We start from the raw sequence: 144,179 nt of genomic DNA, 5'->3' as shown, positions 1-144,179 counted from the left end.
GCTGAAAATACGATCACTTCTCTGGAAATAATATCTTCCTCCGGGTCTTACCTTTGAGAATTGAACCCATTGTGCTTCACTGATTAAAAATATAAAATATTTCCATTTCCCGAGTTTCCTTATCAATAAAAAAAGTCAATAAAACTGAAACAGAAAATGATTCTTCTCCACGGAGCGCAGCGATGGCGGGAACGGCTCTGGGCACCTCCGTATAAATACCGATCGTAAACCCCGCCCCCTGACACTGAGGATTCTGGGTAGAACACTGACCTTCACCCATAAAACCTGAGCAAACATGACTGACCCATAGGAGCTGATACTTCATGAATAAAAACCCTTCAATGTGGTAAAAAATAAAACCTCATTACCACTAACTGCTTCTCGTCTGTGCCCGCCCCCTCCAGCACCGGCAACCAATAGCGCAAAGCCCCTCACAGACTAAGGACAGAGCTGGTAGAGTCGGGCCCTGTACTATACGGCAGAGCTGGTAATCTGGTAGAGTTGGGCCCTTTACTATACAGCAGAGCTGGTAATCTGGTAGAGTCGGGCCCTTTACTATACAGCAGAGCTGGTAGAGTCGGGCCCTGTACTATACAGCAGAGCTGGTAGAGTCGGGCCCTGTACTATACGGCAGAGCTGGTAGAGTCGGGCCCTGTACTATACGGCAGAGCTGGTAATCTGGTAGAGTTGGGCCCTTTACTATACAGCAGAGCTGGTAGAGTCAGGTCTTGTAATATACGGCAGAGCTGGTAGAGTCAGGCCCTGTACTATACGGCAGAGCTGGTAATCTGGTAGAGTCGGGCCCTGTACTATACGGCAGAGCTGGTAATCTGGTAGAGTCGGGCCCTGTACTATATGGCAGAGCTGGTAGAGTCGGGCCCTGTACTATACGGCAGAGCCAGTAGAGTCGGGCCCTGTACTATACGGCAGAGCCAGTAGAGTCGGGCCCTGTACTATACGGCAGAGCCGGTAGAGTCGGGCCCTGTACTATACGGCAGAGTTGGTAATCTGGTAGAGTTGGGCCCTGTACTATAAAGGCAGAGCTGGTAGAGTCGAGCCCTGTACTATACGGCAGAGCTGGTAGAGTCGGGCCCTGTACTATACGGCAGAGCTGGTAGAGTCGGGCCCTGTACTATACGGCAGAGCTGGTAGAGTCGGGCCCTGTACTATACGGCAGAGCTGGTAGAGTCGGGCCCTGTACTATACGGCAGAGCTGGTAAAGTCGGGCCCTGTACTATATGGCAGAGCTGGTAGAGTCGGGCCCTGTACTATACGGCAGAGCTGGTAGAGTCGGGCCCTGTACTATACGGCAGAGCTGGTAGAGTCGGGCCCTGTACTATAAAGGCAGAGCTGGTAAAGTCGCGCCCTGTACTATACGGCAGAGCTGGTAGAGTCGGGCCCTGTACTATACGGCAGAGCTGGTAGAGTCGGGCCCTGTACTATACGGCAGAGCTGGTAGAGTCGGCCCCTGCACTATACGGCAGAGCTGGTAGAGTCGGCCCCTGCATTATACAGCAGAGCTGGTAGAGTCGGGCCCTGTACTATACGGCAGAGCTGGTAGAGTCGGGCCCTGTACTATACGGCAGAGCTGGTAGAGTCGGGACCTGTACTATAAGGGCAGAGCTGGTAGAGTCGGGCCCTGTATTATACGGCAGAGCTGGTAGAGTCGGGCCCTGTACTATACGGCAGAGCTGGTAGAGTCGGGCCCTGTACTATACGGCAGAGCTGGTAGAGTCGGGCCCTGTACTATACGGCACAGCTGGTAGAGTCGGGCCCTGTACTATACGGCACAGCTGGTAGAGTCAGGCCCTGTACTATACGGCACAGCTGGTAGAGTCAGGCCCTGTACTATCTGGCAGAGCTGGTAATCTGGTAGAGTTGGGCCCTGAACTATACAGCAGAGCTGGTAGAGTCGGGCCCTGTACTATACGGCAGAGCTGGTAGAGTCGGGCCCTGTACTATACGGCAGAGCTGGTAGAGTCGGGCCCTGTACTATACGGCACAGCTGGTGGAGTCGGGCCCTGTACTATATGGCACAGCTGGTAGAGTCGGGCCCTGTACTATACGGCACAGCTAGAGGAGTCGGGCCCTGTACTACACGGCACAGCTGGTGGAGTCGGGCCCTGTACTATAAGGGCAGAGCTGGTAGAGTCGGGCCCTGTACTATACGGCAGAGCTGGTAGAGTCGGGCCCTGTACTATACGGCAGAGCTGGTAGAGTCAGGCCCTGTACTATACGGCAGAGCTGGTAGAGTCAGGCCCTGTACTATACGGCAGAGCTGGTAGAGTCGGGCCCTGTACTATCTGGCAGAGCTGGTAGAGTGGGGCCCTGTACTATACGGCAGAGCTGGTAGAGTGGGGCCCTGTACTATACGGCAGAGCTGGTAGAGTCGGGCCCTGTACTATACGGCAGAGCTGGTAGAGTCGGGCCCTGTACTATATGGCAGAGCTGGTAGAGTCGGGCCCTGTACTATATGGCAGAGCTGGTAGAGTCAGGCCCTGTACTATACGGCAGAGTTGGTAATCTGGTAGAGTCGGGCCCTGTACTATAAAGGCAGAGCTGGTAGAGTCGCGCCCTGTACTATACGGCAGAGCTGGTAGTGTAGGGCCCTGTACTATACGGCAGAGCTGGTAGAGTCAGGCCCTGTACTATACGGCAGAGCTGGTAGAGTCGGGCACTGTACTATACGGCAGAGCTGGTAATCTGGTAGAGTCGGGCCCTGTACTATACGGCAGAGCTGGTAATCTGGTAGAGTCGGGCCCTGTACTATAGGGCAGAGCTGGTAGAGTCGGGCCCTTTACTATACGGCAGAGCTGGTAATCTGGTAGAGTCAGGCCCTGTACTATACGGCAGAGCTGGTAATCTGGTAGAGTCGGGCCCTGTACTATACGGCAGAGCTGGTAATCTGGTAGAGTCGGGCCCTGTACTATACGGCAGAGCTGGTAATCTGGTAGAGTCGGGCCCTGTACTATAGGGCAGAGCTGGTAGAGTCGGGCCCTGTACTATACGGCAGAGCTGGTAATCTGGTAGAGTTGGGCCCTTTACTATACAGCAGAGCTGGTAGAGTCAGGTCTTGTAATATACGGCAGAGCCGGTAGAGTCGGGCCCTGTACTATACGGCAGAGCCGGTAGAGTCGGGCCCTGTACTATACGGCAGAGCCGGTAGAGTCGGGCCCTGTACTATACGGCAGAGCCGGTAGAGTCGGGCCCTGTACTATACGGCAGAGCCGGTAGAGTCGGGCCCTGTACTATACGGCAGAGCCGGTAGAGTCGGGCCCTGTACTATACGGCAGAGCCGGTAGAGTCTGGCCCTGTACTATACGGCAGAGCTGGTAGAGTCGGTCCCTGTACTATACGGCAGAGCTGGTAATCTGGTAGAGTCAGGCCCTGTACTATACGGCAGAGCTGGTAGAGTCAGGCCCTGTACTATACGGCAGAGCTGGTAATCTGGTAGAGTCAGGCCCTGTACTATACGGCAGAGCTGGTAGAGTCGGTCCCTGTACTATACGGCAGAGCTGGTAATCTGGTAGAGTCGGGCCCTGTACTATACGGCAGAGCTGGTAGAGTCGGGCCCTGTACTATACGGCAGAGCTGGTAGAGTCGGGCCCTGTACTATATGGCAGAGCTGGTAGAGTCGGGCCCTGTACTATACGGCAGAGTTGGTAATCTGGTAGAGTCGGGCCCTGTACTATAAAGGCAGAGCTGGTAGAGTCGCGCCCTGTACTATACGGCAGAGCTGGTAGAGTCAGGCCCTGTACTATACGGCAGAGCTGGTAGAGTCGGGCCCTGTACTATAGGGCAGAGCTGGTAGAGTCGGGCCCTGTACTATACGGCAGAGCTGGTAATCTGGTAGAGTCGGGCCCTGTACTATACGGCAGAGCTGGTAGAGTCGGGCCCTGTACTATACGGCAGAGCTGGTAGAGTCGGGCCCTATACTATACGGCAGAGCTGGTAGAGTCGGGCCCTGTACTATACGGCAGAGCTGGTAATCTGGTAGAGTTGGGCCCTTTACTATACAGCAGAGCTGGTAGAGTCAGGTCTTGTAATATACGGCAGAGCTGGTAGAGTCGGGCCCTGTACTATACGGCAGAGCCGGTAGAGTCGGGCCCTGTACTATACGGCAGAGCCGGTAGAGTCGGGCCCTGTACTATACGGCAGAGCCGGTAGAGTCGGGCCCTGTACTATACGGCAGAGCCGGTAGAGTCGGGCCCTGTACTATACGGCAGAGCTGGTAGAGTCGGGCTCTGTACTATATGGCAGAGCTGGTAGAGTCGGGCCCTGTACTATACGGCAGAGTTGGTAATCTGGTAGAGTCGGGCCCTGTACTATACGGCAGAGCCGGTAGAGTCGGGCCCTGTACTATACGGCAGAGCCGGTAGAGTCGGGCCCTGTACTATACGGCAGAGCCGGTAGAGTCGGGCCCTGTACTATACGGCAGAGCCGGTAGAGTCGGGCCCTGTACTATACGGCAGAGCTGGTAGAGTCGGTCCCTGTACTATACGGCAGAGCTGGTAATCTGGTAGAGTCGGGCCCTGTACTATACGGCAGAGCTGGTAGAGTCGGGCCCTGTACTATATGGCAGAGCTGGTAGAGTCGGGCCCTGTACTATACGGCAGAGCTGGTAATCTGGTAGAGTCGGGCCCTGTATTATACGGCAGAGCTGGTAGAGTCGGGCTCTGTACTATATGGCAGAGCTGGTAGAGTCGGGCCCTGTACTATACGGCAGAGTTGGTAATCTGGTAGAGTCGGGCCCTGTACTATACGGCAGAGCCGGTAGAGTCGGGCCCTGTACTATACGGCAGAGCCGGTAGAGTCGGGCCCTGTACTATACGGCAGAGCCGGTAGAGTCGGGCCCTGTACTATACGGCAGAGCCGGTAGAGTCGGGCCCTGTACTATACGGCAGAGCCGGTAGAGTCGGGCCCTGTACTATACGGCAGAGCTGGTAGAGTCGGTCCCTGTACTATACGGCAGAGCTGGTAATCTGGTAGAGTCAGGCCCTGTACTATACGGCAGAGCTGGTAATCTGGTAGAGTTGGGCCCTTTACTATACAGCAGAGCTGGTAGAGTCAGGTCTTGTAATATACGGCAGAGCTGGTGTAGTCGGGCCCTGTACTATACGGCAGAGCCGGTAGAGTCGGGCCCTGTACTATACGGCAGAGCCGGTAGAGTCGGGCCCTGTACTATACGGCAGAGCCGGTAGAGTCGGGCCCTGTACTATACGGCAGAGCCGGTAGAGTCGGGCCCTGTACTATACGGCAGAGCCGGTAGAGTCGGTCCCTGTACTATACGGCAGAGCTGGTAATCTGGTAGAGTCAGGCCCTGTACTATACGGCAGAGCTGGTAGAGTCAGGCCCTGTACTATACGGCAGAGCTGGTAATCTGGTAGAGTCAGGCCCTGTACTATACGGCAGAGCTGGTAGAGTCGGTCCCTGTACTATACGGCAGAGCTGGTAATCTGGTAGAGTCGGGCCCTGTACTATAAAGGCAGAGCTGGTAGAGTCGCGCCCTGTACTATACGGCAGAGCTGGTAGAGTCAGGCCCTGTACTATACGGCAGAGCTGGTAGAGTCGGGCCCTGTACTATAGGGCAGAGCTGGTAATCTGGTAGAGTCGGGCCCTGTACTATACGCCAGAGCTGGTAGAGTCGGGCCCTGTACTATACGGCAGAGCTGGTAGAGTCGGGCCCTATACTATACGGCAGAGCTGGTAATCTGGTAGAGTTGGGCCCTTTACTATACAGCAGAGCTGGTAGAGTCAGGTCTTGTAATATACGGCAGAGCTGGTAGAGTCGGGCCCTGTACTATACGCCAGAGCTGGTAGAGTCGGGCCCTGTACTATACGGCAGAGCTGGTAGAGTCGGGTCCTGTACTATACGGCAGAGCTGGTAATCTGGTAGAGTCGGGCCCTGTACTATACGGCAGAGCTGGTAATCTGGTAGAGTCGGGCCCTGTACTATACGGCAGAGCTGGTAATCTGGTAGAGTCGGGCCCTGTACTATAGGGCAGAGCTGGTAGAGTCGGGCCCTGTACTATACGGCAGAGCTGGTAATCTGGTAGAGTTGGGCCCTTTACTATACAGCAGAGCTGGTAGAGTCAGGTCTTGTAATATACGGCAGAGCCGGTAGAGTCGGGCCCTGTACTATACGGCAGAGCCGGTAGAGTCGGGCCCTGTACTATACGGCAGAGCCGGTAGAGTCGGGCCCTGTACTATACGGCAGAGCCGGTAGAGTCGGGCCCTGTACTATACGGCAGAGCCGGTAGAGTCTGGCCCTGTACTATACGGCAGAGCTGGTAGAGTCGGTCCCTGTACTATACGGCAGAGCTGGTAATCTGGTAGAGTCAGGCCCTGTACTATACGGCAGAGCTGGTAGAGTCAGGCCCTGTACTATACGGCAGAGCTGGTAATCTGGTAGAGTCAGGCCCTGTACTATACGGCAGAGCTGGTAGAGTCGGTCCCTGTACTATACGGCAGAGCTGGTAATCTGGTAGAGTCGGGCCCTGTACTATACGGCAGAGCTGGTAGAGTCGGGCCCTGTACTATACGGCAGAGCTGGTAGAGTCGGGCCCTGTACTATATGGCAGAGCTGGTAGAGTCGGGCCCTGTACTATACGGCAGAGTTGGTAATCTGGTAGAGTCGGGCCCTGTACTATAAAGGCAGAGCTGGTAGAGTCGCGCCCTGTACTATACGGCAGAGCTGGTAGAGTCAGGCCCTGTACTATACGGCAGAGCTGGTAGAGTCGGGCCCTGTACTATACGGCAGAGCTGGTAGAGTCGGGCCCTGTACTATACAGCAGAGCTGGTAGAGTCAGGTCTTGTAATAAACGGCAGAGCTGGTAGAGTCGGGCCCTGTACTATACGGCAGAGCTGGTAATCTGGTAGAGTCGGGCCCTGTACTATACGGCAGAGCTGGTAGAGTCGGGCCCTGTACTATACGGCAGAGCTGGTAGAGTCGGGCCCTATACTATACGGCAGAGCTGGTAGAGTCGGGCCCTGTACTATACGGCAGAGCTGGTAATCTGGTAGAGTTGGGCCCTTTACTATACAGCAGAGCTGGTAGAGTCAGGTCTTGTAATATACGGCAGAGCTGGTAGAGTCGGGCCCTGTACTATACGGCAGAGCCGGTAGAGTCGGGCCCTGTACTATACGGCAGAGCCGGTAGAGTCGGGCCCTGTACTATACGGCAGAGCCGGTAGAGTCGGGCCCTGTACTATACGGCAGAGCCGGTAGAGTCGGGCCCTGTACTATACGGCAGAGCTGGTAGAGTCGGGCTCTGTACTATATGGCAGAGCTGGTAGAGTCGGGCCCTGTACTATACGGCAGAGTTGGTAATCTGGTAGAGTCGGGCCCTGTACTATACGGCAGAGCCGGTAGAGTCGGGCCCTGTACTATACGGCAGAGCCGGTAGAGTCGGGCCCTGTACTATACGGCAGAGCCGGTAGAGTCGAGCCCTGTACTATACGGCAGAGCCGGTAGAGTCGGGCCCTGTACTATACGGCAGAGCTGGTAGAGTCGGTCCCTGTACTATACGGCAGAGCTGGTAATCTGGTAGAGTCGGGCCCTGTACTATACGGCAGAGCTGGTAGAGTCGGGCCCTGTACTATATGGCAGAGCTGGTAGAGTCGGGCCCTGTACTATACGGCAGAGCTGGTAATCTGGTAGAGTCGGGCCCTGTATTATACGGCAGAGCTGGTAGAGTCGGGCTCTGTACTATATGGCAGAGCTGGTAGAGTCGGGCCCTGTACTATACGGCAGAGTTGGTAATCTGGTAGAGTCGGGCCCTGTACTATACGGCAGAGCCGGTAGAGTCGGGCCCTGTACTATACGGCAGAGCCGGTAGAGTCGGGCCCTGTACTATACGGCAGAGCCGGTAGAGTCGGGCCCTGTACTATACGGCAGAGCCGGTAGAGTCGGGCCCTGTACTATACGGCAGAGCTGGTAGAGTCGGTCCCTGTACTATACGGCAGAGCTGGTAATCTGGTAGAGTCAGGCCCTGTACTATACGGCAGAGCTGGTAGAGTCAGGCCCTGTACTATACGGCAGAGCTGGTAATCTGGTAGAGTCAGGCCCTGTACTATACGGCAGAGCTGGTAGAGTCGGTCCCTGTACTATACGGCAGAGCTGGTAATCTGGTAGAGTCGGGCCCTGTACTATAAAGGCAGAGCTGGTAGAGTCGCGCCCTGTACTATACGGCAGAGCTGGTAGAGTCAGGCCCTGTACTATACGGCAGAGCTGGTAGAGTCGGGCCCTGTACTATAGGGCAGAGCTGGTAATCTGGTAGAGTCGGGCCCTGTACTATACGGCAGAGCTGGTAGAGTCGGGCCCTATACTATACGGCAGAGCTGGTAGAGTCGGGCCCTGTACTATACGGCAGAGCTGGTAATCTGGTAGAGTTGGGCCCTTTACTATACAGCAGAGCTGGTAGAGTCAGGTCTTGTAATATACGGCAGAGCTGGTAGAGTCGGGCCCTGTACTATACGGCAGAGCCGGTAGAGTCGGGCCCTGTACTATACGGCAGAGCCGGTAGAGTCGGGCCCTGTACTATACGGCAGAGCCGGTAGAGTCGGGCCCTGTACTATACGGCAGAGCTGGTAATCTGGTAGAGTCGGGCCCTGTACTATACGCCAGAGCTGGTAGAGTCGGGCCCTGTACTATACGGCAGAGCTGGTAGAGTCGGGTCCTGTACTATACGGCAGAGCTGGTAATCTGGTAGAGTCGGGCCCTGTACTATACGGCAGAGCTGGTAATCTGGTAGAGTCGGGCCCTGTACTATACGGCAGAGCTGGTAATCTGGTAGAGTCGGGCCCTGTACTATAGGGCAGAGCTGGTAGAGTCGGGCCCTGTACTATACGGCAGAGCTGGTAATCTGGTAGAGTTGGGCCCTTTACTATACAGCAGAGCTGGTAGAGTCAGGTCTTGTAATATACGGCAGAGCCGGTAGAGTCGGGCCCTGTACTATACGGCAGAGCCGGTAGAGTCGGGCCCTGTACTATACGGCAGAGCCGGTAGAGTCGGGCCCTGTACTATACGGCAGAGCCGGTAGAGTCGGGCCCTGTACTATACGGCAGAGCCGGTAGAGTCGGGCCCTGTACTATACGGCAGAGCCGGTAGAGTCTGGCCCTGTACTATACGGCAGAGCTGGTAGAGTCGGTCCCTGTACTATACGGCAGAGCTGGTAATCTGGTAGAGTCAGGCCCTGTACTATACGGCAGAGCTGGTAGAGTCAGGCCCTGTACTATACGGCAGAGCTGGTAATCTGGTAGAGTCAGGCCCTGTACTATACGGCAGAGCTGGTAGAGTCGGGCCCTGTACTATACGGCAGAGCCGGTAGAGTCTGGCCCTGTACTATACGGCAGAGCTGGTAGAGTCGGTCCCTGTACTATACGGCAGAGCTGGTAATCTGGTAGAGTCAGGCCCTGTACTATACGGCAGAGCTGGTAGAGTCAGGCCCTGTACTATACGGCAGAGCTGGTAATCTGGTAGAGTCAGGCCCTGTACTATACGGCAGAGCTGGTAGAGTCGGTCCCTGTACTATACGGCAGAGCTGGTAATCTGGTAGAGTCGGGCCCTGTACTATACGGCAGAGCTGGTAGAGTCGGGCCCTGTACTATACGGCAGAGCTGGTAGAGTCGGGCCCTGTACTATATGGCAGAGCTGGTAGAGTCGGGCCCTGTACTATACGGCAGAGTTGGTAATCTGGTAGAGTCGGGCCCTGTACTATAAAGGCAGAGCTGGTAGAGTCGCGCCCTGTACTATACGGCAGAGCTGGTAGAGTCAGGCCCTGTACTATACGGCAGAGCTGGTAGAGTCGGGCCCTGTACTATAGGGCAGAGCTGGTAGAGTCGGGCCCTGTACTATACGGCAGAGCTGGTAATCTGGTAGAGTCGGGCCCTGTACTATACGGCAGAGCTGGTAGAGTCGGGCCCTGTACTATACGGCAGAGCTGGTAGAGTCGGGCCCTATACTATACGGCAGAGCTGGTAGAGTCGGGCCCTGTACTATACGGCAGAGCTGGTAATCTGGTAGAGTTGGGCCCTTTACTATACAGCAGAGCTGGTAGAGTCAGGTCTTGTAATATACGGCAGAGCTGGTAGAGTCGGGCCCTGTACTATACGGCAGAGCCGGTAGAGTCGGGCCCTGTACTATACGGCAGAGCCGGTAGAGTCGGGCCCTGTACTATACGGCAGAGCCGGTAGAGTCGGGCCCTGTACTATACGGCAGAGCCGGTAGAGTCGGGCCCTGTACTATACGGCAGAGCTGGTAGAGTCGGGCTCTGTACTATATGGCAGAGCTGGTAGAGTCGGGCCCTGTACTATACGGCAGAGTTGGTAATCTGGTAGAGTCGGGCCCTGTACTATACGGCAGAGCCGGTAGAGTCGGGCCCTGTACTATACGGCAGAGCCGGTAGAGTCGGGCCCTGTACTATACGGCAGAGCCGGTAGAGTCGAGCCCTGTACTATACGGCAGAGCCGGTAGAGTCGGGCCCTGTACTATACGGCAGAGCTGGTAGAGTCGGTCCCTGTACTATACGGCAGAGCTGGTAATCTGGTAGAGTCGGGCCCTGTACTATACGGCAGAGCTGGTAGAGTCGGGCCCTGTACTATATGGCAGAGCTGGTAGAGTCGGGCCCTGTACTATACGGCAGAGCTGGTAATCTGGTAGAGTCGGGCCCTGTATTATACGGCAGAGCTGGTAGAGTCGGGCTCTGTACTATATGGCAGAGCTGGTAGAGTCGGGCCCTGTACTATACGGCAGAGTTGGTAATCTGGTAGAGTCGGGCCCTGTACTATACGGCAGAGCTGGTAGAGTCGGGCCCTGTACTATACGGCAGAGCCGGTAGAGTCGGGCCCTGTACTATACGGCAGAGCCGGTAGAGTCGGGCCCTGTACTATACGGCAGAGCCGGTAGAGTCGGGCCCTGTACTATACGGCAGAGCTGGTAGAGTCGGTCCCTGTACTATACGGCAGAGCTGGTAATCTGGTAGAGTCAGGCCCTGTACTATACGGCAGAGCTGGTAGAGTCAGGTCTTGTAATTAGGGCCGAAACAACTAATCGATTAATCGCCAACTAATCGATTATGAAATGAATCGATTACTATTTTCATAATCGATTAATCGGCCAGTAACATAATGGGGTTAAAAAAGCTAAAATCAGCCCTATATAGTACAAAAAGAGCAAAAAATCTCTACTGTAAATATTACTTTCAATGTTGCACAGTAAAAAAACGAAGGGCTAATTTTTTTTTATTTTTTTTTTTAACTCCATTATGTTACTAAATGTCTTAGGATTGGTTCCCACCCATGTGTTTTTGGTGCTTTTTGCAGAAATGCACTACAGTTCATTTAACGTTCATATTTATGCTTTTTTCAGCTGCTGTGTATTTGGAAAGGGTGCTTTTTTGTTCAATATACTTCAATGGAGAAGCTGCAGAAAAGCATGTGATATTACAGTTCTGTTTGAAAATCTGCAAAACAGTCTAGAATTGTTTTTTTCTTTAAATAAAAAAATTTGTTCTGAGTCTGATGATATTTACCAGATTCAACCTCTAATAGTATATAGAGTATATCTCTTCTGTCTGTTATTCTCAGAGAGGATTAAAGATTTCACTCCCTAACCATATAGTTGGTTATTTATATTTACCACTGCATAGATATATTTAAGAATAAATTGCCTTTTTTTTTAAACTTTACATATTAACTAAATTATACACCACACTTTTCTTTAAGGTTATTAACCGATTAATCGAAACAATAATCGGCCAACTAATCGATTATGAAAATAATCGTTAGTTGCAGCCCTACTTGTAATATACGGCAGAGCTGGTGTAGTCGGGCCCTGTACTATACGGCAGAGCCGGTAGAGTCGGGCCCTGTACTATACGGCAGAGCCGGTAGAGTCGGGCCCTGTACTATACGGCAGAGCCGGTAGAGTCGGGCCCTGTACTATACGGCAGAGCCGGTAGAGTCGGGCCCTGTACTATACGGCAGAGCCGGTAGAGTCGGGCCCTGTACTATACGGCAGAGCCGGTAGAGTCGGGCCCTGTACTATACGGCAGAGCTGGTAGAGTCGGTCCCTGTACTATACGGCAGAGCTGGTAATCTGGTAGAGTCAGGCCCTGTACTATACGGCAGAGCTGGTAGAGTCAGGCCCTGTACTATACGGCAGAGCTGGTAATCTGGTAGAGTCAGGCCCTGTACTATACGGCAGAGCTGGTAGAGTCGGTCCCTGTACTATACGGCAGAGCTGGTAATCTGGTAGAGTCGGGCCCTGTACTATAAAGGCAGAGCTGGTAGAGTCGCGCCCTGTACTATACGGCAGAGCTGGTAGAGTCAGGCCCTGTACTATACGGCAGAGCTGGTAGAGTCGGGCCCTGTACTATAGGGCAGAGCTGGTAGAGTCGGGCCCTGTACTATACGGCAGAGCTGGTAATCTGGTAGAGTCGGGCCCTGTACTATACGCCAGAGCTGGTAGAGTCGGGCCCTGTACTATACGGCAGAGCTGGTAGAGTCGGGCCCTATACTATACGGCAGAGCTGGTAATCTGGTAGAGTCGGGCCCTGTACTATACGGCAGAGCTGGTAGAGTCGGGCCCTGTACTATACGGCAGAGCTGGTAATCTGGTAGAGTTGGGCCCTTTACTATACAGCAGAGCTGGTAGAGTCAGGTCTTGTAATATACGGCAGAGCTGGTAGAGTCGGGCCCTGTACTATACGGCAGAGCCGGTAGAGTCGGGCCCTGTACTATACGGCAGAGCCGGTAGAGTCGGGCCCTGTACTATACGGCAGAGCCGGTAGAGTCGGGCCCTGTACTATACGGCAGAGCCGGTAGAGTCGGGCCCTGTACTATACGGCAGAGCCGGTAGAGTCGGTCCCTGTACTATACGGCAGAGCTGGTAATCTGGTAGAGTCGGTCCCTGTACTATACGGCAGAGCTGGTAATCTGGTAGAGTCGGGCCCTGTACTATACGGCAGAGCTGGTAGAGTCGGGCCCTGTACTATATGGCAGAGCTGGTAGAGTCGGGTCCTGTACTATACGGCAGAGCTGGTAATCTGGTAGAGTCGGGCCCTGTACTATACGGCAGAGCTGGTAGAGTCGGGCTCTGTACTATATGGCAGAGCTGGTAGAGTCGGGCCCTGTACTATACGGCAGAGTTGGTAATCTGGTAGAGTCGGGCCCTGTACTATACGGCAGAGCCGGTAGAGTCGGGCCCTGTACTATACGGCAGAGCCGGTAGAGTCGGGCCCTGTACTATACGGCAGAGCCGGTAGAGTCGGGCCCTGTACTATACGGCAGAGCCGGTAGATTCGGGCCCTGTACTATACGGCAGAGCTGGTAGAGTCGGTCCCTGTACTATACGGCAGAGCTGGTAATCTGGTAGAGTCAGGCCCTGTACTATACGGCAGAGCTGGTAATCTGGTAGAGTCAGGCCCTGTACTATACGGCAGAGCTGGTAGAGTCGGTCCCTGTAACATACGGCAGAGCTGGTAATCTGGTGGAGTCGGGCCCTGTACTATACGGCAGAGCTGGTAGAGTCGGGCCCTGTACTATACGGCAGAGCTGGTAGAGTCGGGCCCTGTACTATACGGCAGAGTTGGTAATCTGGTAGAGTCGGGCCCTGTACTATAAAGGCAGAGCTGGTAGAGTCGCGCCCTGTACTATACGGCAGAGCTGGTAGAGTCAGGCCCTGTACTATAGGGCAGAGCTGGTAGAGTCGGGCCCTGTACTATACGGCAGAGCTGGTAATCTGGTAGAGTCGGGCCCTGTACTATACGCCAGAGCTGGTAGAGTCGGGCCCTGTACTATACGGCAGAGTTGGTAATTAGGTAGAGTCGGGCCCTGTACTATACGGCAGAGCTGGTAGAGTCAGGCCCTGTACTATACGGCAGAGCTGGTAGAGTCAGGCCCTGTACTATAAGGGCAGAGCTGGTAGAGTCAGGCCCTGTACTATACGGCAGAGCTGGTAGAGTCGGCCCCTGTACTATACGGCAGAGCTGGTAGAGTCGGGCCCTGCACTATACGGCAGAGCTGGTAGATTCGGGCCCTGTACTATACGGCAGAGCTGGTAGAGTCGGACCCTGTACTATATGGCAGAGCTGGTAGAGTCGGGCCCTGTACTATACGGCAGAGCTTATAGAGTCAGGCCCTGTACTATACGGCAGAGCTTATAGAGTCAGGCCCTGTACTATACGGCAGAGCTTATAGAGTCAGGCCCTGTACTATACGGCAGCGCTGGTAATCTGGTAGAGTCGGGCCCTGTACTATACGGCAGAGCTGGTAGAGTCGGGCCCTGTACTATACGGCAGAGCTGGTAGAGTCGGGCCCTGTACTATACGGCAGAGCTGGTAGAGTCGGGCCCTGTACTATACGGCAGAGCTGGTAGTCGGGCCCTGTACTATAAGGGCAGAGCTGGTAGAGTTGGGACCTGTACTATACGGCAGAGCTGGTAGAGTCGGGCCCTGTACTATATGGCAGAGCTGGTAGTCGGGCCCTGTACTATACGGCAGAGTTGGTAGAGTCGGGCCCTGTACTATAAGGGCAGAGCTGGTAGAGTTGGGCCCTGTACTATACGGCAGAGCTGGTAGAGTCGGGCACTGTACTATATGGCAGAGCTGGTAGTCGGGCCCTGTACTATACGGCAGAGCTGGTAGAGTCGGGCCCTGTACTATAAGGGCAGAGCTGGTAGAGTCAGGCCCTGTACTATACGGCAGATGACCACACACTTCATTTAAAGTCCCAACCTTTTTTTGTTTTTTAGAATTTAAATTTAGGGATGGAGATGTGTGATGTGAGTGGAACCAATCCACGAAACGCGTAAAGCTTATTTATGCAGTATTTTATTTCATCATGTTTGTATACAATGTCCTTTGGATTTTAAAGCTTGTGTAATATGTATGTTGTTTATATGTATTACATGTGTATCAGCTCGTCATACTGGCAATGCATCAGGTCCAATGCAATTTCTTAAATAAACCCATCATTTGGTCATGTATACAATTGTTTCTTCGCTTACACACATCTCATTCAAAGTCCCAAACAATGTCCTTTCTTTCAAATGATTACCAGGGATGGAAGTGTAGTGCTCGCTCATGACCACACACTTCATTTAAAGTCTCAACCTTTTTTCGTTTTTTAGAATCAATGCCCATCAGTGCAGCCTCATCAGTGCCCACCAGTGCAGTTTATCAGTGCCCACCAGTGCAGTTTATCAGTGCCCACCAGTGCAGTTTATCAGTGCCCACCAGTGCAGTTTATCAGTGCCCACCAGTGCAGCCCATCAGTGCCGCCTCATTAGTGCCCATCAATGCTGCATCATCAGTGCACATCAGAGAAGAAGAAAAATTTCTTGTATGCAAAAATGTGTGACAGAAACTAAGAAAAAGAATTTTTATTTTTCAAAATATTTGGTCTTTGTTTAGCAAAAAATAAAACCCCCAGATTTGATTAAATACCACAAAAAGAAAGTTCTATTTGTGTTAAAAAAAAAAAAGATAAAAATCTCCAATGTGCACCAGTGTTATATGACCGCACAATTGTCGTTCAAAGTGCGAGAGCGCAGGAAGGGGGGGGGGGGGGGGTGTGATATTGCCCGGTATGAAAGGTAAAGATGTAGAGTAGGGATCACTAAATGGCGAGCCCGGCCCGAGTGACTGTCCGGACTGTGGTCACGAATTTTCAGCAGTGAGAGCTCTCCCGATTCTCCAGCCCCACCACTGCTGTCATCCCAACAGCAGGCAGGGGCGGGAGATGCTGCAGATCGGGACGAAGAGCGGGAGTCTTTTCATATTAACAAGTAGGTAATCACCCACTCTTTAACATAGTAAGTTGGGCAGCTCCCATCCTCCATCCAGATCTGCAGCTCCTCCCACCCCCTGCCCTGCTGTGAGGATAACAGCGGCGGCGGGGCGAGAAACCCAGGTGGTCTCTTTCTCGACCGTAAGTATGGTCTTCCCGATGGCATCAGAGGGGGCGGGGTCACCCATTTACTTCATCGCCCCGCCCTCAGCTATATAACAGCTGTCACCAATGGGAAGCGTCACTCGGCAGGAGGTGGTTGCAGTTTTTTGTTTTTTTTCAGGTCGTCAGCGGCATGATAGAAGATGAATGGACATCGCTGGAAATTTTAATATATTTTTTTATCTTTTAATAAAGGACTTGTTTTTTTTTGTGCCATAGATACATATGTCGCTAGGAAAAATCTACGTCGCTTATAATCCAAACCATCTTAGGACCCCTCTTCATTAGTGGCAAGTGAAACAAATCCAATACCAAGCTTATCTGAACCCCCCTCCCTTCCCCTCGCTTCTACCCCAGATCCCCCAAACCCCCCTGAAGTCCTATATATTGTTCCACCATAGGCCTCCAAGCCAACCGGTTCAACACCGCTCCTAAACTCCACTCGTGTTGCTTTTTACCAATCTCTAACTGAGTGAAGGGTCATACCAAATAGACCTTTTAGATTCCTAATACCTCTGCAGATCTTATTGAACTTTCAAATTGTAACCTTTTCTAGGTATGAGACTTTTGGCTGCATTCAAATAAAGGACTTGTCCCAAGCTGTCTCTTGTCTTTTTTTACCATTTTTGACACTTTTTTTTGTGAAATGGTAGGGGTACCCCATTACCAATTGACATGGGGGGGCCGGGATCTGGGGTCCTATTGTTAAAGGGGGCTTCCAAGTCCTGATAAGCCCCCCGCCCGCAGACCCCCACAACCAGCGGGCAAGGGTTGTGGGGATGAGGCCCTTGTCCCCATCAACATGACCCCAAAGCACCCTCCCCATGTTGAGGGCATGTGGCCTGGTACGGTTCAGCAGGGGGGGGGGGTCGCTCTCTCATCCCCCTCTTCTCCTGCGGCCTGCCAGGTTGCGTGCTCAGATAAGGGTCTGGTATGGATTTTAGGAGGGACCCCCACGCCATTTTTTAAAAAAAATGTTGGCGCGGGGTTCCCCTTAAAATCCATACAGAGACCTGAAGGGCCTGGTGTGAATTTTGGGGGGGACCCCCATGCAATTTTTTTTTTAATTTTTGTTTTGGGGTTTACCTTAATATTCATACCAGACCCAAAGGACCTGGTATTGGACTGGGGAGGATCCCATGATCTTTTTTTCAATGAGTTCTATCTATATTGCTGAGACCGGACAATTCATTACAGCCACGATCAGTTTTAAATTACTTTTTTTCCTTTAGAAATGTCATTTTGCTGCGGTATTGTTCTAAATACAGGAAAACTGCACCACTTTACAGGCATTCTATAGACACCCAAAGGCATGATATTTAAAGGAATATTTCATTTTTATTGTTTCACTTTAGGCATTAAAAAAAAAAATCATTACTCCCGAAAAAACGTCTGTTTCAAAAAAAAAAATAAATAAATTTGCATTGATCCATGTCCCCTGGGGCAGGACCCGGGTCTCCAAACACTTTTTATGACAATAACTTACATATAAGCCTTTAAAATGAGCACTTTTGGTTTTTCATGTTCGTGTCCCATAGACTTTAACGGTGTTCCGGCGGCTTTCGAATTTTCCCCCCGAACACCGCATATTGTTCGCAGAACATCCGAACAACCAAACAACGGAAGTGGTGTTCCAGATTACTGGCATCCTAAAGGCGCCAGTTTAAAAAAAAAAAAAAAAATAGAAAGTATTCAAAACCGCTGATCTTGGCATTTTGAATACTGTCAAGTGCAGAGGAGGGGTTTGGGGGTCTTATCGATCCCTCCATAAAGAGGACCTGTCACTGCCTATTACTGTCACATGGGATGTTTACATTCCTAAAAGTGATAAAAAAATACATTAATTAAACTTAAATGGAGCCGTGTAACGTAATTGTCAGGACTAAACAGAGAGGGTTGGTGGTGTTCCCACCCCCTCTTCTGGTCTTATCTTTTCTGGGCTTCTTCCCCTCCCTTCCTATCTCCCCCCCCCCCCTTTTTTTTTTCTTTTTTTTGTCCCCCACTAATTAAATTCTTAGTGAAGGGGGGATGTGGGTCTGCGGGCCAGTTTGGCAAGCTGGCTCCTAGTTTCACTCCCTTCATGACCTGCTTACGAATACCTTTGAAGTGTTTTACCCCTCCAGACTACTTACTATATTAGTTTTCCCGCAAATGATTCCAGGGATGTAACTTGCTATTAATGAGAATAGTTAAGCTGTTATGGCCTCAGCGGGGGGGGGTCACTGTACAATACACATCATAAGTAATACAGGAAAACGTTCCCTTATGAAGCACATTAGCTTTGTATTTTCCTTTTATTTCTTGCTCCGTCTATGAGATGTTACATAGTAGGTGAGGTTGAAAAAAAGTCCAACCTATGTGTGTGATTATGTGTCAGTATTACATTACATATCCCTGTATGTTGCGGTCGTTCAGGTGATTATCTAATAGTTTCTTGAAGCTATCAATGCTCCCCGCTGAGACCACCGCCTGTGGAAGGGAATTCCACATCCTTGCCGCTCTTACAGTAAAGAACCCTCTACGTAGTTTAAGGTTAAACCTCTTTTCTTCTAATTTTAATGAGTGGCTTATTAAACTCCCTTCCGCAAAAAAGTTTTCTCCCTATTGTGGGGTCACCAGTACAGTATTTGTAAATTGAAATCATATCCCCTCTCAAGCGTCTCTTCTCCAGAGAGAATAAGTTCAGAGCTCACAACCTTTCCTCATAACTAAGATCCTCCAGACCCTTTATTAGCTTTGTTGCCCTTCTTTGTACTCCATTTCCAGTACATCCTTCCTGAGGACTGGTGCCCAGTGATGTAATTGGAATCATTTGTGTAACTTGCCTCGTAAAAACTTTCAATAAAATGTTTATGTTAAATAAAATTAAAATGTAAAAAGAAAATTAAAAAAAAAAAAAGAGGAAGTAAACTCTCCCACTTTGATTCTGCTTTTCATTTAGTCCATTATAATAAGTAATTATCAAACTATAGCCACTGTAATCCAGCCCAAATCCCATATTACTTACTGTTTAAAGAAACGTTAAAAAACTTGTTTCCAGGGGTTAGGCAGCGCCATCTTAAGTATTGTTTTCTGAGTCCACAGTGGAGTGTATTTCCGCCCTTACATTGGGCACTTCCTGTACTGTTAACCAAGCCTCCTTCTCAATCCAACGTTTCTATGGCTTCCCTGCTCATAGCTGACTTGTTTTATTTCATAGTATTTACTTGTGCCGATTATCTAGTGTTTGCCTATGTCAGTCTTAGCTGAAGCTGATAAGACTGCAGTAATGCTGTCTGATGCCCAGGTTTACACTCCATGTTATGTCACATGGTCACATGGGGTGTAGTAGGAAGCTCTGAGTGATTATGCAGTCTTGCGGGATTTCAGTGTTGTGCCGCGGGAAGTCCTGATAATAGACAGACAAGCACACAGAGTGTGCCGTAAATCAGGGGAGATCTGGGCATGCTCAGTGACGTCGTTCTAAAGAACAAAAAGGATTACAACAATACTAAGCAAGTGAGGAGATATCTACAAGACGTGTTCATTTGGGTTTTTTATGCTGATTTACATGGGAAAAGGTTGTGGGGGAGAGTTAACAACCACTTTAAATCTACAGAATATCGGCACCCGATATTGGCTATCGGCCTGAAAGGCAACCGAAAAATCGGTATCGGCCCTAAAAAAAAAAAAAAAAAACCCTAGTAGGAGTAGTAGTAGCAAGAAATGTACAGCTAAAATTATTTTTTACCATCCTTACCGGAGCCGTCATTTGATCCAGTGCTGTGCACATCTCCAGCTCTTTTCTCCCCTCAATTCCCGGGTCTCATTGGCTTTGCTGGGACCCATTGGCTATCAGTGCTATCAAAGCCAGTGACAAGGGAGCCGGGGGGGGGGGGGGGCAGAGTCCTGCCGTTTGTGTCATTAGACGGGAGCGAGCATGCACGAGTGCCCCCCCGGAATGTGGAGGAGAAGGAGCCAGCAGCGCCAGCAGGGGGGGACCTGAGAAGAGGAGATTCAGGCCTGCTCTGTGCAATTCTATTGCAGAATAAATAAGTAAAACGACGTTTGTTACTTTGTAAAAGTAAAACAAAAACATCATCCTTTGTAATCACTTAGACATCTGAAAAAAAAAAAAGACTCCAGACATTTATAAATTAATATATTCTGTCATATAAAACATTACATAAAAAAAAAAACAAAACAGGAGATGCAAATAACACGACATCTCTGGTAAGACGTACATATAATAGTAGAGAACTATGTACAGAATACTGATCTTATAAAAATAAATAAATATATATATAAAACATTTAAATAAAATGGCCGGTATTATTATGACCTGAGCCGACACTCACCGCTCTCCCCCCGCCCCCGCTCTTCTGTCACCACCGCAGAGCGCACATTTTTATTAGCGCATTCACAAAATCAGCCAGAGAAGCTCTTCATCGCGTGCTGTGCGTTTACAATTCATTTATATGAGTTTCCACAGAGAGAACCCCCCAATGGGGCCACATGCTGGGGGTACAATAAAGGGTTCGAACTGCAAAAAGGGTGTTAGGGCCCCATTGACATCATCAGCTGTGCATTGTGTTGCAGTAACAAAGCATGGGGCAATTGTATGTTATAAAAAAAACAAACAAAAAAAAAAATCCCAAGGACAGTACTTGCCTTCAATGTGCAGTGTGCCTGTGCCTTCTGTCCTCCGATGCCTCCCACCCCACCCCCACCATACCCCCGAAGCACCAGAAGATTACAGCGGTGGGGGTGGGGGTCTTTAGAGGGCAAAAATGTTCTACTGAACTAAAGACACTTCTCCTTGGGGGATAGCCTCTATGGCAGTAACAAGCTTCTCCTTGGGGGATAGCCTCTATGGCAGTAACAACCTTCTCCTTGGAGGATAGCCTCTAGGCAGTAACAAGCTTCTCCTTGGAGGATAGCCTCTAGGCAGTAACAAGCTTCTCCTTGGAGGATAGCCTCTATGGCAGTAACAAGCTTCTCCTTGGAGGATAGCCTCTATGGCAGTAACAAGCTTCTCCTTGGGGGATAGCCTCTAGGCAGTAACAAGCTTCTCCTTGGAGGATAGCCTCTATGGCAGTAACAAGCTTCTCCTTGGAGGATAGCCTCTATGGCAGTAACAAGCTTCTCCTTGGGGGATAGCCTCTATGGCAGTAACAAGCTTCTCCTTGGGGGATAGCCTCTAGGCAGTAACAAGCTTCTCCTTGGAGGATAGCCTCTAGGCAGTAACAAGCTTCTCCTTGGAGGATAGCCTCTAGGCAGTAACAAGCTTCTCCTTGGAGGATAGCCTCTATGGCAGTAACAAGCTTCTCCTTGGGGGATAGCCTCTATGGCAGTAACAAGCTTCTCCTTGGAGGATAGCCTCTATGGCAGTAACAACCTTCTCCTCGGGGGATAGCCTCTATGGCAGTAACAAGCTTCTCTTTGGAGAACAGCCTCTATGGCAGCAACAAACGTCTCCTTGGAGCATAGCCTTTATGGTAGTAACAAGTTTACCCATGTAACAGGCATCTCCATGTAACAAACCTCTATGGATAAGAAGCTTCTCCATGTAACATGACTTCCGTGGCAATGTGCTCCCCCTTCTGGTCACCATGTATATGGGCAACTTGACCCTATTCTGACCCTGTACTAAACATACCCTGATCTGACCTTAGAAGAGCACCCAGAGCTCCAAATACCCCGATCTATCTAAGACACTAAAGTCTGGCTCTGTACTACATATACTCGCACACACATATACCTACCTCCAAACATGCCCTGACCGGGCACCTATTCCTAAACATACCCTGACCGGGCACCTATTCCCAAACATACCGTGACCAGGGGCCTATTTCCAAACATACCGTGACCGGGCACCTATTCTCAAACCTGCCGTGATCAGGGACCTATTTCCAAACATACCGTGACCGGGCACCTATTTCCAAACCTACCCTGATAAGGGACCTATTTCCAAACATACAGTGACCGGGCACCTATTTCCAAACCTACCCTGATAAGGGACCTATTTCCAAACATACCGTGACCGGGCACCTATTTCCAAACCTACCCTGATAAGGGACCTATTTCCAAACATACAGTGACCGGGCACCTATTTCCAAACATGCCCTGATTGGGCATCTACTTCCGATTATACCCTAACTGATACCTACTTCCAAATACACCCCAACTGGGCATCTATTTCCAAAAATACCCCAACACCAAACCATGACCCTGTGCCACTTACTCCCCCCATTGCCTACACACTGCAACCCACACGGTCTGCTCTCATGCAGTGCAACACTCATAAAGCACAGCGGTTCGCTCTAATAAAGTGTATTGCCTTTTGCTGGCTTTGGGAGTCTGAAGCCAGTACAATGTTAAAAAAAGGAATTGAAGTGGGGGGGGGGGTTGGAGTGGCGCCTTCTTCTTGTTAAATGAGCCCCTTAGACCTCATTCATACATTCTGAAGATGCAGGTCTTCTATGGGTTTGTTCACAGCAGCTCAGCTTCCCCAATCTGTACAGATAACCACGGGTTGTAAGCCAGGGCACAGAAAACAATTGTTTTCTATGTGCCCCATTCACACCACGACCAAGGTTCACTATACTAGGTAGTCCAAGTGGATCTGGTGCCCCATTTACATGAACACACTCTGCCATGGCATTCCACCAGGAACCTCAACCTCACACATTCCTAAACCTACAGCTTAAAACACTAACAACTGACCTAACTATAAATATATATCTTATAAATAACACTTTATATAAAATTGGACCCTGCGATAAACTCGCTGATTTGTCTTCACATACGTAGAGAAATGAAATAGGCTTTGGAAGAACCTCATCCTATAGATAAATGAGAGATAGAAATGATATGATGGACTTTAACGGTACCAGTAAGGGACATGTAAACAGAATATTACTTAAAGAGGAGGGCCCATCAAAAAAAAAAAAAAAAAAAAAAAAAAAAAATTAAAGTCAGCAGCTACGAATACTGCAGCTGTTGACTTTTAATTGGACACTCACCTGTCCCAGGGTCCAGCGATGCGGGGGGATCGAAGCCCCGCTCGTCTCCCCCTCCGTTCAGCGGCGCCGGCATTGCAACTGTGGGCACCGGGCTGTGGCTTCACAGCCTGGCACCCACTGCGCATGCGCGAGTGGCGCCGAGCGCCGTGATTGGCCGCTCAGTCACCTGGGACCTGTAATGGGTCCCAGATGATTGACAAGAGGGAGGGAGCAGAGCTGAGCCCTTCCTGTGCCGAGATGGAAGTGATGTCACCAGCCCAGGCACTGAAAGAGGCAGACTACGAGGGACCCCCTAGCAACAGACATTTAGAGGTGAGTAAAAAAAAAAAAAATAATATCCAAATGTTTCGTGTAGTTTTTTTTTTTGGGTGGAACCACACTTTAATATCTTTATTACAAAAAATTTAAAATATTTTACAAACATAAAACCATAAGAAAAATACTCGGGTATCGATGAATTAGAGATCTCTGTCAAGAGGTCGACAAATGTAAAGAGGTCGACGCGTTTCCCATCTTTGCTTCCTCAGGACTTTATATTCTTGACTTAGAACAGAGATCCTATTCGAAAATGGAGAAAAACGTACAAGTCTTATTTGCATTTAGTTTAATTTATTTCAAAATATTATCCATTTAGATGGCAAAATAGCATAAATGGGGACTCGCTTCTATAAGATCCGCAAAAAAAAAAAAAAAAATGATGAGCCAGGTGCTGTGAGAGAGCGATCCAACAACCAATATCTTTAAGCAATAAAGATCAATTTATCGCTTAAAGATACTGGTTGTTGGATCGCTCTCTCACAGCACCTGGCTCATCATTTTTTTTTTGCGGGTTTCTTAGACCCCTTTCACACTGAGCCGCCTATAGCGTCGGTGGTAAAACGCTGCTATTTATATCGGCGTTTTACCGTCGGATTTGCGGCACATTTCAGCTGCTAGCGGGGTGCTAGGGTTAAAACCGCCCGCAATGCGCCGCAATAGCGGCGTTTTGCCGGCGGTATCCCAGTGCTGCCCCATTGATTTCAATGGGGAGCAGCGGTGGAGGAGCGGTAAACACACCGCTCCTTCACCGCTCCAAAGAAGCTGCTGGCAGGACTTTTCCTGAAGTTCTGCCAGCACAGCGCTCTGGTGAGAAAGCCCTCGGGCTTTCACACTGGGGACAATGCTGCAGCTGTTTGAGGGCGGATTGCAGTCGCTATTTTTAACGCTATAGCGCCTGCAAAACGCCCTCGGTGTGAAAGGGGTCTCATAGAAGTGAGTCCCCATATATGCTATTTTGCCATCTAAATGGATGATATTTTGAAATAAATTCTGTTATGCTCCTAATTAATCTAAATGTAAATAAGACTTATCTGTTTTCGAATAGGAGCTCTGTTCTAAGTCAAGAATATAGGGTCCTGAGGAAGCAAAGAAGGGAAACATGTCGACCTCTTGACATTTGTGACAACAGAGATCTCCAATTCACCGATACCCGAGTATTTTTCTTCTGGTTTTATATTTGTAAAATATTTTTATTCCTAATTAATCTAAATGTAAATAAGCCTTATATGTTTTTCTCTGTTTTCGAATAGGATCTCTGTTCTGAGTCAAGAATATAAAGTCCTGAGGAAGCAAAGATATGAAACGCGTCGACCTCTTGACATTTGCGATAACAGAGATCTCTAATTCATCGATACCAGAGTATTTTTCTTATGGTTCTATATTTGTAAAAAAAAAAAAAATTTTATAATAAAGATATTAAGTAATATTCTGTTTACATGTCCCTTACTGATACCGTTAAAGTCCACCATATAATTTCTATCTCTCAGATTTGTCTTCACAATCGATCTGTCCTCGCAAACAGTCCAGAATAAAAACATTCCTCCATGGGAAGCCGCCAAAGCGTTTTCCCGGGATCCATGGAGTTCTCCGATTGACCTGTGGCAGTGACTACTACACCTATCATTACTGGTCCCAGTCAGGGAGTGGAGAGGCCGAGGCTGCGGCTCAGCGTGTCGTCCAGTCGCATCGTCTCTCTCTCCAGTACCGGAGTTCGGGTATCGGAAGTCACCGCAGCCAGCGAACGGTTCAAATCATAGCGGAGATGAAGCAGATCATCCGTAGTGCGTGAACAGCGCTGAATGTAGCGGGAACGGTGACTGCGCTCGGCTTCCAGCTGCGATTTCAAGACAGAGATCTGTGGATGGAGACAACAAAACCAAAATGTTTTTATATATCTACTCCAGCTCAGGAAGATTTACCCCCCCCTTCATGACCCAGGCCATTTTTTTTGCAATTCAGCACTGCGCTACTTTAAAAAGATAAAAAAAAATAATAATAAATATTTTTTACTTTATGCTATAAAACATAAAAAAAACCAAAAAAAATTGGCGTGGGGTTCTCTTTAACCCCTAGGCACCGGGCCTCTCGGTGGCACAGTGACCGGCGGCTCACGAAAAGTTCCCGATCGCGTCTTACGATCAGGAGTTTTCCAATCATGTGACCACTGTGACAGCCAATCACGGCGGTGACATGGTCACAAGCCTCGGCCCCGCCTCCCGGAATGCCAAAATCCTGTTAAGGGCTGGCGGGAGTCGGCGCAAAAGGGGTTAAAGTCCATGCCAGACCTGAAGGAGGGCCTGGTCCTCGGCTGGGAATCCCGCTGACAGCAGATGAGTCATCGGTTGTTAGGGATACGGATGCCGCCCGCCCCTTAACAACTAACTATTCACTGTTTGTTAAGGAGAATAAAAACTAAAAAATATATAAAAACATGCAAAACACCTGCAAAAATGCATCAAAAACTCAACACTTGCATTTTTGTTGCGGGTCCATTGAAGTCTATAACACGTAAAACGGAATCTGCTGCAGGAAAAAAAAAACAGTCCCCGAACCTTTCCAAAAACACAGCGGCAGAAAAACGCATAGATGTGAACATGTCCCAAAGGAGACCATGTTAAATGGACTGTAGGACTGTGGATGGAGACATGGATGGATGGGTGGAGACATGGGTGGATGGGTGGAGACATGGGTGGATGGGCGGAGACATGAATGGATGGGCGGAGACATGAATGGATGGGCGGAGACATGGATGAAGACACGGATGGATGGGTGGAGACATGAATGGATGGGTGGAGACATGAATGGATGGGTGGAGACATGAATGGATGGGTGGAGACATGAATGGATGGGTGGAGACATGAATGGAGACACGGATGGATGGGTGGAGACACGGATGGATGGAGACATGGGTGGAGACACGGTTGGATGGGTGGAGACACGGTTGGATGGGTGAAGGCACGGTTGGTTGGGTGAAGGCACGGTTGGTTGGGTGGGTGGAGACATGGATGGATGGGTGGAGAAACGGATGGATGGGTGGAGAAACGGATGGATGGGTGGAGAAACAGATGGATGGGTGGAGAAACAGATGGATGGGTGGAGAAACAGATGGATGGGTGGAGAAACAGATGGATGGGTGGAGAAACAGATGGATGGGTGGAGAAACAGATGGATGGGTGGAGAAACAGATGGATGGGTGGAGAAACAGATGGATGGGTGGAGAAACAGATGGATGGGTGGAGACACAGACGGATGGGTGGAGACACAGATGGATGGGTGGAGGCACAGATGGATGGCTGGAGACACAGATGGATGGCTGGAGACACAGATGGATGGGTGGTTTGTGGTGCTCAGACACGGTGAAGATCCACTTTAAGAACTGCAGACAAGCCGCATATTGCCCCTGGTCCTGGTACCTTGCAGTCCTATAGCCCCGCCCACCCCACGGTGCTCCAGGTAACTCACCTGCCTCTCTAGCTCTGCCACCCTCTGCTGGTATATGGAGGAATCGCTGATCTTCTGGAGGTGACAGAAAGAAATAGATGATTACAGACTTTTTTTTACATCTCAGACATTTGTTTGCAGAGGTGATGGTGTGCAATACTTTGCATATATCTGGGAAAGCCACACACCAGTCCAATGTGCCTCTGCAAAATCTTATCTACACATCCCCGGTATAAATTCATTGCACTCGGTGCTCACACATAGAAGGCCTCATTCACACGGGGGTGGGGGGTGGCGTGTATACCTGTACACCTGTGAAGGGCCGTGTTTACCTGCACAGAGATATACAGGTGTTGCAGGCATCCCAGTGCAGGCCGTCCTATGGCTGTCAGTTGGGATGCAGCTACTGAACAGACACAGCTGATGCTCCCAATGGGACCTGTGCAGGTATGTACACCCCATGTGAGCGAGGTCTAAAGATCTGCAGGTGACCTAAACAAGTCTCATATTTTCATACTACTGACATGTAAAAATGGATGGGGATGGACCGGGTAGGATGGGGATGGACGGGGATGGACGGGGTAACCTACAGCTGTACTCTCTCATCAGTTATTTATAGCTATATACTGCGTGTATATATGTTGGTTACAAATAAAGAACTTCTACGAAAACAGCATCATGTATAAAGGTGGAATGTTTGCAACCGAATCCACTTCATTCATAGGAACACCACACCCCTGTTCAGCCGGCCCCGCCCATACACCGAGCCCCAACAGCAGGGCTGTGATTGGTTTAGATCAGGGCTCTCCGAACTTTTCAGTATGAGGGCCACATTGTATATTTTACAAATAATCGGTGGGACAAAAATGTACCCATCAGGGTCCCCATTAGATTCCCTTTTACATCAAGGTCCCAGAGTACCCTTCAAAGTCCTCCCCTTAAATCAGGGTCCCCCATTGGAGTCTCCCCTTATGTCAAGGTCCCCATCAGAGTCACCTCCTACATCAGGGTCCCCCAACAGTCACCTCCTACATCAGGGTCCCCCAACAGAGTCACCTCCTACTGTGAAGGAATGTGATGTAGATAATAATAATAATCTGAAAATGTCTATTTTCTTATGTGCATACATATTTTTTTCCTTACTCATTATATAAGTATACAGATTAGCTCTGTTCCTATATTTTTCTCAAAATGGCAGGTACCCCCTACATCCCACACATCAGAAGAACGCGGAACTGAAGATAAAACCAAGGACAGCCAGACCTCGTTATGAAGATTCTCTATTTTCTTTTTCTATCTTAACCAATGAGATGTACCTATTAGATTAACATAGCAATGACGTATTTGTGTGTATAAAACATTAGCACCGCCTTGAATAAATTAGAAGTGTAAAAAGTAACGGTGCTGAGCGTGTCTCAGAGTGTTTACTTTTATATGCATGCATATCTACACTTTTCAATTAGAGACAGCAGCAGATAACCTTGGGCTCGATTGGAGCTCTTAATCATTTCCATAACAGCTGGTGCCGAAACCCGGGACCTCAGGCTACAGTCGAAGCTATACCGCGACAAGCATTCGGGCGTTGATTGATAAGAGGGGGTTTGCGCAGCCCTAACAGTACCGGTAAGTTTGATTTATATTCTTACCACTGTACGACTTTCTTATCTTTCGGTTGACGGCTGGATTCTGTCGGTATGCTGAGACTGTCTTAGAGGCAGGTATTTCCTCGCCTGAGGTTGTTTTAACGAACCTGTCAATGGGTTTCTGCTGACTGTATTTGTTCACTGTCTGCCATTCTTTGGGCTACAAACTCCGCAGTCTAAAAGTGCTACATGTGTGTTCTCATCTCCAGATGAGCTGTCGGCCTCTGGAATGAGATGGGTTATTGTGGCAGTCGGTTATGGGACGGGTTACTCTGGGTTAGTTGAATCTTTGAGGGTTATCTCAGCTGCTGGCGTTGCAGTCTGAAAGCATTACAGATGTATCACCCCCAGATGAGCTGTCGGCCTCTGGGAGGTAACTGTAATGATGGCCTTTAACTGGGTTTTAAGGGGAGTTGTCTGCCCCTGGGGTTATCTTAGCCTGCTGAAATTTTGCAGTTCGAAGAGTGGCAGGTGTAATGTCCTGTCGTGAGTGTATTTGTGGTTTACTGTTTGCTATACACGAGAGGGGTTGGGGACTGGTTAAGGTCGGAGGGGGGGCTGCCCGGGGGATCTGTTGGGTCGCGGGCCGTTGCTCCTCACTACCCCTGACGTGTTTGTTCTTGTTCTGAGATTAACCGTACATTACAGGGTTATAGCAAACAGTAGAAGCTATTTTATGTGCCCCCACCGAAGGAATTTGTTGATAAGAACACTGAGAAAAAATATTAACCCCTTGGTTGTATGTATTCTCCTCTCAAGCCGTTAGCCGAGAAGCAGAGAGAGAAAAGAATGTGATATTGTAAAGAAGGAGAGAAGAAGATGTTGAAATAGTTAACAAAGTTGAAAGAAGTGGCGAAAGTTATGTTGCTAAAAAAAAAGGGAGAAAAATCCTGCGTGATAAAGAAAATTGGATAAAGGAAGTTAAGAAAGATGGCGATTGTATTATGTATGTGTATCACAGAGTTGATGATACAGTATGTGAAATTACCACGCTATGTTGGAACTTGAAACAAAAGGAGGGGAGGGACAGCACTGCCCTCCGTCTAACAACCACTCCTTTCTCACCACCCAAGCACAAACCACTGTGACAACTCAGCCCGGCGGCCATCTTAGTGCACCCATGCCTTCACTTTCTACCCAGTCCAGTGCACTTCCTGCCGGCGGCCATCTTGGTACACCCAGTAAGCTTAAACAGCCTGTACCCAGCCCTCCCTGTTTTAAACCAAGATGGTTCATACCACACACCTGTCTTCCCCAATACGGGAGCATCACATTCCCAGGCCGGATATGTTAATGATGAAGAAGCATCTGAGTGGGAAGCCCAACAGCAGGCAGCAAAGCCACCCACTGATTTAACCCCCAATCCGGCTCCAGACTCTCAGTTCCGAGAGGATCTCAAACACATGCTGGCAACCGTAAGCAACAGTGCCTCTTGTCAGCCCCCGCCCCAACAACAGTCTCGGTTACCAGAAGGGGCACCAGTGATGTATGTCGCTTTTACTCCTTCACAAGCAGCGGCCTTAGTGACAAGTCTGCCTGACCCAGAGAAGCAGCCAATTCCCTTCTACCACAGGATAGTGTAGATACAAGAAACTTACTCAGCTGCCTGGAGAGACTTGATCAGCCTATGCCGAATCAAAGCAGGACATGTCTTTTGGCCAGTTATGCAGACGGCCTTCAATGATGCCAACCTGACAAGTGCCACTTCCTACACCTCAGGCGTGGAGTTCTGTGCACAACTCCACGACTGGGCAAAGGAGAAGTTGACGGATCAGAAGACCACAATCCAAGATATTACCCAAGATAAAGGGGAGTCTGAAGAAGTATCATGCTAGACTCATAAAGGCACACACACACGTTATCAACTGCTTCTGTTTCAGGGCTCAGTGAGGATATCAGAAAAGGCCTGATGGTGGCCCGCCCTGAATACCATTCAATGAAAATGTCTGATTTATTGTTGGTGACCAGAGGTATAGAAAATCAAAAAGGTAAAAAACCAACGCCCCTCATGGTAACCCATGACGAAGATCCCGCCTACACTAGTCCACCACCACTGCCCAATACCTGGGAAAGGATCACCTGTTACAACTGTGGGAAACGGGGTCACTTCAGAAAAGAATGCAGAGCCCCAAGATGTCCCAGACGAAAAACCTACCACTTTCCTCATTGACAGGGGTGCAGCCAAAAGTGTGTTGAGGGCGGTGAACCTGCCTAATAATTCTTTCCTTTCCACTATTGATGTTTCCTGCGTAGGAATGGATGGGGTGCCCCGCTCCAGTCCACTTCCTGATTTGCTTGCCAGATTTGTGGTGTCCTCTACATGTCCCTTGAATCTACTAGGAGCTAATGTGTTGTCCAGACTACAGGCCTCAATCAGGACACGCCTGAAGGGGGGATGAAGTTACATACTCCCCTATCTTTAGAAGACTCATCTGCTTTGTGTTCTCTGCCTCTCCTGATGACACTTAATGAAGCAAAAACTTCAAGCTCAATACTGCAGGAAGTACTTGACAGAATCCCTGCGTGCCTATGGTCCACAGGACCGGAAGACAACGGTCACTTAAAGGTGCCACCAGTTTCAGTCAAGCTAAAAGAGGGCGCATCATTGCCCCGGAAACCACAATAACCCCAAGAAGAGAATCCTAAAGGAGAACCAGGTACCTGCTGTGGATGCCTTTGACTGCAAAGTAACTCACAGAGGTGGACCTTACAAACGTTTTCTTCAGTGTCCACCCTCACCCCTCCTGCTGGTACCTTTTTGCATTCATCCACGGAAAGAAACGGCAACATACCTAAACATTTGTGCTACAAGGGGCACAGAACTTTCCAAGCCAGTTTGCAAAAGCTATGGCTATCATCCTTGACACATGACAGGAGGAACACCCGGAAGTGATTCTCTTCCAACATGTTGATGACCTTCTCCTTTGTGCAGCTGACTTACCCCCTGTTGAAGTCACCTCAGAAAGCCTGTTGTGCTATCTTGCCAACCAGGGCTGCAGAGCCTCAAAGCCCAAATTGCAGTGGTGCTCAACACCTGTCATTTTCCTTGGACTAATTTCCTAGTGCAGAGCATGGATTACAGAAGCCTTCCTACTGATGCTCTGCAATCAGACCCCTTCCAGATGTCTCCTGAAGAAATATCTAAAGTTTGAAGGCTTTAAGTGCGCCACCCCCGGCGCTAGGGCTCCCAGCCTACGACAAAACGCTCAAGTTCTTTGTATCCGAACGTCTGGGACATGCTGCAGGTGTACTCACCCAATCACACGGCATCAGCCTACGCCCCATAGGATATTATTCCTGTCGGCTGGATGTGGTAGCAAGAGGAGGCCTATTGTGTCTGCGAGCTGGATTTGCTACACAAGCCTTGCTTGACAAAACTTTGAACTTGGTCCTCGGACACTGCCTCGTTCTGCTTGCTCCCCATGACGTTGTTGCCATATTCAACCAAGATCCAGCCGAAACACTTGTCCACTACCAGACACTTGAGACTCCTGTGTTCCCTCCTACTGGACAGCATTACTCTATTAAGTTGTCAAACACTGAACCCTACCACCCTTCTTCCACTTCTCGAGGGGGGAAAGGAGGAGGAGGAGGAGTAGAGTCTTGACTTGTCACCCCATGACCACACAGGACACGCGGTCACCACTGAAAACACTGTTCTATAAGCTGAAGCCTTACCACCGGTGATGTCTGCACAGGAGGCAGAGCTGTAAGCACTTACTACAGCACGTAAATGGGCAGAGGGAAAAAGAGCCAACATTCATATGGACTCAAGATATGCTTTCAGCATTGCCCATGATAATGGTGTTATCTAGGACAGAGGATTCCTGATGGCTGCAGGAACACCTGTGAAAACTTGATTGATGCCTTGCTTCTCACAACCCAAGTGACTATTATGAGTAAAAGCACACGACAAACTGAACTCAAAGGAAGCTTAAGGCAATCATCTAGCCAATTCAGCTGCCAAACAGACAGCTGGTGGTCCACGGGAAGTGGACAGCAGGGTGGTAGAAGAAGACCACCCCGTGCTTACCTTACAGACTTTCCCAGTAGACAGAGTTTATCTAAAAGAACTACAGGAAACAACAAGTCCGGATAAGAAGGAAAGCTGGAAACGGAGAGGAGCAACTCTCAGAAATGGACTATTCGAGTGCAACAAGAAGCCTTGTCTACCCAGGAGTATGTACCCAGCTGTGGTGCAATGGGCACATGGAGCTGCCCACTTGACAAAGACTTTTATGAACTCTCTTATCAACAAGTGTTGCACCAAGAGTTACTCCACTGACCGACAACTTCTGCAGATAATGCATTATCTGCACCAAATGTAACCCAGGATGCACAGAAGAAGCACAGAAGAAGCACCTGGCAAAAGCCCTATACCCCATTCCAGAGGATGCAAATTGATCATTCTCAAGTGCCAAGAAGTGGCAGATTCGAATACGCCCTAGTGGAAGTGGTCATGACTGCCAGGACCACAGCTAAGAAACTACTGAGTGAGATAGTATGTAGATTTGGGGTCCCAGAGGTGATAGAGAGATCAGGGACCAGCCTTAACAGCAACCCCTACTAAAGAGATTTGGGCAGCACTGGGGGTTCAGTTGGCACTACACATCCCATACCACCCTCAAAGTAGCGGGAAGGTAGAAAGGATGAATGGGACACTAAAAACAGGATGTTAAAGATGGCCCAATAGACTAACATGAGTTGGCCCATTGCCCTGTTCAGTGTCAGACACACCCCCGGGGGAAACATGCCCTATACCCTAATGAAATTTTGTTTGGTTCAGCTCTCAGACTTGGTTGTTACTTTCCACAACAGTTACAGTTGCAGTCTGATGTGTTGACTAATTATGTAACCACATTATCACGAGAATTAACCTGAATGCATGTCCAGGTGTTTTCTTCCATTCCAGATCCTGAATTAGATACAGGAACACACCAACTACTGTCTGGAGATCCTTGAGCCAAGTTATGATGGTCCATTCCAAGTTTTGGTGACCACAGCCACCTCAGTCAAGTTGGCCAGGAAGAACACCTGAATGCACGCTTATCACTGCAGGAGAGAGTGTTTTCGGGTGCTGCATATCCTTTTTCTGTTTGATCTAGGGGGGAGGGGTCCAGGAGGTGGCCATCACAAAAATGATAACATAATTATGTTTTGGTGTAACTCTTCAGGTACACATGTGACCACCTTTACCTTAGATTACTGTGACATAGTACCTTGTCCGTTTGACCCTTCATGGTGATGCCATTGGTACAGTGATATCCCTGACGGTAAGGACATATATGTATGCCACACAGACAGTTACTGGGGACAGAGTTGTGGTTTCTGTGGGGGCCAGTGGGTTGGAACACAGGGCCAGACTGGGCGACCACAGAGTGCATTAGACAAAAAAAAAAGATGAAAATAGAAAGCCCCATATCCTAACCAAAGATACCCCTGATACATACACTGACCCAGCACACAGTCAGAGGAGGAAGCGAGCAGCTCTCTCCGGAAGCTTTGATCCTCATGTATACATACATGTCATAGGGGTTACAAGGGGGGTCCCTGATGAATTTAAAGCCAGGGATCAGGAAAAAGCTGGTTTTGAGTCTTTGATCCCCATAACAACTGTCAGCAAGAATGTAGATTGGATTAACTACATGTCATGGTTATGCAATAGAGTTTGTCGATCAGCATACCTGTCTCCATGTGTTCATCTCTAGAGACCAGCTGACCCTCACCTGACTGCTTTTGTAACCTCTCCTCTAAGCATGGCCCCACCCCAGGCCCTATCAGGGAACCCTATATTAACCTGTGCACCGCAAGCCAGCAGTGCTGATCAATCATTGTGTGTTAGCCTCTATGTGTACTTGCTGTGTTTCCTACATCTGATTCCTGTTACCGACTTTGACCTGTTCCCGACCATCCCTGTTTGCCTGTGACCCTGATATTCCAGCCTGCTGCCTCCTTCCTCTTCTCCTGTAGTCTACGGTGAGTGTGAGCTGTGAGACCCTGGGGGCCGCGACCTGGAGCCAGACTGCAGCGCAGTCCATCCTCACCACTAGAGGCTCTGGTGAACACCTGCTGGCTCTTAGACTCCGCGCCCTGGGGAATCTATGCTCTAGCTCCCAGTGGGATCTGTGTCAGTGATCCAGTAGACCTGCTTCCCGAACCTCCCAGGGTTCAATCCGCAGCAGTCAACCGTAGGGTCCACTACCTTGCGGTGCACTCCTGATCCCAACGGTGTGCATCTGTCACCCAGCCTCTAGGTGACCTGACACTACACATATTATAACCAACAGAGATTTGTAAATTACACTAAAGATGCCCTCCAGGGAATTGCTGACCAGTTAGCCCCCACTTCCTACATGACATTCCAGGACCGGATGGCCTTAGACATGGTGCTAGCTGGGAAAGGAGGTGTTTTGTAGAATCATAGGAAAAAACGGGAGCCTGTTGTACATACATTCCTGATAATACTGGCCCAAATGGTAAGGTTACTCTAGCTATAAAGAAATTAGAAGATCTGTCACTGGAGTTGAAGAAGAACTCAGGTATCACAGACCCATGGGACCAATATTTTAGCTGGATGAGTGGGTGGCAGAAGGTGCTCGCCCAGATACGGGTAACGGTATTAATAATCCTGGTTCTTTTAGCCCTGATTGTATGCTGTATTCTACCTTTCGTAAAAAGTTAATGAGCAAGGCTGTAGACAATAGCACACCTACATTTCTCCACCAAGAAGAAGAGGACCCCCTTATGATGGAAGATGACAAACCCTTCACTCCTCTACAGTCACTGCCTGTCCATAATCTCACAATCCTATAGGGTTATAGGGATAGATAGCGCCTGACTGCACCTCTCCAGCTGTATCGAGGAGGGAAGTGAACAGTTGCTGCCCAATTCTATATACAGCCTAAAAGAGTTGCTGAGGAGAAGGGCCAGGCTAAAAGTAGGACCTTTAGTATTAGGGACAGAAAAGAGAAAATAGTCATTTTAGGGGGGATTGTGAAGGAATGTGATGTAGATAATAATAATAGTAATCTGAAAATGTCTATTTTCTTATGTGCATTCATATTTTTCTCCTTACTCATTATATAAGTATACAGATTAGCTCTGTTCCTATATTTTTCTCAAAATGGCGGGTACCCCCTGCATCCCACACATCAGAAGAACGCGGAACTGAAGATAAAACCAAAGACAGCCAAACCTCGTTATGAAGATTCTCCATTTTCTTTTTCTATCTTAACCAATGAGATGTACCTATTAGACTAACATAGCAATGACGTATTTGTGTGTATAAAACATTAACACCGCCTTGAATAAATTAGAAGTGTAAAAAGTAACGGTGCTGAGCGTGTCTCAGAGTGTTTACTTTTATATGCATGCATATCAACACTTTTCAATTAGAGACAGCAGCAGATAACCTTGGGCTCGATTGGAGCTCTTAATCATTTCCATAACACTACATCAGGGTCCCCCAACAGAGTCACCTCCTACATCAGGGTCTCCCATCAGAGTCACCTCCTACATCAGGGTCCCCCATCAGCGTACCCTGTATATCAGAATCCCTTTTACAATAGAGTCCCCCTCAAAGTCCTCCCCTGAAATCAGAGTCCCCCCATTGGAGTCTCCCCTTATGTCAAGGTCCCCATCAGAGTCCCCTTTACAATGAAATCCCCATCAGAGTCTTCCTTAGATCAGGGTCCCCATCAACGTTTCCTGTATATCAGAATCTACTATATATTGGAGTCCCCATCAAAGTCCTCCCCTTAAATCAGGGTCCCCCCCATTGGAGTCTTCCCTTATGTCAAGGTCCCCATCATAGTCACCCCTTACATCAGAGTCCCCTTTAAATTGAAATCCCCATCAGAGTCTTCCTTACATCAGGGTCCCAATCAGAGTCACCTCTTACATCAGGGTCCCCATCAGAGTCCCCTCTTACATCAGGGTCCCCCATCAGTGTACCCTGTATATCAGAATCGCTTTTACATCAAAGTCCTCCCCTTAAATCAGGGTCTCCCCTTTGGAGTCTCCACTTATGTCAAGGTCCCCATCAGAGTCCCCTTTACATTAAAATCCCCATCAGAGTCTTCCTTAGATCAGGGTCCCCATCAAAGTTTCCTGTATATCAAAATCTACTTTACATTGGAGTCCCCATCAAAGTCACCCCTTACATCAGGGTCCCAATCAGAGCCCCCTTAACATCGAAATCCCCATCAGAGTCCACCTTAGATCGGGTCCCCCTTACATCAGGGTCAAAGGTACAGGTTAGGGGGTCGAAGCAGAGACTATAGGCAGCCTCTGCTGACATTAACCACTTCTGACCGCTGACGTACCCGTACGTTGCTAGCTTTCGGTGATTATACCGGGATCACATCCCCCTGCAGGCATCTCCCCGGTACCGTTTGTTAGAGCCGGCGGTCGGCTCTCTTATAATACAACTGGAGCGGCTCACCAGCGGCCCGACTGCCATCACAAGCAGCGGGATGGGATGTCCCCCACGCTGCTTTCCGCGGCTCTCCCGTCCCAACTGAGCGACCAGCCAGCGCGTCCACCGGCTGGCTGGACAGCCAAACAAAGCTGGGATCGGCTTTGATTGGCCGTTCGTAACAGTAACCCGGGAAACAACGACATGACAGAACTTCTGGTTTACTCGGAAACTATCGGCGCAAATTTACTGAAAATGGAAAGCATTCAGAAAACGCAGATCTTTGTGTTTTAAATGCTTTTGAGTGCAGAGAAATGATTTGGGCTTTTGTAGACCCCCAGATCTCTCCATAAAGAGGACCTGTCACATGCCTGGTGCGGTTATAAGGATGTTTACATTTCTTGTGACAGCAATAAAAGTGATCCAAGAAAATAAAGCAACAGTGTAAAAAAAAAAAAAAAATTAAAGCGCCCCCGTCTTTCTGCACAAAGGCCAATGTCGGATCATGGGCAGTTATTCCAACACCAGACCTCCTCTGTAAATCTAAAGTGGTGACCTGTAAAGGCTTTTAGAGTGTCACCGATGGATAGTAATAATTACATCACTTGTCACCGATGGATGGTAATATTTACATCACTTGTCACCGATGGATGGTAATATTTACATCACTTGTCACCGATGGATGGTAATATTTACATCACTTGTCACCGATGGATGGTAATATTTACATCACTTGTCACCGATGGATGGTAATATTTACATCACTTGTCACCGATGGATGGTAATATTTACATCACTTGTCACCGATGGATGGTAATATTTACATCACTTGTCACCGATGGATGGTAATATTTACATCACTTGTCACCGATGGATGGTAATATTTACATCACTTGTCACCGATGGATGGTAATATTTACATCACTTGTCGCCGTTGCACAAGCAATTTCACACACTCAGGGCTTTTTTTCTGCAGGAACAAAGTTCCAGCACCTCCATCACTGAATGTATGTAATAGCATGGGGTGTGGGATTTCCTGGAGGGTCTATTGATGCTGGCTGCTGGGGGATCTATTGTCACTGGTGGGGATATGTTTTTGTGTGAGGGTCTTGTATTCTCTAAAAGGGGCGGTGCTGGAAGCTGGGTAGGGGGTGGGACCAAGGGACGGTGCTCAGAAGTGCACAGGGAGCAGAAACAAGGGGTGACCCAAAAGGGGGGAGTTCCTGCACCTATTCTCTGAGGAAAAAAAAAAGCCTTGTATATACTTTGATGGGTCCGCTCTATTACTGATGGCTGTGTTTCCTCTGCTCAGCTATGAATGGACAGTCAGCGATCACTGACTTGGTTCATTCAGAAAAGTAAGGAGCCGGTGAATGACAGATTTACCTTCCTCTGCTCTCCATCCTGACAGATCTGGGACAGGGGGGGGACCGGAAGAGCATAGAGGGGGACCGGAAGAGCACAGAGGGGGACCGGAAGAGCACAGAGGGGGACCGGAAGAGCACAGAGGACACGGAGGGGGACTGGAAGAGCACAGAGGACACGGAGGGGGACTGGAAGAGCACAGAGGACACGGAGGGGGACTGGAAGAGCACAGAGGACACGGAGGGGGACCGGAGGAGCACAGAGGACACGGAGGGGGACCGGAGGAGTGAGGAGGACCAGGGAGCACAGAGGACATGAAGGGGGACCGGAGGAGTGAGGAGGACATGAAGGGGGACCGGAGGAGCACAGAGGACACGAAGGGGGACCGGAGGAGCACAGAGGACACGAAGGGGGACCGGAGGAGCAAGGAGGACATGAAGGGGGACCGGAGGAGCACGGAGGACATGAAGGGGGACCGGAGGAGCACAGAGGACATGAAGGGGGACCGGAGGAGCACAGAGGACACGGAGGGGGACCGGAGGAGCACAGAGGACACGAAGGGGGACCAGAGGAGCACGGAGGACACGAAGGGGGACCAGAGGAGCACGGAGGACATGAAGGGGGACCGGAGGAGCACGGAGGACATTAGGGGGACCGGAGGAGCACGGAGGACATTAGGGGGACCGGAGGAGCACGGAGGACGTGAAGGGGGACCGGAGGAGCACGGAGGACGTGAAGGGGGACCGGAGGAGCACGGAGGACGTGAAGGGGGACCGGAGGAGCACGGAGGACGTGAAGGGGGACCGGAGGAGCACGGAGGACGTGAAGGGGGACCGGAGGAGCACGGAGGACGTGAAGGGGGACCGGAGGAGCACGGAGGACGTGAAGGGGGACCGGAGGAGCACGGAGGACGTGAAGGGGGACCGGAGGAGCACGGAGGACGTGAAGGGGGACCGGAGGAGCACGGAGGACGTGAAGGGGGACCGGAGGAGTACGGAGGACATGAAGGGGGACCGGAGGAGCACAGAGGACACGGAGGGGGACCGGAGGAGCACAGAGGACACGAAGGGGGACCAGAGGAGCACGGAGGACGTGAAGGGGGACCGGAGGAGCACGGAGGACGTGAAGGGGGACCGGAGGAGCACGGAGGACGTGAAGGGGGACCGGAGGAGCACGGAGGACGTGAAGGGGGACCGGAGGAGCACGGAGGACGTGAAGGGGGACCGGAGGAGCACGGAGGACGTGAAGGGGGACCGGAGGAGCACGGAGGACGTGAAGGGGGACCGGAGGAGCACGGAGGACATGAAGGGGGACCGGAGGAGCACGGAGGACATTAGGGGGACCGGAGGAGCACGGAGGACATTAGGGGGACCGGAGGAGCACGGAGGACGTGAAGGGGGACCGGAGGAGCACGGAGGACGTGAAGGGGGACCGGAGGAGCACGGAGGACGTGAAGGGGGACCGGAGGAGCACGGAGGACGTGAAGGGGGACCGGAGGAGCACGGAGGACGTGAAGGGGGACCGGAGGAGCACGGAGGACGTGAAGGGGGACCGGAGGAGCACGGAGGACGTGAAGGGGGACCGGGGGAGCACGGAGGACATGAAGGGGGACCGGAGGAGTACGGAGGACATGAAGGGGGACCGGAGGAGCACAGAGGACACGGAGGGGGACCGGAGGAGCACAGAGGACACGAAGGGGGACCAGAGGAGCACGGAGGACATTAGGGGGACCGGAGGAGCACGGAGGACGTGAAGGGGGACCGGAGGAGCACGGAGGACGTGAAGGGGGACCGGAGGAGCACGGAGGACGTGAAGGGGGACCGGAGGAGCACGGAGGACGTGAAGGGGGACCGGAGGAGCACGGAGGACATGAAGGGGGACCGGAGGAGCACGGAGGACGTGAAGGGGGACCGGAGGAGCACGGAGGACGTGAAGGGGGACCGGAGGAGCACGGAGGACGTGAAGGGGGACCGGAGGAGCACGGAGGACGTGAAGGGGGACCGGGGGAGCACGGAGGACATGAAGGGGGACCGGAGGAGTACGGAGGACATGAAGGGGGACCGGAGGAGCACGGAGGACATGAAGGGGGACCGGGGGAGCACGGAGGACATGAAGGGGGACCGGGGGAGCACGGAGGACATGAAGGGGGACCGGGGGAGCACGGAGGACATGAAGGGGGACCGGGGGAGCACGGAGGACACAGAGCTGGACTTGAGGAGCACAGAGAGGAGGACACAGGGGACAATCAGAGATGATCGGTGAGGCGGTGGGAGGAGTTACAAGCACCGATCTACCTGTATAGATTTCAATAAAGCAGCTGAAAGCCGGGGGGGGGGGGGGGAGAAGCGGCTGTCAGCTGGTATATTGAAATCTATACAGGTAGATCGGTGCTTGTAACGCCTCCCACCGCCGCACCGATCATCCCCGACTGCCCAGGTATTGGATTAGGCATCAGATCACAAGCACACATACAAACGTTTGGTATCGGCACCAATACTGATACTAGTATCGGTGCAACCCTTGTTTTAATTCAGCATTTACTGGATTTTGTCCAAACAAATAGGCTTTCTTTTGTATAATTGGGGCTAATATACTTTCCCTATCAGAAAACAAGAGAGATCCATAAAAAGCGGACACTTCCTTTCACACACAGACTGTGTTGTCTGCTATAAGAGCCTCTCTGTAATTAGCAGTCATGTGACATAACAGCAACCAATGACTGACCTCCAGGGACTTGTCTTTAGAGCGGGGAGATGGATGACCGCTTATCTTGTTTAACTCCCTCCGAAGACTCCTCCGCTCACGTTCCACCTGTGTGACATCACAAATGTTATAAGAGATAAAACGCCAGACCCCCCTCCTCCCCCCCCAAAACACAGGAATTCTAACAAGAGCCGACAAGACATAGTAGGGCTGTTAGTGGTAATGCATTTTGCTCCCGTGTTCACCAGACCTCGGTCCACCCTGCAGCCAATTACCAACATCCGCTCCCATGTTCAGAGATCAGTGGCCATGTTAACCCCCCCCACCAAGGGTAAAACAAAGATTAATGCCTAAGCACAATTTTGCAATTTTGAGATGTGTTAGTAAAACCGTACATATCATCAGTGGTGTAGTGGGTAGCACTCTCGCCTAGCAGTAAGAAGGGTCGCTGGTTCAAATCCCAACCACGACACTACCTGCATGGAGTTTGCATGTTCTCCCTGTGTCTGCGTGGGTTTCCTCCGGGTACTCCGGTTTCCTCCCACACTACAAAGACATGCTGGGAGGTTAATTGGATCCTGTCTAAATTGGCCCTAGTATATGAATGTGAGTTAGGGACCTTAGATTGTAAGCTCCTTGAGGGTGAAGGGACTGATGTGAATGTATAATGTATATGTAAAGCGCTGCGTAAATTGACGGCGCTATATAAGTACCTGAAATAAATAAATAAATAAATCACAAGTACTTTGTGCATCCGGGTGGATTATACCGCCTTTTTTTTTTCAGGACCAATTGATTTTTTTTAATCACATGAAAACTGGCCCAAAATAATAAAAAAAAATATATTTTTTTTAATTTAGCTGTTTATTTCTTGCTACTACCATAACCTTCCACCAAAGACCAACCTAACATAAATTCTCCTGCTCCTGATGATCGCACAGATGTTTATATTAGTTTGTAGTACAGCCCAGAAATAATTTTTTAATCCTACCTAAAACATACTGACACTGATTAAAAAATAAAAATAAAAATCCTGTCCTTAAAAAAATACTGACCCCAAACACTAATCCTGGCACTGACCTAGTTCAAACCTTCTAGGTATTTATTTTATTTTATTTTTATTTTTTTTTAACTCTCTGCAAGAAAAGAGAGAGATACAATGTATCTCCTCCATTCACAGAGAGATAAAACACGGGGGCGGGCTTTACAGTCACTGATCACTGTGATAGCCAATCAGAGACCATCACAGAAATCCGGGAATCGGGAGTTCCGATTCATTGAGACCCCCGGTGGCTGTGCTGGAAGATTCCCAAATATGTGCCCCCCCCCCCCCCCCAATGGAAAAAAGCCCAGTCCAGAGGGGCCGCATATTTGTGTGAGGTCAGATGGGTGCGGAGGGGGGGGGGGGGCAGACATGGAGCATGTTACACCTTAAATATGGGTATAACACACTCCACAAGGGGTACTTCTTCTTTAAGGTGATGGTGCTACGAAGCATCATAATGGGGAAGAAAGGGGATCTCGGTGACTTTGAATGTGGCATGGTTGTTGGTGGCAGACGGGCTGGTCTGAGTATTTCTGGGATTTTCATGCAAAATGCATGGGCTGAAATGACACAGAACCGCATGCGAATCTACTTCAGTACGATTTCAAAGCCACCGGTCAGTGCGTTTTCATGTACGGCTTGCTGACATCTGTGTGACTTCATGCACAGATGTCAATGGAAGTCGCACATGAAATTGCCAAAAATAATGCGGGAACCTTTTTCATAAAATCAGTGAAAGACGGAGTCGCACCGATATGAATAGCTCCATAGCCAGAAATGGGGCGTGGCTTGTCAACTTGTCATGTGATTTTGATCTGTCTAATCACAGAAGTCGCACCGGTGTGAATGGGGGGGGCTTAACGTCCTCTTTCCCAGCAGTCCATATTTATCTTCCCTTTGCTCCCCAATCGTTCCATTCAGCTACTGGGAGAGAAGTCAAGAAGCCCAATGTCAGCTCACAGTCACTCATGTCTGCAATTACACCGGGCTGAACAATCACCCCCCACCCCCTCGCTCTATGTATCAGCACTGGGCCAATCACCAACCACCAGCACAATACTGATAGAAAGGGTAGTGAGCTGTACAATAAACAAAAAAAAGAAAAGGAAGAGAGTCATACGCTCCTCCATACAGAGATGTGTCGGGTGTTTTCCTACTCCTGGCAGCTGAACAGAGAGATGAGGAGTAAAGGAAAGGTGAGCATGTATGGAGGGGGGGGGGGGGGGGAGATTAAAGCAAACCTTTTACTTTTCCCTGCATGGACAGAGCAAAAGTTTGCTTTACAGAAGATCTTGCCTCATAAGCCTGTAGGCAGGTGCAGTCTGTGTTCCCCACTGTAGGTGGCGCTACAGAAGAGGAAGGAAGTTGCAAGGAACTTGGTATCCTCTATGACTTCCTGCGGTCACAAGGAAATGGCTGTTCCGATTGGACGCTGATAACCCCCACCTGATGTCGGTGGCCATCTGGGGTCAGGCAGAGTCCTTTTAACCACTTCAGCCCCGGAAGAATTTACCCCCTTCCTGACCAGAGCACTTTTTGCGATTCGGCACTGCGTCGCTTTAACGGACAATTGCGCGGTCGTGCCACGTGGCTATCAAAGAAAATTGATGTCCTTTTTTTCCCACAAATAGAGCTTTCTTTTGGTGGTATTTGATCGCCTCTGCGATTTTTATTTTTTGCGCTATAAATAAAATAAGAGCCACAATTTTGAAAAAAACGCATTATTTTTTACTTTTTTCTATAATAAATATCCCCCAAAAATATATAAAAAAACATTTTTTTTCCTCAGTTTAGGCCGATAACGTATTCTTCTACATATTTTTGGTAAAAAATAATCGCAATAAGCATTTATTGATTGGTTTGCGCAAAAGTTATAGCCTTTACAAAATAGGGGATAGTTTTATGGCATTTTTATTCATAATTTTTTTCTACCAGTTTTGGCGGCGATCAGCGATTTTTATTGTGACTGCATTATGGCGGACACATCAGACATTTTTGACACATTTTTGGGACCATTGTCATTTATACAGCGATCAGTGCTATAAAAATGCATTGATTCCTGTGTAAATGGCAGTGAAGGGGTTAACCACTAGGGGGCGGGGAGGGGTTAAATCAGTACTAGGGAGGTGTTTCTAACTGTAGGGGGGAGGGAGGGAGACAGGGAGCAGAGATCGAGTGTCACTTGTCACTAGGCAGAACGGGAGATGCTGTTTACATCAGCATCTCCCCCCGTTCCTGCTCTCCGTGAGCCGATCGCAGGTATCCCCGCGGCGATCAAGTCCGCGGGACCCGCGACCCAACTCACGGAGCTCCCGGCCAGCGCGCACGCAAAGACACGTGCCATTCTGCCGACGTACATCGGCGTGCGCCGGTCGGGAAGCGGTTAAAGACTCAGGCTCCCGGGTTTGGGGTGCTTTATGTGTAGGGACAGGTTCCCCCGTCTGGCAGGGACAGGTTCCTGAGGAGTAGACAGTGCAGTGGCATCTCCGCCTAAACCACTTGCCTACCGGGCACTTTCACCCCCTTCCTGCCCAGGCTAATTTTCAGCTTATCATTTTTTTTTCACACAAATAGAGCTCTTTTTTGGTGGTATTTAATCACCACTGGAGGTTTTATTTTTTCCTAAACAAACAAATAAAAAATAAACATTTTGGGGGAAAAAAAAAAAAAGTTTTTCATAGTTAGGCACTGATGAGGCTGCACTGACTGGCATCACTGATGGGCACTGACTGGCAACACTGGTGGGCACTGTTGGGGCTGCACTGATAATCAGGACATTGATGACCAGCGCCCTGATTATCAGTGTAGATCTCCCCTGTGTGGATTTGTCAGTGTGAGGCGAGGAATGCCGATAACCAGCAAATCCGGTTTACATTGTGATCAGCTGTGATTGGACACAGCTGGTCACATGGCAAAGAGCCCCCTGTGATTAGCTCTTTACCCCCCGATCTGTGATCAGCTGTGTCTGAAGGACGCAGTGATCACTGCCGATGTTCGCCGCAGGAAGTGCGTTCACGGGAGGACGTCATATGCCGCCTTCACAGCAATATGCGACTGCTCTGTAGCCGTCATTCGGCTATAGCACGGTCCTGAAGAGGTTAAGAAGCCTCCTGTTTGGGTAGGGACCACCCAAGGCTGCATTCCCACCCCCTCGCTGCAGGAGCTATCGGCACCTTTCCAAGATCTCAATTCCTGTGCGCAGAGCCGCTGATAAGGCAGTACAGCCGGCCCTCCTGTACTGGGCCCCATCAGTTTAAAAGGGGGGCCCGGGCACCTGCCAGGCAGGAGGGCCGGCTGTACTGTCTTATTGCTGATACAATCCTCTTCTGTCTCCCCCCTTCAGCACTGCCGCCTTCTCCTCCTCTCTCTCCCTCTGGCTGTACAGCAGAGCAATAGGTTCCAGCATCTGCACCCCCTGTCCCCTGTTTGGGCCCCCCTGTGCACTAGGGTTGTCCCGATACCACTTTTTTAAGACCGAGTACAAGTACCAATGCTTTTTTTTCCAAGTACTCGCCAATACCGATTACCGATACTTTTTTTAAATGTCATGTGACAGTTTTCGAAGCACAATACAGATTAGGTGGCACCGATATGCAGTACTGATGGGCACTGATAGATTTAGGTGGCACTGATATGGAGCACTGACTGATGGCTGGCACTGATAGATGGCATTGATAGTTGGCACTGACGGGTGGCTGGCAGTAATGGGCATTGGGCATTGATAGGTGGCATTTATGGGCACTGATGGGCAGGCACTGAAATGCCATGAGGAAAGGCTGCCTGTGACGCCCATCTTGGTACTCCTTGCACTAGGACGCATAAATGCAGCAGTGGCCATCTTGTTACACCCAGCCCGAACTATATGGACTGGGTGTAACAAGATGTCCACTGCTGGCTTACTGCAGCCGAGTGCAGGGTGTACCAAGATGGCCGTCGGGATGTCCAACCGCTGGCATCGACACAGAGCGTCACTTCCGCTGTTCCGTCCGCTGACTTGCGCCAGGTTGTCTAATCTCTCCCAGGTATCGGATCTGGCATCGGAAGCATTTGTGCGAGTACAAGTACTCGCACAAATGCTCGGTATTGGTCCTGATATCGATACTGGTATTGGGATAGCCCTACTGTGCACCCCTTTTCTCTGCAGCGCTGCTGGCTTACCTCCTCCCTTCTCCCACCGACAGCTGCTGCAGGAACACGGGGAGGATGTTTCAGGATGGAGAGCAGTGGAAGGGGCTGTGTCATATTTACCGGCCACTTCCTGTCCCGAATGAACACAATGAGTGATTGGTACTGATCACTCCTGTGTTCACTTATTACTGAAGCATAGTAAAACTGTGTCAGCAGGATTTTTGGTGTGTTTTGCATCCACTAATATTGATTATAGTGTATTTTTTATGAAAATATAAATTTGATATTTTTAGGTGGGGGGCCCTGTCAGGTAGGCTGTACGGGGCCCCAAGATTCCTAACAGCAGCTCTGCCTGTGGGCCTATCCATGCGCCCTTTTTTTTTTTATTAGTCGTACTTCTATCATATTTTCTACCAGGTCAGGGAACCGATGAATGAAGTTTATACTCACTTCCTGCAGAGTCTCACTCAGCTTGAGATTCCGATTCTCCAGGGAGGTTTTATCATTCTCCAGTCGGGCCATTGATTCATGCAGGACCTCCAGCCTCTTCTGCAGACTATCACTACTTGTTGCAGGCTCTGTGTCGGCAGTTGGCAAATTCTGCAGCATAAAGGAAATGTATTCAGAACAGTATGACACAACATACATCACAAGTGAATAATCTACTCCAGCAAAGCCTAAGGGTAGACAGAGATGGAAGGTTTTTGAGGACGTCCAGCAGGAGTGGCGAAACGCATTGGGTGGGGGGTTCCGATGACGTCATTTCAGGCCCGTGGAGCACACACCGGTGTGACACTTTCTGGTCTAGAGTCTATGCTATTTTTATGTGAGTGTAATGTTATTGCCAATTTGTTTTAAATAAATGTACTATAATATGGCATGCCAATTGTATGTACTACACTATGGCAGCCTTCTTCCCCCTCTTGTTGTTTATGCTGCCCGAGTACTGATGGTTCTATAAAAAAAGAGTTGTGCTTATTAAAAGTAAGAGCAACAAAGGGTCCAGGATTGTAACATCTACAGCTGGAGAAAATACTGATTGTCTCCCGTGCAGATTGTGTAAGTTTGCCCACTTACAAAGAAATGAAGGGTCTATAATTTTTATCATAGGTGTATTTTATATGATAGAGACAGAACATCAATCAAAAATTCAGAAAAAACACAGGATACAAATGTTATAAATGGAGTTGCAGTTCAGTGAGTAAAATAAGTATTTGATTCCCTACCAACCAACAATAATTCTGCCCCCACAGACTGACTACAGTAGGTGCTCATGTGGTACACAGATTAGTCCTGTCAATGTATGTGTATAAAAGACACCTGTCCACGGAATCTCTTTCTTCCATTCAATCCTCACCATCATGGGGAAGACCAAAGATCTGTCAAAGGACGTCAGGGAGAAGATTGTAGACCTGCACAAGGCTGGAATGGGCTACAATACCATCAGCAAGAAGCTTGGTGAGAAGGAGACAACTGTTGGAGCGATTATTCGCAAATGGGAGAAATACAAAATAACCATCAATCGCCCTCGGTCTGGAGCTCCATGCAAGATTTCTCCTCATGGGGTGAGGATGGTCATGAGAAAAGTGAGGGATCCGCCCAGAACTACACGGGAGGAGCTTGTGAAGGATCTCAAGGCAGTTGGGACCACAGTCACCAAACAAACCATTGGTAACACAATACGCCGCCATAGATTGAAATCCTGCTGCACCCGCAAGGTCCCCCTCCTCAGGAAGACACATGTACAGCCTGTCTGAAGTTTGCCAATGAACATCTAAATGATTCAGAGAAGGATTGGGAGAAAGTTCTGTGGTCAGATGAGACCAAAATGGAGCTCTTTGGCATTAACTCGACTTGCCGTGTTTGGAGCAAGAAAAATGCTGACTATGACCCTAAGAACACCATCCCTACAGTCACACAAGGAGGTGGAAACATGATGCTTTGGGGCTGGGTGCAAACATGCGAAGCCTCCTCTTTTGGATGAAGTACAAGTTATGTAAAAAAAGTAAATAAAAAGAAGATATCACTTTACCAAATCACAGTCATCTTACCTTTCTATTTTGCTTCCCAGCCTCCTGAGAGCTCTGTCTCCTAGAGATCTCATCAGCCTCCATCTTTCTTAGAGCAGTCTCTGTTTTTTCAAGCCTCTGTCTGAGTATCATCTCTCTCTTGCTAGATTCTTCTCTTTCACGATAAAGAGCTTTAATTTCTTCTTCCATCTCATGTATTCTTATATCCTCCTTTGTGTATTGAATGTTCATTCCTTGTTCTTTGATTTCCTCTTGCTGGTTGTCCAGGTCCTCTCTGTTTCCACCCAGAAATGGCATGCCTTTGCCAGTCTCTGCCTGTTCTCCGATTTTCACTCTCAGGGAGTTCATCTCCGTGTCGGTCACCTCCGCCTTCCTCTCTTTTTCGGACCTCGCCTGAGAAAGCTCTACCACCTTTCGTCTCAGGTACAGTCTTTCTATCTCTTTCATGTTAATTTCCTGCTCTTTATCCAACAGGGCTTGTCCAAGAGCTTCCATTTTCTCACCCCTAAGTCTTAACTCCTGTTCCATCACCTCCGCGCGTTTCTCCTTTACCACAAGAGCCTGGGAAAGTTCCGCTATTTCACGTCTCAGTTTGGACTTTTCCTCCTCGCTTAATCTTTCTTTGTCTTTGAGATCCTGTTCTCTTTCTTTCAGGATCTGTCCATTTTTTTCATCGGCTTCTTTCATGGATTTTATTTCATTCTTCGTCTTCTGAGAGTCTCTCTCTTTGTCTACCAGAGTTTGAGAAAGTTCTGCAACTTTTTGCCTTAGTGAATTATTCTCGTGTTCGATCCTTATTGACAACTCTTTAATTTCTTTCTCCTTATTTGTTAGAGCTTGCCTCAGTTCTTCTATTTTATTTCTTAATGACTTCATCTGCTTATTAGCATCATTGGCTTCTCCGTCTTTTTCCAGTAAGGCCTTTGAGAGTTCTGTCACTCTCTGACTCCAGGCTCGCTTTTCCTCTTCACTATCCCCTTCTTTTGCAAGTTCCTCATTTTCTTTATTTAACAGGACTAGTTTAAGCTCCTCTACTTGATCTTGAAGGGCTTTTATCTCACGTTTTAAATTCTCAGCAACTTGCTCTTTCTCAAAAACATCCTGAGAATGGTCATTCAGTTGCTGCTGTAGAGACTTCTTGTCTTCTTCATTCTGTCTAATTTCCTGTTCTAACACTCGTTCCTTTTCTGCTATGACATGTTTGAGTTCTCCAACCTTTTCTCTGAGAGAGTTGACATCTTGTGCATGCTGATTGGCTTCTCTCTCTTTCTTCAGTAGAGTTTGGGTCATGTCTTTTGCTTTCTGCTGCAGAGACATCTTTTCTTCCTCATGCTGTCTCCTCTCTACTTCAATGTCTTGCTCCTTTGCAATGAGAGTTAGCCTAAGTTCTCCAATCTTCTCTCTGAGAGTTGTTAGCTCTAGTTTTGCTTGGTCAACTTCTTGCTCTTTCTCCAGGAGGACATCTGAAGCATCTCTCACCTGTTGCTTTAAGGAATTATTTATCTCCTCGCTCTGCTTCCTCTTTTCCTCCATCTCTTGCTCTTTGCCTACCAGTACTTGTCTAAGTTCTCCAATCTTCTCTTTTAAGGATTTCACCTCAAGTTTGGTTTCTGCTGTGTCTTGCTCCTTTTCTGAGAAAGCCTGAGAAATGTCTCTTATCCTTTGTTTTAAGGTTCTCTTTTCTTCGTCTTCCTTAAGTAGAGTTTGGGTTACGTCTTTTGCTTTATGCTGCAGAGACCTCTTTTCTTCCTCATGCTGTCTCCTCTCTGCTACTACGTCTTGCTCCTTTGCAATAAGAGATAGCCTAAGTTCTCCAGTCTTCTCTCTGAGAGTTGTTAGCTCTAGTTTTGCTTGGTCAACTTCTTGCTCTTTCTCCAGGAGGGCTTCTGAACCATCTCTCACCCGTTGCTTTAAGGACTTATTTTCCTCTTCGCTCTGCCTCCTCTTTTCCTCCATCTCTTGCTCTTTGTCTACCAGTACTTGTCTAAGTTCTCCAATCTTCTCTCTCAAGGATTTCACCTCATGTTTTGTTTCTGCTTCATCTTGCTCCTTTTCCGAGAGAGCCTGAGAAATGTCTCTTATCCTTAGTTTTAAGGTTCTCTTTTCTTCCTCCTCTTTTTGCTTCTCTTTCTTTATATCTTGCTCTTTTTCTTCTAGGACTAATCTGAGTTTTTCCACCTTGTTTCTTAGAGACATCATATCAAACTTGACTTCATCTACTTCACTCTCCTTCTGCCTTAGAGACCAGGAAAGTTCTGTTATTTTCTCGTGCAGCGTGCTCTTTTCTACCTCGCATTGCCTCTTTTTTTCATTAGCTTCCACTTCCTTGTCAAGTAAAGCTTGCCTCAGTTCTTCTAATTTTTCTTTTAATGTTTTCATCCTCAACTCTTTCGCTTCCTCCTCTATTTTCTGTTGAATTAAAGACTGGTTAAGTTCTGTAAATCTCTGCCTGTGATATCTTTGATCTTCCGCCATCTTGGTCTCCCTCTCCATCAGTTTTGTTTCTTTGTCTAGGACATTTTCTTCAAGCTCTTCTACCTTTTCTCTTAGTAAGGTCATCTCAACATTCTTCATCTCCGCTTCTTGTTTCATATCTGCTATAGCTTGTGAAAGGTCTGTAATTCTCTGCTTTAAGAATGCTGTTTCTTGTTCATTTTCTCCTTCCTTCTCCTTTATGTCTTGCTCCTTGTTTAGCATCTCTTGTCCAAGTTCTGCTATCTTGGCTTTAAAAAATTGTGTCTCAAGTTCTTTGTCTTCAATTTCTTTTTCCCTTTTCCTTAAAGCTTCAGACAGATCCAATATTTTTCGGCTCAGGGCCGCTTTGTCTTCCTCCATGTTTTTTTCCTTCTCGCTCAGGTCCAGATCCCTGCCCATCAAAGTTTGTCTCAGTTCTTCCACCTGTTCTCTCAGATATTTCACATCAAGTTCTTTCTCTTTCATCTCCCTTTCCTTATCCGTTAATTCCTGGGAAAGCTCAGCTACGGTTTGCTTCAAAGATAACTTCTCTTGTTCGTTCTGTCGTTCCCTATGTTTTACTACTTCTTCTTTTAATACAAGTCTTTCCATAGTTTCCTTCAAAGCTCTCATGTTGCCTTCTGCCTGGTCTAGCTCTTGTTTCTTGTCTTTGAAAGCCTGAGACAAATGTGAAAGTCTTTCTATCAATTTGCCTCTCTCCCTATTCTCTACTTCTTTTTGCCGTTCCATTTCTTTCAATGCTTTCTGAAGTATTTCTAATTTCGTTGTTAGAGATCGGCCTCCATACTGTTCTTCTGACATTTCTCCAATAAAGGACGTAGAAAGCTCACTCATCCATTCCTCCACCGCTTTCCTGTCCTCTTCTGCTTTTATTGCAAAACTCTCCTTATCGGCTAGATCCTGGGTAAGTTTCTCTATTCGCTTTTTCAGAGCATTTATGTGTCCTTCTCTCTCTTCTTCTTGAATATCCCTCTCTGTCAGTGCTTGGGAAAGTTCTGCTATTTTTTGTTTTAGTGTCATGACATCTTTACTGTTCTGGATCCTCTCTTTTTCCATCTCTCCCTTCTTCTCTTGTAGAACGTGCTGAACCTTTTTTATTTCACTCTTTAGTTCGAATATATATTCCTCATTCTGTTGTTTTTGAATGTCTTTTTCTTTTAAGAGTTGCAAAAGTTCTTTGATGTTTTCTGCCAAGGCACTGCTTTCTCTTTCAAACTGTAATCTCTTTTCCTCCAACTCAACCCCCTTCTCCAGAACCGACTGCAAAAGTTCTTGCTCCCTCTCTCTCAAAGACTGGATGTCTCTCTCCATTTGTTCTTCCAATTTGTTGCTCTCTTCCAAAGCCTCTGAAAGTTTGATTTGCAACTCTTCGTTTTCTCCCTGAAGATTTTGTATTTCCTTTGAGAGTTTCTCCTTCTCTTTGATAGCTTGTGTAAGCTCTTCCAGCTTCGCATTTTGACCTCTGTTCATTCTTTGGACTTGTTCCTTCAATGCTTCAAGTTCTTCCTCTTTCTCCTTCAGGGTCTGAACATGTTCCATTACTTTCTCTCTCAAATGCTTGATCTCTTTTTCCACCCGTTCTTCCAACTTTTCTCTCTCTTGCAGAGTTTTGGAAAGTTTGCTTTGCAACTCTTTATTTTCTCTCTGAAGATTTAATGTTTCCTTTGAAAGTTTCTCCTTCTCTTTGATAGTTTGTGAAAGCTCTTCCAGCTTCTCGTTTTGACTTCTGTGCAATCTTTGGGCTTTTTCCTCCAATGCTTCAAGTTCTTCCTCTTTCTTCTTTAGGTTCTGAACATATTCCATATTCTTCTCTTTCAAATACTGGATGCCTTTTTCAATCTGTTCTTCCATTTTTTCTTTCTCTTGGAGACCTTTAGAAAGTTTACTTTGCAACTCTTTGTTTTCTCTTAGAAGATTTTGCATTTCCTTTGAGATTTTCTCCTTCTCTTTGATAGTTTGTGAAAGCTCTTCCAGCTTTTCGTTTTGACCTCTGCGCATTCCCTGGGCTTGTTGCTCCAATGCATCAAGTTCTTCCTCTTTCTCCTTCAGGGACTGAACATGTTCCATTACTTTCGCTCTCAAATACTTGATGTCGTTTTCCATCCGTTCTTCCAATTTTTCTCTCTCTTGCAGAGTTTCAGAAAATTTGCTTTGCAACTCTTCATTTTCTCTCTGAAGATTTTGAATTTCCTTTAATAGTTTTTCCTTCTCTGTGATAGTTTGTGTAAGCTCTTCCAGCTTCTCGTTTTGACTTCTGCGCTCTTTTTGGGCTTCTTCCTCCAACGCTTCAAGTTCTTCCTCTTTCTCCTTCAGGATCTGAACATGTTTCATATTTTCCTCTTTCAAATACTGGATGTCTTTTTCCATCCGTTCTTCCAGTTTTTCTCTCTCTTGAAGAGCTTCAGAAAGTTTACTTTGCAACTCTTTATTTTCTCTCTTACGATTTTGTATTTCCTTCTCCTTCTCTCGCACAGTTTGTGAAAGTTCCTCCAGTTTCTCATTTTGGTCCCTACAATCTTTCTGAGCTTGTTTTTCCAACAATTCAACTTCCTCCTCCTTCTTTTGCAGGGCCTGAACGTACTCCATTATTTTTTCGCTCAGTCGTTCTTCTTCCATCCTAGCCTGTCTTTGTATGGAAGCTATCTGAGATTCCAAACTCACGATTGTTGTCTGTGCATTGGACTTCTCCTTCTGGTATCCTTCCAAGTTCCCTTTCAAGGAGATGATATCTTTTTTTTGCTGTTCGATAATCAGCACCTGGTTTTGCCTCGTCTGCTGGCTCTCCTGCAGAGTCTCTTGCAGAGATGCATAAGCTGCATCTCCTTCTTTCAAGCAGCTCTTTTGTGACTCCAGATCATGTAGAAGAGTCTCCTTTTCCTTTTGGGCAGACAAGACATCCTCTTTCAGCAATTCTATTTCTTTGTTTCTTTCTTGTACCTTCTCATTCTGAGACTGCAATGAATTGAAGTATCTCTCCTTGTCCTCACAGCACTCTTGAAGGGTCTCCTTTAATGATTGCAGATTCTGTTCACACTGTCTTCTTAAAAGCACCAGATCATCCTTCTCTGATTCACACTCTACGAGTCTTAATCGTAGAGACTCAATCAGCGAGTCCCTTTCTTCTAAAGACTGAGTTTGCTGAACTAATTCCTCCGTCAGGTTATCGGTTTTAATCTGTTGCTCTTTTATACAGTCTCCCAATTCCGTAATTTCTTTATTGCGCTCTCCTAATGTTTGCTCTAAAGCATTAACCATGGCTTCACGTTGCTGGAGATGTTCTAATAGAGAGGACTGCTCCTGGGATGACTCTAAAGTCGCAACAGACAGTTGCTCCAAAAGTCTTTCCCTTTCTATGTCAGAGAGTCTAAGGCTTTCATTCAAAGTGTTTATTTGTTGGTCTCTCTCTGCGACAAGCAGGCGGCATCTTTCTTCCGCTCTCAGTGCACTCTCTTTCAGACTTTCACACTCTTCCAGGCTTCTAGTTAGAACAGACAGTCGCTCTTCTGTCTTATTAGTACTTTGGATTTGTTCCTGTAAGGCGCTGGCAGCTGTCTCTTTCTCTTGCTGGATCAGTAGCACCGTCTCTTTTATTGTCTTGATTTCCCGGTCTCTTTCTTGCACAGCCACGCGGAGCTCTGATACCGAAGTCATAGCATTCTGCTTCTCATCCGTGCACTCCTGAATATTTTCTCTAAGCTCACTGATCTGCTTGTCCCTCTCTTCTAATGTGAAGGCATAATCTGACAATGCCGTGAGAGCGCTCTCTTTTTCTTCTTGACATTGCGTTAAAGTCTGTTTTAAAATTTCCATTTCGAAGTCCTGTTCGTTCTTTTGAAGTTGTTGGCGCTCCAACGCTTCCAAGGCATTCTCCTTTTCGCACCGAGCCGTTTTAAGAGTCTCTCTGAGCTCAGAGGCTTCAGTCTCCAGCTGTTTCAGAGAGTCCTTCACTCTTCCAAGCTTAGCCTGTCCCTCCTCTTCTAATTTCTCACCTTGCTCTTCAGCAGCCAGTCGCCTGGACCGTTCTTCTTCTAGAAGTCCTTTCATTGTGTCCAATTCATTCTGAAAGACAGAGGACAGCGTAAAACAAAACTACATTGTACCTATGGCTCAAATGTCGGCATAATTCAGCCAAAATGTGAGACGTGTAGGACAAGCTTAAAGTTAGCGTTGTACTGATACCGATACTAGTATCGGTACCGATACCGAGCATTTGCCCGCTGGGGAGGAGTTAGAATCACCGACCTCCCTGTATACATTTAAATAAAGCAGCTGACAGCCGCTTCTCCTTCTCTCCCTCCCGCGGCTGTCAGTTGCTTTATTTAAATCTATACAGGGAGATCGGTGATTGTAACTCCTCTCCAGCGCTGAACCGATCACCCTGACTGTGCCCCATATCTTCCTCCAGTCCCCCTCCTTGCTCCTCTGAACCCCCTTCCGTGCTCCTCTCCTCTCATCAGAGCTGCTCTGTGCTAAACCATTACACAGAGCAGGTAAGTATGACATGTTTATTTTAAACTAAAAACAAGACTTTACAATCGCTTTAATGTGAGCACTGTGTAATTTACATTTTCCCTCCTATTTCTGTATGGGGATGATGGCACTGTAATTATTTAAAAATAAAAATCAAAAGTACATTTTTCCTAATAGATATCCAGCTGTCACATGACCCGGCTCTCGCCCAGCCTGTCTGCAGGCAAATAGAAGCAGGAGGAGCTTCTAGTCCTTTGCTGCTGATCACATGTTAAAAAAACAAAACAAAACAAAAACCACTGTCTTTGGAATACAGAGTAAAATAAATAAAATGTCAAAAAACTAATTTAACCCCTTTCAGAGTCCACAAACTATGGGATATATATCTGAAAATTGATCAATCCTGATGTACTGACGTCCGATCTCTTTTCTCGAGGCCCCAAAATGTCAGGACAGTACAAACACCCCCCAATGTAGACAGTCCGAGGTATTTAGTAAGAGGCATGGCGAGTTTTTTGAAGTTGTAATTTTTTGTCAGAATTTTTTGAAAAAATGAAGAAATTTTTTTTTAAAAAACAGTTTTTTCTTTTTTTTACATACGGTCACCAGTGCAGTACGGCGTCATCATATAACTGGTGTGGCGGTGATCAGGGACACTGACTGGTGACAGTATGGAATGAGAAATATTTATTTTTTTTACAATTCTTTATATTTTTGAACACACGTTGACCAGAGCAAAATAATATTACCATAGTAACATTGTACTACTATGGGGAAGTGATCAGATTTTTCTTTTTTAACACATTATATTTTCTTACAGCAATGAATTTCCTTGCTATAACCAAGCATTTTACTGAATAAAAATCGATTAATGCAGTTTGTTTTGTTGCGATTAGCTGTGATCAGCTGATCACATGGCACAGGTAGGCTGTGATTAGCCCAGTCTGTACCAAGTGATCACTCTGACCAATCACAGCTAGCAACAGAATTGCACACAGTGGATGGCTTGAAAGGAAGCCATTAATTGTTTACAACTGTCATGTGACCTGCTGTGATTGGCTACAGCGGACACATGGTACCGGCAATGGGCCGGTACAGTGATCAGTCATCGAATACAGCCAGTGACAGATTGCGCTGCGGCGTGGCCCCACGGGCGCGCACAAGGCGTGACCCGGGAGGACGTCATAAGACGTCCACCCAGATCGATGCGAGTCCCGCCCAGCTGTCAATTGACTATAGGCTGGGCGGGAAGTGGTTAAAACACTTTATTGTGCTGCCAGCTTTATTTTTTTACTAGTGTTTCATTTTAAAGTGATAGTAAATTTAACCCCCCCCCCCCCCCCACAAAAAAAGTCCCCCCCCCTCTGCAGTGGAGGGAGTGGGCAGCATTGATGAGGCTGCATTGATGGGCACGGATAGGCTGCATTGTTGGGCACTGATGAGGCGGCACTAATAGGTGTCACTGATATTTGACACTGATGAGGAGGCACTGGTGGGCACCGCACTGATAATCAGGACACTAATTATCAGTGTAGATGTCCCTTTTAGAAAAAACGGTTATCAGCTCACTTCTCCTCTCACTGTCAGCCGATAACCGGCTTCTGTTTACATCCGTGATCAGCTGTGATTGGACACAGGAGATCACATGGTAAAGAGCTGCGGATTGTCTCTTTACCTCAATCTGTCATCAGCAGTGTCCTCCGGACACTGCAATCACAGAGCGCCCCGCCCGCGCCCTGCACTCATATGACGGCCTCCCAGAACTAGCCGGCCGCGATGTAGCTGTCATTCGGCCAAAGCGCGGTCGGCGAGTGGTTAAGCCATCATGTGCTAGAAAGCACTGCATTATGTCAGACTTACCTTTAGAACGGATCAAGCCTCAAGCGGCGCCCTGTCACCACTGACAGGGATTCCATCTTCAACCGGTCTACTTCCGGGTTCAATAAAGGAAGAAATGAAGGAAGAAATTGGCTCCACACTGACGTGGTCCTTTTCTTCCGGGTTCACAGGCTCCGCCTGTCTGATTGGCCGAGCCGCGGTGTTGTCACGGGGCACGGCACAGATCTCTAAAGGAATGGCACGGGTATGCCATTCCTTTAGGGTACATGGGCCCGGTGAGGTCACCAGCTGGAATATCTCCTGAATGGTGCAGGTTTAGGAGATATTATACAGAGAAGCCTTATTATAAGCTTACCTGTAGGTAAAAATGGCACAAAAGACTTTACTACAACTTCAAGTGTTTTTTTTTCATATTTTTGATGCCGCTTCAAGCAGGTTTTGCATCCCCCCACTTGTATGGTAGCACAAAAGCCAATGGGCACAGGCCCCGAATTTACTCACCTGGATGAGTTGAAGACATTCTCCTCTGGCCCTCTCTATCTGGTATTCCTCATCCAGGTCAGAGAGCCTCTGGGAAAGTTCTAGAATCCTCTTCTGGGAGGACTCCTGTTCAGCATGTAGCAGAGTCACTTCATCTGCAAAACACAAGAACGCCGGTGAGATCACATCGAAAATGCCCATAAAAAGTAACGTTTCAGTTATGAAAAAGGTGGTAACTAATGCGCAAACCTACACTACACCAGAAAATATAGATGAGTAGCTGCCAACATGAAAGGTGTTCTCACACAAATGACAAATGAAAAAAGGAAGTATGTGGCGCTAACTCAACTGAATAAAATATAAATGATCAAGGTATAATCAATGAATCTATACGTGCAATATACAAACTATAAAAATAGCACTTATAAAAATATTATTAAGAACGCGCTAATGGTGGATTTTACCTATCAGATCGTTCTTAATAATATCTTTATGCTTTTGTTTTAATCTTTTATAATTGTTATATTAATTGTGTAGGAGGATTCCCAGTATATTGGTATCAAGCTATTGAAAATTCAGAGAGAACTAGGAGTTTTACTAATTACTGCTGTTGACATGACAGCGGAACTCACTATGTGAACCGGCAATACACACCCGACTCCATTACCCTTTGATGAAGTCACGTGTTCGGTGACGCAACGCGTCAGGGAGGAGCCGGGTGTCGTCACTTCCGAGACCGGACGTTCCTTTACTAAGCTGTACCCAGTGTTTTGAACTGTAAGTTACTACTTGTTTTTTTAATAAATTGTATCAAATTACTGCACTATGGAGCCCCCCCCCCTTCTTTATTGCATGTTAATACTGCATTGGATGAGCCTGAAACCCAGCCTGGTACTGGCATTGCTGTGGATATCTGTGGGAGTCGATCGATCACTGAGGATCCAGTGTTTATCCTTACAAAAGGCCTGGATTTGACCTGTAGGGGTCTTTTTATGAGGAGGTGAGAGGCTGGGGAAAATGAGTGGCGCACATCGGATGGTGAAATCAATTGGAAGAAGTGGAATTCCTTTCGGTTACTTTGAACTTTTTTGCTTATGAACTGTCACTTGGAGATTTTTTTGTACTGGACTTTATTGTTGCATGATTATAACTTTTGGAGCATTTTTTGCACTTTGAAAGTTATTATTGCAATGTGACCATATACATTGTTGCGCATGTTGAAGATTTTTTGCACTTTACTATTCATTATTTCGTTTTAGCACGGCCACAGAAGTGCTATTTTTATAGTTTGTATATTGCACCTATAGATTAATTAATTATACCTTGATCATTTATATTTTATTCAGTTGAGTTAGTGCCACATACTTTCTTTTTTCAAAGTTTCGGTTGTGTTTCTGAATATTTCAAAAGCCCGATACACACAATGAGAATATCAGACCAACGATCGTCCATTTTTTTTTTTTGCATGCTAATCACCCATCAAAAATGATGATGCTACTAAACGTACGAAAATTTTCGTAAGACAGAATACAACTTCAGAAATGTAGTACTGTGTTGCATTGTATTGTAATGTATTAATTTTTTTTGTTTCTGAGCATGCGTGGTCTCGCACTTCTGATTTTTTACATTTTTTTTTGGACGATTACCGTATATACTCGAGTATAAGCCGAGTTTTTCAGCACATTTTTTTTTTGTGCTGAAAATGCCCCCCCCTCGGCTTATACTCGAGTCAAGCACTTTTCTGTATCAGAGAATGACATTTTCCGAACCGACTTTGGGGCCCCGTATCTCGGAGCCACTTGGTGCTAGGAACCCCAAATTCGGTGTGCAAACCCAGTGGAATTAGCACTATAAGATAGCCAAAGTCAGTTCGGAAAATGTCAAGCACTTTTCTGCAGCAGAGAATGACATTTTCCGAACAGACTTTGGGGCCCCGTATCTTGGGGCCACTTGGTGCTAGGAACCCCAGCTTTGTTCCACTGGGTTTGCACACCAAATTTGGGGTTCCTAGCACCAAGTGGCCCCAAGATACGGGGCCCCAAAATCGGTCAACTGTGACCAACTGCAGCAATGTAATTTTCGGGACCCTTCTGGTCCAGAGACCCCAAATTTTGTATAACTTGTGATCAGGGATACTGACTGGTGACATATATATATATTATAATTTATTTCTTTTTTATACACTGTGACCAGAGCAATATAATGTTACCATAGTAACACTGTACTACTCTGGGGAAGTGATCATTTCTTTTTTTTTTTTTTTTAAACACAATATGGATTATTTTTAGCAGTGCATTTCATTAGTATAAGCAACCACTTTTTACTGAATAAAACAAAATCATTCAGTCCGTTTTGTTGTGATTAGCTGCGATTGGTCACATCTAAAATCACATGGTACAGATGAGCTGTGATTGGCCCTGTCTGTACCATGTGATCACAATGCCACCAATGATGGGGCGCGATTCCTCCCAATGACACCAACGATAGGGTCCAATGTCACCAATGATGGGACACAATTCCTCCCAATGACACCAACGATGGGGTGCAATTCTTCTCACTGACAACAAAGATGGGGCATTGTTTACTCCAACTGACGCTGGGACATTTTCTACTCCTGATTGCCACAGTCCGGCCCCCCTAAAACCCAAAGGACAGTAAACTGTCCCTTTGCTTAGAAAGTTTGGAGACCCCTGCTCTTGAGGGTCAAAAAACCTCAACGCTATTGAAGATTGTGGCCTATTGCCCACCTTGAGTTTAGTTGGAATCACAGCTGGCAGAAGAGAAGGGTGATCAAATGGGTGTGCAAATACTTTACTCCTTTTAAGGATTCACTGTGAGCGACAGTCTCCTATCTCCCCGCCAAGTGTCTGCACAATGTACTGCGCTCACCTTGCACGGTGTTCTTGGCCTGAGTGACCATTGCAACCTCCATCTCCAGCTGGCTGCACCTAATCTCCAACTGAGAGTTCAGTTCCTGAGCGGTAAAGAGGGCGCTCTCCAGAGACTCCTTCACCGACCTAAGAGACAATACATACCACACAAACCGGGTTAAAAGGGAACCTCTACTGGCTGTTTTCTGTACACACAAGGAGGAAACCTTGGACATCCACTCAGAAGGAGGAAAGTCCTGCCCGGCCATCAATCTGCTTTGAAAATAAGCCAGGAGGGAAGGTGTTAAAGCCCAACTCCGGGCAAATAAAAAATGATCCCTTGCAGTTGGGCTGTGCCGGCACTGCAAGGGTTAATTGCCAATTTCTTTACCTAGCCCCACTGCAAAGGATATTTTTTTCTCTCCCGGGAGTTGGGTGTTAATGGATGGGGCATCTGTCACCTTTGTGTGTTATTTTCACATAAGAGCCCTTTTCACACTGGGGCCGACCGTGCATTAGCGGTAAAGTGCCGCTCATTTTAGCGGCGCTTTGCCTCTGTTTAAGCGGCACTTTTCTAACCCCCCCCCCGCTAGCGGCTGAAGGGGTTAAAAACACACGTGTTACGGCACTTTGGAAGCGCTATCTTATTCATTGAAATGGGCAGGGGCATGTTGGGAGCGCTGTATACATTGCTCCCAAACCGCCCCAAAGATGCTGCTTGCAGGACTTTTTCTAACGTTCCGCAAGCGCACCGCCCCCCCCAGTGTGAAAGCATTCAGGCTCTCAGATTCGGGCGGCATGGAAGGCAGTTTTCAGGCACTTTATAGGCGCTATTTCTGGTGCTAAAACACCTGAAAACTGCCTCCAGTGTGAAAGGGGTCTAATGGCTGTTGTAAGGTCCCTAAGTCTACTTTCACACTGAGGCGCTAAAAATATCGCCTGCAAAATGCCTCTCCTCTCACTCCACTGTGAAAGCCCGAGGGCTGTCAAACTGGAGCGGTGCACTGGCAGGACGCTCAAAAAAGTCCTGCAAGCCGCATCTTTGAGGTGCTGTAGGAGCGGTGTATACACCGCTCCTACAGCGCACCTGTCCATTTAAATCAATGGGCAACGCCACAGAAGCGGTGCTTTTAACCCTTTTTGGGCATTAGCGGGGGTTAAAAGCACCCCGCCAGCAGCCTAAAAGCGATGGTAAATCGCCGCTTAAAATAGTGGCCGACGCCCGCCCGCCCGCGTGTGAAAGTGCCCTTAAAGTGGAACTTTAGTCAGAAAATGAAGTCCTGTTAGATGACTTCAGGCTGGCCCCTTGTGCAGGTACAGCGATGTACAATATTCAAAATAAGTGTCTATACTGTTTAAAGTGGTTGTAAACCCTTCCACACCACTTTTACCCACAGATGATCCTATAATGAGGCTTACCTGTAGGAAATGTGGAGATCTTCTAAACCTGCACCGTTTAGGAGATATTCATTGTATCAGCATGAGGTCATCGTCACACGCGCACTGAAGAAACGGCTCGCTCGTGGTGTTTCTTCAGCTGCTGTGCCGTTATCGCAGCCCCCGGCCAATCCCAGCGCGGGAGCCCGTGATACCCGGAAATAACTCCGGGAGTGATAAGGCCGGCCCACAGCGGTGTGCCGGGAGCACTGCAAGGGGCTTCGATCTAAGGTAAGTATTTCAGAATGAGCTAGTATGCTATGCAATACTAGCTCATTATGCCTTTGTCTTGCAGGTCCCCCCCCCCGTGGGTTTACAACCACTTTAACCCCTTCCCCCCTAAGGGCAAAACAAATGGTAATGCCTAAGCACAATTGTGCAGCTTTGAGATATGTGTTAGTAAAACCGTACAGATCATCACAACTACTTTGTGCATCCACGTGGACTGTACCGCCTTGTTTTCAGGACAAATTGGGCTTTTATTTGGTGGTAAATGGTAATGGATATCTCCTGATTTTTTATTCTAATATCAAAGGAAAGCTGGCCCAAAATTAAAAAAAAAAAAAAAAAATATAATAATAAAAAAAAAAAGATGTTTTACTATGTAGCTGTATATTTCTCATTACTTCCATAACCTACCACAAAAGAACAATGCTAAATAAATTCTCCTGCTCCTGACGATCGCAGCGATACCACATATGTGTATATTCGTTGTGGTTTGTACCCGTAATACAACCCAGAAACAATAATGCGCTTTTTGCTTTTTTTTTTTGTTTATTTTTTATTTTTATCCTACCTAAACACACCAACACTAAAGCCTCGTACACACGAGCGGATTTTCCGCAGACAAAGCGTCTGACTTTTGTCCGAAGGGCGCGTGCCTGGGTTTTGTCTTGCATACAAACGGTACACAATTATCGGCCAACAAACACGAACGTAGTGACGTACTAGACGTACTACGAGCCGATAAAGAGGAAGTTCAATTCTCAGGCGCCACCCTTTGGGCTCCTTCTGCTAATTTCGTATTAGTAGAAGTTTGGCGAGTGTTGATTTGCGCTTTTCATTTCGCGCTTTTCAGTTCATTTCTGAACGGCCGTTCGTCAACCAGCCATGTTGCGGAATCTGAAGAGATAACGTGTTATTTATTATTGGCCTTGGAGTTATTGCTTTGACCCAAGTCCAATCCAGGAACAGCAGGATGGAGGAGTTCTTGGACCAAAAATTGGTTGCTTTATTAATGGTGACCAATTATGTCATATGCCTTTGCTGCGGGAGCTCCAGGAGAATAATCCGGATGATTTTCGGAATTATCTCCGGATGACGGACCCCTGCTTTCACCAACTCTTGGCATTGCTGACCCCCTATATTAAGAAGCAGGACACATGCATGGGGCTTTTATTTTATTTTTAGGTTGAATAATAATGATTTGATTTGGTATATTTTCTATATTGTTGGATGCATAGAATGCACTTTTTAGTTAAGTTCTATTGGCAGATATCATGTCTAATTTTATTTGTTTTCTTTTTTAATGCACAATAAAAAAAATTGTGTAGAATAATACTTGGCTTTGTGTTTTACTTCAAATGACAGTTTGGGAGTCGGCAGTTACATTTAAAAAAATACAATGTAAAAATAACAAGAGACACCAACATAGTTCTAAAACTACAGGATAATAATGGTGTTGTGGTAATATATAATAATATTATTCTTGATATCACTAGAAAAAAAAAGCCTTTGAAAATTAGTTTGCAATAACTCCATCAGTATCACCAGCAAAGCAGCTTCATTATTATCCCATTAAAGAAGAGAATTGTGCGCTGCAATTCCAGATTTCATCATTTGTCGCGTCACAAATGTTAATTCTCCATTGCGAACGCGAGTTTACAAGACCGACCGCTTCCGGCTCGTCCGTGCTTCCGAGCATGCACGTTTGTACTTTGGACTTTTGTCCGACAGACTTGTGTACACACGCTCGGAAAAATCCAACAACACACATTTGTGCGCGGAAAATTTATAAGCCTGCCATCCAACATTTGTCCGCGGAAAATCCGACAACAATTGTCTGATGGAGCGTACAAAACGGTGGGATTTTCCCTCCAACAGCCTGACATCACACAATTGCCGTCGGAAAATCTGATCGTGTGTAGGAGGCTTAAGGCCCCTTTCACACCAGCAGGCGGACACCGATTGGACCAACCATTGCTCTCTATGGAGCAGCGGATGTCAGCAGACATGTTGTCCGCTGTCACCATCCGACATCCGATAAAAACAGACGGATGGGGATACGTTCGGCATTTGTCAGGCGAATCAGAGCGGACGGTAATTAGATGGAAACGGGCCATGCAGTTCGTTTCCATCCGCCAGCCCTGTAGAGAGCGGCGGTCTGTGTCCGTGTCCACTGCGCACATTGGAGTGGACACGGACCTATCATCCACCTGCTCAGCGGAGAGATCCCCCGCAGATCTGCTTGGATGGATTCTGCCGCATGTGAAAGGGGCCTGACATGGATACCAACTTAAAAAAAAAAAAGTAAATAAATTGCCCTCCCCCCAAAAAAATACTGACTCTGACCTTGACCCAAACACTAACCCTGGCACTAACTTAGATCAAACTTTGATCCAGGTATTTTTTATTATTATAATTTTTTTTTTTTTTCTTTTACACAGTTTTTTTTATCCCTGCAAGGAGAGAGAGATACAATGTATCTCTCTCCTCCATTCAGAGAGAGAAAACGTGGGGGCGGGCTTCACAGTGACTGATCACTACGATAGCCAATCAAAGGCCATCACATGGATCAGGTGACCCAGAATCAGGAGTTTCAGGTCCCGATGGTTTGTATGGGGCCCGGGGGCTCTCGGTGAGACCCAGGCCATGTGACGCGCTCCCAGCACAAAGACAGATGCGCATATATGTGACCCCCCCACGTAAAAAAGCCCAGTCCATTGGGGGTCACATACCTGTGAACGCTCGGCGCCAAGAGGTTAAAATCCAGCAATACCCTGTCTCACCCCCCCGCTCTGCACATGCTCAGTTGCTCTCTATTTTTAGGCACTGTTGGGTTTGTAGAGGCCGATCTGCTGACAGCCTTAAAGCGGAATTAAATGCTTTTTATCCTTAAGCCCTCATGCACACAGGCTGTTAAAATAACGTTATGAAAACTCCAGTATCTTTGCAGTGATTTTTTTAAACATTTTTCAGCTTTTTTCAGCGTTTTTGCAATAGCGTTTTTCCGAGTTTTTTAGCGTTTTTTTTTTTTTAATGGATCAAAAACGTTAAAAAAACGTTGGTGAATAACGTTTTTGAGCGTTAGAGCGTTTTTACAGCTGAAAAACGTCTTTCAGAACCCACTGGTCCTGGGTTTTTTTTACAGCTCAAAAACGTCTAGGTGGGCATGAAGCCATAGACTAACATAGACAGGCCTTTTTAAGCTGCAAAAAAAGCTCAAAAAAGCAGCTGTAAAAACGTCCGTGAGCATGAGGACTTACAGCCAAGGAAGCTGCTTATGTTTGATCTGCAACTGGCATGGTGCTGCACATGTGATCAGTTATGACACCAGCTCTTTGATGGTTTTGACAGTTTGGTTGAGCACACAAGCATTCAGGAATGCAACTGTTTTTTTTTTAAACTGCTAAATCTATGGGGGTTAGTTCTGGTGTCCTGTCAGAAAGCCCATCAGAAAATGCAACGGAAGGGGCGTTCTGTCGCGGCCATCTTGGTACACCCCGCACTCGCCTACAGTCAGAAGGCAGCAAGCGGACATCTTGTTACACCCACCGGAGTTCTGCATTTCACACTTATTTTTTTACCAGTAAACTGACCTTATATAATGATATACAGGATTTTTGAAATCCGCAACACTGTTTTGATGTTGAGTTTTAAGAGCAGCGGCGATGTGTGCGGATCTCACAGGTTTGCTAATCTGATAGAAGACCGCTGCTTTTAAGATTCAACATCAAAACAGCTTGACGGAATTTAAAATCCTGTATTTTTACGATACAAGCTCCGTGTGAAATGTAAGACTTCGGTGGGTGTAAAAAAAAAGATGTCCGCTTCGCAACTTCAGACTGTAGGCTTAGTGTAGCCAAGTGCGGGGAGTACTAAGATGGCCGCGATGGAACCTCACTTCGGTTGCACTGATGGGTAGCGGCTTTCTGATCGAACACCGGTTTACGATTTACTGCTGCTCAGGGGGCTCTGGGCTTCAGCAAAATGGCGGCCTCCGGCAAAAAGTAACAGGAGCAATGTTGGAGGCAATTTACAGCGCACACTCATTTTGTTAGTATATTTAATAATGCTTTATTAATGCTTCTTGCTAAAGAACTTTATTTTTTTTAATCAAACTGTTATGGGTAAAGTTCCGCATTAACCACTTCCGGACCGCCCACTGTCGTTATATGTCAGTAATTTGAAGAGGAATATCATTGTTATAGCAGCAGCTAGCTACCATAACCCCGGTATCCTCTTCTTCAGCGGGCGGTCCGCTTCAAGATAAAAGTGGTCTCTGCGGCGGATTTGCTGCGAGATCACTTTTATCGGCCGCCGGCAGCAGCGGAGGTGATCGGATCCTTTCACTAGCCTGACATGTAGATGAGCAAGGGGAAGATGGCCCCCCATAGCTCTTAAAGGGCCATTTTTTTTTTTAAATCACATTTTTTTTTTTTTTTTTTGTTTTCTTTTTGACCTCAGATCTCATATTTAAGAGGACCTGTCATGCGTTTTCTATTAAAAGGGATGTTTACATTTCTTGTAATAGGAATAAAAGTGACACAATTTTATTTTAAAAGAACAGTGTAAACATAAAAAATAAAAAGGTAAGATAAATAAGAAAAAAAAAAAAAAAAAAAAAAAATTTAAAAACGCGCCCCGTCCCGCCAAGCTCACGCGCAGAAGCAAACGCATACGCGAGTAGCGCCCGCATATGAAAACGGTGTTGAAACCACACATGTGAGGCATCGCTGCAATCGGTAGAGCGAGAGAAATAGTTTTAGCCCTAGACCTCCTCTGTAACTCCAAACATGCAACCTGTAGAATTTTTTTAAACTTCGCCTATCGAGATTTTTAAGGGTTAAAGTTTGTTGCCATTCCACGAGCGGGCGCAATTTTGAAGCGTGACATGTTGGGTATCAATTTACTTACCGTATTTATCGGCATATAACACGCACTTTTTTCCCCTGAAAATCAGGGGAAAATCGTGGGTGCGTATTATAGGCCGATCCCCGCCGATTTTGTGTCATCAGAGCGATTGCGGCAATTGCCGCCGACATACACAGCCGTGGGTAGATTCAAATATGGCGCCGAGACTGCAGGGATTCGTCGGAGCCGAGATACACATACCCGAGTGTTCTCGGCTTTTTTTCGGCGCCGCTCACAGTCACGCCTAGTCCCGCCCTATGATGGACATAACACAGGTCCAAGGGCGGGACTGGGCGGGACGGCGGCGCCGAAAAAAGCCGAGGACTCTCGGGTATGTGTATCTCGGCTCCGACGAATCCCTGCAGTCTCGGCGCCATATTTGAATCTACCCACGGCTGTGTATGTCGGCGGCGAGTGCACAAAGCTGGACTGGGGCAAAGCTGCACTGACAAGGCTGCACTGACAAGGCTGCACTGACAAGGCTGCACTGACAAGGCTGCACTGACAAAGCTGCACTGACAAAGCTGCACTGACAAAGCTGCACTGACAAAGCTGCACTGGGGAAGGCTGCACTGACAAAGCTGCACTGACAAAGCTGCACTGACAAGGCTGCACTGACAAGGCTGCACTGGGGAAGTCTGCACTGACAAAGCTGCACTGACAAGGCTGCACTGGGGAAGGCTGCACTGGGGAAGCTGCACTGACAAGGCTGCACTGACAAGGCTGCACTGACAAGGCTGCACTGACAAAGCTGCACTGACAAGGCTGCACTGACAAGGCTGCACTGACAAGGCTGCACTGACAAGGCTGCACTGACAAGGCTGCACTGACAAGGCTGCACTGACAAGGCTGCACTGGGGACAAGGCTGCACTGACAAGGCTGCACTGACAAGGCTGCACTGACAAGGCTGCACTGGGGACAAGGCTGCACTGACAAGGCTGCACTGACAAGGCTGCACTGGGGACAAAGCTGCACTGACAAGGCTGCAATGACACTGACAAGGCTGCAGATGGACAGATAAGGCTGCATTGATGGGCATTTTAATGTAAGTTTTTTTTCCTTAATTTTCCCTCCTAAACTTGGGGCGCGTGTTATATGCCGATAAATACGGTAATTCAAAAAAGTGCATTTTTTCCAAAAAAAGTGCGCTTGTAAGACCGCTGCAATCCGGTGTGACAGAAAGTATTGCAATGACCGCCATTTTATTCTCTAGGGTGTTAGAAAAGTTCTAAGTAATTTTCTAGCAAAAAAAAATGTTTTTAAATTTTATACAACAAATCTCAGAAAGAGGCTCGGTCCTTAAGTGGTTAATAAAGGAGAACCCCAATATATGCCACTTGCTGTTGAGGGGGGGAGGGGTTTGTGTTAAACTTCTCCCTCTTTGCACACAGTTAATATTCAAAATGCTTTATAGAAACTCCAGGATTCAATTTATAAATCATATTCATGGGAATTAAAAAAAAAAAATATATTAAACAGAAAAATGTGGCAATTGTTTGCATTACACAAATGAAATATCACACCCATTGGGGCGAAGGGGCGGTCACTCACTGGATATCGCTGAGCTTCTCTCTCAGGTCCTGACACTCTCTGGCTGAGACCTCCAGCTGTAGACGGAGTGTAGATTTCTCCCCATTCAGAGTCTCGGCATCCTCACACAACCTCCCCCGCTCCGTCTCCAAGTTCTCTCTCTCCTAATCGGGATCAAATCAAAAACAGGTTTACCAAAAAGGTCACATGACACACAGCTAGAATTAGTACTGGATACATCAGCCTCCTGTAGTGATCTGCACAGCAGCACTCAGACTGGGAGAAGGGAAGGTGATAACGTTGCACAGTGCTGTCAAACCAACATGCTTAAAGCGGAGTTCCGCTTAAAAAAAAAAAAAAATTAAAAAAGTCAGCAGCTACAAATACTGCAGCTGCTGATTTTTAATAATCGGACACTTACCTGTCCGGGGGTCCAGTGATGTGGGGGAACGAAGCCCCGCTCTTCTCCCCCCTCCTCTCTGCAGGCACCCGGTTGTGGCTTCACAGCCTGGCACGCACTGTGCAATGCGCGAACCGCGCGCCGTGACTGGCCGGGCAATCGTCTGGGACCTGTGACGTGCCACAGATGATTGCCGAGAGGGAGGGGACAGAGTTGAACTTAATTCCGGAGCCGCAATGCCCCGGGAGGAAGTGGGAGTTGGAATCCTCTAAAAAGAGAGTATCCGCCCATCCCCCCCCCCCAAAAAAATTACATCCCAAAAGTGGCATGTCAGGGGGTCACCTTCCCTTAAAGTGGAAGTTCCATTTTTGGTGGAACTCCGCTTTAAAGTGATTTATAAAGTCTGATATTTTTAACAAAAAAAAAAACCTGAAACATGTCATACCTGCCCTGTGTAACTGTTTTGCACAGAGCAGCCCCCCGATCCTCCTCTTCTCAAGTCCCTCTTCGGTGCTCCTGGCCCCTCCCTCCTGTTGAGTGCAGCTTGCTATGGGGGAACCCGAGATGAGGCTCCCCATTGTCCATTTAGACACAGAGCCGCTGCCCGGCCCCGCCCCCTCTCTCCCCTTATTGGCTCACTGATTGACAGCAGCAGGAGCCGACGCGCTTCGATGCCGTTTCAGCCAATGAAGAGGGGAGTCCCGGACAGCCGAGTTTCTCAGGCAACATCGCTGGATCTAGATGGACCCCAGGTAAGTATTAGGGGGGCCGAGGGGGGAGGGGGGCTGCTGCACACAGAAGGTTTTTTATCTTAATGCATAGAATGTACCTTCTACCTTTACAACCACTTTAACCCCTTCAATACCGGGCACATTCACCCCCAATTTTCAGCTTTCAGCGCTTTCACACATTGAAATGACAATTGCGCGGTCATAAAATATACTGTACCCATATGACATTTTTATCATTTTTTTTTTTCCACACAAATAGAGCTTTCTTTTGGTGGTATTTAATCACTGCTGGGGGGGTTTTATTTTTTGCTAAACAAAAAAAAGACGAAGAATTTAGAAAAAAAAAGTTTTTTTCTCCATTTCTGTTATGAAAGTTTGCAAATAAATAATTGTTCTTCATAAATTTAGGCCAAAATGTGTTCTGTTACATTTCTTTGGGGAAAAAATAAGCCAAATCAGTGTAAATTATTCAGTCTGCAGGAAAGTTATAGAGTCCGTGAACTATGGGATATATATCTGAAAACTGATCGACCAATCCATGAGGTGCTGACGGACGATCTCATTTCTTGAGACCCGAAAACGTCAGGACAGTACAAATATCCCCCACTTTTTTTTTTGGAAAGTAGACAGTCCGGGGTATTTAGTAAGAGGCATGGCAAGTTTTTTTTAAGTTGTTTTTTGTTAAAATTTTTTGGAAAATTCTGATTTTTTTTTTTTTCACAATTATTTTTATATGGTCACCAGTGCAGGTGATCAGAGACACTGACTGGTGACATTATGTAAAATAAAAAATAACAAATATTTTTTCTTCAATTTGTTTTAGTTTTTTTCTTTTATTACATTTTTTTTACGCTTTCTTTTTAACACACTGTGACCAGAGCAATATAATGTTACCATAATAACACCGTACTACTCTGGGGAAGCGATTAGGATTTTGTTTTTTTTTTTTTACACATTATGATTGTATATACCAATGAATTTCACTGTTACAAGCAACCATTTTTACTAAATGAAATCGATTCATTCATGGTTTACTATTGTGGTTAGCTGTGATTGGCCCTGTCTGTACCATGTGATCACTGTCACCAATCACAGAGATCGACACAATAGTACACAGAAAAAAAAAATGGGGTATGGCTGGAAAGTCCTCAAGATTTATGGCACCTCATCCCAATTAATTATTAGCAGCAATAGTACACAGTGAATAGCATGAATGAAAGCCTTTCATTGTGTAAACGGTCATGTGGTCTGCTGCGATTGGCCACAGCAAGCCGGCACACTGATCTGTCATCCGGTAGACACAGCGGATGACGGATCTCACCACAGTGCGGCCCGCCCCCTCCCCCCCAGGGCATGCGCAAGATGGGTTCCAGGAGGATGTCATAGGACGTCCACCCAGAATTTCCTCTCACTTCCTGTTGTGGCTATGGAACAGGAAGTAGAGGGAACACTCCCCAATGGGACACAGATGGCAAAAAAAGACAGGGGTTATAATGCTCCCTTACTCTATCCACAATTAATAAAAAGAATTGGTTTTAGTTTTACTTTAAGCATGCAGCATCCATGGACGTCCTTAGGTTGCAGAGGTCATACCAGGATGATGTCTGCAGTTATAAGCATCATCCCGGTATCTTATTTTTTTCAGTCGGCAATTCCTATTGTATAGGACGAAACATGTTGGGAACCACACCTCCGTGCTGTATCTTAAAGGACTGTACTGTATGAGTCTTCCTTAATGCAATAGCGTTGTTTTTATGTATTAATAAAATTTATATGTTAAATAATTTTTTTGTAGTTGATTTAATATGTACCCATAAACCTCCTATCTACCACATTTAACTAAGGGATGCGGCGCTATATTATTGGTATATTGTACAAAAGCTGAGTTTTTTCCAATATAAAACCACTACGTAGCATATTACCATTGAGCTAATGGGATTTCCTGGCAGAGCAGAAGTCACTCGATGTGATTATCGATAATGGCAATGTGACCAATCACCCAGGGGCGGACTGACCATTCGGGCACTGCCCGAGGGCCCCATGCCACTAAGGGGCCCCATCAGGGTTGCCAGCCTCAATAAAACCAGGGACAGTATGTTAAAACCTGTGTTTTTTTTAAAAATCCCAAGACTATAGCTGCCCCGCCTCTCCAGTACCTTTTCAGTGTGTGTATGTGTATTCTGTGTGTGTATACTGTGTGTGTATACTGTGTGTGTATACTGTGTGTGTATACTGTGTGTGTATACTGTGTGTGTATACTGTGTGTGTATACTGTGTGTGTATATTGTGTGTGTATATTGTGTGTGTATATTGTGTGTTTGTGTGTGTATACTGTGTGTGTATATTGTGTGTCTGTGTGTGTATACTGTATGTGTGTGTATACTGTGTGGCCCCATAATGTATTGCCTGGGGGCCCCATAATCTCCTATTGCCCGGGGGCCCCATGAGTTGTCAGTCCGCCCCTGCAATCACCTGTCTGAGCTCAGCCTGAAGCCGGTCCCTCTCGGCCTCCATGTGTCTCAGTTCAGTTTCCAGGCCCTCTCTGGCTGTCTCTGCGTCTTGCAGCAGGACCCGTCTCTTGGTGATCTCAGCTCTCTGTTGCTCGTGCTCTCTCTCACACACCTGCAGGTGCTGGCGGGCTGTCATTCGCTCTCTCTCCAAATCCCGCAGCCTCTCCCTCATAGACTCCGCCTCCTCCTCCTTCTGTGCAAGAAAGCAAAAAGCATAAAAATGAACACCGCAGCACATTTTCAGACGGTGGACATTCAAAAGCTGAAATCCAGAAGATATAAATGGGGTGGCCCTGTAATCATTAATATATCATTGATTTTTTAAACGCGATCTACAGGAAAATAAATGATCGTCTCCCCTGCAGATTGTGTACGTTTTCCCACTTACATAGAAATGAAGGGTCTATAATTTTTATCAGAGGTGTATTTTATATGATCGAGACAGAATATCAAACAAAAATCCAAAACATATGATACAAATGTTATAAATGGAGTTCAGTGAGTAAAATAAGTATTAGATCCCCAAGCAAAACATGACTTAGTAGTTGGTGGAGAAACCCTTGTTGGCGATCACAGAGGTCAGACGTTTCTTGTAGGTGGTGACCAGGTTTGCACACATCTCAGGAGGGATTTTGGTCCACTCTTCTTTACTCTAAATCCTGAAGGTTCCTTGGCTGTCTCTTGGCAACTCGAAGTTTCAGCTCCTCCATACATTTTCTATAGGATTAAGGTCTGACTAGGCCACTCCATGACCTTCATGTTCTTTTTCTTGAACCACTCCTTTGTTGCCTTGGTGGTATGTTTTGGGTCATTGTCATGATGGAAGACCCATCCATGACCCATCTTCAGTGTTCTGAGGGAAGAAGGTTCTCACCCAAGATTTTACAATGCATGGCCCCGTCCATTGGCCCGTCAGCCTGTACCTTTAGCAGAGAAACAGCCCCAAAGCATCATATTCCCACCTCCCTGTGTGACTGTAGGGATGACGTGTGACTGTAGGGATGATGATCTTAGGGTCATAGTCAGCATTTTTCTTCCTCCAAACACGACAAGTCGAGTTAATGCCAAAGAGCTCCATTTTGGTCTCATCTGACCACAGAACTTTCTCCCAATCCTTCTCCGAATCATTTAGATGTTCATTGGCAAACTTCAGACAGGCTGTACATGTGTCTTCATGAGGAGGGGGACCTTGCGGGTGCAGCAGGATTTCAATCCATGGCGGTGTATTGTGTTACCAATGGTTTGTTTGGTGACTGTGGTCCCAAATGCCTTGAGATCCTTCACAAGTTCCTCCCGTGTAGTTCTGGGCGGATCCCTCACTTTTCTCATGACCATCCTCACCCCATGAGGAGAAATCTTGCATGGAGCTCCAGACCGAGGGCGATTGATGGTTATTTTGTATTTCTTCCATTTGCGAATAAAAACACTCCAACAGTTGTCTCCTTCTCACCAAGCCGATGGTATTGTAGCCCATTCCAGCCTTGTGCAGGTCTACAATCTTCTCCCTGATGACGTCCTCTGACAGATCTTTGGTCTTCCCCATGATGGTGAGGATTGGATGGAAGAAAGAGATTCTGTGGACAGGTGTCTTTTATACACATAACGAGTTGTCGTTAGGAGAACCTTCTTACATTGACAGGACTAATCTGTGTACCACATGAGCACCTACTGTAGCCAGTCTGTGGGGGGCAGAATTATTGTTGGTTGGTAGGGGATCAAATACTTATTTTATTCACTGACCTCCATTCATAACATTTGTATTGTGTGTTTTTTCTGGATTTTTGGTTGATATTCTGTCTCTATCATATAAAATTCACCTATGATAAAAATTATAGACCCTTCATTTCTTTGTAAGTGGGCAAACTTACACAATCTGCAGGGGATCGAATAATTTCTTCCCCCCACCGTATGCAAGCACAGGAATTTGACCCGATATCAGCCTCTTGCAGTTCCTGTATAGCAGAGCTCCTTTTAATCAAAGGAAACTGGCCCAATAGTAAAAGAAAAAAAAAAATCACGTATCACATATGTGTAGGTTAGTTGTTGTTTGTACCCATAGTAGAGGCCAGAAAAAAAAATATAGTAGACATGTGCAATTCGTTTAGTTCCCAAGTCGTTTTTTAATGAATTTCAACAAATTCGTTCATTCGGAAATATCCGAATGAACGAAAACCCAAATTTTTCCGAATATTCGGAAATTTGAAAATAAGAACGAAAATCTGAGAATTCGCAAACCCGAAAAATTGAAAATCTGAAATAACAAATTAATAAATAACTGACAATTATATTTATAGGTATTGGAATTTCTTTTTCAAATTAATCCGAAAATAAGAAACGAAAACCTAAAAATTTCGCAAACCCAAAAAAATTCAAACTCTAAAAATAACAAACTAATAATGACTGACTATTAAATTTATAGGTATTGGAATTTCCTTTCAAATTTGGCTGTTAGTCTACTTAACAAATACGAATTTATCTGAAGTTACGAATTATTGGAAAAATAATGAATGCCGCATTTAACCACTTGCCGACCGCCGCACGACTATATACGTCGGCAGAATGGCACGGGCAGGCAAAAGGACTTACATGTACGTCCTTGCCTGCCCGCGGGTGGGGGGTCCGATCGGACCCCCCCCCTGGTGCCAGCGGCGGTCGGCAAATCTCCCCCGGCGATCGGAGGTGAGGGGGAGGCCATCCATTCGTGGCCCCCCCCTCGCGATCGCTCTCAGCCAATGGGATCATTTCCCTGCCTCTGTATTGTACACAGAGGCAGAGGAAATGATGTCATCTCTCCTCGGCTCGGTATTTTCCGTTCCGGGCCGAGGAGAGAAGACTGTAATGTGAGTGCACAACACACTACACACACAGTAGAACATGCCAGGCACACAAAACACCCCGATCCCCCCCCCGATCCCCCCCCAATCACCCCCCCCCCCCTGTCACAAACTGACACCAGCAGGTTTTTTTTTTTTTTTTTCTGATTACTGTATTGGTGTCAGTTTGTGACATTTACAGTGTTAGGACAGTGAGTATTACCCCCCTGTAGGTCTAGGATACCCCCCTAACCCCCCCTAATAAAGTTTTAACCCCTTGATCACCCCCCGTCACCAGTGTCGCTAAGCGATCATTTTTCTGATCGCTGTATTAGTGTCGCTGGTGACGCTAGTTAGTGAGGTAAATATTTAGGTTCGCCGTCAGCGTTTTATAGCGACAGGGACCCCCATATACTACCTAATAAATGTTTTAACCCCTTGATTGCCCCCTAGTTAACCCTTTCACCACTGATCACCGTATAAGTGTTACGGGTGACGCTGGTTAGTTTGTTTATTTTTTATAGTGTCAGGGCACCCGCCGTTTATTTCCGAATAAAGGTTTAGCCCCCTGATCGCCCGGCGGTGATATGCGTCGCCCCAGGCAGCGTCAGATTAGCGCCAGTACCGCGAACACCCACGCACGCAGCATACGCCTCCCTTAGTGGTATAGTATCTGTACGGATCAATATCTGATCCGATCAGATCTATACTAGCGTCCCCAGCAGTTTAGGGTTCCCAAAAACGCAGTGTTAGCGGGATCAGCCCAGATACCTGCTAGCACCTGCGTTTTGCCCCTCCGCCCGGCTCGGCCCAGCCCACCCAAGTGCAGCATCGATCGATCACGGTCACTTACAAAACACTAAACGCATAACTGCTGCGTTCGCAGAGTCAGGCCTGATCCCTGCGATCGCTAACAGTTTTTTTGGTAGCGTTTTGGTGAACTGGCAAGCACCAGCCCCAGGCAGCGTCAGGTTAGTGCCAGTAGCGCTAACACCCACGCACGCACCGTACACCTCCCTTAGTGGTATAGTATCTGAACTGATCAATATCTGATCTGATCCGATCAGATCTATACTGGCATCCCCAGCAGTTTAGGGTTCCCAAAAACGCAGTGTTAGTGGGATCAGCCCAGATACCTGCTAGCACCTGCGTTTTGCCCCTCCGCCCGGCCCAGCCCAGCCCACCCAAGTGCAGTATCGATCGATCACTGTCACTTACAAAACACTAAACGCATAACTGCAGCGTTCGCAAAGTCAGGCCTGATCCCTGCGATCGTTAACAGTTTTTTTGGTAGCGTTTTGGTGAACTGGCAAGCGCCAGCGGCCTAGTACACCCCGGTCGTAGTCAAACCAGCACTGCAGTAACACTTGGTGACGTGGCGAGTCCCATAAGTGCAGTTCAAGCTGGTGAGGTGGCAAGCACAAGTAGTGTCCCGCTGCCACCAAAAAGACAAACACAGGCCCGTCGTGCCCATAATGCCCTTCCTGCTGCATTCGCCAATCCTAATTGGGAACCCACCGCTTCTGCAGCGCCCGTACTTCCCCCATTCACATCCCCAACCAAATGCAGTCGGCTGCATGAGAGGCATTTTCTTTATGTCCTCCCGAGTACCCCTACCCAACGAACCCCCAAAAAAGATGTCGTGTCTGCAGCAAGCGCGGATATAGGCGTGACACCCGCTATTATTGTCCCTCCTGTCCTGACAATCCTGGTCTTTGCATTGGTGAATGTTTTGAACGCTACCATTCACTAGCTGAGTATTAGCGTAGGGTACAGCATTCCACAGACTAGGACACACTTTCACAGGGTCTCCCAAGATGCCATCGCATTTTGAGAGACCCGAACCTGGAACCAGTTACAGTTATAAAAGTTACAGTTACAAAAAAAGTGTAAAAAAAAAAAAAAAAAAAAAACACAAACAAAAATATAAAATAAAAAATAATAGTTGTCGTTTTATTGTTCTTTCTCTCTCTATTCTCTCTCTCTCTATTCTCTCTATTGTTCTGCTCTTTTTTACTGTATTCTATTCTGCAATGTTTTATTGTTATTATGTTTTATCATGTTTGCTTTTCAGGTATGCAATTTTTTATACTTTACCATTTACTGTGCTTTATTGTTAGCCATATTTTTGTCTTCAGGTACAGCATTCACGACTTTGAGTGGTTATACCAAAATGATGCTTGCAGGTTTAGGTATCATCTTGGTATCATTCTTTTCAGCCAGCGGTCGGCTTTCATGTAAAAGCAATCCTTGCGGCTAATTAGCCTCTAGACTGCTTTTACAAGCAGTGGGAGAGAATGCCCCCCCCCCCACCGTCTTCCGTGTTTTTCTCTGGCTCTCCTGTCTCAACAGGGAACCTGAGAATGCAGCCGGTGATTCAGCCAGCTGACCATAGAGCTGATCAGAGACCAGAGTGGCTCCAAACATCTCTATGGCCTAAGAAACCGGAAGCTACGAGCATTTTATGACTTAGATTTCGCCGGATGTAAATAGCGCCATTGGGAAATTGGGGAAGCATTTTATCACACCGATCTTGGTGTGGTCAGATGCTTTGAGGGCAGAGGAGAAATCTAGGGTCTAATAGACCCCAATTTTTTCAAAAAAGAGTACCTGTCACTACCTATTGCTATCATAGGGGATATTTACATTCCCTGAGATAACAGTAAAAATGATTAAAAAAAAAAAAAAATGAAAGGAACAGTTTTAAAATAAGATAAAAAAGCAAAAAAATAATAAAGAAAAAAAAAAAAAAAAAAAAAAAAAAAAAAAAGCACCCCTGTCCCCCCTGCTCTCGCGCTAAGGCGAACGCAAGCGTCGGTCTGGCGTCAAATGTAAACAGCAATTGCACCATGCATGTGAGGTGTCACCGCGACGGTTAGATCGAGGGCAGTAATTTTAGCAGTAGACCTCCTCTGTAAATCTAAAGTGGTAACCTGTAAAGGCTTTTAAAGGCTTTTAAAAATGTATTTATTTTGTTGCCACTGCACGTTTGTGCGCAATTGTAAAGCATGTCATGTTTGGTATCCATGTACTCGGCCTAAGATCATCTTTTTTATTTCATCAAACATTTGGGCAATATAGTGTGTTTTAGTGCATTAAAATGTAAAAAAGTGTGTTTTTCCTCAAAAAATGCGTTTGAAAAATCGCTGCGCAAATACTGTGTGAGAAAAAAAAATTAAACACCCACCATTTTAATCTGTAGGGCATTTGCTTTAAAAAAATATATAATGTGTGGGGGTTCAAAGTAATTTTCTTGCAAAAAAAAATAATTTTTTCATGTAATCAAAAAGTGTCAGAAAGGGCTTTGTCTTCAAGTGGTTAGAAGAGTGGGTGATGTGTGACATAAGCTTCTAAATGTTGTGCATAAAATGCCAGGACAGTTCAAACCCCCCCCAAATGACCCCATTTTGGAAAGTAGACACCCCAAGCTATTTGCTGAGAGGCATGTCGAGTCCATGGAATATTTTATATTGTGACACAAGTTGCGGGAAAGAGACAAATTTTTTTTTTTTTTTTTTGCACAAAGTTGTCACTTAATGATATATTGCTCAAACATGCCATGGGAATATGTGAAATTACACCCCAAAATACATTCTGTTGCTTCTCCTGAGTACGGGGATACCACATGTGTGAGACTTTTTGGGAGCCTAGCCGCGTACGGGACCCCGAAAACCAAGCACCGCCTTCAGGATTTCTAAGGGCGTGAATTTTTGATTTCACTCTTCACTGCCTATCACAGTCTCGGAGGCCATGGAGTGCCCAGGTGGCACAAACCCCCCCCAAATGACCCCATTTTGGAAAGTAGACACCCAAAGCTATTTGCTGAGAGGTATAGTGAGTATTTTGCAGACCTCACTTTTTGTCACAAAGTTTTGAAAATTAAAAAAAGAAAAAAAAATTTTTTTTTTTTGTCTTTCTTCATTTTCAAAAACAAATGAGAGCTGCAAAATACTCACCATGCCTCTCAGCAAATAGCTTGGGGTGTCTACTTTCCAAAATGGGGTCATTTGGGGGGGGGTTTGTGCCACCTGGGCATTCCATGGCCTCCGAAACTGTGATAGGCAGTGAGGAGTAAAATCAAAAATGTACACCCTTAGAAATCCTGAAGGCGGTGATTGGTTTTCGGGGTCCCGTACGCGGCTAGGCTCCTAAAAAGTCCCACACATGTGGTATCCCCATACTCAGGAGAAGCAGCAGAATGTATTTTGGGGTGCAATTCCACATATGCCCATGGCCTGTGTGAGCAATATATCATTTAGTGACAACTTTGTGCAAAAAAAAATAAATAAATAAATAAATTGTCACTTTCCCGCAACTTGTGTCAAAATATAAAATATTCCATGGACTCAACATGCCTCTCAGCAAATAGCTTGGGGTGTCTACTTTCCAAAATGGGGTCATTTGGGGGGGGTTTGTGCCATCTGGGCATTTTATGGCCTTCAAAACTGTGATAGGTAGTGAGGAGTAAAATCAAAAATGTACGCCCTTAGAAATCCTGAAGGCAGTGATTGGTTTTCGGGGCCCCGTACGCGGCTAGGCTCCCAAAAAGTCCCACACATGTGGTATCCCCATACTCAGGAGAAGCAGCTAAATGTATTTTGGGGTGCAATTCCACATATGCCCATGGCCTGTGTGAGCAATATATCATTTAGTGACAACTTTTTGTAATTTTTTTTTTTTTTTTTTTGTCATTATTCAATCACTTGGGACAAAAAAAATGAATATTCAATGGGCTCAACATGCCTATCAGCAATTTCCTTGGGGTGTCTACTTTCCAAAATGGGGTCATTTGTGGGGGTTTTGTACTGCCCTGCCATTTTAGCACCTCAAGAAACGACATAGGCAGTCATAAATTAAAGGCTGTGTAAATTCCAGAAAATGTACCCTAGATTGTAGACACTATAACTTTTGCGCAAACCAATAAATATACACTTATTGACATTTTTTTTACCAAAGACATGTGGCCAAATACATTTTGGCCTAAATGTATGACTAAAATTGAGTTTATTGGATTTTTTTTAGAACAAAAAGTAGAAAATATCATTTTTTTTCAAAATTTTCGGTCTTTTTCCGTGTATAGCGCAAAAAATAAAAACGGCAGAGGTGATCAAATACCATCAAAAGAAAGCTCTATTTGTGGGAAGAAAAGGACGCAAATTTCGTTTGGTTACAGCATTGCATGACCGCGCAATTAGCAGTTAAAGCGACGCAGTGCCAATTTGTAAAAAGTGCTCTGGTCAGGAAGGGGGTAAATCCTTCCGGGGCTGAAGTGGTTAAAACAAGTGGAATGTAACAAATTACTTTTTATTATTATTATTATTAACTATTCATTTGTTCCGTTCCATTTGTTTAGAAGCGGCATTAGTTATTTTGAATAATTCGAAACTTGAGATAAATTTGAATTCGTTACATTCACTAACAGCCAAAATTTAAAAAAAAAGAAAATTCCAATACCTATAATCTAATAGTTAGTTAGTTATTATTTCAAATTTTCTTTCTTATTTTTGGATTTTCAGATTTCCAAATTTTCGAATTTCTGAAATCTTGAATTCTCGAAATTTACAAAAAAAATAAATAAATAAATAAAAATGAATGAAATGAAAAGGAAGACAAACAAATATTGGCAGTGCACGTCTAAACAATAGTTTTTTTTTTCCTACTTTTTTCGCACTTCCTGACGGCTTTGAAATGGCGGTGAAGTAGCGCGATTTCTATGCCGCATTGGGTGTGAAGGGGGAGGGGCTTAGTGTAACTAACATTTTATTGCAGTGAATGAACGGATTATTTACTTGTTGCAGCAGATTGTTCAGTTCCACTTTATCCAATGACAACGCTTGATTTAGGTCTCCCATCTTGCTCGCGGCATCTTGAAGATCTTCTACATCTTTCTTCTGACGGTTTTGCTCTACAAGTAGCTCAGCGATCCTCTTTTCTGCCTGAAGAATACAAAAAAAGGGGTCATTTAAAGCGGGCGTGGCGGTTGGAGCATCCTGTCGGAAGTGTGACTTGTCATAGAGGAACGTTCAGCCTCTCTTCCCGCCTATCCATGGCGCGAATGTGGGCGCAGCATGGGGGGGGGGTCAGAAGGGCCGCTGCCCCTCTTATATATAAAGCAGCTCTACATCATTAGCACATGTGGCCGCCGCTGTGCGACCTTTTCTACACCAGTCTGCTGACATTGGGGGGGAAAAGAAAGTTCTTTCCAATGGAGGGAGTATTGTGGGATTAGTTTACAGGAGTCCCTTTTTAGCTGGGCACTGAGGCTGGTTCACACCTGAGAAATGTGAAAAAATAAAATAAAAAAAAAAAAAACAATATTTTTTACTTTCTGGTACATATTTTTGGTCAAAGAAATCCCAATAAGCGTATATATAGATTGGCTTATGCAAACGTTATAGTGTCTACAAACTATAAGATATTTTTATTGAATTTATTTATTTTTAATACTAGTAATGGCGACTTATAGCGGGACATATTGTAGTGGACAATCTGTCACTGTACTAATGACACTGGTCGGGAAGGGGTTAAACATCTAGGAGCGATCGAAGGGTTAACTATGTGCCTAGCCAGTGTTTATGAGTACTGTGTGTGGTGTTTTTACTAAGGGATGCTAAACAAAAAAAAAAAAAAAAAAGGCTAAAAATTAAAAAAAAAAAAAAAAAGTTTTAATAGTTTGTTATTAAATTTTGCAAACAGGTAATTTTTCTCCTTCAATAATGTGCGCTGATGAGGCGGCGCTGATGGGCACTAATGAGGCGGCGCTGATGGGCACTAATGAGGCGGCGCTGATGGGCACTAATGAGGCGGCGCTGATGGGCACTAATGAGGCGGCGCTGATGGGCACTAATGAGGCGGCGCTGATGGGCACTAATGAGGCGGCGCTGATGGGCACTAATGAGGCGGCGCTGATGGGCACTAATGAGGCGGCGCTGATGGGCACTAATGAGGCGGCGCTGATGGGCACTAATGAGGCGGCGCTGATGGGCACTAATGAGGCGGCGCTGATGGGCACTAATGAGGCGGCGCTGATGGGCACTAATGAGGCGGCACTGATGGGCACTAATGAGGCTGCACTGATGGGCACTAATGAGGCTGCACTGATGGGCACTGTAATAAGGAGAGCCGGCAAAACTGTAATCCTTGAAGTGACGTTTATTGGTACATCAGAGTGACAATAAAACAATAAAGCTGACGCGTTTCGGCAATAGCCTTAGTCGTAGCTCACGACTAAGGCTATTGCCGAAACGCGTCAGCTTTATTGTTTTATTGTCACTCTGATGTACCAATAAACGTCACTTCAAGGATTACAGTTTTGCCGGCTCTCCTTATTACTGTTGCATTGGAGTGTGTTGGGACACATCGAGCCTTGGCACCTGTGAGTGGACCTGGTGTATTGATTAAGTTGTCCCTGTAGAGAGCGCTGTTACCTTTCTTCTTTTCCATACTGATGGGCACTGATCAGGCGGCACTGATGGGACTGCACCGATGGACAGCACTGATGATGAGGCACTGATTGGCAGCACCAGTAGGTGGCACTTTTTCTTTTTCTAAAAGTCTCTTGTGAAAGAGACCGCCTGATTTCACAAGAGACTTTTAGAAAAAGAAAAAGTGCCACCTACTGGTGCTGCCAATCAGTGCCTCATCATCAGTGCTGTCCATCGGTGCAGTCCCATCAGTGCCGCCTGATCAGTGCCCATCAGTATGGAAAAGAAGAAAGGTAACAGCGCTCTCTACAGGGACAACTTAATCAATACACCAGGTCCACTCACAGGTGCCAAGGCTCGATGTGTCCCAACACACTCCAATGCAACAGTAATAAGGAGAGCCGGCAAAACTGTAATCCTTGAAGTGACGTTTATTGGTACATCAGAGTGACAATAAAACAATAAAGCTGACGCGTTTCGGCAATAGCCTTAGTCGTGAGCTACGACTAAGGCTATTGCCGAAACGCGTCAGCTTTATTGTTTTATTGTCACTCTGATGTACCAATAAACGTCACTTCAAGGATTACAGTTTTGCCGGCTCTCCTTATTACAGTGCCCATCAGTGCAGCCTCATTAGTGCCCATCAGTGCAGCCTCATTAGTGCCCATCAGTGCAGCCTCATTAGTGCCCATCAGTGCAGCCTCATTAGTGCCCATCAGTGCAGCCTCATTAGTGCCCATCAGTGCCGCCTCATTAGTGAGGCGCCCTAATCCACTGAACAGCCCTAATCAACCCCCTGCTCCAATGTTTACAGAGGAGCCAAACGAAATGTACCCAGCAGCCTACTCTGAACTAGGAGGAGGCTACACATGCATTGTCAGACATAGGGATGTGAAGATACACCTCCTTGGGTTAGGCTACCTTGTGAAGAGCACTCTGTAGACCCGAGTTTTCATCACGGGAGAGGTCAAACTCCAGACGAGTGCGCAGCAGCTCTTCACGCAACAACACAACATCGTGGAGAAGATCTGAACGTTCTGACGCAACAGCATCGAGCGATTGTCGGCTTTAAAAAGGAGGTAGAAAAGAAAGTGTTACAGACAAAGATTTACAGACAAACCTCCGGGACGAGATGCCTCCATGGCCAACAACCATCGCTATCCTACTTGTTGCATAACAGCTGTATGGGGAAGTCAACACCATAAAGGGCAAACGTATAAAAACGTATAAACTTGCTGGACGTTCCATTCCAAAACCAAGGACAATAATATGGAGTTGGTCACCCTTTCTAGCCATAATAGCCTCCCCTAATCTGGCAAGAAGACCTGGCTCACAATTGGCGTTCCAATTCATCCTAAAGGTGTTGAGTAGGGATCAGGTCAGAGCTCTGTGAAGAAACCACTGGAGTTCCTCCACAGCAAACTGGTCAAACCATGTGTTTATGGAGCTGGTTTTGTACACTGGGGGGGGGGTTGGGGAGCACAGCTATGCTGGACCAGAAAGGGGTCTTCTGGTTTCCACAAGGCTGGAAGAGTACAATTGTCTACAAAGATTTTGTATGATGTATATTAAAAAGGGCCCTTCACTGGAAGCACCTGAACTCAAAAATTTAGAGGAGAGTCCACATGCTTTTGGCCAGTGGCGTCGCTAGGGGGTGGTTTTTGGGGCTATAGCCCAGAATCTGGAGCCCATAGCCCTGAGTCTCTGCAGGGGTCCCCAAGGGGAGGGGAGGCTCTCTGGGGACCCTGATTTAAAGCGGAGTTCCACACAAAAATGGAACTTCCGCTTTTTGGAACCCTCCCCCCCTCCGGTGTCACATTTGGCACCTTTCAGGGGGGAGGGGGGTGCAGATACCTGTCTAAGACAGGTATTTGCACCCACTTCCGGCATAGACTCCCATGGGAGTCTATGCCTCTTCCTGTCCCTCCGCGCTGTCTCCTGGGAAACACACAGCTCCCAGGAGAGAGCGGGGACCAGTTATGACGCGCAGTGCGACTCGCGCATGCGCAGTAGGGAGCCTGGAAGTGAAGCCGCAACGCTTTACTTCCTGATTCCCTCACCTAGGATGGCGGCGGGAGCTGCCGAGAGTCGAGCGAGTGATCGGCGTCGGCTGCCGACATTGCTGGACCCTGGGACAGGTAAGTGACCATTTATTAAAAGTCAGCAGCTGCAGTATTTGTAGCTGCTGGCTTTTAATATTTTTTTTTTAGGTGGACTCCCTCTTTAAGGGGGAGGCTCTCCGGGGACCCTGATGTTAAGGGGGAGGCTCTCTGGGGACCCTGATGTCAAGGGGGAGGCTCTCTGGGGACCCTGATGTCAAGGGGGAGGCTCTCTGGGTACCCTGATGTCAAGGGGGAGGCTCTCTGGGGACCCTGATGTCAAGGGGGAGGCTCTCTGGGGACCCTGATGTTAAGGGGGAGGCTCTCTGGGGACCCTGATGTCAAGGGGGAGGCTCTCTGGGGACCCTGATGTTAAGGGGGAGGCTCTCTGGGGACCCTGATGTTGAGGGGGAGGCTCTCTGGGGACCCTGATTTTAAGGGGGAGGCTCTCTGGGGACCCTGATTTTAAGGGGGGGGGCTCTCTGGGGACCCTGATGTAAGTGGGGGGGCTCTCTGGGGACCCTGATGTAAGTGGGGGGGCTCTCTGGGGACCCTGATGTAAGTGGGGGGGGCTCTCTGGGAGCCCTGATGCAAAGGGGAGGCTCTCTGGGGACCCTGATGCAAAGGGGAGGCTCTCTGGGGACCCTGATGCAAAGGGGAGGCTCTCTGGGGACCCTGATGCAAAGGGAGGCTCTCTGGGGACCCTGATGCAAAGGGAGGCTCTCTGGGGACCCTGATGCAAAGGGGGGGTTCTCTGGGGACCCTGATGTAAGGGGGGGGGCTCTCTGGGGACCCTGATGCAAAGGGAGGCTCTCTGGGGACCCTGATGCAAAGGGGGGGTTCTCTGGGGACCCTGATGTAAGGGGGGGGCTCTCTGGGGACCCTGATGTAAGGGGGGGCTCTCTGGGGACCCTGATGTAAGGGGGGGCTCTCTGGGGACCCTGATGTAAGGGGGGGGCCTCTCTGGGGACCCTGATGTAAGGGGGGGGCTCTCTGGGGACCCTGATGTAAGGGGGGGGCTCTCTGGGGACCCTGATGTAAGGGGGGGGCTCTCTGGGGACCCTGATGTAAGGGGGGGCTCTCTGGGGACCCTGATGTAAGGGGGAGGCTCTATGGGGACCCTGATGTAAGGGGGGGCTCTCTGGGGACCCTGATGTAAGGGGGAGGCTCTCTGGGGACCCTGATGTAAGGGGGGGTTCTCTGGGGACCCTGATGTAAGGGGGGGTTCTCTGGGGACCCTGATGTAAGGGGGGGTTCTCTGGGGACCCTGATGTAAGGGGGGGTTCTCTGGGGACCCTGATGTAAGGGGGGGTTCTCTGGGGACCCTGATGTAAGGGGGGGTTCTCTGGGGACCCTGATGTAAGGGGGGGTTCTCTGGGGACCCTGATGTAAGGGGGGGTTCTCTGGGGACCCTGATGTAAGGGGGGTTCTCTGGGGACCCTGATGTAAGGGGGGTTCTCTGGGGACCCTGATGTAAGGGGGGGTTCTCTGGGGACCCTGATGTAAGGGGGGGTTCTCTGGGGACCCTGATGTAAGGGGGGGTTCTCTGGGGACCCTGATGTAAGGGGGTTCTCTGGGGACCCTGATGTAAGGGGGGTTCTCTGGGGACCCTGATGTAAGGGGGGTTCTCTGGGGACCCTGATGTAAGGGGGGGTTCTCTGGGGACCCTGATGTAAGGGGGGTTCTCTGGGGACCCTGATGTAAGGGGGGTTCTCTGGGGACCCTGATGTAAGGGGGGTTCTCTGGGGACCCTGATGTAAGGGGGGGTTCTCTGGGGACCCTGATGTAAGGGGGGGTTCTCTGGGGACCCTGATGTAAGGGGGGGTTCTCTGGGGACCCTGATGTAAGGGGGGGTTCTCTGGGGACCCTGATGTAAGGGGGGTTCTCTGGGGACCCTGATGTAAGGGGGGTTCTCTGGGGACCCTGATGTAAGGGGGGTTCTCTGGGGACCCTGATGTAAGTGGGGAGCTCTCTGGGGATATACGCACACACCTATATTGCTGTATTTACATGTGTATGCCCGCCCAAGCGTATGACTTTCTTTACTACGCTGCCCCAGATCTTTTGTAGACCCAGCAACGCCCCTATTTGGCTATATAAGAAGTGTGATGGTCAGGGGTTCACATATTTTTGGCCATTATATGTTTACTATTTTACCTGACAAACTGTTTAGAATTCTAAATTGCCTGTCTTGTGATTTAAACACATTTTTCATACTGCCTAGTTAGACATGTGACACGTGTAGATCTAGAATAGGCAGTTCATCTTTCCGTATCATTCATATACCTTTCCATCGGATGGTGTTTAGCTACTTTCCTCGAGTTCCACTTAAAACCCTACACCAGGGCAATTTTTTTTTTTTCTTACAGTGGTCTTCCAGGAGGTGGAATTCTTTTCTGCTACTAGACGTCCTCAGTCTTCTCAGACTCTGATGATCTGCGCATGCCCACTAGTGACGTCACGCCACCTGATCTGCCGATCAGCTGGCGTGACGTCAACACTGCAGTCAACACTGCGCATGCGCAGATCGTCTGACTCATTATCCCGATGATCAGCAAAGCGCAGAGGTAGAATCTGTTCGTCTGATTCTGCCTCGCTCTCTGGGCTCTACACAGTGTACTGTATAGTGTGTGTGGCGGTGGTCACGTGTCGCTGCGAGGGAGACTGAGGAGGAGAAGGAGGAGGCAGTGAAAGGTGGGAGGAGAGAGGAAGCCTTGCACACAACTGCCACAAATCTGGGAGCAGCGGTGAGCACCTTCCCTTCACCAGGGGGGATTTTTCATTGCACCTCAGTGCTGCAGCCCCTGCCGGTGTTCTGTCGATTACTGCAGATCAGATAATACCTTCCGATGATCTGCGCATGCACAGTGTTCACGTCACGCGCTGGAGTTACGCCACTTCTGCGCATATCGGTGGAGGCGTTAGCCGACGATCTGCAGTAATCGACAGAACATTGGCTTGGGAGCAAGCCTGCACAAGTGTCCTCATAGCAAGCGGCCTGCTAGGGGGGCACTCAGTGGGGGGTGAGGAGCCTAGAGGCTGCTCTGTGCAAAACCATTACACAGAGCAGGTAAGTATGACATGATTGTTATTTTTAAGAAACAAAAAAATGTTTACAATCCCTTTAAATCTCGTGTCAATTAATACAATACTAAATGAGGTTTTATCATCCTTTCCAGGATCAAACGAATGATTATTGCACATAAAAAGGTAATAAGTAGGCAAAAGCTACAAGTAAAGATAAACAGTGAATGCAGCTGAATGTTAAAAATATAACTGTAGTTCATTGCAGTACTTACTGGCTTTCTCGCAGCTCTTGCTCCATGTGATGGAAGCGAGACGTCACTTCCACTTCCCGCTCCTTCAGACGTGACCTAAGAGACTCCACTTCCAGAGAGCAACCATCCAACTGTGACCGGATGGGAAGCAATTCCTGCTCTAGCTCATCAGTATGGAGCTTGCTTGACTCCAATTTATGTAAAGAGGACTCAAGTTTTAACTTCAGCAAATTCACTTCCTGCTTCGACACGCCCAGCCGGGACTTTAATGAACTCACTTCCTGTTCCGATGCTTCAGCTAGGGATGTCAGGGATTTAACTTCCAGCTTTGATAGTTCCAATTGTGACTTCAGAGAATTCAGGGACTCTAATTCTGTTTCTTGTTCTTTTTCCAGTTGCGACCTCAATAAGCTTGCTTCCTGCTTTGCTTCTTCGAGGTTTACCCTCATCAAGCTTACTTCCTGTTCAGTTGTCTCAAGATTGGACCTCATCTTGTTTATTTCCAGATCTGCTTCTTGAAGTTGCGCCTTCATTGAGCTAGTTTCCTCATTAACGTTTTCTAACTGTGACCTCATTAAGCTTGACTCCTGTTCTGAGGCCTCTAGTTGTGATCTCAGAAAGTCCACTTCCTGTCCTGAGGCCTCCAGTTGTGATCTCAGGAAGTCCACTTCCTGTCCTGAGGCCTCCAGTTGTGATCTCAGGAAGTCCACTTCCTGTCCTGAGGCCTCCAGTTGTGATCTCAGGAAGTCCACTTCCTGTCCCGAGGCCTCCAGTTGTGATCTCAGGAAGTCCACTTCCTGTCCCGAGGCCTCCAGTTGTGATCTCAGCAAGTCCACTTCCTGTCCCGAGGCCTCCAGTTGTGATCTCAGCAAGTCCACTTCCCCTCCGGATGTCTCCAAGTTTGACCTCAGAATGCTTGCCTCCTGTTCTGCAGTCTTGAGTTGTGACCTAAGTGACGTTAGCTCAACTTCCAAGGTCTCCACATGTGACCTGTCCATAACATGTTCAGAGGACTCCATTTTTAATCTTGTGGATTGCTCTTTGGGTCCAGAAGTCTCAAATGACGACTCGACAGCCTTTGTTGCCATCTCCGTGTCTGAGGTATATTCCTGTTCGGCTTCTTCCACCGTTTTCACTCCATGGTTCCATCGAACTAGGAGATAGTTTGGAGGTTCTGGCCCTCTGTGTGGCTCCTGAAGCCTCCATGAGATGAAGGAGGAACATGAGGTTTGCAGGAGGCAGGAACATCTTGTCCAATCAGCGTGCAGGGCAGATAAATCTCTGTCAGGATTAAAATCACAGCTAAGTCACAGCATCTGATCAAAAGAAAAAAAAAGAAAAGTCTAAAACAATAGCTCCTGATGTGTAGGCCTAGTGGCAATATGTGTCCTCACTGAGTCTTACAAAACATGTGGAATACACTAGAGCAGGAGTCCCCAAACTGCAGCCCACAAGACAGATGTGGCCCTTTGCTTGCCTTTATATGGCTCTTGGGGCACCATTCCTCCCACTGACACCAACAACAGGATGCTATTCCTCCCACTGACACCAACAATGGGTCACTATTCCTCTCACTGACACCAATGATGGGGCACTATTCCTCCCACTGACACCAATGATGGGGCACTATTTCTCCAAATGACACCAACAATGGGCCACTATTCCTCCCACTGACACCAACAACAGGGCGCTATTCCTCTCACTGACACCAATGATGGGTCACTGTTCCTCCCACTGACACAAATAACGGGGAACTAATCCAACCAATGACACCAGAGAGACAGGAAACTAATTTTCCCACTGATACCAATGATGGGGCAAGATTCCTCCCACTGACACCAATGATGGGGCAAGATTCCTCCCACTGACACCAATGATGGGGCACTATTCCTCCCACTGACACCAATAATAAGAAGTGCACTATTCCTCCCACTGACATCAGTGATGGGGCACTATTCCTCCCACTGACACCAATGATGGGACACTATTCCTTCCACCGTCACCAATGATGAGGCACTATTCCTCCCACTGACATCAATGATGGGACACTATTCCTCCCACTGATACCAATGATGGGACACAATTCCTCCCACTGACACCAATGATGGGGCACTATTCCTCCCACTGACACCAATGATGGGACACTATTCCTTCCACCGTCACCAATGATGAGGCACTATTCCTCCCACTGACACCAACGATGGGACACTATTCCTCCCACTGACACCAATGATGGGACACTATTCCTCCCACTGACACCAATGATGGGACACTATTCCCCCCACTGACACCAATGATGGGACACTATTCCCCCCACTGATACCAATGATGGGGCACTATTCCTCCCACTGATACCAATGATGGGGCACTATTCCTCCCACTGACACCAATGATGGGACACTATTCCTCCCACTGACACCAATGATGGGACACTATTCCTCCCACTGACACCAATGATGGGACACTATTCCTTCCACTGACACCAATAATGTAATTTTGTTTTAGTCCCACTGACCACCAATGCCCCGATGAGAACGTGTATGTGAGGGCTTTGATGGCAACGCGTGTGCGCAAGGGGGGCCCACATGGGGATGCGCGGGGGTGGGGGGGCCACACGGGGGCGCGCGGGGGGGGCCCCACACGGGGGCGCGTATATGAGGGCCTTGATGGAGACACGTACGTGCAGGGGGCCCCCATGGGAACGTGTATATGAGGGCTTTGCTATAGACACAAATGTGGGGGGCCTTGATGTAGACACCAATTTGTGGGAGACTCTGATGGGTGATGGGAACCCTGATGTGGACATACTGTACTGCCTGCGAATTTGTGTAAAATATACAATGTGGTCCTCAAAGTAAAACATTTGGAGAGCCCTGGCCTAAAGAATCACAAAGACCCCATGATGACATCACTATACCCAAAATAAGGAGGATAATGAACATGGAAAGATTTTATAGAAGATGGCATTTGCTCGGTAATGAGGGAAGGAACCGGGGAAAGCAAAATATACAGCGGATTAAACTTCAGCTTTGAAGATCTGCTAAAAAGGAAGTTAGGAAATAAATCTGCTTAATAAGCAACAATGTACCGAAATAACATTCTGAGAAAAATTGTTGCAAAGAAAAATGAAATTCACACTCACTGCACGCTTCACGGATTTTTGCCCCGTTACCTTTCTGTTGCGGTTTTCAGTTCCCGAAAAAGGCGATGAAATGAGACGACCTCGGTCCACAGATGCAGGAGGCGGGACTTCTCCCCTTGTATCCGGCTGATGTACATCTGTACCCAACACACAACAAAGATCCGACCCCCAAAAATATTACCGAGAACAAAGACTTCATTATCTAAATTAACCCCTTCAATACCGGCACTCCCCCCCCCCCCCCTTTTCTGCCCAGGCCAATTTTCAGCTTTCAGCGCCGTCACACTTTAAAATGACAATTGCGCGGTCATACAACACTGTACTCATATGATATTTTTATTCGTTTTTTTTCACACAAATAGAGCTTTCTCCTTTTTTTTTTTTATTTTACGATAAAAAAATTAAAAAGAAGGAGAAAACCCAGTGAATGATAAAATAAATAAAAATAAAACCCCAGTGGTCATTACATACCACTAAAGAAAGCTCTATTTGTGTGAAAAAAAACCTGATAAAAATGTCACATGGGTACAAAGGATCAGATACCGGTTCTGCTGATGGGTTAAGGACCTTCTACGGCCCTGTCCAGTTCTCCTAGAGAAACTGCCCGTCTCCTTGTATAGGAGACACAGCAAACCTTCTGACAATGTCACGTATTGATGTGCCATCCTGGAGGAGTTGCACTGCCTGTGAAACCTCTAGGGTCCAGGTATGGCCTCATGCTACCAGTAGTGACACCAACCTCTATAGGGTCCAGGTATGGCCTCATACTACCAGTAGTGACACCAACCTCTATAGGGTCCAGGTATGGCCTCATACTACCAGTAGTGACACCAACCTCTATAGGGTCCAGGTATGGCCTCATACTACCAGTAGTGACACCAACCTCTATAGAGTCAAGGTATGGCCTCATACTACCAGTAGTGACACCAACCTCTATAGGGTCCAGGTATGGCCTCATGCTACCAATAGTGACACCAACCTCTATAGGGTCCAGGTATGGCCTCATACTACCGGTAGTAACACCAGTCTCTATAGGGTCCAGGTATGGCCTCATGCTACCAGTAGTGACACCAACCTCTATAGGGTCCAGGTATGGCCTCATGCTACCAATAGTGACACCAACCTCTATAGGGTCCAGGTATGGCCTCATGCTACCAATAGTGACACCAACCTCTATAGGGTCCAGGTATGGCCTCATACTACCAGTAGTGACACCAACCTCTATAGGATCAAGGTATGGCCTCATATTACCAGTAGTGACACCAACCTCTATGGGGTCCAGGTATGGCCTCATGCTACCGGTAGTGACACCAACCTCTATAGCGTCCAGGTATGGCCTCATGCTACCAGTAGTGACACCAGCCTCTATAGGGTCCAGGTATGGCCTCATGCTACCAGTAGTGACACCAACCTCTATAGGGTCCAGGTATGGCCTCAAGCTACCAGTAGTGACACCAGCCTCTATAGGGTCCAGGTATGGTCTCATGCTACCGGTAGTGACACCAACCTCTATAGGGTCCAGGTATGGCCTCAAGCTACCAGTAGTGACACCAGCCTCTATAGGGTCCAGGTATGGCCTCATACTACCAGTAGTGACACCAACCTCTATAGGGTCCAGGTATGGCCTCATGCTACCAGTAGTGGCACCAGCCTCTATAGGGTCCAGGTATGGCCTCATGCTACCGGTAGTGACACCAACCTCTATAGGGTCAAGGTATGGCCTCATACTACCAGTAGTGACACCAACCTCTATAGGGTCCAGGTATGGCCTCATGCTCACAGTAGTGACACTAACCCTAAACAAATGCAAAACTAGTGAAAAATAGTCAGAAAAGAGGCGTATGGAAAAAAAATGTCAGTGGCCTCCACCTGTAAAACCATTCCTGTTTTGGGGGTCGTCTCCTTGTTGCCCATCTAGTGCAAAAACCAAAAGCAGCTAAAACTGATTAACAACCCCCTCTGCTACTTACCCGACCAGATCAATATCCCAGGAGTTTAAAGCGGAGATCCACTCAAAAGCTCACTCCGCTTATCTGCCCCTCCCCCTCTTCGGTGCCACTTTCAGGGGGAACCCTGGACAGGTAATCCAGGTGTCCTAATATTACCCACTTGCCGCAAATCGCCGTAGCTGTAAATAGGTACTTTGACGCTAAATACGTTTTTTTATGGCAGCAGCTAGCTGCCATAACACCAGTATTTTCAGAAAATGGCGGGCGGTCCTCTGAGATAAAAGCGGTCTCTGCGGCAGATTTGCCGCAAGATCACTTTTTATCTTCATTTTCCAAAAAAATTGTGACAAAAAAAAAAAATTACAACTTCAAAAAACTCATCATGCCTCTTCCTAAGTACCTTGGGCTGTCTAAAAGGGGTCCTTTGTACTGTCCTGGTGTTTTCAGGCCTTGTGAAATGAGATCGACCGTCAGGATTGATCGATTATCGGATATATATCCCATAGATTGTGGATTCTATAACTTTCCTACACACTAAATAATATACACTGATTTGGGCTATTTTTTAACAAAGAAATGTAGCAGAATACATTTCGGGCTAAATTTATGAAGAAAGATGATTTATTAGCAACATTTTATAACAGACTAAGAAAAAAATTTTTTTTTTTTTTTCAAAATGTTCTTTTTTTTCCATTTATTTAGCAAAAAATAACCCCCCCGCCAGTGGTAAATAAATAACAACAAAAGAAAGTTAAAAAAAAAAAAATAGATAAAATAAATAAAATATATGTCATATGGGTACAGTGCCGCATGACCGCGCAATTGTCCTTCAAAGGGTGAGAGCGCTGAAAGCTGAAAATTTGTCCTGGGCAGGAAGGGGGTGAAAGCCCCCGGTATTGAAGGGGTTAATCACCCTTCTAATGGCTGCTAGCATATGAACAGGAAACATAAAAGCTCAAAAGCATGAAACTTCCTTTTTTTAGGCTGGGTTCACATATATGCGAATTGGACGCGGAATTCAATGGAACCGCTTCACACACATCCTGGGCAGCTGCAGTCCGTTTCTGAAAACCAGTCCTGTGTGATTTTGGGTGAGGTTTAGGTGTGAATTCAAGTAAAAATTTTGCACCTGAACCGGTGAACAAAACCGCGCCGGACTGGGAACCAGCAGCCCGACTCGGGACTGGGAACCAGCAGCCCGACTCGGGACTGGGAACCAGCAGCCCGACTCGGGACTGGGAACCAGCAGCCCGACTCGGGACTGGGAACCAGCAGCCCGACTCGGGACTGGGAACCAGCAGCCCGACTCGGGACTGGGAACCAGCAGCCCGACTCGGGACTGGGAACCAGCAGCCCGACTCGGGACTGGGAACCAGCAGCCCGACTCGGGACTGGGAACCAGCAGCCCGACTCGGGACTGGGAACCAGCAGCCCGACTCGGGACTGGGAACCAGCAGCCCGACTCGGGACTGGGAACCAGCAGCCCGACTCGGGACTGGGAACCAGCAGCCCGACTCGGGACTGGGAACCAGCAGCCCGACTCGGGACTGGGAACCAGCAGCCCGACTCGGGACTGGGAACCAGCAGCCCGACTCGGGACTGGGAACCAGCAGCCCGACTCGGGACTGGGAACCAGCAGCCCGACTCGGGACTGGGAACCAGCAGCCCGACTCGGGACTGGGAACCAGCAGCCCGACCCGGGACTGGGAACCAGCAGCCCGACCCGGGACTGGGAACCAGCAGCCCGACCCGGGACTGGGAACCAGCAGCCCGACCCGGGACTGGGAACCAGCAGCCCGACCCGGGACTGGGAACCAGCAGCCCGACCCGGGACTGGGAACCAGCAGCCCGACCCGGGACTGGGAACCAGCAGCCCGACTCGGGACTGGGAACCAGCAGCCCGACTCGGGACTGGGAACCAGCAGCCCGACTCGGGACTGGGAACCAGCAGCCCGACTCGGGACTGGGAACCAGCAGCCCGACTCGGGACTGGGAACCAGCAGCCCGACTCGGGACTGGGAACCAGCAGCCCGACTCGGGACTGGGAACCAGCAGCCCGACTCGGGACTGGGAACCAGCAGCCCGACTCGGGACTGGGAACCAGCAGCCCGACCCGGGACTCGGAACCAGCAGCCCGACCCGGGACTCGGAACCAGCAGCCCGACCCGGGACTCGGAACCAGCAGCCCGACCCGGGACTCGGAACCAGCAGCCCGACCCGGGACTCGGAACCAGCAGCCCGACCCGGGACTCGGAACCAGCAGCCCGACCCGGGACTCGGAACCAGCAGCCCGACCCGGGACTCGGAACCAGCAGCCCGACCCGGGACTCGGAACCAGCAGCCCGACCCGGGACTCGGAACCAGCAGCCCGACCCGGGACTCGGAACCAGCAGCCCGACCCGGGACTCGGAACCAGCAGCCCGACCCGGGACTCGGAACCAGCAGCCCGACCCGGGACTCGGAACCAGCAGCCCGACCCGGGACTCGGAACCAGCAGCCCGACCCGGGACTCGGAACCAGCAGCCGGACACGTGTGAAGCGAGCCTTACAGTAAACATATTTTTATATACATTGTACAAGGGTTGTAGCGGTGTCCTAATTTTAATTTTCACCGACCTGCTGAAGTTCCATCACCTTTATCTCCACCTCAGACTGACTACCCCCCAACCCCCCCACCATCACCACCACCCCCTCACTGCCCCGCACTCGGCCTCTTACCCCCTTCTCCAGCTCCCATTCTTCTTCCTTTCTCTCCAGTTCCAGTTTGGCTTCTGACCAATCAGCCGTCAGCTTCTCTAGATCTTCTCCCAGGAATTCGTTGGCTTTCTGCGTGCGTTCCAGGTCTTCTCTTAGCAGTGCGTTTGTGTCGGCAAACGTCTCACATCTGTACATAAAAAAAAAAAAAAGGATGAATCCAGATTGACTTTTCAGTTTTTTTCAGTAATATCGCCGATTATCACAGACTACCTTAAATTATAAACGATCAATGTATCCGCCATTCGCTCACCTTTGTTGCTCCTCCTCCAATTTCTGCAGAGCCTTTTCTAGGTCTAATCCTCGGCTCTGTGAGGGAAAAAAAAAAAACAAATCTTCTGATTTAAATTGTATTTCCGTAACTACAACTCATTATACAATGCTTTACAGCTGCGGTCCCCAACCTTTTTTTGGCGCCAGGGACCGGTTTCATGGCAGACAAGTTTCAGGACAGGAATCGCACTCCATTTCTGTTCAATTTGCATGCGATTCTTTGCGGGGCGATTTGCACCCATTCATTTTGGATTGGCGCAAATCGCACCACAAAGTATTGGTTTTGGTAAGTACGAGTATTTGTGAAAATACTCCATATCGGTGTAGGTGCATCCCTAGTCACAATGTATTTTATTCCTTGCGAGCTGCTATGTGGTTTGCCTGTATGTTAAATACTCTTTTACCGTGGAATAAATTAAAAAATGACATAATACCCATACTATAAACGAAAAAATAAAGTGTAAAATCCCCCTGAGGAAGTTACGTGCCCTGTGACAAAACGCGTAGGGGCGGGGCTTGGATGACGCCACAGCGCTCGATCCTGTACGGTCAGTGCAGCTGAATAAGGGGGTCACAATGTATTTTATTCTTAGCAAACTGCTATGTGGTTTGCCTGTGTGTTAAAAATTCCTTTACCGTGGAATAAATTAAAAACTACATAAAACCATAATATAAACAAAAAATAAAGTGTACAATATCTGTAAAACCCCCCTGAAGTCATGTGTCCTGTGACGAAACGTGTAGGGGCAGGGATGAAGTCACGACGCTCGATTCTACATGGTCAGTTCGGCTGAATAACAGGGTCACAATGTATTTTATTTCTTTTCGAGCTGCTATGTGGTTTGCCTGTGTGTTAAAGTGGTTGTATAGTGTTTTTTGTAACTTTTACCTACAGGAAAGCCTATGATAAGGCTTACCTGTGGGTAAAAAAAATATCTCCTAAACCTGTACGGTTTAGGAGATATTCCCCTCGCTATGTGCCGCTGACTGCAGCGGCGCATGCGCACAGGGGATTCTCGGCTGAAGGCCCGGCAACTGCCGGACCTTGCCGGGTAAGGAATCTCCCGCGCGCATGCACGGGAGTGATGACATCGCAGCTCCAGCCACTCACAGCGCTGGAACCGCGATACCCGGAAGACACGCCGAGGCAACATGACAGCTCCCTCGACGTGGACCAGGTAAGATACCGACGCCTCGTTCTAAGGTAAGTATTTCATAATGAGCTAGTATGCGGTGCATACTAGCTCATTATGCCTTTTGCTTTACAGGGGTAAAAAAAAAAAAAATTTTGCGGGTATACAACCGCTTTAAAATACTTCTTTACCGTGGAATAAATCAAAAACTAAAATGTAAAAAAGTGTAAAATGGATATAAAAGTGTAAAATAGGTATAAAATCCCCCTGTGACAAAACACGTAGGGGCAGGGCTTGGATAATGTCACGAGGCTCGATCCTGTACTGGTCAGAGCGTCTGAATAAGAGGGTCCCAATGTATTTTATTCATTGCGAGCTGCTAAGTGGTTTGCCTGTGTGTTAAATACTCCTTTACCTTGGAATAATTCAAAAACTACATAAAACCATAATATAAACAAAAAATAAAGTGCAACATCCCCCTGATGAAGTCAAGTGCCCTGTGACGAAATGCATAGGGGTGGAGGCTGTGGGTTAAATACTCCGAACATGGAATACATCAAAAACTACAATAAACCATAATATAAAACAAACAAAAAAATGTAACATAGGTGTAAGATCACCCTGATGAAGTTATACTATATAAAATATGAGAGTTTGGGGTGAAGGAACTTGACTGGCCTGCACAGAGTCCTGACCTCAACCCGATCTAATTCATCCCCAAGGTGTTCTATCGGGTTGAGGTCAGGACTCGCAGGTCAGTCAAGTTCCTCCACCCCAAAACTCGCTCATCCATGTCTTTATGGACCTTGCTTCGTGCACTGGTGGGCAGTCATGTTGGAACAGGAAGGGGCCGTCCCCAAACTGTTCCCACAAAGTTTGGAGCATGAAATTGTCCAAAATGTCTTTATATGCCGATGCCTTAAGAGTTCCCTTCACTGAAACTAAGGGGCCAAACCCAACCCCTGAAAAACAACCCCCACACCATAATCCCCCCTCCATCAAATAGTTTGACCCAGTGCACAAAGCAAGGTCCATAAAGACATGGATGAGAGCGTTTGGGGTGGAGGAACTTGATTGGCCTGCACAGAGTCCTGACCTCAACCCGATCTAAATCATCCCAAAGGTGTTTTATCAGGTTGAGGTCAGGACTCTGTGCAGGCCAGTCAATTTCCTCCATCCCAAACTTACTCATCCATGTCTTTAGGGACCTTGCTTTGTGCACTGGTCCAAATCATTTCGTGGAGGGAGGATTATGGTGTGGGGGGTTGTCTTTTTCAGGGGTTGGTCTTGTCCCCTTAGTCCCAGTGAAGGGAACTCTAAAGGCGTCAGTATACCAAGACATTTTGGACAATTTCATGCTCCCAACATTGTGGGAACAGTTTGGGGGCGTCCCCTTCCTTTTCCCACATGACTGCCCACCAGAGCACAAAGCAAGGTCCATAAAGACACGGATGAGCGAGTTTGGAGTGGAGGAACTTGACTGACCTGCGAGTCCTGACCTCAACCCCGATAGAACACCTTAGGGATGAATTAGATCGGGTTGAGGTCAGGACTCTGTGCAGGCCAGTCAAGTTCCTGCACACCAAACTCTCGCTCATTATATATATATATATATATATATATATATATATATATATATATATATATATATATATATATATATATATATATATATATATATATATTTTATCAGATCACCCTGATGAAGTCATATATATATATATGTAAAACTTCATCAGGGTGATCTGATGGGTACACCTATGTTACATTTTTTTTGTTTATATTATGGTTTATTGTAGTTTTTGATGTATTCCATGTTCGGAGTATTTTAAACACACAGCCGCCACCCCTATGCGTTTCGTCACAGGGCTCTTGACTTCATCAGTTTTGGGTCCCCGATTGTTAATACAAGACCCGGGGCTTGGCGCGCTCCCAGCACAAAGACAGATAAGCAAATAAGCGACCCCACGCGAAAAAAAAAACCCAGTCTAGTTGGGGTTCGCATATTTGCGTACGCTCTGCACCAAGGGGTTAATATTGAACGGAGTAAGAGGGGAAATTGCGAAGTCTTTGCAGATCTGGCAGTTTCTCGGCTCCTCTCTGTGTATGGGCCTTCTAACAACCGTGTGTGTGTGTGTGTGTGTGTGTGTGTGTGTGTGGTGGGGGTTGGACACATTCTGCCGCTCTCTGCTGTCGACAGCCGACTTCACACTGCTTCAGACCGATCGTTTTTTCCAGGATCTCTTGGAGAGCTGCTTCTATCCATTGCTTCTCACCTGGCTCAGTTCTTGGCTCAGTTCCTGGCTCCGCTGCAGGTCCTGGTAACGGTTCCTGTACTGGATGACCTGAGACAGGGGAATTATTGTACATGAATATATATATATACTGTACATCATATTTTATTACATACAAAAATGTCTTATGAAGGTTTTTACCCAAATTACACCATTATGGATAGTTCCCCACTTCCATACCGGCCTATTCCGACACTCCGCTCTCCTACATGTAAAAAAAATCTGCATTTTTTGCTAGAAAATTACTCAGAACCCCCAAACATTATACCGTATATACTGGAGTATAAGTCGACCCGAATATAAGCCGAGGCACCTAATTTTACCACAAAAAACTGGGAAAACGTATTGACTCGAGTATAAGCCTGGGGTGAGAAATGCACAGCTACTGTAAGCCTCACTGTGCCCATTTGCAGCCTCACTGTGCCCATTTGCAGCCTCACTGTGCCCATTTGCAGCCTCACTGTGCCCATTTGCAGCCATAGGTCCCCCGAACTTCAAACTCTGTAGTTAAGGGTTCCTAGATGCCCCCTATCTGCAGCCTAAATTTGGGGTCTCTGGACCCAAAGGGTCCTGAAATGACATTACTGCAGATGGACACAGTTGACCGACTTTGGGGCCCCGTATCTTGGAGCCACTTGGTGCTAGGAACCCCAAATTTGGTGTGCAAACCCACTGAAACATATCCAAAGCTGGAGTTCCTAGCACTAAGTGGCCCCCGAGATGTGGGGCCCCAAATTCGGTTCGGAAAACGTCAAGCACTTTTCTGCAGTAGAAAATTACATTTTCCTAACCGAATTTGGGGCCCCACATCTCGGGGCCACTTGGTGCTAGGAACCCCCACTATGTTGTAGTGCTAGTTCCACTGGGTTTGCACACCAAATTTGGGGTTCCTAGCACCAAGTGGCCCCGAGATACGGGGCCCCAAATTTGGTTCAGAAAATGTCATTCTCTGCTGCAGAAAAGTGCTTGACTCGAGTATAAGCCGAGGGGGGGCATTTTCAGCACAAAAAAAAAATGTGCTGAAAAACTCGGCTTATACTCCAGTATATACGGTATATGGTTTTTTTTTTTTTTTTTTAGCAGAGACCCTAGGGAATAAAATGGCGGCCGTTGCAACTTATGTCACATGGTATTTGCGAAACAATTTTTCAAATTAAAAAAAATAACAAAAAAAAAAATAGTAAGTTTAGCCCAACTTTTGGGTATAATGAGAAAGATGATGTTACGCCGAGTAAATATATACCCAACATGTCACGCTATAAAATTGCGCACGCTTGTGGAATGGCGCCAAAACTTTGGTACTTAAAAATCTCCATAGTTAACGCATTAAATTTTTTTTTTTTTTTACAGGTTTCCAGTTTAGAGTGACAGAATTGTTGCTCTCGCTCTAACGCACGTGACGATACCTCACGTGTGTGGTTTGAACACCGTGGGCGTGACTTACGTGTGCGTTCGCTTCTGTGCGCGAGCATACGGGGACGCTTAAAAAAAAAAATGTATTGTTTATTTTACTTTTATTTTCTTTTTAATCACTTTTATTCCTATTACAAGGGATGTAAATCCCTTGTAATAGGAATAAAAGTGATTTAAAAAAAAAATTCAAGAGAAAAAAAGTGTAAAAAAGAAAAAAAACATGTAAACATCCTTTGTAATAGGAATAAAAGCGATTAAAAAAAAAAAAAATTCAAGAGAAAGTGTAAAAAAAAAAAAAAAAAAAAAAAAACACAAACAAAACATGTAAACATCCCTTGTAATAGGAAAGGTGACAGGTCCTCTTTATGGAGAGATGTGGGGTCTTTAAAACCCCACATCTCTCCTCCAGGCCAAAAACAAAAAATGTTTTTAAAAAAGTAACGATCTCTTTCTTTCCAGCCGAGTTCTCTGCTTTGTTTACTTCCACTGGACCTCCGAAGGTCATAGAGATGACTGGGGACCATCTGGTCACCGGAAATCTCTATGATCAACGTCCGGCGGCAGCGGATTCTTTCTCTGGCTCGCCGACGGCACAAGTGAGTCCAGAAAAGCACCGGAGGGCGGCAGGAGGGGGAGGGGATGTCTGTAAGAACGATCAAGCGTCTGAACTGCCGCTACGATTGTTCTTATGGTGCACAGAATTCACCGGCTGTAAAAGATGATTTCTGAATGATGCCCGCAGGATCCCCACTCAAAGTCAAAGGTGTCATAGGACATCCTTGGGCTGGAAGTGGTTAAACATTATGAGGAATGGCACAAACTTTCTGTATTCCTTTATTCAGATTCTGTATGATGCATCATGTATGTTGTGATATCACCTCCTGAGGAAGCCATATTTAAAAGGCGTAACACGTCAATATAACGCACATAGCCATTCAGTGGTCAAAAAGTTTCGTTGGATAGGATGGTCATGAAGTAGTTTCTTATTCCAACATGTTTCGCCAAAATTGGAGTCTGAGGGTGACCCGTGAGATTCTATCTTATGAGTTGATTTAACCCATTCATCGGTTCTTTCTGCATAAATCTTAGGCACCCTCATCTTGTCTTATTTATAAAGTTACAAAGTTATAGTTTTATAGGTTACAGTTATCAACCTGGTCTCTACGTGTCCCCATGTGGTCGCACAGTGCCCCCCTCCTGCAGTGGTGCTGGCGAGTATGGTGGTTGCTGCTGCCGTTTGACTGGTCCAATAACTACTGGTGGTCCGTAAATTCCCTGAAGAAGCCAATTTTGGCGAAACACGTTGGGATAAGAAACTACTTCATGACCATCTATCCAAGGGAACTTTTTGATCGCTGAATGGATATGTGCAAACACTTTTTATTGGTCTGATTTTAACATGTACAAATAAAACTTTAGATGCTTTATATTGACGTGTTTCTATTATTACTTGTTGGCAGCGCTATAATCCCAAGAACATTTGTGGACTCTATATAATATTTTGGGGATGAGGTGGCGGATACAACGTTGTCACCTACCTACCCTCTTGTATGCTTGTGGCAATGTTCTAAAGCAGGGGGAGGCAACCTGGGGGGCCCACCAGGTGTTGCAGAACTACAAGTCCCATCATGCCTCTGGGAGTCATTGTAGCTGCCAGCCTTGCAATGGCTCATGGGAAATGTAGTTCTACAACAGCTGGAGGACCCCCCAGGTTGTCTCCCTGGTTTTTTAATAAAGGCTTTCAATTTTTATGGCAATCTCTAACAAAAATTGTTAAGAGTTTTATATTAAATATATGTTGTCGATTATTAGCACCTTAACCACTTGCCCCCCCAGAAGATTTACCCCACCCCCTTCGCGACTAGGCCATTTTGTGCTATACGGCACTGTGTTGCTTTCACTGACAATTGCGCGGTCGTGCGACGCTGTACCCAAATAGAATTGATGTCCTTTTTTTCCCCACAAATAGAACTTTCTTTTGGTGGGTGCATGTGATCAACTCTGCGTTTTTTTAATTTTTTTCGCAAAAAATAAAAAAAGAGCAACAATTTAAAAATAAATAAATAAAAAACGCAACAGATATTTTTTACTTTCTGCCATAAAAAATATCCAATAAAAAAAAATTTAAAAAATAAATCAAATGTCTTCATGAATTGAGGACAATATGTATTATGCTACTTATTTTAGAAAAAAAAAAAATCCCGATAAGCGTATATTGATTGGTTTCCGCAAAAGTTATTGCATCTACAAACTATGGGATATTTTAGATTTATTTATTTTTATGGCGGCGATCAGCGACTTATAGCAGGACTGCGATATTGCACCGGACAATCGGACACTAACTGACACTTTTTTTGGGGACCAGTGACACTAATACAGTGATCAGTGCTAAAAATATACACTGTCACTGTACTGACGACACTGGCTGGGAAGGGGGTTAACATCAGGGGGTGATCAAAGGGGTCGTAAACGTTTTTTTTTTTTTTTACCTTATCGCATCCTATGCATTAAGGTGAAAAGACTTCTGACAGTGACCGCCGCGCGTTTTACTCACCTGAGCCCGTTAATGCCCACGGCGGAGACACGCTCACCTTCTCTGCCCGGGGTTCTCAGCTCTTGATTGGGTAGATTGATAGCAGCGCAGCCATAGGCTCCCGTTGCGGTCAATCAAATCCAATGACACGGGCGCCAGGGGGCGGGGCTAAGTCCGGCATTCTGTGTCTATGTACGCAAATGCTGGACTCGGGAACGCGCCCGTAAGGTAACCCCCCCCCAGGAGAGCGCTTCTCTTAGGGGGGGTTTACCGATGCGGGGAGGAGCCGCGAGCCGGGGGGACCCCAGAAGGCGAGGATCGGGGGCCACTCTGTGCAAAACGAACTGCACAGTGGAGGCAAGTATATTTTTTTTCTTTTTTTATATAACAAAGGGAAGGTCAGGCGCCCCCTGCAGTTCACTGACACTTCCTACAGCTCAGTAAGACCCCTCTCACACTGGAGGCATTTTTTCAGGCGTTTTAGCACTAAAAAAAACCAGCGCCTGAAAAACGCCTTTTCATGCCTCCCCAGTGTGAAAGCCCGAGTGTTCTCACGCTGGGGGGGGGGGGGGGGCGATGCGCTTGCGGGACACCGCTCCTCCAACGCCCCTGCCCATTGGAATGAATGGGCAGCACTGCCGAAGCACCAGCAAAGCGCTTTGGCAGCGCCACAACACGGGTGCTTTTAACCCTTTCTTCGACCGCTAGCGGGGGGGGGGGGGGTTTAAAAGCGTCCCGTTAGCGTCCGGAAAAAAAAAAAAAAAAAATTGCCGCCATGACAGTGGTGCTTTACCGCTAACGCGGCCCACGCCCCAGTGTGAAAGGGGTGTAACTCGTCAGAGAGCAGTAAGCAATGTCTGCAGGAGCTTAACATTGCACCCGCGATCCATCGATTGCAAGCTCCTGGGGAGAAAATAAGAAATGTACATTTTTTTTTTAAATTTTTGTTTACTACATAAATTTGCGCTTGAATTCTTTTTTCCTCAGGGCGTTCATAGCATAGAAACAAAGCCGGGATGCGTTCCATGTGCTTTTCTGCATGCGCGTTTATGACGAGTTCCGGCACGGTGCGATGCATTTCGGTGTACCCATCCCTCTTTTTTTCTTCACCTTAACCACTTCAGTCCCAGAAGGATTTACCCCCCTTAATGACCAGGCCATTTTTTGCGATATGGCACTGCGTCGCTTTCACTGACAATTGCGCGGTCGTGCGACGTTGTACCCAAACAAAATTTATGTCCATTTTTCCCCAACAAATAGAGCTTTCTTTTGGTGGTATTTGATCACTTCTGCGGGTTTTATTTTTTGTGCTATAAACAAACAAAAAAAAAGGAGCGACAATTTTGAAAAAAAACAATATTTTTTACTTTTTGCTGTAATGAATATCCCCCCAAAAAATATAAAAAAAACAAAACAAAATTTCTTCCTCAGTTTAGGCCGATATGTATTCTTCTACATATTTTTGGTAAAATAAATAAATATTAAAAAAAAAAAACAAAACAAAAAAAATGCAAGAAGCGTATATTGATCGGTTTGTGCAAAAATTATATCATCTCCAAAATAGGGGATAGATTTATGGCATTTTTATTAATTTTTTTTTTTTTTTTTTTTTACTAGTAATGGCGGGGATCTGCGATTTTTATCGGGACTGCGACATTGCGGCGGACACATCGGACACTTTTTTTGGGAGCCATGACATTTGTACAGCGATCAGTGCTAAAAATAGCCACTGATTACTGTGTAATTTGCAGGGAAGGGGTTAACACTAGGGGGTGCTCAGGGCTGTCTTTATTATTGACTGGACCCCGGGCAAACATTTTCTTGGGGCCCCTCTTCCACTCAATTTCGATCTCCACCTGCTCTGAGACATACAATAAATAGCAGCTAGACTCAAAATCAGTTTACTGATTCAGATCAGGCAGTGATTACGATTGGTTGCCAGAGGATACAGTGTATCATTACCGCTCACTGACTGGCTGCTAGAGGTCACAGCACACATTATGGCTCACTGATTATTTTCTAGAAGTTACAGCACATGACTTCTGCTTGCTGATTGGTTGCTAGAGATTACTGTACATCAATACTGCTCACTGATTGATTCCTAGAGGTTACTGAATATCTATACCACTCACTGATTGGTTGTGAGAGGTTACTGCACATTATTACTGCTCAATAATTGGTTGCAAGAGGTCAATGCACAGCATTATTGCTCACTGATTGGTTGCTAAAAGTTACAGAACATCATCTCCTCACTGCCTGCCTGCGTATTCACATGCACTAAAATTCAGGGTGTTGTGGCACCATGTTCTTTTGAAGAAGGGTTCCACCTCCAATTTGCTTCCTTTTGCAGAACAGGCTGATGTTGGGCTGAATGACCACAGTTGTAGGCAGGACTTTCAAGCATTCCCCTTTACCTCCCCAGTGGGCAGCATTCAGCAGAAGTGATGGAAGATATGACTTCAGGGGGACATGATATACATATGAATGCCGCCTCTATTTAAATATCAATGCCGTGGTCTGTGGCTATTTACATATCAATGCAGGTTATTTACATGTAAACACGGGGTCTGCAGGTGAGTCATCTGTACACGGTAATAGGGCAGAGCTGGGCAGCAACAGAACTTTACACTGAGATATCAGGACACAGCACAGGACTACTTCTAGGCATAAGGGAATTTAAACTGGGATAGTTGGCAAGTATGAGGCAGCTGCTTTGGGCCCCACTACAATGATGGGGCCCTGGGCAGCTGCCCCTTTTGCCCTGCCTTAAAAACGGTCCTGGGGGTGATCAAGGGGTTAAAAGTGTGTCCTAGGGAGTGATTCTAACTGTGGGGGGAGGGGACTGCCTGGAGGAGGAGGAGATCAATCGCTGTTCATAATCAGTATGAACAACAGATCTCTCTCCTCTCCCCTGACATAACGGAGATCTATTCACATTGACAGATCTTCATTCTGTCGCTCTCAGGTGCGCTCAGCACGTGTATCTGCTCCGTCGTCACGCCCCCCCCCCCCCAGTGGTCTTAAAGCAGCCGACGTACAGCTATGGTGATTTGCCCAGGAGAGCCAACCTGCCACAGTATAACTGCGGCGACTGGTCCTCTAGTGGTTAAATAGAGACATGTGTGTGTGTGTTCCAGTGCTTTTTTGGTGCGTTTTTGCCGTTCAGCACAGAAAAAAAAAAAAACCCAAGTTAGACTTACCGGTAACTTGTTTTCCAGAAGTCTTTCAGGACAGCACCTGAGAGATAGCGACTCCACCCACCGGAAACAGGAAACACCTTCTTCCTCCAAACTTTAAAGGGAGGCGCCTCCCTACCATACCTCAGTTGTAGTAGAGAAGACCTCCGGCCCCGGCTGGAACACATAAACACATACGTTAGTCACAGCATAGTATATACACAATACAATAGGGCGGGATGTTGCTGTCCTGAAAGACTTCTGGAAAACAAGTTACCGGTAAGTCTAACTTGGTTTTTCCCAAGGCGTCTTTCAGGACAGCACCTGAGAGGATAACAGAGAATTACCCCCTTAGGGCGGGACAACAGCTTGCAGGACCTTTCTGCCAAACGCCTAATCATTAGCAGATGTGAGGTCCAGCCTGTAATGTTTCACGAATGTGTGAAAACTCGACCATGTTGCCACCTTGCAGATTTGTTCAGGGGTGGCACCAGCTCTTTCTGCCCAAGTGGCCGCTAATGCTCTTGTTGAGTGTGCAGAAATTCCTGCTGGAGGAGACACACCTGCATGCGAATAAGCCTCTGAAATGGCTAGCTTTAGCCACCTTGCTAAAGAGATTTTAGAAGCCTGGCAACCTTTCCTGTTGCCTGAAAATAGCACAAACAGAGAATCTGAACGTCTAAAGAGCTTTGTCCTTTCCAAGTAACATAACAAAACTCTTCTAACATCCAACATGTGAAAACAAGTCTCCTTCTCCCCTACTGGGTTGGGGCAGAAGGTCGGAAGTACAATGTCCTGAACACGATTTTGTACTGAAGCTACCTTTGGTAAGAATTTCTGATCTGTTCTAAGTATAACCCTATCTGGGAAGATAGATAAATAGTGTTCCTTAACTGATAAAGCATTAAGCTCACTGATCCTGCGTGCAGAGACCATGGCAATCAGAAACACAGACTTAAAAGTGAGATATCTGAGTGGCGCTTCTTCCAAAGGTTCAAAGGGACTCCTTGTTAGAGCCTGGAGGACTATCGACAGATCCCATTTGGGAAACGACTTAAGTGGTACTGGTCTGGATCTCGTAAGGGATCTGAAAAATCTGGTTACCAACGGATCTGAGGCCACAGATCTTTCTAGGAACACTGCTAGCGCAGCCACCTGTACCTTCAAGGTACTAACTGCTAGTCCCTTGTCAGCACCAACCTGTAAAAATTCCAGAATGGTAACAAGACTCCCTGGGTCATGGTCAGATGAATTACACCATGTATTGTAAACCTTCCAGACCTTGGAATAGATATTTCTAGTCACCCTTTTCCTACTGGATAATAGCGTTGAGATTAACCGGTTGGAAAAACATTTGCTCCTTAAGAGCTGCTCTTCAGATACCAGGCTGTGAGCGCCAAAGTGGCTACCTCTGGGTGATTTACTGGCCCCTGAAATAGTAAATCGTGCCTGAGGGGCAGATGCCAATAAGGCCTGACCGCCATTTTCAGAACGGTTGAAAACCAAGCCCTTCTTGGCCAAAAAGGCGTGATTAGGACAACCGGTACCGTTTCCCTTTGAATCTTTCTTAATACTAATGGAATTAACTGGAATGGGGGGAAAGCGTAGCAGAGATGGAATCTCCATGGATACGCCAAGGCATCTGTTCCTAGTGACCCGTCGTGATTGCTTAGGGAAAAAAATTGCGGAACCAAGGCATTCTCCTTTGAGGCGAACAGGTCCACCTCTGGCAGCCCCCACTTCTCGACAATCATGGCGAAAACCTCTGGGTTCAGCGACCATTCTGCTTCCCGAATGGGGTTTCTGCTCAGGAAATCCGCTACCCCGTTCAGGGATCCCTTTAGATGGACTGCTGATAAAGACAGCAAGTGTCCTTCTGCCCAACGGAGAATGCTCATGGCTAGTACTTGCAGCGATTTGCTCCTTGTACCTCCCTGCCTGTTTATGTAAGCCACGGCCGAGGCATTGTCTGTTAGTATTTGAACATGCTGGGCCCGAAGCCCCTGAGCAAATGACTTCAGAGCCAAGTCGATCGCCCTGAGCTCTCTCCAGTTTGAGGACTTGGTCGCCTCTTTCCTGGACCAGTTTCCCTGAGTGAAACCCCTTTCTAGGTGGGCTCCCCAACCCCAGAACTGGCACCGGTTGTCAGCCTTTTTTCGATTGGAAAGGCCCAGACTAACCCCTCCGATAGGATATCCTGCCTTTTCCACCACCATAGTGACCTCTTCACTTGGGTTGGAACTCTTACCTCTGAGTCTAGGGATTCCAAATTGTGATCCCAAGATCTCAGAAGAAAAGCCTGCAGATGTCTGAAGTGTAGTCTTGCCCACTGAACAGCTGGCATTGACGAAGTCAGAACACCCAGGGCTGACATGACCAATCTTACCGTCAGCTGCTGGTTGGTCTGCAAAAAAGACACTGTATCCTGGATTTTTCCTTTCTTCTCTGAAGGAAAATTTTTTGGCTTACCGAATTTATTATATACCCTAGAAACCGAATCTCCTGAGATGGTTCCAGGGAAGATTTTTGGAGATTTAGGATCCAACCTAGAGACTCCAGATGGCTGCATGCTCTGCTTAAATTGCTCCTCAATTCCTCTCTTGAGGGGGCGAAAAATAGCAGATCGTCTAAGTAAGGAATTACTGCGATTCCCTGAAGACGCAGCGGAGCTAGGGCCTCTGCCATTACTTTGGTAAAAATTCGGGGTGCAGATGATAGCCCGAAGGGTAGGGCTCTGAATTGCAGATGCTGAATTCTGCCTTCCAACCTTACCGCCAACCTGAGAAACCTCTGGGACGAGATTGGAATATGCAGGTATGCATCCTTTAGATCCACTGACGCCATGAAACAACCTGGAGTCAGAAGATTTCTGGCGGTGAAAATTGAGTCCATCTTGAACCTTCTGTATTTGATGGCTCTGTTTAGTGGCTTTAAATTTAGAATTAAACGAAATCTTCCTGTTGGTTTTTTTACCAGGAAGACATGTGAATAGAACCCCTCGTGCCATTCCTCTGGTGGCACTGGGATTACTACACCCTGTTGCATCAGTTCCTCCAGAGAGGATTTCATGGCCAGGGCCCTTATTGAATCTCGAGGAGCATGTGTTACCAGAAACCTTCTTGGGGGGCTTCTGGAAAACTCGAGAGTATAACCCTGCGAGAGAGTGGTCAGAATAAACTGATTTGAAGTTATCCCTGACCACTGCGGAAGAAACTCTCGTAATCTTCCGCCGACCCGCAGAGATGAGTCATTGTGAGTTTTCGGCCTGTGAAGGAAGACGGAAGAGAATTCCGCCTTTGCCCTTCGCCTTTTGCGCGGACCAATTTTTTCTCCTGCCCTGAAACTTATTTTCCTGCTGTTGCTGTTGAGTTTTTTGAGGTCGAAAAAGACGTTTTGGGGTCTGCTTTTTCTTTTTGACCGGAAAGGACTTCTTCTTATCGGCAGTTCTGTCTAGGATATTATCTAGATCAGGGCCAAAAAGAAGGTCACCTGAAAAGGGAATACCACAAAGTTTACTCTTTGAAGCTGTATCACCTGGCCAGGTTTTTAGCCATAAAGCTCTTCTCGCAGCATTTGCTAAAGCTGCAGACCTAGCTGACATTTTGATAGCTTCAGCCGAAGCATCAGCAATATAAGCAACCGCAGAAATCAGGGTAGGAAAGGAATCTAAGATCTCCTGCTTGGGGGAATCTGCCACTATATGAGATCTAAGTTGGTTCACCCAGTATTCCAGATTCCTGGCTACACAGGTTGTGGCCATTGCTGGTTTTAAATTGCTCATGATTGATTGCCATGATCTCTTGAGCAAAAGATCCATGCGTTTGTCCATTGGATCCCTTAGAACACCCATGTCTTCAAAAGACAGGTCTGTGGATCTTGAGACCTGTTTAAAGGCCGCATCCAACCTGGGCACCTTATTCCACACCGCAGAAGGGTCTTCCTCAAAAGGGAAGCGCTTTTTGTGGGCTCTGGATCTTGCCATTCTTTAGTAATGGCGTCAGAAATGACCGAATGAACTGGAAATGTTCGCCCCTTAGGCTCATTTAACCCTGCATACATGCGGTCATGAAGAGATAACTCCTTCTTTTCCTCACTTAAGCTAAGTGTAACATGGATAGCCTTAAGGAGTCCGTCTACCTCCTCTAGGGAAAGCTTAAATTTGGACGGAGCCACCTCCGCTTCCTCTCCCTCCTCCTCCGAATCTTTAACGGAAGGAGTAGGGGACTGCTCTTCCCTGATAGAGGGGCCTTCAGGTAAAGCTTCTACCATGGGGAAAGAAATAGAACCCTGGGAAGCCTCAGAAGTGGATGGCTGACTAGCAGCTGGATTAACTAAAGAGTCACGAAAAGTCTGAATCGTGGCGTATAGTTCCTTCTTTACAGAGGCAACCAGATCATCACAAACCGAAGCTGATTCCTCCTTAACTAAAGAAGTGATGCATGTACTGCATAAGACTTTTTTCCAATTTTCTCCCATTTTGGCCCTGCAAGAAGGACATCTCTTTTTTGGGTCAGAGCTTTTAGCCTGTGAGAGAAAAAACAAAAAAGGGAAAAAAAAAACCAGGGGACCTTTTAGTGAGACCCGGTCTCAGCTACACAAGAATCACCCACAGGTGCACTAAGAAGAAACCAGTCAGCCTCTAGTGCCCAGACAGGCCCCTTGCCACTAGGGGGTAAGAAAATAGACCAAACCCAGGAAAGGAAGAAAGGCAGACTTAAACTGCTGCTCCTACCTGAGCTTTACTGGCACCTGTGCCTGTCCCCACCGCTGCAGACGCTGAGTCCTCCATCTCTGGTATGCAGCTCCTCATTTGTGGCTTCATATGCCGCTTCCGGACTCCCATAGTGCATCTGCACCGGACCGGAAGCGGAAGTAGGCGCCAGTTCCTGTCCTCCCTCCTCCCCCCTTGCATCCACGCCGGAAATGACGCTTCTGCTGACCCAGTGACCCGCCTTGTCACTTCCGCCGCGCCTGCCGGCCAAAAAAACATGGCGGCGGCGCACGCGCACCGCCGCTCCTACGACCGCGCGGATCACTGGGTCTACGGCTCTCACCGAGCACCAGGAGGGGAAGAGGAGCCCGATTGCTACCGCTGCAAAGGCTTGGGTAGGCCGGGAGGACAGCGGGTCTCCTAAAGGAGGAAAAAAAGAAAAGGAAGCCCTGTCTCCCAGGAGCATCTGAGAGACCTTGACTCCCCTTCAAAAAGATGTTCCCTCCCGGAGGAAACACAAAAACTGAGGTATGGTAGGGAGGCGCCTCCCTTTAAAGTTTGGAGGAAGAAGGTGTTTCCTGTTTCGGGTGGGTGGAGTCGCTATCTCTCAGGTGCTGTCCTGAAAGACGCCTTGGGAAATGTCTTTTGTTTGGGTGAGAAATCCTGACATGTAGATGTGCAGCGAAGGAGAATTCTGTACAATCATCAGACACTTCGATCGGCATCCGATCACACCCAGAAGAAGAAGAGTCTTCAGTTACCAGAAGGACCAAAATAACTGAAGTCGCTGAACTTCCTCATCATCAAAAACAGAAAAGTCACAACTCATCTCCGCTGCTAAGGCTGAACTCCACCAACGCCCCGCACTGCACGCCCTATGCCCCGCACTGCACACCCGACGCCACGCACTGCACGCCCCGCACTGCACACCCCAAGCACTGAACGCCCCGCACTGCACACCTCACACCCCGCACTGCACGCCCCGCACTGCACACCCGACTCCACGCACTGCACGCCCCGCACACCCGACTCCACGCCCCGCACTGCACACCCGACTCCACGCACTGCACGCCCCGCACACCTGACGCCCCACACTGCACACCCCGCACTGCACACCTGACGCCCCACACTGCACACCCAACTTCCCGCACACCCAACTCCCCGCACTGCACACCCAACTCCCCGCACACCCAACACCCCGCACTGCATGCCCAACGCCCCGCACACTGCACGCCCGACACCCCACACTGCACGCCGACACCCTGAACTGCACGCCCCGCACTGCACACCTGACGCCCCACACTGCACATCCAACTTCCCGCACACCCAACTCCCCGCACTGCACACCCAACACCCCGCACTGCATGCCCAACGCCCCGCACACTGCACGCCCGACACCCCACACTGCACGCCGACACCCCACACTGCACGCCGACACCCCACACTGCACGCCCCGCATTGCACACCCAATGCCCCGCACTGCACACCCCGCACTGCATACCCAACGCCCCACACACCCGACGCCCCACACTACACACCCCACGCCACACACTGCACACCCGACGCCCCCGCACACCTGACGCCCCGCACTGCACACCCAACGCGCGCCCCATGCTCCGCACCCAGCGCCCCGCACACCCAACGCCCCGCACTGCACGCCCAACGCCGCATTAAACATTTATTATATTGCAGCTCATCAATTCTTATATGTGACGGCTGCATTCCTTTTTTTTTTTTGTTTTTTTTTTAGGCTTTCATTTTCATCCAGCCAGCAGTTTTTTTTTTTTTTTACACCTTCCCGCCCCCCCCCGGCCTATGGCAGATTGGCAGCCGGGCGGTGGCTTTACCGTTCTGAGTGGACGTCATAAGAGGTCCTTTAGAAGGAAGTGCAGGAATTGGTGGTGTGTCTCTGGGAGACCGCGCATCAACGATCACGGTAAAGAGCCAATGACGTAGGCCCTTTACCATGTGATCAGCTGTGTCCAATCACAGTGTAAATAGGAAATGCCGGTCATCGGCAATCCTCTCCTCACACTGACAGGAGGGGAGGAGAGCCAATAAGTGGCATTCCTCAGTGGGGACATCTACACTGATAATCAGTGCCGCCTGTCAGTGCCGCCTGTCAGTGCCCGTCAGTGCCGCCTGTCAGTGCCTCATCAGTGCCCGTCAGTGAAGGAGAAAAATTACTTATTTACAAAATTTTATAACACAAACTTTTTTCCTCAAAATGGTCGGTCTTTTTTCGTTTGTTTAGCAAAAAAATAAAACACCCCAGTGGTGATTAAATACCACCAAAAGAAAGCTCTATCTGTAAAAAAAAAAAAAAAATTTTTTTAAATGTGACTTGTGTACAGTGATGGATGACCGCGCAATTATCAAAGTGTGACAGCGCTGAAAGCTGAAAATTGGCGATGTTTGGACGGACATCCTAAACCCCTCAAAGGACCGGGAGGTGACGGCTCCAAGGGGTTAAACCAAACTCCCCCATCCATCCCTCCATGTCTCCATGCTTTATTTTACTGAGCAGTGGTGGCCGGTGGTAATATTTTTTTGGGTGGGCGGCAAACAGCAATACTCCCCCCCCCAATCGGGTCAGCCAGCGGTCGGTTGGGTGGGTCTGTTGCACTTACCCCATCTATGGTGGGCAGCTCTTCTCCCGGGCTTCACTGGCGGCTTCCCCTTCCCCCGCTCTCCACGGGCATCATGGCGGCTTCTGTTTCCTCCCTCCTCCTCGGCGGCCAATTGGGACGCTTCTCTTTTCGGCCAATCGGAAAACAGGTCTCAGACCTGCTTCTGATTGGTTGGATTGAGGATCAGGTGTTTCAATAGCGAATATTCGTTCGCTGTTGTAACACCTGGGTGGGCTCCTGGCGCAATGTTGAGCGTCCCGAGCCCACCCTATTTTGACGCCTATTAGAGCTTCTGATTCTAATCAGATGCTTAAAAAAAAAACACCCCCCACCGCCACTTAATTCACATGCCCGGCGTCCTGAAAGTGGCCAGACACATGAATAAGGGGTGGCGGTGTCCTGCAAAATAGCAGCCGTGGATAGAGCATGGGGGTGGCGGCTGTGGATAGAGGGGGCGGCGCTTCGGCGCCCCTAATGGACAGGGCCTCCATTGTTACTGAGAAGTCACTTTGTAAAACACCCCCCACCCCCTATCATTTCTAGCTGTGGCCATCTTGAATAAGGGCAGATGATTCAGGTAGCATTTACTTTCTGGATTCCATCTGCCCTTTGCTCAGGCATGCAGGCAGGAGGGTGTACTTAGTTGAGAAAGCCCCTCCTCCCCTCCTGAAGACCCCTGGGATGTATGACATCTTTTTTTGGCCTAGGCTAGAAACCAGGAAGTAACTAAGGAAATGTAAATAAAAAAAATTAAAAAATGGGAAATAAGATCCACCTTCCTATCTATTTATAATGCCAGCAGCGGAAGGACTAATAATAGTTCATGCTGATCGGGGGAGTTGATTTCTGCTTTAAAGAGAGTAAATACTTCAATATTGCAGGAAGAGCTCAGAAAACAAAATCGTTCGCTCTGTAGATTTTTTTATTAAAGTGCAAACAAGCAGAAGTGTCCCCTGATTGGAGGATTCAGATGCCGAATTTATCCCGTTTGATTTGTGCACAAAACGACAACAACCTTTGATAGAAGAGTACACACATATCAGGGGGTCCAACACACACACACACACACACATACCAGGGGGGGTCCAACACACACACACACATACCGGGGGGGTCCAACACACACACACACATACCGGGGAGGGTCCAACACACACACACACACCCGGGGGGGTCCAACACACACACACACACACACCCGGGGGGGTCCAACACACACATACCGGGGGGGGTCCAACACACACATACCGGGGGGGGTCCAACACACACATACCGGGGGGGTCCAACACACACACACACATACCGGGGGGGTCCAACACACACACACATACCGGGGGGGGTCCAACACACACACACACACACACACACACACCGGGGGGGGTCCAACACACACACACACACACATACCGGGGGGGTCCAACACACACACACACACACACACACATACCGGGGGGGGTCCAACACACACACACACACACACACACACATACCGGGGGGGGTCCAACACACACACACACACACATACCGGGGGGGGTCCAACACACACACACACACACACACACATACACATACCAGGGGGGGTCCAACACACACACACATACCGGGGGGGTCCAACACACACACACACACATACCGGGGGGGGTCCAACACACACACACATACCGGGGGGGGTCCAACACACACACACACATACCGGGGGGGGTCCAACACACACACACACATACCGGGGGGGGTCCAACACACACACACACATACCGGGGGGGGTCCAACACACACACACATACCGGGGGGGGGTCCAACACACACACACACACATACCGGGGGGGGTCCAACACACACACACACACACATACCGGGGGGGGTCCAACACACACACACACACATACCGGGGGGGGTCCAACACACACACACACACACACATACCGGGGGGGGTCCAACACACACACACACATACCGGGGGGGGGTCCAACACACACACACACATACCGGGGGGGGGTCCAACACACACACACACACATACCGGGGGGGGGTCCAACACACACACACACATACCGGGGGGGGGTCCAACACACACACACACATACCGGGGGGGGTCCAACACACACACACATACCGGGGGGGGTCCAACACACACACACACACACACACACATACCGGGGGGGGTCCAACACACACACACACACACATACCGGGGGGGGTCCAACACACACACACACATACCGGGGGGGGTCCAACACACACACACATACCGGGGGGGTCCAACACACACACACATACCGGGGGGGGTCCAACACACACACACACACACACATACCGGGGGGGGGGTCCAACACACACACACATAATTTAATCACACAAATAGGAGACATGAAGGGAACACAAAGACACTGAATTTCAAAAGAGCCAACTTCCCTAAACTACAAACCTTGCTAAAAGGCATAAATTGGGATAAAATATTAGGAACAAAGAATACGGAGGAGAGATGGGTTTGCTTTAAGAGCATATTAAATAAGGGCATTAGCCAATGTATCCCATTGGGTAATAAATTTAAAAGAGCGAACAAAAATCCTGGATGGCTTAACTCCAATGTAAAAATACATATAAAAGCAAAGGAGAAGGCCTTCAAAAAATACAAGGTTGAGGGATCATTATCAGCATTCAGACTTTATAAAGAATGCAACAAGAAATGTAAGGGTGCAATTAGGTTGGCTAAGATAGAACATGAAAGACACATAGCGGAGGAGAGCAAAAAAAAATCCCAAGAAATTCTTTAAGTATGTAAACAGTAAAAAAGGGAGGACAGACCATATTGGCCCCATAAAGAATGAGGAAGGACATCTGGTTACAAAGGATGGGGAGATGGTGAAGGTATTGAATTTATTCTTCTCCTCAGTCTTCACAAGTGAATCAGGGGGCTTCAGTAACCAGAACTGCAGTGTTTATCCTCAGGACACAACACAGGAAGCACCTCCATGGTTAACAGAGGACGGAATTAAAATTAGACTTGAGAAACTTAACATTAATAAATCACCGGGACCAGATGGCTTGCATCCGAGGGTACTTAGGGAACTCAGTCAGGTGATTGCCAGACCGTTGTTCCTAATTTTTACAGACAGTCTATTGACTGGAATGGTACCAGCTGATTGGAGAAAAGCCAATGTAGCACCAATATTTAAAAAGGGCCCCAAAAACATCCCTGGGAATTACAGACCAGTTAGCCTAACATCAATAGTATGTAAACTCTTGGAGGGGATGATAAGGGACTATATACAAGATTTTAGTAATAAGAATGATATCATTAGCAGTAATCAGCATGGATTCATGAAGAATCGTTCTTGCCAAACCAATCTATTAACCTTCTATGAGGAGGTGAGTTGCCATCTAGATAAAGGAAGGCCCGTAGACGTGGTGTATCTGGATTTTGCAAAAGCATTTGACACAGTTCCCCATAAACGTTTACTGTACAAAATAAGGTGCGTTGGCATGGACCATAGGGTGAGTACATGGATTGAAAACTGGCTACAAGGGCGTGTTCAGAGGGTGGTGATAAATGGGGAGTACTCAGAATGGTCAGGGGTGGGTAGTGGGGTTCCCCAGGGTTCTGTGCTGGGACCAATCCTATTTAATTTGTTCATAAACGATCTGGAGGATGGGATAAACAGTTCAATCTCTGTATTTGCGGACGATACTAAGCTAAGCAGGGCAATAACTTCTCCGCAGGATGTGGAAATCTTGCAAAAAGATCTGAACAAATTAATGGGGGAGGGGCGACTACATGGCAAATGAGGTTCAATGTCGAAAAATGTAAAATAATGCATTTGGGTGGCAAAAATATGAATGCAATCTATACACTGGGGGGAGAACCTCTGGGGGGATCTAGGATGGAAAAGGACCTGGGGGTCCTAGTAGATGATAGGCTCAGCAATGGCATGCAATGCCAAGCTGCTGCTAACAAAGCAAACAGAATATTGGCATTAAAAGGGGGATCAACTCCAGAGATAAAACGATAATTCTCCCGCTCTACAAGACTCTGGTCCGGCCGCACCTGGAGTATGCTGTCCAGTTCTGGGCACCAGTCCTCAGGAAGGATGTACTGGAAATGGAGCGAGTACAAAGAAGGGCAACAAAGCTAATAAAGGGTCTGGAGGATCTTAGTTATGAGGAAAGGTTGTGAGCACTGAACTTATTCTCTCTGGAGAAGAGACGCTTGAGAGGGGATATGATTTCAATGTATAAATACTGTACTGGTGACCCCACAATATACAAATACCGGACTGGTGACCCCACAATATACAAATACCGGACTGGTGACCCCACAATATACAAATACCGGACTGGTGACCCCACAATATACAAATACCAGACTGGTGACCCCACAATATATAAATACTGTACTGGTGACCCCACAATAGGGATAAAACTTTTTCGCAGAAGAGAGTTTAATAAGACTCGTGGCCACTCATCACAATTAGAAGAAAAGAGGTTTAACCTTAAACTATGTAGAGGGTTCTTTACTGTAAGAGCGGTAAGGATGTGGAATTCCCTTCCACAGGTGGTGGTCTCAGCGGGGAGCATTGATAGCTTCAAGAAACTATTAGATAATCACCTGAATGACCGCAACATACAGGGATATGTAATGTAATACTGACATATAATCACTAGGGCTGCGCATCTTCACTGGTCTCACGATTCGATTCGATTACGATTATCTGGTCAACGATTCGATTCGCGATACATCACGATTACCGACGAGCTCCCACTTCCGCTTGGGCCGCCTAGGTGGCCCTTCCACCCTGCAATCTTCTGGGACACATCACAGTTCCCAAAAGATTGCCCGGCTATGCAGGACAGCGCAGTGAGACATGCGCACCCGGCTGTGAAGCTGCAAGCTGTCACAGCCGGATGCCCACAGTAGTATTGCCAGCGCTGTGGACAGGCGGGGGAGAGAAGGGAGGGTTTGGGTGGCCACGTCGCTGGATTGTGGGACAGGTGAGTGTCTTTTTATTAAAAGTCAGAACATGCACTTTTTTTGTAGCTGCTGACTTCTAATAAACAAAAAATTGACTGGAACTCTGCTTTAAATTAAAAATAACCTCACTCCCTAAAAAGTGCAGTAATCCGGTGCACTACAAGGTACAGAGATTCACACACACTGCTGCTGGGAGGTCAAAAGGGAAAGAATCCACAGATGACAAACAGCCCTGTGAAGTTCCCTGTACTGTCTCTGTGCTGACCAGTGGCGGCTGGTGCTCAAAATTTTTTGGGGGGGCGCAAACAAACTGAAAAATACTGAACCTCCCCCGTCAAACGCAGCCATCTGTGCCCGTCAAACGCAGCCATCTGTGCCCGCCAAACTCAGCCACCTGTGCCAAAACGCAGCCACTTGTGCCAAAACGCAGCCACCTGTGCCAGCCAAACGCAGCCACCTGTGCCCAAACGCAGCCACCTGTGCCCAAACGCAGCCATTTGTGCCCGCCAAACGCAGCCATTTGTGCCCGCCAAACGCAGCCACTTGTGCCCAAACGCAGCCACTTGTGCCCGCCAAACGCAGCCACTTGTGCCCGCCAAACGCAGCCACTTGTGCCCGCCAAACGCAGCCACTTGTGCCCGCCAAACGCAGCCACCTGTGCCCGCCAAACGCAGCCACCTGTGCCCGCCAAACGCAGCCACCTGTGCCCAAACGCAGCCACTTGTGCCCGCCAAACGCAGCCACCTGTGCCCAAACGCAGCCACCTGTGCCCAAACGCAGCCACTTGTGCCCGCCAAACGCAGCCACCTGTGCCCAAACGCAGCCACTTGTGCCCGCCAAACGCTGCCACCTGTGCCCGCCAAACGCAGCCACTTGTGCCCGCCAAACGCAGCCACTTGTGCCCGCCAAACGCAGCCACTTGTGCCCGCCAAACGCAGCCACTTGTGCCCGCCAAACGCAGCCACTTGTGCCCGCCAAACGCAGCCACTTGTGCCCGCCAAACGCAGCCACCTGTGCCCGCCAAACGCAGCCACCTGTGCCCGCCAAACGCAGCCACCTGTGCCCAAACGCAGCCACTTGTGCCCGCCAAACGCAGCCACCTGTGCCCAAACGCAGCCACCTGTGCCCAAACGCTGCCACCTGTGCCCGCCAAACGCAGCCACTTGTGCCCGCCAAACGCAGCCACTTGTGCCCGCCAAACGCAGCCACCTGTGCCAAAACGCAGCCACTTGTGCCCGCCAAACTCAGCCACCTGTGCCCAAACGCAGCCACCTGTGCCCAAACGCAGCCACCTGTGCCAAAACGCAGCCACTTGTGCCCGCCAAACTCAGCCACCTGTGCCCAAACGCAGCCACCTGTGCCCAAACGCAGCCACCTGTGCCCAAACGCAGCCACTTGTGCCCGCCAAACTCAGCCACCTGTGCCCAAACGCAGCCACCTGTGCCCGCCAAACGTAGCCACCTGTGCCCGCCAAACGCAGCCACCTGTGCCCAAACGCAGCCACCTGTGCCCAAACGCAGCCACCTGTGCCCGCCAAACTCAGCCACCTGTGCCCGCCAAACTCAGCCACCTGTGCCCAAACGCAGCCACCTGTGCCCAAACGCAGCCACCTGTGCCCAAACGCAGCCACCTGTGCCCGCCAAACTCAGCCACCTGTGCCCGCCAAACTCAGCCACCTTTGCCCAAACTCAGCCACTTGTGCCCGCCAAACGAGCAGCCATCACTGACCCCCCCCCCCCAATTACTTTCTTTTAATAAATATATTACAAAGGATGGTGTGCCCCCGCTGTATGTGCTTTTAAAAAACGATGTCACTTCATACCAAATTTTGCCGGTATACGATCATGTGACTCCCGGCCGTCCCGCCCCTCTCCGCTCTCCTCTTCCCTCTCCCCTCTCCGCTCTCCGCTCACGTGTCTCCTGAGTCCTGACGTCAGCGGGGAATTCTCAGTCCCGCCCGCTGACTATAGTTATCGTATCAGAAGAGAGGCGGGCGGGACTGAGAAATCCCCGTTGATGTCAGGACTCAGGAGACGGAAGCGGAGAGCGAAGAAAAGAGCGGAGAGGGGCGGGGCGGGCCGGGAGTCACATGATCGTATACCGGCGAAGTTCGATATGAAGTGACATTGTTTTTTAAAAAAGCACATACAGCGGGGGCACACCATCCTTTGTAATATATTTATTAAAATAAAGACGGTTTAAAAATTTTCTCGAGCGCTTTCCCGGGAGGGGCGGGGCTACTAATGACGTCACCAAACATCGATTTTCGGGGTTTTATGCATCGATGCCACATCGGGGACACCCGAATCGCGATGCAACGATTAATTTCAGCACCCCTAATAATCACACACATAGGTTGGACTTGATGGACTTGTGTCTTTTTTCAACCTCGCCTACTATATGTAACATACCGGGGGGGGGTCCAACACACACACACACATACCGGGGGGTCCAACACACACACATACCGGGGGGGGGGTCCAACACACACACATACCGGGGGGGGGGGTCCAACACACACACATACCGGGGGGGGGGTCCAACACACACACATACCGGGGGGGGGGTCCAACACACACACATACCGGGGGGGGGGGGGTCCAACACACACACATACCGGGGGGGGGGGGTCCAACACACACACATACCGGGGGGGGGTCCAACACACACACATACCGGGGGGGGGTCCAACACACACACATACCGGGGGGGGGTCCAACACACACACATACCGGGGGGGGGTCCAACACACACACACACACATACCGGGGGGTCCAACACACACACGGGAGGTCCAACACACACAAATACTGGGGGGGGTCCAACACACACATACCGGGGGGGGTCCAACACACACATACCCGGGGGGGGGTCCAACACACACATACCGGGGGGGGGGTCCAACACACACATACCGGGGGGGGGGGTCCAACACACACACATACCGGGGGGGGGGGGTCCAACACACACACATACCGGGGGGGGGTCCAACACACACACATACCGGGGGGGGGGTCCAACACACACACATACCGGGGGGGGGGTCCAACACACACACATACCGGGGGGGGGGGGGGGTCCAACACACACACATACCGGGGGGGGGGGGTCCAACACACACACATACCGGGGGGGGGGGTCCAACACACACACATACGGGGGGGGGGGGGTCCAACAACACACATACCGGGGGGGGGGTCAACCACACACACATACCGGGGGGGGGGTCCAACACACACACATACCGGGGGGGGGGTCCAACACACACACATACCGGGGGGGGGGTCCAACACACACACATACCGGGGGGGGGGGTCCAACACACACACACACACACACATACCGGGGGGTCCAACACACACACACACACACACACACACACACACACACACACACACACACACACACACACACACACACACACACACACCGGGGGGGGGGGGTCCAACACACACACCGGGGAGGTCCAACACACACACATACCGGGGGGGGTCCAACACACACACCGGGGAGGTCCAACACACCCATACCGGGGGGGGGGGGTCCAACACACACACATACCGGGGGGGGGGTCCAACACACACACATACCGGGGGGGGGTCCAACACACACACATACCGGGGGGGGGTCCAACACACACACATACCGGGGGGGGGTCCAACACACACACATACCGGGGGGGGTCCAACACACACACATACCGGGGGGGGGTCCAACACACACACATACCGGGGGGGGTCCAACACACACACATACCGGGGGGGGGGGGGTCCAACACACACACATACCGGGGGGGGGGTCCAACACACACACATACCGGGGGGGGGGTCCAACACACACACATACCGGGGGGGGGGTCAACACACACACATACCGGGGGGGGGGTCCAACACACACACATACCGGGGGGGGGGTCCAACACACACCATACCGGGGGGGGGGTCCAACACACACACATACCGGGGGGGGGTCCAACACACACACATACCGGGGGGGGGGGTCCAACACACACACATACCGGGGGGTCCAACACACACACACACACATACCGGGGGGTCCAACACACACACACACATACCGGGGGGGGGTCCAACACACACACCGGGGAGGTCCAACACACACACATACCGGGGGGGGGTCCAACACACACACCGGGAGGTCCAACACACACACATACCGGGGGGGGGTCAACACACACACATACCGGGGGGGGGTCCAACACACACACATACCGGGGGGGGGGGGTCAACACACACACACACACACACACATACGGGGGGTCCAACACACACACACACATACCGGGGGGGGGTCCAACACACACACATAATGGGGGGGGGTCCAACACACACACACACATACCGGGGGGGTCCAACACACACACACACACATACCGGGGGGGGGTCCAACACACACACACATACCGGGGGGGTCCAACACACACACACATACCGGGGGGGGGGGGTCCAACACACACACACATACCGGGGGGGGGGGTCCAACACACACACACATACCGGGGGGGGGGGTCCAACACACACACACATACCGGGGGGGGGGTCCAACACACACACACATACCGGGGGGGGGGGTCCAACACACACACATACCGGGGGGGGGGTCCAACACACACACATACCGGGGGGGGGGTCCAACACACACACATACCGGGGGGGGGGTCCAACACACACACATACCGGGGGGGGGGTCCAACACACACACATACCGGGGGGGGGGTCCAACACACACACATACCGGGGGGGGGGTCCAACACACACACATACCGGGGGGGGGTTCAACACACACACATACCGGGGGGGGTCCAACACACACACATACCGGGGGGGGTCCAACACACACACATACCGGGGGGGTCCAACACACACACATACCGGGGGGGGGGTCCAACACACACACATACCGGGGGGGGGGTCCAACACACACACATACCGGGGGGGGGTCCAACACACACACATACCGGGGGGGGGGTCCAACACACACACATACCGGGGGGGGGTCCAACACACACACATACCGGGGGGGGGTCAACACACACAATTACCGGGGGGGGGGGTCCAACACACACACATACCGGGGGGGGGGGGTCCAACACACACACACGACACACATACCGGGGGGGTCCAACACACACACACACATACCGGGGTCGGGGGGGGGGTCCAACACACACACCGGGGAGGTCCAACACACACACACATACCGGGGGGGGTCCAACCCACACACACATACCGGGGGGGGTCCAACACACACACATAACGGGGGGGGGTCCAACACACCACACATACCGGGGGTCCAACACACACACATACCGGGGGGGGGTCCAACACACACACATACCGGGGGGGGTCAACACACACACATACCGGGGGGGTCCAACACACACACATACCGGGGGGGGGTCCAACACACACACATACCGGGGGGGGGGGTCCAACACACACACATACCGGGGGGGGGGTCCAACACACACACATACCGGGGGGGGGGTCCAACACACACACACACACACACATACCGGGGGGTCCAACACACACACATAATGGGGGGGGGTCCAACCCACCACACCACATCCGGGGTCCAACACACACACACATACCGGGGGGGGGTCCAACACACACACACATACCCGGGGGGGGGGGTCCAACACACAGACACACATACCGGGGGGGGGGGGTCCAACACACACACACATACCGGGGGGTCCAACACACACACATACTGGGGGGGGGGGGGTCCAACACACACACACATACCGGGGGGGTCCAACACACACACATACTGGGGGGGGGGGGTCAACACACACACACATACCGGGGGGTCCAACACACACACATACCGGGGGGGGTCCAACACACACACATACCGGGGGGGGGTCCAACACACACACATACCGGGGGGGGGGTCCAACACACACACATACCGGGGGGGGGTCCAACACACACACATACCGGGGGGGGGTTCAACACACACACATACCGGGGGGGGGTCCAACACACACACATACCGGGGGGGGTCCAACACACACACATACCGGGGGGGGTCCAACACACACACATACCGGGGGGGGGGTCCAACACACACACATACCGGGGGGGGGGTCCAACACACACACTACGGGGGGGGTCCAACACACACACATACCGGGGGGGGGTCCAACACACACACATACCGGGGGGGGGTCCAACACACACACATACCGGGGGGGGGTCCAACACACACACATACCGGGGGGGGGGGGTCCAACACACACACATACCGGGGGGGGGGGTCCAACACACACACACACACACATACCGGGGGGTCCAACACACACACACACATACCGGGGGGGGGGGTCCAACACACACACCGGGGAGGTCCAACACACACACACATACCGGGGGGGGTCCAACACACACACATACCGGGGGGGGGTCCAACACACACACATACCGGGGGGGGGTCCAACACACACACATACCGGGGGGGTCCAACACACACACATACCGGGGGGGGTCCAACACACACACATACCGGGGGGGGGTCCAACACACACACATACCGGGGGGGGTCCAACACACACACATACCGGGGGGGTCCAACACACACACATACCGGGGGGGGGTCCAACACACACACATACCGGGGGGGGGGTCCAACACACACACATACCGGGGGGGGGGTCCAACACACACACACACACACACATACCGGGGGTCCAACACACACACATAATGGGGGGGGGGTCCAACACACACACACACACATACCGGGGGGGTCCAACACACACACACACACACACACACATACCGGGGGGGGGTCCACACACACACACACACATACCGGGGGGTCCAACACACACACACATACCGGGGGGGGGGGGTCCAACACACACACACATACCGGGGGGGGGGGGTCCAACACACACACACATACCGGGGGGGGGGGTCCAACACACACACACATACCGGGGGGGGGGGTCAACACACACACACATACCGGGGGTCCAACACACACACATACTGGGGGGGGGTCCAACACACACACACACACCGGGGGGGGGGGTCCAACACACACACATACTGGGGGGGTCCAACACACACACATACCGGGGGGGGGTCCAACACACACACACATACCGGGGGGGGGGGTCCAACACACACACATACTGGGGGGGTCCAACACACCACACACACCCGGGGGGGGGGTCCAACACACACACACATACCGGGGGGGGGGGGTCCAACACACACACACATACCAGGGGCTCCAACACATACCGGGGAGCTCCAGTATACACACACTGGGGAGGTTATCCATATACATACTGGGAGCTCCACCACCGGAATCTCTGACATAGACATGCTTGGAACTCCACATACACATACTGGCAGTTCCGGCACATACACACATATATATGTACTGGGACCCCTGGTGCACACACACACACAGATACATACATACATACATACTGGGACCCCTGGGGCGCACACACGTACTGGGACCACACACACACACACACATACATACATACATACTGGGACCCCCGGGGCACGGGCGCGCTCACAAGTCACCTTGGCCTGCAGCTTCTCCACCAGCACCGCCTGCCTCTTCTGGGCTTCTAGAGAGTTCTGAAGCTCCCTCTGCAGAGCCAGCCAATCCCGGCCAAGCTCCACCCCCTGCGTCATTGTCATGTCCACGTTGGTTCCATCCGCCTGTACCAAAAAGGAGACATGAAAGCAAAATAAATGTTAAATGAAGTGCAGCAATACCTAAAAAATATTTTAAAAAAAACACACAACAACAAGGGGATAACTCCGCCTACTTTTACTGAGCGACATGCAAATTATTCTATCACAACCGGCAATCTGTACCTGACAGAGATCTCCCCGATCTACACCAAACATGGGGCCTTCTATATACTGTATAAACAATTTACATAAAATGATTTAATATTTTATGATATATCTGTACAATAAATATGTATAAAAAGTGTGTCATTGAGTCCCATTTACATACATTGCAGAGCGCGGTTGTTAATGCAGCCAATCGTTCGTTAGGATGCCGGCAGGGATTGCCCACTTAGTTTGTCCTTTGCTGGGACACATGTACCTATTGCAGTCTAATATTCTCCATAGATAGGCTGAAGGCATCCTTTGTTGTTAGGATGCAGGCAGATTGGAAGCTGGTCCCGCTGGCTACCGATTTTTACCCCAGATGGAGAGCGTGTCCTGACAACTCGGACTTTGCGCTGAGAACACCGAGATCAACATCGTCTGCCCAGAGACAAGCAGGCCTCATAGGTGGTATTCGGGTCCTGAAGTCCCCCACATACAAGTCAGGTGGGAAAGGAAAGCAGACGATGGATTACCTCTTCTTCCATCATTTATCGCTACAATGATTTGTTATTTTCCTAGAAGTATTGATTAATGTAACAAACCCCCAATAATACAGGACACAGAATTATTATTGGACAGTCATGTGACCGCTAACTCCTCCCCCAACCTGCTGATCACATGACTTACTATTATGTAAACAATGAGGTGTGACATCATCGGGAGGATTTCCTTCTCATGTCCCAAATATTTACAAAGAGGTCACAGCTAGAGAGATCTCCTCTCCTCCCACCCCAAAGTCTCCTCTCCCCTCCCACCCCAGGTTATCCCTTCTCTCATCACCCCCCAGGTCTCTTCTCCCCCTCCCACCCACCCCAAAGTCCCCCCCCCTCCCTACCCCAAAGTCTCTTCTCCCCCTCCCTACCCTCACCCCAAAGTCTCCTCTCCCCCTCCCTACCGTCACCCCAAAGTCTCCTCTCCCCCTCCCTACCCTCACCCCAAAGTCTCCTCTCCCCCTCCCTACCGTCACCCCAAAGTCTCCTCTCCCCCTCCCTACCCTCACCCCAAAGTCTCCTCTCCCCCTCCCTACCGTCACCCCAAAGTCTCCTCTCCCCCTCCCTACCCTCACCCCAAAGTCTCCTCTCCCCCTCCCTACCGTCACCCCAAAGTCTCCTCTCCCCCTCCCTACCCTCACCCCAAAGTCTCCTCTCCCCCTCCCTACCGTCACCCCAAAGTCTCCTCTCCCCCTCCCTACCGTCACCCCAAAGTCTCCTCTCCCCCTCCCTACCGTCACCCCAAAGTCTCCTCTCCCCCTCCCTACCCCCACCCCAAAGTCTCCTCTCCCCCTCCCTACCCCCCACCCCAAAGTCTCCTCTCCCCCTCCCTACCCTCACCCCAAAGTCTCCTCTCCCCCTCCCTACCCCCACCCCAAAGTCTCCTCTCCCCCTCCCTACCCCCACCCCAAAGTCTCCTCTCCCCCTCCCTACCCTCACCCCAAAGTCTCCTCTCCCCCTCCCTACCCTCACCCCAAAGTCTCCTCTCCCCCTCCCTACCCTCACCCCAAAGTCTCCTCTCCCCCTCCCTACCCCCACCCCAAAGTCTCCTCTCCCCCTCCCTACCCCCACCCCAAAGTCTCCTCTCCCCCTCCCTACCCCCACCCCAAAGTCTCCTCTCCCCTCCCACCCCAAAGTCTCCTCTCCCCCTCCCTACCGTCACCCCAAAGTCTCCTCTCCCCCTCCCTACCCCCACCCCAAAGTCTCCTCTCCCCCTCCCTACCCCCACCCCAAAGTCTCCTCTCCCCTCCCACCCCAAAGTCTCCTCTCCCCCTCCCTACCGTCACCCCAAAGTCTCCTCTCCCCCTCCCTACCCTCACCCCAAAGTCTCCTCTCCCCCTCCCTACCCTCACCCCAAAGTCTCCTCTCCCCCTCCCTACCCTCACCCCAAAGTCTCCTCTCCCCCTCCCTACCCCCACCCCAAAGTCTCCTCTCCCCCTCCCTACCCCCACCCCAAAGTCTCCTCTCCCCCTCCCTACCCTCACCCCAAAGTCTCCTCTCCCCCTCCCTACCCCCACCCCAAAGTCTCCTCTCCCCCTCCCTACCCCCACCCCAAAGTCTCCTCTCCCACCCCTCCTTACCCACCCCACCACAGGGTCCCCAACCCCAAAGTCTCTTCTCCCCCCCACCCCAGGGTCTCCTCTCTCTCTCTCCGCCCCCTAGGGTTCCATCTTCCTCTATGCCCCTAGTGTCTCCTCTCTCTCACCTCATCTTGAATCTCCCGGTTCGGGTCTCCTCTCACCTCTCCGGACCAACCACTTCCTGCCCCGCCGTCACATGACCTCCGCATCCCCCTAACAACTCATCGCTCCGCCCCCTAACGACCAGAGCTGTCTCCAGGGGGCGGGGCTGGGCATCATCACGAACCGTTGTCTGACCTCCGCCCCGCCTCCTCCGTACACCCCGCCCCCTTCTTACACTCCGTCCCACCCCCTCCGTACATCCCGCCTCCTCCGTACACCCCGCCCCGCCTACCTCCGTACACCCCGCCCCCTCCATACATTCCTCCCCGCCCCCTCCTCCCTCTGTACTGGGACTTGTAGTTCGGGATGACAGAACAGACACACCGATCCCGGGATAAGAGACTCTCTATATACGGGGAGCCTCGGAGAGGTGGTGCAGTGGGCAGTACACAGGGTGGTGCAGTGGGTAGTACACAAAGTGGTGCAGTGGGCAGTACACAGGGTGGTGCAGTGGGCAGAACACAGGGTAGTGCAGTGGGCAGTACACAGGGTGGTGCAGTGGGTAGTACACAGGGTGGTGCAGTGGGCAGAACACAGGGTAGTGCAGTGGGCAGTACACAGGGTGGCGCAGTGGGTAGTACACAGGGTAGTGCAGTGGGTAGTACACAGGGTGGTGCAGTGGGTAGTACACAGGGTAGTGCAGTGGGCAGTACACAGGGTGGCGCAGTGGGTAGTACACAGAGTGGTGCAGTGGGTAGTACACAGGGTGGTGCAGTGGGCAGTACACAGGGTGGCGCAGTGGGTAGTACACAGGGTGGCACAGTGGGCAGTACACAGGGTGGTGCAGTGGGCAGTACACAGGGTGGCGCAGTGGGTAGTACACAGGGTGGCACAGTGGGTAGTACACAGGGTGGTGCAGTGGGCAGTACACAGGATGGCGCAGTGGGTAGTACACAGGGTGGTGCAGTGGGTAGTATATAGTATGGTGCAGTGGGCAGTACACAGGGTGGTGCAGTGGGTAGTACACAGGGTGGTGCAGTGGGTAGTATATAGTATGGTGCAGTGGGCAGTACACAGGGTGGTGCAGTGGGTAGTACACAGGGTAGTGCAGTGGGTAGTACACAGGGTGGCGCAGTGGGTAGTACACAGGGTAGTGCAGTGGGTAGTACACAGGGTGGCGCAGTGGGTAGTACACAGAGTGGTGCAGTGGGCAGTACACAGGGTGGCGCAGTGGGTAGTACACAGGGTGGCACAGTGGGCAGTACACAGGGTGGTGCAGTGGGCAGTACACAGGGTGGCGCAGTGGGTAGTACACAGGGTGGCGCAGTGGGTAGTACACAGGGTGGCACAGTGGGTAGTACACAGGGTGGTGCAGTGGGCAGTACACAGGATGGCGCAGTGGGTAGTACACAGGGTGGTGCAGTGGGTAGTATATAGTATGGTGCAGTGGTTAGTACACAGGGTGGTGCAGTGTGCAGGACACAGGGTGGTGCAGTGGGTAGTATATAGTATGGTGCAGTGGTTAGTACACAGGGTGGTGCAGTGTGCAGAACACAGGGTGGTGCAGTGGGTAGTATATAGTATGGTGCAGTAGTACACAGGGTAGTACACAGGGTGGTGCAGTGGGTAGTATATAGTATGGCGCAGTGGGCAGTACACAGGGTGGTTGCAGTGGGTAGTACACAGGGTGGCGCAGTGGGTAGTACACAGAGTGGTGCAGTGGGCAGTACACAGGGTGGTGCAGTGGGCAGTACACAGAGTGGTGCAGTGGGTAGTACACAGGGTGGCACAGTGGGCAGTACACAGGGTGGTGCAGTGGGCAGTACACAGAGTGGTGCAGTGGGCAGTACACAGGGTGGCGCAGTGGGCAGTACACAGGGTGGTGCAGTGGGCAGTACACAGAGTGGTGCAGTGGGTAGTACACAGGGTGGTGCAGTGGGCAGTACACAGAGTGGTGCAGTGGGCAGTACACAGGGTGGCGCAGTGGGCAGTACACAGGGTTCCGCAGTGGGCTGCATATAGTATGGTGCACTGGGCAGTACACAGGTTGGTGCAGTGGGCAGTACACAGGGTGGTGCAGTGGGCAGTATATAGTAGCCGTTATTTCTTCAAAGCTGGGGGAATGTGCCAAGATGGGGAAGGGTGGGGGGAGGGGGGTCCACTTGCATTTGTAAATTTCGAAAGCCAATGTAAAGGAATATTAGTGATAAGAGAAAGCACTGATGGGTTTAACTAATAATTTTTCTGGTTTATTTCTCCTTTAAGAGGGCGTGGCAGGGGGTGTGTCCTATGTCTACATACTTTTGCTAATAGATGTCTCTCGCTTTTTCTTTAACACGCGGCGTATAGCTGGTAGTTATGGAGCGGGCCAGGAATCCAGCCGCCGCTATCCTTTACAACCAATGAGTCATCAGCTGTCAGCGGGCTTCCCCAATGAGTGAGCTGTCAGCGGGCTTCCCCAATGAGTCAGCTGTCAGCGGGCTTCCCCAATGAGTGAGCTGTCAGCGGGCTTCCCCAATGAGTGAGCTGTCAGCGGGCTTCCCCAATGAGTGAGCTGTCAGCGGGCTTCCCCAATGAGTCAGCTGTCAGCAGGCTTCCCCAATGAGTGAGCTGTCAGCAGGCTTCCCCAATGAGTGAGCTGTCAGCGGGCTTCTCCAATGAGTGAGCTGTCAGCGGGCTTCCCCAATGAGTGAGCTGTCAGCGGGCTTCCCCAATGAGTCATCAGCTGTCAGCAGGCTTCCCTAATGAGTGAGCTGTCAGCGGGCTTCCCCAATGAGTCATCAGCTGTCAGCAGGCTTCCCCAATGAGTGAGCTGTCAGCGGGCTTCCCCAATGAGTGAGCTGTCAGCGGGCTTCTCCACTGACAGCTGAATGTAAAAACAAGAGTTGCTGGCAAAAAAAAAAAAAAACGGCACGGGGTTCCTCCCCCAATCCATCCTCTTTGGTCTGGTATGGATTTTGAGGGGGACCCCACGCCAAAAATTAAAACCGGCCACATGCCCTTAAACCCCGCCCCCCAAAGCACAAAGGCCTCTTCCTGACAACCCTGGGCGGTGGTTGTGGGGGTCTGCGGGCGGGGGAGGGGGGTTTATCAGAACCCCCCCACATACCCTACCCATTCGCCAAAAAATTGAGTAAAGACACAGCACGAGTTTTTTGACAAATCCTTTGCTAAAAAATTAAAAACCATGACCCCCCGATGTAGATCCATTCTCAATCACGACGCCCCACCGCACCTCGTGTGGAAGACTCCCATCAACTGCGTGCTCCGCCCTCTGACATTTCTAAAATAGCTAAAGGGGCGGAGTCACCCGGCGATGTCACCTGGTGCCACCAACTCCACCCCCCTTCCCCTCCGTGGCGGCAGCAGCCCAGCATTTTGCAAACGCACTTAAAAAACAGCATCAAAAACGCAACACTAGCATTTTTTTGCTGCGGGTCCATTGAAGTCTTTTACACGCAAAACGCAACCTGCTGCACGGAGGGGGGAATAAAGCCCCCCCACCCTTTCCAAAACGTACCGGCTGAAAAACACATAAATAGTGAGCGCCTATTATAGGAACCCGGTTCAATGGACTGTAATGCATATCTGCAAAACGCACTAAAAAAACGCAAAGGTGTGAACCGAGACGTAACCACTTGCCGCAAATCGCCGTAGCCGTACGCCGGTCTTTTGACGCTAAATACCGTTATTATGGCAGCAGACAGCGGCCACAACCCCGGTGGGCAGTCCTCTTTGGGATAAAAGTGGTCTCTGCGGTGGATTCGCCGCGAGATCACTTTTATCGGGGGGGGCGGGACACCCCACACCCCCCCACCCTCCCGCCACGCTTCAGTCATCTCCGCTGCTTACCGGAGCCGTCGGTAGCGGCAGAGTCACGTCCTCTCCCCTGACAGGCCTGGAGCCGAATGAGGGAAGATGGCCCCTCCACTCAGCCCCCATAACATTGAATAACGGGAGCGAGATGTCAGATATCACTCCCGCCCCAATGGTCTTAAAGTATAGTTCCACCACTTTTACAACTCTTCACCATTCCTCACTAAACTGTGCACTGTAAAGGAAATTTTTCACTTCCTCCTCCCTGGCCGCGGCCCATCGCATCATTTCCTGTTTGCAATGCCTTCTGGAAGGGGCGGCAACCTCCTCTGACACTGCCGTTGCTATGGAAAACTGACCTGAAACCTATTACACTGCTTGTGCTGCACTGGAGCATGTGCGAGATCTGCAAGGATGAGATCCAGGAAGAAAAGCAGTCTGGCTTCAGATGCCCACACTTAAGATGGCCACGGCCTGCTGGAAGTTTATAAAATAACAAACTACTGCTATAAACTAACAAAACAGACCTTAGTTTACAGACTAACTTTACTAGAATACATTAAGCTTGTGTATTATAGGGGTATTTTTATTTTAAAAAGTATAATTTCGACCGGGACACCACTTTAAAGGGGAATTTTTTTTTTTTTGGGTAAAAAAAGACATTTCATTTTTTTTTTTTATATGTATTTTAGTGTAAATATGAGATTTGAGGTCTTTTTGACCCCCCCAGATCTCATATTTAAGAGGTCCTGTCATGCTTTTTTTTCTATTACAAGGGATGTTTACATTCCTTGTAACAGGAATAAAAGTGACCCACATTTTTTTTTTAAAGGACAGTGTAAAAAAATAAAAAGTAAAATAATAAAAAAAAAAAAAAAAATTAAAGCACCCCGTCTCGCCAAGCTCGCGCACAGAAGCGAACGCATACGTAACTCACTCCCACATATAAAAACGGTGTTCAAACCACACATGTGAGGTATCGCCGCGATTGTTGGAGCGAGAGCAATAATTCTAGCCCTAGACCTCCTCTGTAACTCAAAACTGGTAACCTGTAGACATTTTTAAATGTCGCCTATGGAGATTTTTAAAGGGTCAAAGTTTGTCGCCGTTGCACGAGCGGGCGCAATTTTGAAGCGTGACATGTTGGGTATCAATTTACTCGGCGTAACATTATCTTTCACAATATATTTTAAAAATTGGGCTAACTTTGCTGTTGTATTTTGTATTTTTTGACAAAAAAAATGCGCTTATAAGACCGCTGCGCAAATACAGTGTGACATAAAGTATTGCAGCAACTGCCATTTTTATTCTCTAGGGTGTCTGAAAAAATATATATAATGTTTGGGGGTTCTAAAGAATTTTCTAGCAAAAAAAAAAAAAAAAAAAACTGATTTTAACTTGTAAACAACAAAAGTCAAAAAGAGGCTTGGTCCTTAAGTGGTTGAAGTAAGTTTACAAAAGGAAAAAAAATATGCATGCAGTAAATAATTTGTGGTCCCAGCATACGATATTTAAGGAATCGCCAGCGGCCACAAATACTGCAGCTGCTGACTTTTAAAATAAGGACACTTACCTGTCCAAGGCGCCCGCGATGTCGGCACCCGAAGCCGATTTGTCCCTTGGCTCTCGGGTGGAGGCGTCGCCATCTTAGGTAAGGGAATCAGGAAGTGAAGCCTTGCGGCTTCACTTCCTTGTTCCCTACTACGCATGTGCGACTCGCACTGCGCGATCCCCCTGGTCCATGTTGTCTTCTGGGACCTGTGTGTCTTCTAGAAGACAGCGGGGGGGGGATGGCGCCGGAAGTGGCATAGATACCGGCGGGTGGTTTGGCTAATAGCCACCAAGGTGGAGGCACCGGAGTTTGGAGAACATGTTGTGTTGCACCACGTAGGGTTGCCACATCATCCCTTTAATCCAGGACACATATTAATTACGCAGGTTCTGATTTAATGCAGATAAGACACCAAGTGAGTTTAATTACCACCTTAATCAGCCACAGAACCTGTGTAATTAATGTGTGCCCTGGATTAAAGGGATGATGTGGCAACCCTAGCGGTAGCATGGCAGGTAGAACTTTGCAGGGGACCGGAACAACCATTCATCGTAGAAGCACTGACCGATGGACAATGGGAGAGAGAGAGGCAGCAGGTGATGTCGGCCACAACAAGGTCCCAAAACCAAATGGTGTTCATCGTCAATCTCATCTTCATGTTGGTGACCCAAAATACCAGAATTTTTCTACAAGGAGGGTGACCACCATGACCAAGATGGTGAACACTGGTGGTTGTATATGGACAGTACGCTCAGGGTCACCACTGATATTCGTCATCTTTAAATACGGTAAAGGCAGAGAGGAAAGTCTGAGTCTTGTTCCTGATGGGCAACACAGAGAGATCTCGTTCCCGGATCCCTAACAAAGCAGATTGATAGATAAAGAGCTCTCTGTAATGTAAGGCTGATATCTGGGATAAGTAGATATTGTCTAAATACGAGAGGCTTGTGTATTCATAAAGAGGAACTAAAGTCCTGCAAAGTCTCTTTCATATAAAAAAAAATTTAAAGAATAGAGCCGGGTACATTAGTAAAGTAGAGCTAATTGTTAAAGTAGAGAACAGTATGCATGGAGAGGTGGAGAAAGGCAGCAGAGGAGAAACTTGTGGACCGGAGGAGGTGGCTTTGATGGTGGAGTGGGATCGATGTCTAGGGGGATGCACTGTAAGAACGTTGTGTGGTGACTGGGGAGAGATGAACTGTGAATGGGGGAGGCAAGTTGGCTGGGGAGTAGTGCACTGGGAGAGAGTGGGAAGGGAGGGGCGCACTGTGTGAGGGTGAGTTGGTTGGGGAGGGGTGCACTGTGAGAGGGTGAGTATTTGTTGGGGAGGGGTGCACTGTGAGAGGGTGAGTTGGCTAGGGAGGGGCGCACTGTGTGCGGGTGAGTTGGTTGGGGAGGGGTGCACTGTGTGAGGGGGAATTAGCTGGGGAGGGGCGCACTGTGAGAGGGTGAGTTGGTTGGGGAGGGGTGCACTGTGAGAGGGTGAGTATTTGTTGGGGAGGGGTGCACTGTGAGAGGGTGAGTTGGCTAGGGAGGGGCGCACTGTGTGCGGGTGAGTTGGTTGGGAGGGGCGCACTGTGAGAGGGTGAGTTGGTTTGGGAGGGGGGTGCACTGTGAGAGGGTGAGTGGGATGGGGAGGGGTGCACTGTGAGTGGGCTGGGAGGGGGTGCACTGTGTAAGGATGAGTTGGCTGGGGAGGGGTGCACTGGGAGAGGGTGAGTGGGAAGGAAGGGGTGCACTGTAAGAGGGTGGTTGGCTGGGGAGGGGCGCACTGTGTGAGTTGGTTGGGTAGGGGTGCACTGTGTGAGGGTGAGTTAGCTGGGGAGGGGCGCACTGTGAGATGGTGAGATGGTTGGGGGGGTTAACTGTGAGAGGGTGAGTGGGCTGGGAGGGGTGCACTGTGAGTGGGCTTGGAGGGGTGCACTGTGAGAGGGTGAGTTGGTTGGGGAGGGGTGCACTGTGAGAAGGTGAGTTAGTTGGGTAGGTGTGCACTGTGAGAGGGCTAGTTGGTTGGGAAGGGGTGCATTGTAAGAAGGTGAGTTGGTTGGAGAGGGGTGCACTGTGAAAGGGTGAGTGGGCTGGGGAGGGGTGCACTGTGAGTGGGCTTGGTGGGATGCACTGTGAGAGGGTGAGTTGGCTGGAGAGGGGTGCACTGTGAGAAGGTGAGTTAGTTGGGTAGTTGTGCACTGTGAGAGGGCTAGTTGGTTTGGAAGGGGTGCATTGTAAGAGGGTGAGTTGGTTGGGGAGGGGTGCACTGTGAAAGGGTGAGTTGGCTGGGGGGGGTGTACCCTGAGAGGGTAAGTTGGCTGGGAGGGGAGCACTGTGAGAGGGTGAGTTGGCTGGGAAAGGATGCACTGCGATATGGTAAGTTGGCTGGGAGGGGGGGTGAGAGTGCACTGTGAGAGGGCGAGTTGCCTCGGGAGAGGTGCACTGGGAGGGGTGAGTTGGTTAGGGAGGGGTGCACTGTGAGAGGGTGAGTTGGCTGGAGAGGGGTGCACTGTGTGAGGGTGAGTTAGCTAGGGAGGGGCGCACTGTGAGAGGGTGAGTTGGTTGGGAGGGCGGACACTGTGAGAGGGTGAGTTGGTTGGGAGGGGGGTGCACTGTGAGAGGATGAGTTGGTTGGGAGGGGGTGCACTGTGAGAGGGTGAGTTGGTTGGGAGGGGGGGTGCACTGTGAGAGGGTGAGTTGGTTGGGGGGGGGTGCACTGTGAGAGGGTGAGTTGGTTGGGGAGGGGCGCACTGTGTGAAGGTGAGTTGGCTAGGGAGGGGCGCACTGTGTGAGGGTGAGTTGGTTGGGGAGGGGCGCACTGTGTGAGAGTGAGTTAGCTAGGGAGGGGCGCACTGTCAGAGGGTGAGTTGGTTGGGAGGGGGGGTGCACTGTGAGAGGGTGAGTGGGCTGGGAGGGGTGCACTGTGTGAGGGTGAGTTGGTTAGGGAGGGGCGCACTGTGTGAGGGTGAGTTGGTTGGGGAGGGGCGCACTGTGTGAGAGTGAGTTAGCTAGGGAGGGGTGCACTGTGAGAGGGTGAGTGGGCTGGGAGGGGTGCACTATGAGAGGGTGAGTGGGCTGGGAGGGGTGCACTATGAGAGGGTGAGTGGGCTGGGAGGGGCGCACTGTGTGAGAGTGAGTTAGCTAGGGAGGGGTGCACTATGAGAGGGTGAGTTGGCTGGGAGGGGCGCACTGTGTGAGAGTGAGTTAGCTAGGGAGGGGTGCACTGTAAGAGGGTGAGTGGGATGGGAGGGGTGCACTGTGAGAGGGTGAGTTGGCTAGGGAGGGGCGCACTGTGTAAGGGTGAGTTGGTTGGGGAGGGGCACACTGTGTGAGAGTGAGTTAGCTAGGGAGGGGTGCACTGTGAGAGGGTGAGTTGGTTGGGAGGGGGGGTGCACTGTAAGAGGGTGAGTGGGCTGGGAGGGGCGCACTATGAGAGGGTGAGTGGGCTGGGAGGGGTGCACTGTGTGAGGGTGAGTTGGTTAGGGAGGGGCGCACTGTGTGAGGGTGAGTTGGTTGGGGAGGGGCGCACTGTGTGAGGGTGAGTTAGCTAGGGAGGGGCGCACTGTGTGAGAGTGAGTTAGCTAGGGAGGGGTGCACTGTGAGAGGGTGAGTGGGCTGGGAGGGGTGCACTATGAGAGGGTGAGTGGGCTGGGAGGGGCGCACTGTGTGAGAGTGAGTTAGCTAGAGAGGGGTGCACTATGAGAGGGTGAGTGGGCTGGGAGGGGCGCACTGTGTGAGAGTGAGTTAGCTAGGGAGGGGTGCACTGTGAGAGGGTGAGTGGGATGGGAGGGGGTGCACTGTGAGAGGGTGAGTTGGCTAGGGAGGGGTGCACTGTGAGAGGGTGAGTTGGTTGGGAGGGGTGCACTGTGTGAGGGTGAGTGGGATGGGGAGGGGTGCACTGTGTGAGGGTGAGTGGGATGGGGAGGGGTGCACTGGGAGGGGGTCATTTGGTTGAGGAGGGGTGCACTGGGAGTGGGTCATTTGGTTGGGGAGGGGAGCACTGGGAGGGGGTCATTTGGTTGGGGAGGGGTGCACTGTGAGAGGGTGAGTGGGCTGGGAGGGGGTCATTTGGTTGGGGAGGGGGGCACTGGGAGGGGGTCATTTGGTTGGGGAGGGGGTGCACTGTGAGAGGGAATTGTTAACCCCCTGAAATGCTTTGGACAGCTTTTATCTTCCTTTTGTCACATTTTTATCAACAATAAATGATTATGGACTCTTAAGGCGACTGTCTGGTTCACTTTTTGTTGATTTCCCATGGAGTTCTCCATTTAGGAGGCCATTCCTCCTTGGGTAGAGCGGTCAAGGTTAAAACTTCAAGCCCAACCAATAGCTCCTAATTGGCGGATGAAAGAACCAAGTCTAGCGCCTAGGTGCACTGTGAGAGGGAGATTGGGCTGGGGAGGCGCTAGACTCGGTTCTTTCATCCGCCAATTAGGAGCTATTGGTTGGGCTTGAAGTTTTAAACAAGACATCCATATTCATGATAAATTAGAAGATCCTTGGTGGGGTTTACGTGCACTAAATACTGCAGATTATATTATAGATTAGATTTTTATTTTGCTCATAGTTACACTGTAACATTATTTTTCCCAACTTCCTTCCTCATTTACGTTCATTGACCGCAGTGTTAGTTTTCATATAGAGGAGCGCTCCATCTCCAGCCCCGGTCACAAGGTTATCTGATAAGGCCTTACTTTAGTTTTTTCAATCTCTAACTCATGGCCGGATTCTAGTTCTACGCTCTTCTCCATGTTTATTTATTGCTTTGAAATCCGAATAAAGGCAACGTGTAGTGGATATATACAGCGGGGAAAATAATGATTTGGTCCCCTGCAGATTGTATAAGTTTTGCCCACTTACAAAGAAATGAAGGGTCTATAATTTTTATCATAGGTGTATTTTATATGATAGAGACAGAACATCAACCAAAAATCCAGAAAAAAAACAGGATACAAATGTTATAAATGGAGTTGCAGTTCAGTGAGTAAAATAAGTATTTGATCCTCAAGCAAAACATGACTTAGTAGTTGGTGGAGAAACCCTTGTTGGCGATCACAGAGGTCAGACGTTTCTTGTAGGTGGTGACCAGGTTTGCACACATCTCAGGAGGGATTTTGGTCCACTCTTCTTTACAGATCTTCTCTAAATCCTTAAGGGTTTCTTGGCAACTCGAAGTTTCATCTCCCTCCATACATTTTCTTAAGGATTAAGGTCTGGAGACTGGCTAGGCCACTCCATGACCTTCATGTTCTTCTTCTTGAGTTGCCTTGGCGGTATGTTTTGGGTCATTGTCATGCTTGAGGACCCATCCATGACCCATCTTCAGTGTTCTGGCTGAGGGAAGAAGGTTTTCATCCAAGATTTTACAATACATGGCCCCGTCCATTGGACCCTCAGTGCGGCAAAGTCGGCCTGGACCTTTATCAGAGAAACGGCCCCAAAGCATCATGTTTCCACCTCCGTGTGTGACTGTAGGGATGATGTGACTGTAGGGATGATGTGTGACTGTAGGGATGGTGTTCTTAGGGTCATAGTCAGCATTTTTCTTCCTCCAAATACGGTGAGTCAATTTTGGTCTCATCTGACCACAGCACTATCTCTTAATCCTTCTCTGAATCATTTAGATGTTCATTGGCAAACTTCAGACGGACCTCTACATGTGCCTTCTGGAGGAGGGGGACTCTCCATGTTTGGAGGAAGAAAAATGCTGACCCTAAGAACACCATCCCTACAGTCACACACGGAGGTGGAAACATGATGCTTTGGGGCTGTTTCTCTGCTAAAGGTACAGACCGACTTTGCCGCATTGAGGGGCCAATGGACGGGGCCATGTATTGTAAAATCTTGGATGAGAACCTTCTTCCCTCAGCCAGAACACTGAAGATGGGTCATGGATGGGTCTTCCAGCATGACAATGACCCAAAACATACCACCAAGGCAACAAAGGAGTGGCTCAAGAAGAAGCACATTAAGGACATGGAGTGGCCTAGCCAGTCTCCAGACCTTAATCCTATAGAAAATGTATGGAGGGAGCTGAAACTTCGAGTTACCAAGCGACAGCCAAGAATCCTTAAGGATTTAGAGAAGATCTGTAGAGAAGAGTGGACCAAAATCCCTCCTGAGATGTGTGCAAACCTGGTCACCACCTACAAGAAACGTCTGACCTCTGTGATCACCAACAAGGGTTTCTCCACCAAGTCATGTTTTGCTTGGGGATCAAATGCCTATTTTACTCATTGAACTCCATTTATAACATTTGTATTGTGTGTTTTTTCTGGATTTTTGGTTGATATTCTGTCTCTATCATATAAAATACACCTATGATAGAAATTATAGACCCTTCATTTCTTTGTAAGTGGGCAAACTTACACAATCTGCAGGGGAGCAAATCCCCCCCCCCCCACACTGTATTTATTTTGTTATAGTGAACACTAAAGCATACAATTTACAAAGAAAATCTTTTTATTGTTTATCAGGTGAAATATTACAATTTGCATTTTACTACTAGCCAGCAGGTGGCGCTTTATACACCTTCTACCATGTTTTTCAGTTCTTTTTACCTCCCACTGTAAAATTATAATTGGCTTAAAGTGTCACCAAAGAGAAAACTATTGTTTTCAGTTTAGATAGAGTAAAGCCGGTCATGCCATCTATGGGCAGGCTGGTTTTACTGAAGTCAATCGATACAACCAGCCTGACTTTATTTTTTTTGTATGAATACTGCAGCTGGCTATAGCCGACAGAAGTAATCATTGTATGGTGATGGCTAGAAAACCTCAGAATACAATAGCGCAGTGGGAGGGATTCCCCCCACGCTGACTGTGTTGATGGGGGAATCTAGCAATTTTTTTTTTCTTTCAACCTGTGGTTGAAGGAAAGAAAATTGCATAATCTATGGCCAACCTAAGAAAGGGGTGATTACACCTGTCATATTTTTTTTAATTTTTTTTGCCGTGTGTCCCATAGGGGAAATTTCCCTTCACTTCCTATTTTCATCGCCAAAACAGGAAGTAAGAGGACATTTTATTTTATAGTTCTGTTCCTTATGAAATAAAGTGCTTTCTATCCCTAGTTCTGAGTACCAATCTCCTCCCCAGGGCCGGGACAAGGGGGTGGGCAGGAGGGGCGGCTGCCCTGTTGATAGGTGGGAGGTGGATATGTGCTAGGAGATGATTTTTTTTTTCTGGAGGGGGTATTTATGTTAATATGGAAGATTAGTGGTATTTGTACTAGGAGAGGATTTTTTTTTTTTTTTTAGGGGGGGGGGGATTTGTGCCAGGAGGAGATTTTTTTTTTTAGGGGGGGGATTTGTGCCAGGAGGGGAATTAATTTTTTTGTTATATTTTTTGTTACATTTGGATACATTAGAGGGGGGGGGGGGGGTTGTTGTGGTAGGAGGGGAATATATTAATATATTTTTTTTGTTACTTTTTTTGTTACTTTTTTTGTTACATTTTTTGTTACATTTGGATACATTAGCGGGGGGTGGGGGGGGGGGGTTGTGCTAGGAGGGGAATATATTTATATATTTTTTTTTGTTACATTTTTTTGTTACTTTTTTTGTTACATTTTTTGTTACATTTGGATACATTAGCGGGGGGTGGGGGTGGGGGGGGGGGGTTGTGCTAGGAGGGGAATATATTTATATATATTTTTTTTGTTACATTTTTTACATTTTTTGTTACATTTGGATACATTAGCGGGGGGGGGGTTGTGCTAGGAGGGGAATATATTAATATATTTTTTTTGTTACATTTTTTTGTTACATTTTTTGTTACATTTGGATACATTAGCGGGGGGGTTGTGCTAGGAGGGTGGATGGTGGAAATTTTTTGATGGGAGGGAGGATTTCTAGTGGAGGGAGAAGATGTGTACTGGGGGGGGGGAAATTTGAGGGATAGAGGATTTGTGCTGGGAGGATTTTTTTTTTTTGGGGGTCGATTTGTGCAGGTGGGATTTGCAGAGAGAGAGGGTTAGAGCTGGGAGGGGGGATGGGGGGGGGGTAAAGATTTGTGCCGGAAGGGGGGTTTCAACAGGGGGCGGATTTGTACTGGGAGGAGGGGGAATTTATGCTTAGGGTGTAAGCACTGATGGGCACTATTAGGACTGATTATCAGTGTAGCTGTCACCCTGGGGAAAGGAATGCCAAAAACTGGCTTGTGTTTACATCATGATCAGCTGTGATTGGACACAGCTGGTCACGTGGTAAAGGCCGCTGTGATTGGTCCTTTACCTCAATCTGTGATCAGTTGTATCCTAGTCACACAGCAATCACGCGCAATCAAGAGAGGACATCATATGCATGCCCTCCCAGAACTGGCCCGGCCGCGCTGTAGCCGTCATTCGGCTATATCGTGGTCGGCAAGTGGTTAACTTATCTCAGTCATCTACATCCCTCCAGCGACATTGTTCCCCTTTTTTTCTCTCTGTGGAAACCTTATAGTGCTCTGAATTTTTATGCTTATAAGGCTGTACTGATACCTGTTGTCTACAGAGCTCAACAGCTCAAGCTGAAAAAGTTCAGCTGCATTCTAATGACTGTATTTAATCAGAAAGACAGAATGGAGGCAAGCAGCTTCTTCTGCGCCTTCTCTCTTGTTGGACGACCCATGGTGCTCTGTGAATCCTGTGTCAGATGGGGAGCACCCTGTATATTATATAGAAGTATGCAGCGAGCTATGTTGATAGGGGACCTTGAAAGGCCCCAAAATATTGGTATGAATCCAGTAAAATAATGCTTTCACAATAAAAATGGTAAAGTGAACATTTTGGAGCACCGGAGTGTGTAGGGTTCTTCACCCTTTGGGGGGATTTACTAAAACTGAAGAGTACAAAATCTGGTGCAGCTGAGCATGGTAGCCAATCAGCTTCCAGGTTTTGTTGTCAAAGCTTCATTAAACAAGCTCTGAATTTAGAAGCTGATTGGCTGCCATGCAGAGCTGCACCAGATTCTGGACTCTCCAAGTTTTATTAAATCAACCCCCCATCGCGTCATTGGAAACACACGTCAAGCTGAAGGTAGTACAAACCCACAAGACTAGAAATGAAAACATGGCAGCAATTTTAATTCTTCCTCACTCTATACAGAGTAGAAAATGGTTGAATTTAGGCTTTAAAGGGGAACCGATGAGTTTAAAACCAGGTCCTAAAGTGTGATGCTCATAAATTCAATAATATTGGGATGGCCACAGCATGACTACCAGTACCAACCAAGAGGGGATCGATCTCCCGATGGAACTCCCCATCCAAAGAAAGGTAGGTGCTCACTGTAATGGATCTACATTCCTTAGAGCTGCAAGAAACCAAACATAGGGAACCTAGACCACAAAGAGGAACGGATTCTGCCACGAGGCCAGAAAGTGCAAAAAAAAAAAAACCCAAAAAAATGTTGTATTTAAAGAACTAATTCAGTCTTACTGGGAAAGTGAATCCTTACGCATAGGCAAAACTTTTATTTCCTGGCACCAGTTTGGCTAAAGTGCTTCTAGAGTCTAGAGAAACCTAGAAGCACTGGATTCCCATGGTCCTCAACTATAAGACAGACTATAAGACATCCTGTATTTAATATGTATTTCTTAAAGAAAAAAATCTATAAAACATAAAAAAACCCATACATTTACATAGTTACATAGTAGGTGAGGTTGAAAAAAGACACAAGTCCATCAAGTCCAACCTATGTGTGTGATTATATGTCAGCATTACATTGTATATCCCTGTATATTGCGGTCATTCAGGTGATTATCTAATAGTTTCTTGAAGCTATCAATGCCCCCCGCTGAGACCACCGCCTGTGGAAGGGAATTCCACATCCGTGCCGCTCTTACAGTAAAGAACCCTCTACGTAGTTTAAGGTTAAACCTCTTTTCTTCTCATTTTAATGAGTGGCCACGAGTCTTGTTAAACTCCCTTCTGCAAAAAAGTTTTCTCCATATTTTGAGGTCACCAGTCCGGTATTTGTACATTGAAATCATATCCCCTCTCAAGCGTCTCTTCTCCAGAGAGAATAAGTTCAGAGCTCACAACCTTTCCTCATAACTAATATCCTCCAGACCCTTTATTAGCTTTGTTGCCCTTCTTTGTACTCGTTCCATTTCCAGTACATCCTTCCTGAGGACTGGTGCCCAGAACTGGACAGCATACTCCAGGTGCGGCCAGACCAGAGTCTTGTAGAGCGGGAGAATTATCGTTTTATCTCTGGAGTTGATCCCCTTTTTAATGCCAATATTCTGTTTGTTTTGTTAG

General features: G+C 48.6%; 1 protein-coding gene across 1 annotated transcript; it reads right to left on the bottom strand.

The window, feature by feature from the left end:
* Positions 1-23,764: 23,764 nt before the first annotated feature.
* On the bottom strand, positions 23,765-128,717 carry LOC141105562 (uncharacterized). The gene is made up of 18 exons (XM_073595454.1): positions 128,605-128,717; positions 126,085-126,225; positions 99,061-99,129; positions 95,632-95,687; positions 95,343-95,508; positions 90,706-90,812; positions 87,555-88,814; positions 83,078-83,222; positions 80,522-80,668; positions 71,882-72,112; positions 68,300-68,442; positions 60,197-60,324; positions 57,329-57,462; positions 48,065-54,577; positions 46,464-46,613; positions 40,862-40,948; positions 26,735-26,788; positions 23,765-25,127 (listed from the first exon to the last, which is right to left on the bottom strand). The coding sequence occupies exons 1-18, from the start codon at positions 128,686-128,688 to the stop codon at positions 24,909-24,911; spliced, it is 9,834 nt and encodes a 3,277-aa protein (XP_073451555.1). The 5' UTR covers positions 128,689-128,717; the 3' UTR covers positions 23,765-24,908.
* Positions 128,718-144,179: the final 15,462 nt, after the last annotated feature.

This window comes from Aquarana catesbeiana, linkage group LG08 (assembly GCF_042186555.1).
Source record: "Aquarana catesbeiana isolate 2022-GZ linkage group LG08, ASM4218655v1, whole genome shotgun sequence".
NCBI lineage: Eukaryota > Metazoa > Chordata > Amphibia > Anura > Ranidae > Aquarana > Aquarana catesbeiana.
Note: the sequence above shows the minus strand (reverse complement) of the source record. Positions and strands in the feature narration are given on the sequence as shown.

Coding starts and splice junctions, on each gene's coding strand:
- LOC141105562 (XM_073595454.1), bottom strand. CDS start 128,688: ATGCGGAGGTCATGTGACGGCGGGGCAGGAAGTGGTTGGTCCGGAGAG. Junction 99,130..126,084: donor TGGAGAAGCTGCAGGCCAAG/GTGACTTGTGAG, acceptor CCCCTGTCTCAG/GTCATCCAGTACAGGAACCG. Junction 95,509..95,631: donor TTGGAGGAGGAGCAACAAAG/GTGAGCGAATGG, acceptor TTTTATGTACAG/ATGTGAGACGTTTGCCGACA.